We start from the raw sequence: 144,179 nt of genomic DNA, 5'->3' as shown, positions 1-144,179 counted from the left end.
GAGGTGGAGGGTGTCTATAGGATTGGTGAGAATTTGAATCTCACTATAGATTTGAGGACGCAGAATTATTGTCTCAGGCCCAGGAGAGATTACACCTCAATGTAACAGACTGAAATTGGATGGTGTCTGACAACGTGGAGGGTGTCTATAGGATTGGTGAGAATTTGAATCTCACTATAGATTTGAGGACACAGAACTATTGTCTCAGGCCCAGGAGAGATTACACCTCAATGTAACAGGCTGAAATTGGATGGTGTATGACAAGGTGGAGGGTGTCTATAGGATTGGTGAGAATTTGAATCTCACTATAGATTTGAGGACACAGAACTATTGTCTCAGGCCCAGGAGAGATTACACCTCAATGTAACAGGCTGAAATTGGATGGTGTCTGACAAGGTGGAGGGTGTCTATAGGATTGGTGAGATTTTGAATCTCACTATAGATTTGAGGACGCAGAACTATTATCTCAGGCCCAGGAGAGATTACACCTCAATGTAACAGGCTGAAATTGGATGGTGTATGACAAGGTGGAGGGTGTCTATAGGATTGGTGAGAATTTGAATCTCACTATAGATTTGAGGACGCTGAACTATTGTCTCAGGCCCAGGAGAGATTACACCTCAATGTAACAGGCTGAAATTGGATGGTGTATGACAACGTGGAGGGTGTCTATAGGATTGGTGAGAATTTGAATCTCACTATAGATTTGAGGACACAGAACTATTGTCTCAGGCCCAGGAGAGATTACACCTCAATGTAACAGGCTGAAATTGGAAGGTGTATGACAAGGTAGAGGGTGTCTATAGGATTGGTGAGAATTTGAATCTCACTATAGATTTGAGGACACAGAACTATTGTCTCAGGCCCAGGAGAGATTACACCTCAATGTAACAGGCTGAAATTGGATGGTGTCTGACAAGGTGGAGGGTGTCTATAGGATTGGTGAGATTTTGAATCTCACTATAGATTTGAGGACGCAGAACTATTATCTCAGGCCCAGGAGAGATTACACCTCAATGTAACAGGCTGAAATTGGATGGTGTATGACAAGGTGGAGGGTGTCTATAGGATTGGTGAGAATTTGAATCTCACTATAGATTTGAGGACGCTGAACTATTGTCTCAGGCCCAGGAGAGATTACACCTCAATGTAACAGGCTGAAATTGGATGGTGTATGACAAGGTGGAGGGTGTCTATAGGATTGGTGAGATTTTGAATCTCACTATAGATTTGAGGACGCAGAACTATTATCTCAGGCCCAGGAGAGATTACACCTCAATGTAACAGGCTGAAATTGGATGGTGTATGACAAGGTGGAGGGTGTCTATAGGATTGGTGAGAATTTGAATCTCACTATAGATTTGAGGACGCTGAACTATTGTCTCAGGCCCAGGAGAGATTACACTTCAATGTAACAGGCTGAAATTGGATGGTGTATGACAAGGTGGAGGGTGTCTATAGGATTGGTGAGATTTTGAATCTCACTATAGAGTTGAGGATGCAGAACTATTGTCTCAGGCCCAGGAGAGATTACACCTCAATGTAACAGACTGAAATTGGATGGTGTATGACGAGGTGGAGGGTGTCTATAGGATTGGTGAGAATTTGAATCTCAGTATAGATTTGAGGGCGCAGAACTATTGTCTCAGACCCAGGAGTGATTACACCTCAATGTAACAGGCTGAAATTGGATGGTGTATGACGAGGTGGAGGGTGTCTATAGGATTGGTGAGAATTTGAATCTCACTATAGATTTGAGGATGCAGAACTATTGTCTCAGACCCAGGAGAGATTACACCTCAATGTAACAGGCTGAAATTGGATGGTGTATGACAACGTGGAGGGTGTCTATAGGATTGGTGAGAATTTGAATCTCACTATAGATTTGAGGACACAGAACTATTGTCTCAATCCCAGGAGAGATTACACCTCAATGTAACAGGCTGAAATTGGATGGTGTATGACAAGGTGGAGGGTGTCTATAGGATTGGTGAGAATTTGAATCTCACTATAGATTTGAGGACACAGAACTATTGTCTCAGTCCCAGGAGAGATTACACCTCAATGTAACAGGCTGAAATTGGATGGTGTATGACGAGGTGGAGGGTGTCTATAGGATTGGTGAGAATTTGAATCTCACTATAGATTTGAGGACGCAGAACTATTGTCTCAGGCCCAGGAGAGATTACACCTCAATGTAACAGGCTGAAATTGGATGGTGTATGACAACGTGGAGGGTGTCTATAGGATTGGTGAGAATTTGAATCTCACTATAGATTTGAGGACACAGAACTATTGTCTCAGTCCCAGGAGAGATTACACCTCAATGTAACAGGCTGAAATTGGATGGTGTATGACGAGGTGGAGGGTGTCTATAGGATTGGTGAGAATTTGAATCTCACTATAGATTTGAGGACACAGAACTATTGTCTCAGTCCCAGGAGAGATTACACCTCAATGTAACAGGCTGAAATTGGATGGTGTATGACGAGGTGGAGGGTGTCTATAGGATTGGTGAGAATTTGAATCTCACTATAGATTTGAGGATGCAGAACTATTGTCTCAGGCCCAGGAGAGATTACACCTCAATGTAACAGGCTGAAATTGGATGGTGTATGACAACGTGGAGGGTGTCTATAGGATTGGTGAGAATTTGAATCTCACTATAGATTTGAGGACACAGAACTATTGTCTCAGGCCCAGGAGAGATTACACCTCAATGTAACAGGCTGAAATTGGATGGTGTATGACAAGGTGGAGGGTGTCTATAGGATTGGTGAGAATTTGAATCTCACTATAGATTTGAGGACGCAGAACTATTGTCTCAGGCCCAGTAGAGATTACACCTCAATGTAACAGGCTGAAATTGGATGGTGTATGACAAGGTGGAGGGTGTCTATAGGATTGGTGAGAATTTGGATCTCACTAGAGATTTGAGGATGCTGACAATGATGCTCTCAGTCCAAGTTTGGACGCAGGCAGCCTAATAAGCAGGACTGCTGCACACACAAAAAAGTGGAAAAATGAACGCTTGGTAACTGTGCAGAAAAGAGGAAGAAAAGTATTTTTGCTTTTAAAAAAGCAGTTTGCACAGCAGTGTGCAAACAGCAATGCAGCTATCAGGGAGCCTTATAAGGCAGCCTAATAACCAACAGAGCTGATGCACAAAAATAGAGCCTCCCCTGTCACTGCACACAAAGTGTTGTGTTGTAAGTGGAAATCGCTAACAGCAGAAGCAGTTTTTTGGTTCTTCTTCTCTGCCTAACGCTCTCCCTTATTCTGAATCAGCAGCAGCAACCTCTCCCTAATGCTAAGATCGGTAGAAGTAAGATGGCGGTCGGCGTTCACGCCCTTTTATAGCCCCTGTGACGCCACACAAAGCTAGCCAATCACTTGCATGCCCTTCTCAAAGATGGTGGTGACCGATGCCTATGTCATCGCGTTGCCCACAGTGTGCGTCCTCCATCATTGGCTGAAAAATGGTGCTGGAAGCATCTTTTGAAACGCGACTTTGGCGCTCTTGTCGCCGACCTTGTGGCCGACCTCACGCTATGGTCGGGTTTTGTTTCATGAAACCCGACTTCAGCGAAAGTCACCAACTTTTGAATATGACCGACCCGTTTCGCTCAACTCTAATAATGAGTGGAATCTTTTATCATATCATTTCAAGTTTATATAAAACTATAGAAATACTAATATCTAATTAAAAAAAAACATTAATTATTATAGCAACCTAAAACGTGGATAAAATGTAATATTTGTAACATGAAATATATTAAAGGCCATAGTATCGTTTATAGCCCATATGCAAGTTCTCAGCTTGTAGAATGTATTGTAGAACTGCGCACCTCTCAATTTTGCCAGCAGCCATGGACGGACTTCGACTGAAATTCAGCGCTGGCATTTGAAATCACATAGGCCCATGCTGTCCTCACACCGATTACTAGATGGGGATATATTACTAACTAGATGGAGGCCCGATGCTATCGCATTGAGAGAGCGGTAATGTCACATTGGGGGCAGGCTTTGCAGCACCCACCTATCCACTCTCTCTTTCCCCATGTGCTGACTTCTCCCATCTGTGCTCTCTTCTTTGACCTGTCTATATCACAGCTCCTGGGCAGGGGAGGAAGCAAAAGACAATACTCACATTACAGCAGGAGATCGCAGAGGATACATTTTGTGAGGTAAAATATTTTTTAAAAACAGTCAGTGAAATATTTTACCTCACAAAATGAATCCACTGTGATCCCCTGCTGTAATGTCAGTGTTGTCTTTTGCTTCCTCCCCTGCCCAGGAGATGTGGTATGCTCTGTACACGGTCAGACACAGTCATTTTTTAAAATGAACTTCCGTTCATGGGAAAACCCCTTTAATGTGACCGGCTTCCTCTGCCTGTAGACACATTGCGCATCTGCCACTGGGATCAGCCGAATGATTCACTGCACCTGCATGTAATTCGCGCAGGCGCAGTAATTCAGACCGCCGCCATCTTTGTGCAGAAGATAGCGGCAGTCACATTAGAGCTGCGCATGCACTGCTCCTGTACAAAGATGGCAGCAGTCAGTGAATCATTCGGCTGATCCCGGCAGCAGCGTGTATGTGATGGTGTTCCGCTGGTGGTACCACACAAGAGGCTGCATGAGTGTGTGAGTGGGAGTGTGAGTGTGAGTTTGAGTGTGAGATTGTGTAAGTGTGAGTGTGTGTGTGTAAGTGTGTATGTGTGTGATGCGTACGGGGTATAGAGTGTGTGTGTGGTGTGACGGTGTTCCACTGGTGGTACCGCGCAATAGGTTGGTGCCAGGAGCAGTTTCCATATTGAGACATCCATCACTTGGGTGTCCCAATATGGTGGTCGGTGAACTTCCTCCACTTGGAATTCTGTGACATCTGGACAGAACAGGAAATGAAAACATTATAAGGCAATTATATAAATAGATATTACCCTGCCTGGAGGAAATCAAGGTTTACTGCGAGACCAATATTTCTAATAATACCAATAACATTGCTACATAAGATTAACCCCTTATTGACCGAGCAAATTTTGACCTTAATGACCAAGCCAAATTTTACAATTCTAACCATTGTCAATTTATGTTGTAATAACTCTGGAGCGCTTGAATGGATCCCACTGATTCTGAAAATTTTTCATGACATATTGCACTTCGTGATAGTGGTAAAATTTGTTCGATATGATTTTGCCATTTTCAAACTAATTTTCATGCCCTTAAATCAGAGTTATGTCACACAAAATAATTTATAAATAGCATTTCCCACATGTCTTATTTACATCAGCACAATTTTTGAAACAAACTTTTTTTGTTAGGAAGTTAAAAGGGTAAAAAGTTGACCAGCGATTTCTCATTATTCCAACAAAATTTACAATACCACTGTTTTAAGGAACCATATCACATTTGAAGTGACTTTCAGGGGCCTATATGACAGAAAGTACCCAAAAGTGATACCATTCTAAAAACTGTACCCCTCAAGGTGCTCAAAACCACATTCAAGAAGTTTATTAACCCTTTAGGTGCTTCACAAAAATTAATGGAATGTAGAAGGAAAAAAATGAACATTTTACTTTTTTACCTTATTTTTACCATAACTTTTTAATTTTCACAAGGGTAGCAAGAGAAAATGGACCACAAAATTTGTTGTTCAATTTCTCCTGAGTATGCCGATACCCCATATTTGGGGGAAATCTACTGTTTGGGTGCTCGGTAGGGCTCGGAAGGGAAGGCTCACTGTTTGACTTTTTGAATGCAAAACTGGCTGGAATCGACATAGGAAAAGCATAATATAAATATGGTGTTATAAGCCATTAAAGTGCAATAGTGCCATAAATATGTGAATGAAGCAGAAAAAATGCTGGTCCACACAAGTGAAGATAGAGTGCAAGTGGGCAGTCTGCGGCATCACATCAAAAAGAAAGCCAAAGGCCACAGAGATAAAATAAGCACCATATATAATTTATTTCACACTGCTAGGATAGGAGAGTGAAGAAAATATAATAGGGCAAAGGTTGACCCTACAGCCTGGGGGCACTGTGGCACAATATGATGGCATAAAATACATATATGTTACCTTATCAGAGAATGGAGGGAGGTTCCAGTGCAGCGCACATCTCGACGCGTGATTCAAACTGTGTCCTTCATCAGGGTAGTGTTTCCCAGAAAGAACCAGGATGTTTAAAAAGGTGAGGCAGAAACGCTACTGCCCACTTGAACTCTACTGTATTTTCACTAGTGTGGACCAGCATTTTTTCTGTTTCATTCACAAGTTTATTGCACTATTGCACTTTAACAGCTTATAACACCATATTTATATTATGCTTTTCAGTATATTCTGCTGCTTTTATCTAAGCTTGATGTATTGACTTTATTATTATTTTTGTGTTTTTCACTTGTAGAGCATTTACAATTTCTTTTTACATACACTTATTATTTTTTTTCACTTGAATAATTAATGGGCATTGAAATTACATATGTTGTAATATATTTTTGTCTGAATATATATTTAATATTAATAATTTTTCGGGCATTTAGCAATAATCAGTCATTTACATTTCAAACTATGGGTACATCTATATAATATAGCGCATATTGAACTCCATGATATATTATTTTTTTAATTATAATTTGGCACATGTAGAAAAATAATTAATAATTAATATACACTGCTCAAAAAATAAAGGGAACACTAAAATACCACATCCTAGATATCTTTGAATGAAATATTCCAGTTGCAAATTTTAATTCATTGCATAGTGGAATGTGTTCAGAGCAATAAAACATAACAATTAATGTAATTCAAAATGAATATCCCATGGAGGTCTGAATTTAGAATGATACTCAAAATCAAAGTGGAAAATCAAATTACAGGCTGATCTAACTTCAGTGGAAATGTCTCATGACAAGGAAAAGATGCTCAGTAGTGTGTGTGGCCTCCATGTGCCTGTATGACCTCCCTACAATGCCTGGGCATGCTTCTGATGAGGCGGCAGATGGTCTCCTGAGGGATCTCCTCCCAGACCTGGACTAAAACATCCTCCAACTCCTGGACAGTCTATGGTGCAATGTGATGTTGGTGGATGGAGCGAGACATGATGTCCCAGATGTGCTCAATCGGATTCAGGTCTGGGGAATGGGTGGGTCAGTCCATAGCTTCAATTACTTCATCTTGCAGGAACTGCTGACACACTCCAGCCACATGAGGTCTGGCATTGTCCTGCATTATGAGTAACCCAGGGCCAACCGCATCAGCATATGGTCTCACAAGGGATCTGAGGATCTCATCTCGGTACCTAATGGCAGTCAGGCTACCTTTGGCGAACACATGGATAGCTGTGCGGCCCTCCAAAGAAATGCCACCCCACACCATTACTGACCCCCTGCCAAACCAGTCATGCTGAAGGATGCTGCAGGCAGCAGATCACCCTCCACGGCATCTCCAGACTCTGTCACATCTGTCACATGTGCTCAGTGTGAACCTGCTTTCATCTGTGAAGCGCACAGGGTGCCAGTGGTGAATTTGCCAATCTTGGTGTTCTGTGGCAAATGCTAAGCATCCTGCACAGTGTTGGCCTGTGAGCACAACCCCCATCTGTGGATGTTGGGCACTCAGACCATTCTCATGGTGTCGGTTTCTAACCGTTTGTGCAGACACATGCACATTTTTGGCCTGCTGGAGGTCATTTTGCAGGGCTCTGGCAGTGCTCCTCCTGTTCCTCCTTGCACAAAGGCGGAGGTAGCGGTCCTGCTGCTGGGTTGTTGCCCTCCTACGGCCCCATCCACATCTCCTGGTGTACTGGCTTGTCTCCTGGTAGTGCCTCTAGCCTCTGTACACTATGCTGACAGACACAGCAAACCTTCTTACCACAGCTCTCATTGATGTGCCATCCTGGATGAGCTGCACTACCTGAGACACTTGTATGGGTTGTAGAGTCTGTCTCATGCTACCACGAGTGTGAAACCACAACCAACATTCAAAAGTGTCCCAAACATCAGCCAGAAAGCATTGGTACTGAGATGTGGTCTGTGGTCTCCACCTGTAGAATCACTCCTTTGTTGAGTGTGTCTTGATAATTACCAATAATTTCCATTTGTTGTCTGTTCCATTTGCACAACAGCATGTGAAATTGATTGTCAATCAGTGTTGCTTCCTAAGTGGACAGTTTGATTTCACAGAAGTTTGATATTCTGTTGCTTAAGTGTTCCCTTTATTTTTTTGGAGCAGTGTATATTCCTTTACAATTTGATATCATATCTAATTCTATTAAAAATCTTCTACATAAATAAACATGAATGTGGCGGAGCAAAGCTTTTCTGCAAAATTATATTCAGAAACATCTTATCCCAAGGGGTTTGAGGGTTAAGGTCACACCTTCATTTGTTGTTGAAGAATTTATTACTAATTGGGAGAATATCTGTAATGATACCTCAAAGATATTAATGGAGTTACTGATCAAACTGAATATGAAGTTAATGCAAGATATTGACAAGAAAATAGAAGAGCTCTATAACAATGCCAAATTGGAGTTATCTTCTGAACAAATCCAATTAATTGAGACCCAAATGAATAAATAAATTCATTCATGGGTGAAGGATATTCAAGAGAAGCAATGTACCAAACTCAGCAGAGACCAGAAGCACGTCACACTTGGCAACATCTATAGATGGAAAATATACTTGACCAGAGGCTCAACTAGAGATCACACTCCATCCATTTCCTCTAACCCTCCAGCTAGTGATGTGTCTGGTGCTTCCTCTTCCATTTGTGTTGTGGCTATTTATACTCCAAAAAGGAAATGTGTGCTGTGATTCCAGCCTAATAAACGGAATTTTACATATTTGGCGGACAATAATAAGAATCTAACAAAGGTAATTAATCTCAGTTCACATTCCTTTTCTTCTATTGCCTTGGTGTCCTAAACAACGGACTCATGTTTTGCCTCAAAGCAAACTTTGATAAGTTTACTGCCATTAAAGATCTGCACCTATTTGCTAGGAAGCTTCTTTTTAAATGATTCTTTCATGGTGAAAACACTTTTAAATTGTTTCCAACAGAGACAGAAGAGGAGGCACTAGCTATTTTGGAGGATCTAGCGAAGGAACACAACAACGATAATTTATGTTTTTGTAAAAATGGTGAGTAAAGATTTTGAGAAAATTCCAAAATACCTCCATTCAAATAACATGACTAAAGAAGAAAAATCAGCCTTTAAGCGACTGTAAAGCATTCAAGATGTGGTATTTAAACCAGCTAGCAAGGGGGGAATATAGTGGTATGGCCAAAAACTTTGTATGAGGCAGAAGCATTTCATCATTTGAAGGATACTAAATGCTACAAAAAATTAACATATAACCCGTTGAGCAAATTCCAATCTGAACTTCTAACCATTTTTACAAATTCTTATCCTTGCAAATAGTTGAACCTACAATTCCCACTTTGTATCTTTTTGCCTATGATACACAAAAATCAAATTACACCACCTGGGCGGCCTAAAATATCAGGTTGTAACAAGTATCTAGAGAATGTTAATAAATTCATCTATTCGGAGCTTCAACCCAAGTGTGTGAATTACCATCCTACATCAAGGATACCAGTGATTTTTAAAAAAAAAAAAAGTAGATGGACTCCACATTGAAGCCGATACCCTATTTGTGACATGTGATGCTGATTCACTGTATACTAATATTCGCCACACCGATGGGGTACGGGCTTCACAGTTTTGTCTGAATACATCTTCTATTCCTCCATCCAAGGGTTCATTCTGTTAGGGCTGGTGGAACGCACCAGATTATAAAATAGTAGAGAGTGCGTTCGCAGCCCGGGGTCCACCGTGCAGAGGTGGTACACTGCTGCTAGGTAATGGCGGAAGGGAAGAATGGCGTGAAAACAGTCACACGTGGGTTACATCACCCAGTGTGAACAGGAGCGGATTCTGTTACTTCACAGTACCGCACAGCCGCTTGAAAGTGAATGCTGGAGCCTGTTTAGCTCACAGAGCCTGGTCACAGAGCGCACAGCAAACAGCCACAGAACTCCACCCCAAGGCATGGGGTTAGAGTCCTTCTAGGCCGCTGAGCATGCGGCGTCGCTGCCACGAACACCGCTATAGACGCTGGCTAAGGAGTGCGGAGCACTTGCTCTGAGGTGTGCCGAGTCACTGATAGTGACTAATATCTGACTCAACGCTGTCCTACCTATGCCTAAGCCTGGGCGCTAGCAGGCTAGGCTGCACAACACATGCATACCAAGGGTAGGGGTTTCATAATGAGTCAGTCACCAGAGACATTCATACATGCATCTATCACTCACTCCTTATAGTCAGAAAATACTGGCTATCCTAGCGCATGGCTGAGCGGCCATGCGAACCTTTTATAGCCGCGAGCGTCCGGGACCTTCCTGGCTTCTCGGATGGGCCAATCTGAACACGAGCAGGACCTGAGCATGTGACCTTCGATCTCCAATGGGAGGTCACACCACAGGCATGCTCAGTGGCCCGACATGAGGACTTAGTCCCTGGAGAATCTCGCTGCTGAGCAGCATGCATTGCCATAGCTGTGCCAGAGGTGGCAGCAGCAAGCAAACCCATGGAGCTGGTCTGGGCAGAGCGCCAGGACCGACGAGTTTGCTGAGCAAGCTCCTCTGCGGCTGGAGAGGAATGGGAGACCGCCGGAAGTAAGGCTCGGGATTCTCGCTGTGCATCGCCAGAAATCCGACGCCTAACATTTTCAATGCACAGTTGTTACAGTTCTCCCAGTCTCACAATTTCTTTTTATTTAAGGGGTCCTTCTACTTGCACCTCCAGGAAATAGCTATGGGGCATCATTTGGGCCCTCATATGCTAATTTGTTCCTGGGGCTGTGGGAGAGGGATATTTTCCTGTCACATTGCCTGTCATCAAAGGACCGCGTCCTGTTTTGGGTGTGGTACATTGATGACACATTTTTAATCTGGCAGGGGTCAGTGGAATCTTTGCAGGAGTTTATGTCCATTCTCAACCATAACCAACAAAATATATACTTGACATATCATTCTGATCGAGACTCTGTTGATTTTTTAGATATAAAGATTAAAAGGGACGAGACCAATTGTTTAAAAACGGACTCGCTTTGAAAATCTACAGCCGTCAATGCCCTTCTAAATGCAACTTCGTCCCACCCACCAGCTATGATCAAATCAATACCTGTAGGCCAATTCTTAAGATTACGGAAAATATGTTCAGAAGATTTGGATTTTGAAAGACAGGCTTTGAAGTCAAGGTTTTTGGAATGTGGATACAGCCACCATTCAATTAAGAGGGCCTATAATAGAGCTAAGTATACTCAAAGACATGACACCTTGTAGTCCGTGAGACCATCTACTTCTAACCAATTTGTGAGATTTATAACGCAATACCATGGTCAAACCCATTTGATGTCTCGCTTTTTGAAAAAGTCATGGACTATTTTTCAAGCAGACCCAGTTATATCACATTATGTTGGCAATGGACCTAGAATTACCTAGAGGAGATCCAAAAGCATGGGAGATAACATAGTTAGTAGCCACTACAATAATGAACCCACTACATTCTTTTCTAGAACAAATCCTCCATGCAAACCATGTGGGAGGTGTGTGGCTTGCCCTAATATTGATAGAGCCCAGACCTTCACAAATGCAGATAATTCTAGAATATACAAAATTATGCACCCAATTACATGTACGTCTAAAGCTGTGATTTATTGCGTCACGTGCCCATGTCAGTTCATTTATGTTATATTAACAACCCGCTAACTGAAGGTGCGAGTATGTGAACATGGCTTTGGTATTGAGGCTGCAAGCGATATCTAGGAGGCTTCCCTGCTTAAGACACTGCCTCGACATTTTAAAATACATCACCAATGTGATGCTTCTTTTTTGCGGGTAATAGGAATTGACATGATGCAACCCCATATTAGAGCCAGTAATATCAGCACAAGCCTAGCTAAATTAGAGACAAAATGGATCTGGACCTTTAATACTGTATTCCCCTGGGGCCTTAATAAAAATTCAAGCTTTGTTCCATATTCATAAACCTTTGCAGCCCAATTCTGAATCGGTGCTGTTACATTTTAATATTCATATTATTATAGTTTTACAAATTATTTTATTTTACGTTTAACGATATTTATACTATTTTTGAGGTTTTAGTTTTTTATTTATTATTTATTTTATTCTTTTTACTTATCTAGTACTTACCCTCATGCTCTCTCTGCCATTCTTGGATGTCCGTTTGTCGGTCTCTGTTCATATAGTTTTCTGGCACTTCAGTCATCGTGGAGGTGACCTGTTGGTGCTACAAGGGATCCTATTTGACAAGAAAAGGAAACCATGAAGATTCATTTATTTCTGTTCCCCCTCTCCCTTTTCCTCCCTCCCCCCTTTTTCCCCTTCCCTCCTCCTTCTCTTCTCCTCCCCTTTCCCCTCCTTTTTTCCTATGCAATTATGTTTCTATTTTTACATATGTATATGCTTAAATCAGATTGTCTTCACAATTTATATAATTTATATATTCATATAATTGAGGAATATTTAGTGATTATTATGTAATATCCATTTTTTGCATACACTATCTATCATTATAAACACTATTTTTTGTTTACACTACTCCTTTTCTTAATTATCAGGTACTTTGATTATTTATATATATATATATATATATATATACTGTATATATATATGTGCTACTTTTTGCCATTTCTATTATTATTACTATTTAATTTCTGTATTTTTTTAGTTTTTATTTATTATTTTTTATTTTCTATCCTATTTTTTTAAATTTTTATTTCATCACTTGTATTTATATCTTGGCACACATTAATTTTGATGAATATACAGTATATATTTATTTATGGACTTTTACTTATTATTATATAATTGTTGTCCTTATTTTATTATTTTCCTTCCCCTGTCTTCCATATTTTTCTATGTCCTTGAATTGTTTTTCTTAGAGACTTTATATATTCCCCATAGATAAGCATATCTATATCTGAGACCACACTGACATACCCTTTCATTTGGCAATCTCATAGATGCTGAATGGAGATGACTGAGGTTGCACGCATGGACTTGTCTATGCCCCGGCTTGCCGCAGGCCCCTGTGTCTCTATGTCTCCGAGATGCCGAGTTACGGTCATGTGACCCAGCGTCATCGGTCACATGGCGCAGGTGCCGAGGGTTTCCGGGGCCTCCTGACACACATGCATCAATCCCCTCAAGTCTCCACCAACTGAGTTTCTGCCTCACCTTTTTAAACTTCCCGGTTCTTTAAGGGTGATGAAGGACAGAGTCCAAAATGCGTGTTGGGGTGTGCGCTGCACTGGAACCTCCCTCCATTCTCTGATAAGGTAACATATATCTATTTTTTTTCCATCATATTGTGCCACAGTGCCCCCAGGCTGCAGGGTCAACCTCTGCCCTATTATATTTTCTTCACTCTCCTATCCTAGCTGTGAGATAAATTATATATGGTGCTTATTTTATCTCTGTGCCCTTTGGCTTTCTTTTTGATGGAATACCACAGACTGCCCACTTGCACTCTATTTTCACTAGTGTGGAACAGCATTTTTTCTATTTCATTCAAAAGTTTACTGCACTATTGCACTTTAATGGCTTTTAATAATATATTTATATTATGCTTTTCAGTATATTCTGCTTTTATTTAAGCTTGATATATTGACTTTATTGTTATTTTTGTGTTTTTCACTTGTAGAGCATTTACAATTTCTTTTTACATGCTGTGGCAGGGCTAAGGGTTGTATAATCGATGGGAGATATGTGTCTCATAAATGACTTATCTCCATAATGTACGGCATAACAAATATTGCTGTATTATTATTGTTTTAAAGGACCTGTGGTGAGGTCACAGTCATGTGACCAGTCAGCTGCTGGGTTCATGGGTGTGGCTACACCCTTATAATGTGGCCTGCTCTTGAACCAGGCAGCTGGGTGTGAGGGGTATACACCTCCTGTGTGCGCTGAAGCTCGCAGACTGAGCCTGAAGCAAAGGACATTCGACGTTACTTTGTCTCCTGAACCGAAGGCTGTTTATTTTGGTGATGTGCTGTTTGGTTTATGACATAATAAACCGCATGAACTTTAAGGTGACCTGCCTCCTGACTGTCTCCCGTCGCACCTAAGCGAGTAGAATCCTTACAATTGGTGCTAGACATGCAGGCAGAGTTCCCAGCAGAGACTTGATACCGTTGCTGCATGTCCTGGGTAAAGTTTTCAGCGAGGCAGCAAGCTCTACCCGGAATAATGGAGGACCTGCTGAAACACCTGGTTCAGGCCCAGACACAGCAACAGGAGGGCAACAGGCTGTTCTTACAGCAGCTCCAGCAGAGCCAGCAGGAGCAAAGGCAGCAGAGCCAGCAGGAGCAATGGCAGCTGATGCAGCTTCTGGCAACCGCCATCCAGGAGGGCAGGATGAGTGCCCCAACCCCAGGTCCGGCTGATGCTACCCACGTCACGAAGGCGGTAAGACGCGCATTGCAAAAAATGACCCCTGAGGATGATGTGGAGGCCTTCCTGACAGTGTTTGAGAGGGTGGCTGAGAGGGAAAAACTTCAGCCAGAGCAGTGGGCAGAGGTACTGGCCCCGTACCTAACGGGGGAGCCCCAGAAGGCGTACTTTGACCTGACTGTACAAGACGCCAGAGAGTATCCCATATTAAAAGCGGAAATTCTCGCACGCTTGGGGGTAACAATGACTACCAGGGCACAGCGAGTTCATCACTGGGCCTATCACCGGGACAAACCGTCGCGCTCCCAAATGTTCGACCTGTTGCACCTCATCCAGAAATGGCTACAGCCAGAGTCGTCTTCCCCGGCACAGATGGTAGAGTGAGTGGTCATGGATCGGTTTGTGCATTCTCTGCCGAGACCCCTACAGACTTGGGTTGCCCAGGGTGATCACTCAAAATGCCAATAAACTGGTTTTGCTGGTCAAGAGATACCAGGGGATGGAAGGTTCCTTGGGGAAGCAGCCCATTCCATATTGGGGGTCCCAGCAAGGGGCAGAGTCCCAAAAAGGGGTGGCGCGTCCAAGGTCAAAAGGGGAGGGGAAGGCAGTGCACACGGTCCCCACGGGTGATATTATTTGCTGGAAGTGCCATAGGCCTGGACATATAGCTGCCCGTTGTTCCCAGACCACCGAGCAGATGGACTGCAGCATGGTTTGCCGTAGTTCATACTACGCATATCCAGCTTGCAGAGTGAATTCGCCACCTAATGAGGGGCCACAAGCGTGTCCCGTGAAGGTGAACGGGCGAGCAGCAACGGCACTTCTAGACTCCGGAAGCTTGGTGACCCCTGTGAGGGCCAGTTTTCCTCTCAATATACTCCCGGGTAAAAAGATTGGCGTTCGGTGCATACATGGCGATGCAAAGGACTACCCTATGGCCAGGGTGAACATTGAAACAGCGCATGGCACCGAGTCGCATGAAGTTGGCGTTGTTCGAGATTTGTTGCATGCTATAATTATTGGCCGGGATTTATGTCTGTTTTGGGATCTGTGGGGGAAGGGTTCTGAGTGTGCTAGCAAGAGCAGGGAAACAATCCACCCCAATGAGGTATCGCCACCACCAGAGGCAGACGGGTTTCCTTTATGTGTCCTTGTTGGGGATGAAGAGGAAGGGTCCCCTGTACCTGACATCCCGAAGTTAGGGGTGGCCGGGGAGAATTTTGGGACTGCCCAACATAGGGACCCCGCGCTGAGGGAAGCCTTTAACAATGTCACCGTCATTAATGGGGTTGCACAAGAGCCGGGAGCAGACACAAGGTTTCCCTATTTTATGTTGAGTGGGGAATTGTTGTACCGGGTTACAAAAATAAGGGAGGAGGTGGTAGAGCAGTTAATAATACCAGGCCCCTATAGATGGAAAGTGTTGGACATGGCCCATTCACACATCTTGGCGGGACACCTGGGGGTGGAAAAAACACAGGAACGGATTGTACAGAGGTTCTATTGGCCTGGCTGTCATCGGGAAATAACAAACTATTGCAGGTCCTGCCCGACATGTCAGTTAACTGCCCCCACATCTCATTTTCGGAACCCTCTTGTGCCACTGGCCATTATTGAGGTGCCATTTGAGAGAATTGCCATGGACTTGGTCGGTCCCTTAGTTAAATCAGCTCGGGGCCATCAGTATATATTAGTCATCCTGGACTATGCCACATGCTATCCTGAGGCCATTCCCCTGAGAAACTCCTCCGCAAAGAGTATAGCCAGCGAGCTGGTCCATGTGTTTTCCTGGACGGGTTTGCTGAAGGAGATCCTGACCGACCAGGGGACACCTTTTATGAGCAAGGTGATGAAGGAATTGTGCAGAGTCTTGCAAATCTACCAGTTGAGGACTTCAGTATACCATCCGCAGTCAGTTGGCCTTGTTGAGAGGTTTGACAAGACACTGAAGAGCATGCTGAGAAAAGTCATAGAGAAAGATGGTAGAGACTGGGATTGACTCTTACCTTATTTACTGTTTTCTATCCGTGAAGTTCCCCAGGCCTCCACGGGGTTCTCGCCCTTTGAGCTTCTGTATGGCCAGCATCCGCGAGGTCTCCTAGATATAGCCAAGGAAACCTGGGAAACTGAAGTCACGCCCCACAGTAGCATCATTGAGCATGTGGCACTGATGCAGCAGAGTGTTGGGAAGGTGATGCCTATTGTTAAAGAACATCTCCGCCAGGCACAAGAGGCTCAGGCCAGGGTCTACAACCGGTCAGCCAGAGTGAGGCAGTTCAATCCGGGAGACCGAGTTTTCGTGCTAATCCCGACGGTGGAGAGTAAGTTCTTGGCCAAGTGGCAAGGGCCATATGAGGTGGTGGAGAAGCTGGGAGATGTAAACTACAAGATCCACCAACCCAGAAAACGGAAGCCATACCAGGTTTACCATGTCAGCCTCATCAAGCCGTGGCAAGATAGAGAGACAGCGGTAACTCCGTGCTTGCTGGGCAACCTAGAAGGGGAGGTTGGAGCGGTTACCAAAGCGGAGATGCTATCAAAGGCCCAGAAACATCAGTTCCGGGAGTTACTCCAGAAAAACAGGGACCTGTTCTCAGAGTTGCCGGTGTGCACGAAGGTGGTGGAGCATGAAGTTCTGACCGAGCCACATGTGCGGGTGAACGTGAAACCGTATCGTATTCCTGAGGCCTGGCGAGAGGTAATCTCCAAGGAGGTGCAGCATATGTTGAAACTCGGGGTCATTGAGGAATCCAAGAGCGGCTGGTCGAGCCCGATTGTCCTGGTCCCAAAACCTGGTGGTGAATGGAGGTCCTGCAACGATTACCGGAAGCTTAATGAGGTCTCCAAGTTCGACGCTTATCCCATGCCACGCGTTGATGAGCTCATCGAGAGACTTGGACCTGCCAGGTACATAACCACTTTGGATCTGACAAAGGGATACTGGCAGATCCCTATGGCACAGAAAGCCAAGGAGAAGACGGCATTCTCCACATCAGACGGCTGCTTCCAGTATGTCCGGATGCCGTTTGGCCTGCAGGGAGCTCCAGCAACCTTCCAGAGGGCTATGGATAGAATCCTTGCACCTCATAAGCTATACGCTGCCATGTACCTGGATGATATCGTCATCTTTACGCCGGACTGGGAGTCTCACCTGGAAAAGGTCCAAGCAGTGTTTGACGCTCTAAGGGAGGCGGGGTTTACAATAAACCCGAAAAAGTGTGCCTTGGGTAAGGAGGAAGCCAAGTACCTCAGAGATGTAGTGGGGTGTGGCGAGATCAAACCCCAAATCAATAAAGTGGAGGCAATTCAAACATAGCCGAGATCTCTGTCAAAGAAGCAAGTTAAAGCCTTCCTGGGGATTGTGGGATATTACAGGAGGTTCATCCCAAACTTCGCCACAATGGCTGCACCTCTAACTGATCTGCTTAAGGGGACAAAGTCAGTGATGGTCAGCTGGTCCGAAGAAGCAGAGTCAGCCTTCCAAGAAATAAAGGGAGCTCTTTGTAAGCAACACGTTTTGGTGGCCCCAGACTTTAAACGTGAATTTGTCCTCCACACAGATGCCTCAGATGTCAGGGTAGGAGCAGTCCTTTCCCAAGAGATATGTGGGGAGGAGCATCCTGTTCTCTACTTGAGTAGGAAGTTGACTTCCTGTGAGAGAAATTACTCAGTTGTAGAGAAGGAGTGTTTGGCCATAAAATGGGCAGTGGATACATTACGGTACTACCTGGTGGGATGGAAGTTTAGATTAATATCCGACCATGCCCCACTCAGGTGGATGAGGGAAACAAAGGGTAAGAATGCTAGGGTCACCCGCTGGTTCTTAGCCCTACAAGACTTCAGCTTCCATGTAGAGCATAGGGCCGGGAAGCTACATAGGAATGCCGATGCCCTTTCCAGAAGCCCTTGCCTGGTAGGTGAAAGTGCGAAGCCCCATGGCTTTAGGCAGAGGGGGGAAGTATGTGGCAGGGCTAAGAGTCATTTAATCGATGGGAGATATGTGTCTTATAAATGGCTTGTCTCCATAATGTAAGACATAACAAATATTGCTGTATTATTGTTTTGTAGGACCTGTGGTGAGGTAAACAGTCATGTGACCAGTCAGCTGCTGGGTTCGTGGGTGTGACTACACCCTTATAATGTGGCCTGCTCTTGAACCAGGCAGCTGTATGTGAGGGGGGTATACACCTCCTGTGCGCGCTGAGGCTCGCGGACTGAGCCTGAAGGAAAGGACATTCGATGTTACTTTGTCTCCTGAACTGAAGGCTGCTTATTTTGGTGACGTGCTGTTTGGTTTATGACGTAATAAACCGCATGAACTTTAAGGGGACCTGCTGCCTCCTGACTGTCTCCCGTCACACCTAAGCGAGTAGAATCCCTACAATACACTTATTATTATTTTTTCACTTGAATAATAATGGGCATTGATATTATATATGGTGTAATATATGTTTGTCCAAATAAATATTTTTTCAACACTTAGCCAATTAAATTATTTTTCGGGCATTTAGCAATAATCAATCATTTATATTTCAAACTATGGTACAACTATATAGTGATATATGAATTTTTTTATTATAATTTGGCACACGTAGAAAAACAATTAATAAATAATATATATTCCTTTACCTTAGGTTTGGTTTTTAACATTGTTTTTATCCTTGATATATTTTCTTTCTGTACGGCGCAGACACCTCTTGTATGTGGTGCTATTTTTACCCATTTATTAATAAAGATATTTGTAGATATATATCTTTTCGTCCCATATTACTTTGATCACAGGTTCAGTTCTTATTCTGATAACAATGTAGAAGGCAAGGCGGCCCACGACCAGGCAGGCCCTTCTGGCATTTGCCAGAATTGCCAGATGGCCAGTCTAGCCCTGCCAGCAGCCATATGCACTGAGAAGATATGGGAATCAATCTGACCTGGAAAACTGGTATTCTCGCTCAGGGCAGAGTTCACATTTGTGTATTGTGAAACATATTTCTTCTACTTTGGAAAACCAGAAAACGAGAGCTGGCAAAATCTACCCATTTTAAATGGTTTGGGAGACTAAGAGGGAATGTAAGGTGATGTGGTGCAAGATATTTAGAACTGACTTTACAATGTGGCAATACTAAATATGTTTTTTGCATCTTTGTTTCAATTTTTTACTTTTATTGAGGGAAAAGGGAGTCATTTGTATTTTTATATATTTTTTAATATTTTTTAAAAGGAGAAATTAATTCACAATCGGTGTTGCTTCATAACTGGACATGTTGATTTCAGAGAAGTGTGATTGACTTGGAGTTACAATGTGTTGTTTAAGTGTTCCCTTTAGTTTTTGAGCAGTGTATTATAACCATTATTCCCACACTTAATACAGTACATACATTATAAATGATCACCACAATCTTTGCCTTTATCATCCACAGCAGCGAGAGCAGCTCTGTTATCTGTCAACAGCAATTCTCAGCTGAATGTTCCTGATTTTATGAGCCTGTGAAAGCTATCCAGCTTCAATCCTAGTTAGTACCAATATGGGAGACTGTCTAGAAATTCCTGTTTCTGAAGACTTTAGCCATGGGACAGCACTCTTCTCCCAGTTCTAAATTATAGTTTGTGAATAATAAACGCAAACTGTTTTGGTGAGTGCTGCTACTGTTTCTCTTTTTTCTTTATGATATTATGAATGATAACTCAATTATTAAGGTTTAACATTTTCCATCTGTTAAAGATAATCTGACATCAGGTTTTTTGCTAAGAGCAGCATGATGGGGCAGCAACCCTGATTCCAGTGATGTGTAACTTACTTGGCTGCATACTGCAGTTTTGATAAAATCACTGCTTTATCTGCAACAGATTAAGAAATCTGAGATAGATTGATCAGCAGAGGATTGAGTTTGAGTAGAATATTCTAAAAATTTAACATTTTGAGATTCGAGTCGCGGTTCACAAAAGATAAAAAAAAACTTGTCCAGCTGCATTTTGTGTCGATTTATGGACTTCCCCATAATGCCCTGCAATTGTGATTGCTAGCAGATTATCATACCTTGTACAGTGGTGGTCAGTACCTAGGCCGTTCGAGACTAGCAGTTCCAAGCAGAGCACAGTTTGCACAGAAGACTCATATTCCATTATCATAGTCACTGGATAAGACTTTTTTTTCCCTGTAGAGTGTAAGCTAGGTCAGCGGGGTTCTTTCTTTCTCTCTCCTGTAGTATATGGGTTCAAATGCGTTTTTAATGTGTTCAAAAGGTCATGTGAAATTCATTTGGTAGCTGATTATTTAGCTTTAAAAAGATTTTATTAGAGCACTCATTTTATCAAAGCTACAGCAAGCAGCCCAGTAAGTGACACTTCATTGGAATGAGGTGGCAAAAAACTGGTGACATATTCCCTTTAAAATCACTGATCTCGGTGCCGAGATCTCAACCTGAGCATGCACCGCCCCTGACGTTCATTTTCCCGGAGGCCACCTCATCGCAGCAATGAATCTGTGGGGGCCTATGGGCTTTCACAAAATGCTGACAGAGCCCCCGGCACCACAGTGCACTACTGCCGCACCACCACCACACCACAGAGCACGACCGCCGCACCAGCCTGGGAAGGGAGCCTGCATCACCCTGCAGTGTTGGACCAGAACCACCACCACAGTATTTGTAATTATATTCCAACTATAAGATGCACCCCCATTTTCAACAAAAAATTTTTGGGAAAAAAGTGCGTCTTATAGTCTGAAAAATATGGTAACCCCTGCAGTGAACATTTAAAAAAAAACCCCAAAAAATGGCAAAATGCTTTGTCATCATATTACTGAACAAAAAGTGCAATAAAACGCGATAAAAAAGACAGATGTAAATAAAAATGATACTGTTGAAAACGTAATCTTTTCCCACAAAAAACATACAGCTCCATCAGCAGAAAAATAACTTATAGCTTAGAATAAAGTTAGGCAAAAATAATTATTTTTTCTATAAAATAGTTTGGATTGTGTAAGAGTGTCAAAACATCAAAAAATATAAATAAGGTATCACTGTATTCTTACTGACCCAAAGAATAAAGCTATCTTACCGCGGAATCTTATAAAAAAAACAAAAAGCAGTTCCTGAATTACTGGTTTTTGCTCATTTTCAGAATAGAAAGTGATCAAAAAATGTCATGTGACTGAAAATGGTACAAATAAAAACGCCAGCTCTTCCTGTAAAAAACAAGCCCTCACATGACTCTGTTGGCCGAAATATGAAAAAATTATAGCTCTCAAAATATGGTGATGCAAAATCTAGTTTTTGTAATAAAAAGTGTCTTTTAGTGTGTGACAGCAACCAAACATAAAAACACTGTATAAATTGCTGTAGTCACACCGACCTGAAGTATAAAGTTGCCTAATCACTTGTACCGCACAATGAACGGCGTAAAAAATAAATAAAACAAATGCTTCACATGCTGTTGATTTTTCCATTCTGCCTCCCTAAGTTCGCAGTAAGGCTCTGTGCAAATCTCTGAAATATGTGATTCAGACAGAACCCCCAGCCGAAAATTCTCTATAATGAGGGAGATGGAGGTAATATGGTTGCCATAGGACCTGTGATCTGGCGGTGTTCATCTTTTTAGGATTGCATAAAAGTGCTGTCAGTCACATTTTTGTGCACTTATGAAAAGGACACCACTGAACAGAGGCCAGACGGAGTCCAGAGTAACTCTGTTGCCTCATTATGGTGATTGGATCCTTAGGGTATCATCTGTATCATGTCACTCAGAGATTTAGATGGAAACCCCTAAGTAAGTGCTCAGCATAGAGCGCCAGATAAATGTGATCTCCAACGTTATGTAAAATGTTTCCAATAAAAGCTTCAACTCAATCCACAAAAAAAAGCAAGCCCTGGCTCAGGTCAGTCATCTGTTAACAGAATTATAGAGGGCTACCACATTACTGGTAGCTAGAGATGAGTGACTTTGCCTTTTTTCGCGTCGAGTCGGGTTTCACGAAACCCGACTTTCGCAAAAGTCGGGTCGAACGAAATCGGCCAACTATTGTGAAAAGTCGAAGTCCGATTGAAACACGAAACCCAGTGTAAGTCAATGGGGAAGAAAAGTCGGCAGTGAGTGGAGGACAGGAAACACACCTAGAGTGCCCATTTTAATGCCAAAAACATCAATTCTTATTACTGAAGCTTGTCAACCTTAATTTACTTTATAATAATAGTTAGGCATTGAAAACTGGGGGTTATTTGGCTAAAGATGTGGGGGGGATAGTGCTGGCTCCAGATTCTCGTGGGCCCAGGGCCAAAGAGTGTCACTGGGCTCCTTTAACACATGCCACAATTCATGATCCTCTGATACGGCAGAGAAATAGCGGTATAGTACAATGAAAAATACTTCACTTCTTACATCACATGACTGATATCCATTTTAAATTCTCCAATAGCTCCAAAAACAGACAGTATATTCCTCCATACAGTATTATGGCCACCGCATAATGCGCCATACAGAGTAATGAGGCCCATATATTTCTCCATACAGAATCATTGGTCCCATATAATGTTCCATACAGTATATGATGAGCTCCACATAATGCTACAGTATATGTTGTTCACCATGGATGAAGCTCCACTGTCTTATGGGCCCAAATAATGCTCCATATATAATGGGCCCCATTTCTAATGCTCCAGTGTATAATGGGCCCTGTAAATGCTGCTTCAGTAACTGATGCCCACCTTTGGAATGCTCCAGTGTATTGTGCTGCCCAAAAATTGCTCCCAACCTTTAAAACAATTAAATAAGTCTCCTCGCTAAGGAATCCCTGTACTCTGGACTCCTCGTCATCCCCATCTTCCATCTCTCTGCACTTGGACTGTTTAGGCAGAGGGCGTACAGACGTGAAGTCATCGCACTCTTTGACCAGAATGTCACTGTCAGGAAAAGTGTTTGGTTTCCGGGGGCGGTATGGTTGCAAAGCTGAACCTTAAGGGAATGTCCAGAAGGGCACTACCAGGAGTGGAGCCTGCGGCTTAATTGGACTCAACACGGGCAACCTCAACCATGCCATCCACAAAAAAGCTGCACAGATTGCAAGCTTAATTCCGTTAACGAACGAGACTCAGGCATGCCCCCGCGGTCCGCGTCCAGCTTACTATAGGGACACGCGAATCTATGGCACGTGAGATCCGCCAATAACAGGTCTGTAATGCCCTTACATGTCCGGGGCTGCACGCATGCTACCTTGAAAGGACCAGCGTGTATCGCTTACAGGTGCGGATAACACGCTGAACCCCGTTAGTGATGGGGATCTGGGATTACAATTCTTCCCCGCGAACAAGCATTTCCCAGTAAGTGCAGGTCAACCGTATTTCCGGAATTAAGCCTAAACGGCATTCCAGAAAGAATGTGAAAAAATTAAGTGTCCAAACCACAGGTGCTGTAGCTTGCTTAACAGCTGGACTCCTCTACTGAGTAGCACACAGTTCTTACATAAACAGGCGGCATAGCTTGGTTCATGGGTGGCCAGCTCTGCTGAGTAGCATACACAGTTACTAGGCCCAAAGTATTAAGTGGTGTAAATGCAGTCAAAAACTGGTTCTTTCATAAACAGGCGGCATAGCTCGGTTCACGGGTGGGCTCCTCTTCTGAGTAGCAGACACAGTTACTAGGCCCAAAAGGATTTTCAGGACAATATGCGGTAAAAAATTATTAGAAACACACACGGCGTTGCTCCTTCACAGGTGTACTACACCGCTGGCTACCAGACACCGCTACTATGCCCTAAAACTGTCTATTATCATTGAAAACCAATATTAATGTGAAAAAAAGATACGCTTTTGTTTAACGAAACGTTCTCGAACGGAAACTCGAACAGCCGAATTTTAATCAAAGTGTTGCAGTTGGACTAACGGATAAAACACCACCCAAAACAGCTAGAATTTGAACTTGGCCAACAGTTCCACTCAAACACCACTCATCTGTAATCAGGAGGCAGACTCAGACGGTCTCAGGCACAGTATGAATTCGACAAGATTGCAGTAAGTTGAGAAAGGGTACAGTATCACCGGATAACAGGTATATATAGCATAATTTAAACATTTAAAATCTCCGTGTTTATTTCCGGAGTCCGACAAAGACACTCACAGCCTCAGTATGGATTAGACAACAATCTAAAAAGTAGAAAAAAGGAAATGTTTTTGAAGCGTACACCAGTATACACTGTTGGGGTATTTTTAAATCTTCATATACCATATTTTTCCGACCACAAGATGCACTTTTTCCCCAAAAATTTTGGGGGAAAGTGGGGGGTGCGTCTTATGGTCACAATATACTAACCTCCGGGGCTCTGCGGTGCGGTGGTGGCAGCGGGCAGGGCTCTGCGGTGCGGTGGTGGCTGCGGGCTGTGCTCCGGTGCAGGTGCGGTGGCACCGCCGGCATTTCCTCGCTGCCCGGAGGCCTCCGCACATCCCTTGCTGGCCGCCGCCATGTTGCGGTGGCCTCTGGGAACATGGACGCCGGGAAGATAGCCGCCGGTCCGGGGACGGCGCATGCGCAGGTTCAGATCTCGTCCCAAGATCTCAGGGGACTAGATTTAAATCTTGGCAACGAGATCTCGTCCCCCGAGATCTCAGGACGAGATCTTAACCTGCTCATGCGCCATACCCAGACCGGCGGCCATCTTCCCGGCATCCATGCTCTTGGAGGCCATCGCAACATGGCGGCGGCCAGCAAGGGATGTGCGGGGGCCTCCGGGCTGCGAGGAAATGCTGGCGGAGCCGCTGCCCCTGCACCGGAGCACAGCCAGCCACCACCCTCACCCCGCAGAGCCCACCTGCCCCAGCTCAGCACAGCCCACCTGCCTCAGCACAGCTGCCCCAGCCCCAGCAAAGCTGCCCCAGCACAGCTGCCCCAGCCCCAGCACAGCTGACTCAGCCCAGCACAGCTGCCCCAGCCCCAGCACAGCTGCCCCAGCACAGCTGCCCCAGCCCCAGCACAGCTGCCCCAGCCCCAGCACAGCTGTCCCAGCACAGCTGCCCCAGCCCCAGCACAGCTGCCCCAGCATAGCTGCCCCAGCCCCTGCGCCGCTGTCCCAGCACAACCAATCTGCCCCAGCACAGAGCCGCCACCGCACAAGCCTGGACCACTGAATGACCCCTGTGACTACTCCTCAACCTGTGCCGGATCCCTTCTCAGGTAAGCTGAATTCGGACTGTAAGACAGACCCCCATTTGACACATTATTATTTTTTTCCCTATTTTCCTTCTGAAAATTGGAGTGCGTCTTGTGGTCCGGTGCATCTTATAGTCCGAAAAATACGGTATATTTCTGTTTCAGTAAGACAGTCCAGACTCTCCGCAAGAGGAAACGAGATGGATAAAAGTACAGACATAAAGTCAAGTGATTGTAGAAATTACTAATAACGGGAAAAACTCCCGGGAGAATTCTCAGAGGAGATGCTGACCCTCAATTACAATTGGGCCAATGTTCCTGGTGTCAATGATGCGTTGCGAGTGCTGGGTGGAGGAGCACTTTCTGGCAAATCCACATCCCTCCAGTCATGCACAAACCCTGTACCTGACCTTGCCACGCCAACATTTTCTCTTGCCCCACTAGAAGCATCCTCCTCCCCTAAATAATCATCCCCATCATCATACTCCTCCTCTTCCTCTTCTTCCTCCACCTCGTCCAGGAGAGGTCCCGGAGCAGACAATGGCTGACTGTCATCAAGGCTTCCCTCCTCCTCTTCCTCATCCTCCTCGGCTACAGATGCCTGCTCCTTAATGTGCATCAAAGTTTGCATGAGCAGACGCATAAGTGGGATGCTCATGCTTATGATGGTGTCGTCTGCGCTTACCAGTCATGTGCATTCCTCAAAACACTGAAGGACTTTACAGAGGTCTTTCAGCTTTGACCACTGCACACCCGACAACTCCATGTCTGCCCTCAAAGTGCCTGGCCGTGTATCCTCCCACAAATGCATTACAGCCTGCCTCTGTTCGCACAGCCTCTCAACCATGTGCAGAGTGGAGTTCCACCTTGTTGCAACGTCGATAATTAAGTGGTGCTTGGGAACTTGGAGCAATCGCTGCAGCTTCTGCTTATGACTGGTGTGTAGGGGCGACCGGCGGATGTGCGAGCACAGTCTTCGAACCTTCTGGAGCAGGCCTGTTAACTCCGGATAATTATTGAGGAAGCACTGCACCACCAGGTTCAAGGTGTGAGCTAGGCAAGGTATGTGCAGAGTTTTGAAAGGGCTATGGCTGCCACAAAATTCTGGCTGTTATCACTAACTACCTTGCCTGCCTCAAGATGTAGACTGCCCAGCCATGACTCAGTTTGTCGCTGCAAATAGTCATCCAGTACCTCCGCGGTGTGTCTGTTGTCGCCCAAACACATCATCTGCAACACAGCCTGCTGACGTTTACCACTAGCTGTTCGACAGTGGGACACCTCGTGTGCAACATTGGCAGCTGCGGAAGGAGTGCTCGTGCGACTGCGCTCTGTGGACGAGCTTTTGCTTCTGGAGGAGGAGGCTGGTCGAACGCTTACAGCCAACTGTTTCCTATACCGTGGGCTAGGCAGCACTGTCCCACCGCCGATATCCCCTGTGGACCCTTTCATCCACCACATTAACCCAGTGCGCAGTGATGGACACGAAATGGCCCTGGCCATGCCTACTGGACCATGCATCTGTTGTGAGGTGCACCTTTCCACTCACTGATTGCTTGAGTGCATGGACAAAGCGGTCTTTCACATGAAGGTGGAGGGCTGGGATGGCTTTGCGAGAAAAGAAGTGCCGACTGGGTAGGTCATAGCGTGGTACTGCGTAGGCCATGAGTTCGCGGAAAGCTTCGCTTTCATCCAACCGATAGGGCATCACCTCTAACGAGATTAGTTTGGCAATGTGGGCATTCAAACCCAGTGTATGTGGATGAGAGGATGAGTAGTTTCTTGTCCTATTCAGAGTTTCTGGTAGGGTGAGCTGGACTTGAGCGCTGCATAAGGTGGGACTAGCGGTGGACATGGAGGACTGAGAGAGGGTTGATGATGGTGATGGAGTTGTTGTTCTTTCTGATGGCCTAGATTCAGTCTTTCGTAGCAATAACATTGTGACTCCCTGACTGCTTTGGCCTTGCAACGACACCTCAACATTTGCTGCTGGTGGTGGGCTTACAGTGGGGGAAATGATGTAGCGTTGCTAACTACCTTCATTGGGAGCAGTTGCACATGTGGTACATGAGGTTTGGTAGTCCGTCCACACTTGCAAGTGCATGGTGGTTAAGGGTGTGTGCAGACGCTGCGGAATCCGCTGCGGATTAATCCGCACGGATTTTGCAAAAACCGCAGACAAACTGCAGGTCAAAAGACCTGCGGATTATCTGCGGTTTTGCCTGCGGTTTGGTCCTGCGGATTCACCATCTCCACAATCGTGGAGATAGGAACCCTCTGCGGATTCCGCAGAAGTGACATGTCACTTCTTTCTGCGGTTTCAAAACCGCAGCAAATCCGCGCGGATTTTTCCGCAACGTCTACACAGCGTTTTTTTTTTACCATTTATTTGAATAGTACTGTACACCACAGCTAAAACTGCTGCGGGTCCGCAGCGGCCAAAAACGCTGCGGAAACGCAGCGGAATCTGCAGCGTGTGCACATACTCTAAATGTCTAAGCATGCAACTGGTATTCAAATTTCTACGATTTTTCCCTCGGCTAAAGGTCTTTGCGCACTTCTTACAGATAACCTTTGCCTGATCATTAGGATTTTGTTCAAAAAAAGTGCCACACTGCACTCTTCCTACTATGGAAGATATTTTGAGGCCTTGCATGCTGTGCTAATTTGACCATCTGGCCTAGCTGTCCTGCAACTCTTTTGGTTTTTGTACCCCTTTTTGGACTGCTCCGGGCCTGCCAGATTAAAGCTGTTGCGATGTCGATGCCTGCTGCAGATGCTCCTCCTCCTCTTCTGAGCTATTGGCAGCGGCACCCTCTTCCCCCAATGGATTCCAATCTGGGTCAACAACTGGGTCATCCATCACCTCCTCTTCAATGTCTTGTGCACCTTACTCTGTGTCACCATGTAAGGTGGTATAGTATGTGGGAAGGGGCACCTGAGTTTCATCAGGGTCAGATTCTGGCTCAGTACACTGCAAGGACAATGTAGTGCTCTGAGTGAATGTACCAGCAGATAAATCTAGCAGTGGCTGTGCATCAGTGCACTCCATGTCAGATTCTTCTTGGACTGGGTAATTCACGATTTGACTTGATAACCCAGGCATGGTATGTGAAAAGAGCTCCATGGAGTGATCTGTAGTGTGGCCTGCCACATCCTTTACTTTAGGTAGGTGTGAAGGACACAAGGAAAGGTGTGGTTCCGACCATGAGCCTCCAATGACGACTCAGTGCTTTTATGTTTTGAAAGTTCAGAAGAGGAGGCGATAGAGCTGGAGGCTGTGTCAGCAATGTAAGCTAAAACTTGTTCCTGAAGCTCCGGCTTTAAAAGTGGTTTACCTACTCCAAGAAAAGGGAGCCTTCGAGGCCTTGTGGAGCCAGATGATGATGCAGGCTCAACACCTCCTGCATTAGGTGCTATTGTGCTTTTGCCACTACCAGCAGATCCACCACCAACACCATCATTACCAGCTGGCAACCCCCGCCCACTTCCTCATTTTTGGGAAAATGTACCCAAAATACCACCAGCAATATGGTACTGTAAAACAAGGTACAAGGTGTATATAGAATTGGGGAGAATTTGAATCTCCCTACAGACTTGAGGACACTGAACTAATATCTCAGGCCCAGTGTAGATTACACCTCAATATAACAGGCTGAAATTGGATGGTGTATAAAATGTCTATATAGGACTGGGGAGAATTTGAATATCCCAACAGACTTGAGAACACTGAACTATTATCTCAGGCCCAGTGTAGATTACACCTCAATATAACAGGCTGAAATTGGATGGTGTATAAAATGTCTATATAGAACTGGGGAGAATTTGAATCTCCCTAGAGATTTTAGCAAGCTGACAATGATGCTCTCAATCCCAAGTATGGCAGCAGGCAGCCTAATAAGCAGGACTGCTGCACACAAAAGTGTGGAAAAATGAACGCTTGTTAACTCGGCAAAAAAGAGGATGAAAAGTAATTTTGCTTTTAAAAAAGCAGTTTGCACAGCAGTGTGAAAACAGCAATGCAGCTATCAGGGAGCCTTATAAGGCAGCCTAATAACCAACAGAGCTGATGCACCAAAATATAGCCTCCCCTTGCACTGCACACTAACTGGTGTGTTGTACAGGCAAAATCGCTAGCAGCAGAAGCAGTTTTTTGTATCTTCTTCCCTGCCTAACGCTCTCCCTACAGAATCAGCAGCAGCAGCTCTCCCTATTCTGAGATCAGCAGAAGTAAGATGGCGGTCAGCGTGCACGCCCTTTTATAGCCCCTGTGACGCCACACAAAGCAAGCCATTCACTTGCATGCCCTTCTCAAAGATGGTGGTGACCGCTGCCTATGTCATCGCGTTGCCCACAGTGTGCGTCCTCCATCATTGGCTGAAAAAGGGCGCTGAAGCATCATTTGAAACTCGACTTTGGCGCCATGGTCGGCGAGATCATGGCCGACTTCACGCTATGGTCAGGTTTCGTTTCATGAAACCCGACTTTTGCGAAAGTCGGCGACTTTTGAAATTGACCGACCCATTTCGCTCAACTCTACTGGTAGCACAAAGTCTCTGGAAAAGCTAAATGGCTCCTCACCTGCCAAAAGAAATTCAGCAAATTCTTCGCTCCCAAATCCAAATGCCCACAATCCCTTCTGAGCCCCAGTGTGCCTAAACAAAATTTAGCACCCACATGTTTTGGCATTTATGTAGTGATGAGAACCTGCTTAATTTAAATGTGCGTGTCTCCAGAAACATGAGCTGGGTGTAATGTACTGGTTACTACAACATACTGGTCACTACAGCATATTTGTCACTACAACGGAAGTTTGCAATTTTCACTCAGCAACATCCACTGCTGCCTGTTTCTGGAAAACACTCACAGAGTCAAAATCGTCACTAGTTCTGTAGATAAATTCCCAAAGGGTTATAATTTCCAAAATGTGGTCACTTGATGGGGGATTTTGCTTTTATAGCACTTAAGGGCTCTGTGGCGCCCCCAGGCATATGGCTGCCACAGTGGCTTTGCCTTCCTCCAGGGAGGGTAATGCCAGGCTTGGAAGCAGTGAAGGGTCTCTCTCGCAGTTAACCTATACATGCAACACAGTTCCACTCCAGGCCAGCAGGGGGGACTCTGAACCAGATTTGAAGGGAGGAGTGCTTTCTGAGGGCCAAGAGGAAGGAGTGGTTAGTTAGTGGGAGGAGATCCACGTGTGCAGACGTGTGTAGAGAAGCTGGAGGTTGAGCTGAGGAAAGAGAGCTCCCTCACAGTGAGAGCGCATGAACTGGAGCCTGGTCTCCATGGTTGCACGGATACTAACGGTCCTGCAACAGACACCAGAGGAGTAGGAGGCTGTAAATGCCCTACCCCCATCTAAGACTCGGAGGCACAACAGCACGGAGAGAGCCAAGAGAGGAATAGCGGCTACAGCTGTCTGCCATACGAGGAGTGCTAGTAGAAGAGAATTAGGAGGAACTTCAGTGTAACTCAGTACTAGGAGTACTTCACCCAAGTAAGCACTAGGAAGGAGACTGCACAGCCCATCTGCTGAGAGAGAATCCCTGAGCTGCTTCCAGGCTAGCCTGCTCCGGTACCATCTGTAATCAGGACCCTGGACTGCATTTTTCAAGTAAAGGTACAGAAATTGCACCCCGCTGTGTCTTTGTCTGCTTCCTACCCTTCCAGCACTGTTACATCCCCGTGCCAACCACATTAACACTGCCGTGGGACTACGGCTTCACCTGTGGGGAGCTTTTACTTCTTTGCTGTACCATACCATCAGTCCCAGTGGATCTGCATGCAGCGTCGGCTTAACATCTCACTTGCCGAACACCACAGGTGGCGTCATGAACTATTCCATTAACTACATTCCACCACTCAACTTCCCCTATTAATTGGGCACCCAGGGCCATGGACTGGGTCACGCTGCTGTGACACATCCCGCCGACTCCGGCCCGGTACTGAGTACCCCACAGCCCTGGGAGGGGCGACCCAACTTGGCGTCACGAACAGGATTACGGAGCCTGGTACCCCCCTGGGTCCTGTGTGCCATAGACTGTGCTTGTGTAAAAGACTGTGTGTGAAACTGGCGCCAATTGCCGCCATTGCTGCGCTGCTTGGCGCGCGCAGGAAGAAAAAGGGGCAAGCCTTCATGGGCGGAGCCTGCCGCAGAGCGCGAAGAAGTGCCGCGCGGGAAGAGAGGATAACACGAGAAGGGGAGGAGCTGAGGCCTACAGCCTGGAGCGTCGGGCCTGCGAAGCAGCCACCGGTAAGCTCCCGCAACCCCCGGCCCTGGCTAACGTTAACTAATGTAGGGGGGGAAGAGAATGTCTGTGCCGAGCAACAATACAGCGACGGACGTCGTCGCCAACCCTGCAGTGCTGCAAGGAGTAGTGCCCGCCGCAGCGGTCCCCATAATGCCACTGTCTATGCCCTACCTTCCAGGAGCGGCCTGGCTACCGCAGTACTCGGGTGAGTCACATACCCTGAGTGAATTTAAAGAGAGACTGTGCAGTTTGTTTAAAGTATACCCTCTGTCTGAAAGCCAGAAAGTGAACATCCTTATTGGACAGCTAACGGGTGCAGCACAGAGAGAGATGAAAGCCTGGCAGGACACTGATAAAGAGACTGTTAACAAGATTCTAGCCAAGCTGAGAAGCACCTTTGGAACTCGCACTGCAGCTGAAATCAAGATGTGATTCTTTGGATGTAAGCAGAGAGCGCAGGACAGTATCAGGGACTATGCTCTTGAGCTGCAGGAGGCGCTGCGGGCAGTTAAGCAAGTTGATCCTGACAGTGTGAAGGAGGAGGATAAACTGTTAAGGGAGCAGTTCATTGAAGGACTCTTATCCAGTACCCACAGAGGGCAGTTGCGCATTATAACCCTGCAAAACCCTGATCTGTACTTTGCTGATTTTAAGGACAGGGCTATTCGGGTCCTGCAGTAATCCACTGACAGCCGTCCAGCGCCCCCTAGGCGCCCAGCGATCACCTACCACCAGGAAGCAACCTCTTTTCCTTCCATCCCTGTGGAGGCTGATGCACAGACTCTGAATAAAGATCCTACAGAAGAGCTGCGTCTTCAAGTCCAGAAGTTGACCAAAGGGATGGCTGCACTCACTAAAACCATGCAGTCCCTGCAGGTGTCCTCCAAAGAAAAGATCCAGCTCGCTTCCAGTCCAGAGGATGTCCCATGGCTCCGGAGGAGGAGAGCCCCGCCACTCCGAGGAAGGAACAACGATCGCTATGACCAGGTGTGACGAGTGTCAGCTTACGCTGAGTCATTCTTCTTTGAAAGAGTGGACCCTCTGGGCTGTGGCACCCACGGCGAGCTGACCTAATGAGAACCACCCCCTTTACAGGGAGTGTCAGGGGCAAGACCAAGGGGGTGAGCCACCACGGCAGCTGGACCAGACGGCCGGCTCAGGGAAACAAGACAAAGCAAGACGAGTCGTTAATTCAAAGAAACTTCATTAAGGAAGACTTCAGGTACAACAGGTGCAAAACGTGGACACACAGAACATAAGGCAGGGTGCGTGCAAGAGCACGCCAAGGTCCAAGACTTGAGGAACTCTTCAAGGTGCAACAGGAGCAAACGTGAACACAGAGTTCGTGGAACAGGGTGCGTGCAATGGCACGCCAAGGTCCAAGCATGGAACGAGCAGATGGTACGCGGACATCGGACTCCGGAAAACAGTCCACCATCAACCAGGGCATCAGGGTCTGCAGCTCAGAGGATGATCGGCAGGATCCGGACATCCAGAAGTCAGCCAGGTTTCCATGCAAGGAAACAAGATAGAGTTAGTGACATGGTGCGTGTAAACGGACACGCCAGGATCAGGTTCACAGAACAGTGGCCTGCGCATGCCAAGGGGCATGCCATGGAAAGGTCAGGTTCACAGGACGGTGGCCTGCGCATGCCAAGGGGCATGCCAGGGAGAGGCACAGGGTACGGTGGCATCGGAATCCAAATGCTGGCATCAACCGACAGGGTCCAGGTATCTGGCTATGGACATCAGCTCTGGACATCAGGCCGCAGTCATCTAGGTCCGGACCTCTGGCAGCGGTCGGCAGGTTATGGAATCCAGCAGGCAAACTAGGGGTCAGAGAAGAGCAAAAGAGACAAAGGCTTTGTGCAAGAGTAGCACAAAAAGGCACAGTGTGAGAACCAGCGTGAGTGCAAGGGAGCACAGAGACCACGGCTGGGAGCACCGGCAGGTGGTACCGACGATGGCAGTTGCAAGCGGGCACAACTAGAGGAGGCACCGCTGCGGGGCCACGCAGCCAGACCACTAAAGCACTGGACGGGGCACGGCTGGGGTACACAGGCGAGCACGGCTAGAGGCGGCACGGCTGAGGCACACCAGGTAGGCAGAGGCGACCAGGCATGTGCACAGAGGCACGGAGCCACAAGGCAGGGCTAGGCAAAGGGTACAGGACAGAGCCACATGCGAGACAGCATGGCAAAGCCTAGTACGAAATGTGCAAGAGTGCACGAAACAACAGGGACAAGACAAAGAACGAGGCAGAGACCTGCGCATGCAGAGAGCATGCCAGGGACAGGGACAGTCTAGCAGCGGAGCGTAGGCAGAAGCCCAGAGCCGGGCCAAGGAAGGACCTTGGGACTAGACAGGGTACAGAGCGAGGCCTACACGTGTAGAGACACGCCAGGGAGAGGGACAGAGACAGAGGCCTGCACGTGTAGGGAGACACGTCAGGGCAAGGTACACAGACGGAGGCCTGCACGTGTAAGGACACGCCAGGGACAGAGACAGAGGCAGGGTACCTGAAGCCACACAGCAGAGCGAGACATGAAACAAGGAACAGAATCGGAGCAAACAAGGACTACAAGGCAAAGCAGAGCAGGGACAAAACATGGCACAAAGGACAAACACTAGATAAGACAAAAGACCAGAGACGGAATACGAGCACGGAGCGTGTGCAGAGATGCACGACATAGCAGAGTGCAAGGGCACAGAATAGAGGGAGTGCCCCACAGACCAAGCAGCCATGCAGGGACACCACACAATACTCAGGCCCTGAGCATAGGAAGGGGCGGCCTGATATAGGGCATAGCACCTCCTCTTCGAGGTCAGGACCAGGGGAGCACTTCCGGGTTCAGATCCACAGGATAACAGAGCATAGTCACATGATCGGAGTTCCAGACATGACGAGACGACTGCAGAATCAGTGCTGAAACCTAGACAGGTCACATGATCAGAGTTCTAGACATGACGAGATGATTGCAGAACCAGACAGTGCAGGATCCAGACAGGGACACCTGATCAGAGATTCTAGACATGACGAGAAGATCACAGAAGACAGAGCAGAAACGCAGGCATCCTGCAGCTCAAACATGAGGTGAGTACACTGCTCTAGGGAACGAGCAGGATAGCAGACAAGATATGCGCATGCACATCGCTCCAGGAGTTCTTGAGAGAAAACAGACAGGGCAGACATGACAGACATGGCGGCTATGACACCAGGACGGATGTCCCATCTGTCGTCGCTGCTACAAGGCAGATCATTTTGAAAGATTTTGCCCTTTAAATTAGCAACCCCTGGGGCAGAGGACCAACCCCCAGGAGTAGGATCACAAGGCCCAAGGAACTGGCGAGTCAATTATGTGGGAGGGAGACCGATCCTTCCTGTGGTGATTGACGGCATCCCCATGAACGCTTTGCTGGACACTGGCTCCCAGGCGACCACTATGCCCTATATCCTCTACAAGCGGTATTGGGCTGACTCTGAACTCACCCTTGGCCCAACTGATGAGCTGACAGTAGTTGCCAGTAATGGTAAGTCTTTGCCACAGATTGGATGTAAAGAGATTACTGTTAAAGTGGGTCGGGTAGACCTAAAATCTCAAGGTCTGATAGTTGTGGATATTGATCGACGTGAATGTAATCCCATGATTAGTGTTGAGCATTCCGATACTGCAAATATTGGGTATCGGCCGATATTCGCTGTATCGGAATTCCGATGCCGAGTACCGATATTTTTACAATATCGAATACCGGAATCGGAAGTTCCCATAATGTAATGAGCCAGTTGTGTTAGCCATGTTAACTAATGGCATGGCTGTGATTGGCTGCTGAAATGATGTCATCATGATGCGCGGTCTGTGTGGACCTGCCGGTGGTCTGCGCGGGCCTGCTGGGGGTCTGTGCGTGCCTGCCGGGGGTCTGTGCGGGCCTGCCGGGGGTCTGTACGGGCCTGCCGGGGGTCTGTGCGGCCTGCCAGGGGTCTGTGCAGGCTGCCGGGGTTCTGTGCGGGCCTGCTGGGGGTTGTGTTTGTGTGCAGGCATCGTCCGATGGGACTACAAGTCCCATTGGGCGATGCCTGCTACAATGACAGTGATTGACACATTAGCCAGTGATGGGACAGTAGTAGTCCCATCATCCGGCTAATGTGTTGAATGTTAAAAAAAACAAAAACAAAACAAAACATACATACTACATTCATACAACATAATGTTAGGCGTTGGATTCCTGGCACTGCACAGCGGGAATCCAGAGCCAGACATCCTGCGGTCTCCCATTCTCCTCCGACCGCTCGGACTCCTGCTCAGCAATCTCGGCGAACCAGGCATTCCCCGCAGACTCGTTCTGTGAGCCTGGATGTTGCTGCCACCTCTGGTGCAGCAATGATAACGCAACCTGCTTTGCAGGGAACTGCTCTAGAGGCTAAGTCCTCGCGCCGTGCGACTGGGCATGCCCGTAACTTGTCCTCTCAGTGGAGAGCAAGGGTCACATGTGAAGGTCCTATGTCGGATCTGATTGGTCCTTCCTATAGTACTGGAAGGTCCCGGAAGCGCATGGCTATAAAAAGCCTGCATGGCGGCTCGGCCATGCGCTAGTGTAGCATATTATGCTGTGTGTGTATGGTGATGGATGCATGGACTGGTGTCTGACTTATTATGAAACCCCTTCCCTCGGATATTACGAATGGTGACAGTATGTTGGGTTAGTCAGCTCCAGATTGTGGCAGGCTACACGCCACTGAGCCTTCCTCACCTACACTAGCGTCCGTCGGTGCCCGGCTCCTCCGGCATCGTCGCTTAGCGGCTTCAGTTACGGCCGCGCTGCAGTAGTAGCAGCTTTTGGTGTTCGCGGCTGCGACGCCACACGCCGGCTGACCTGTGCAGCTAACAGGTTCAGCCTTTACGTCTAAGTTCATACTTTGGCGTCTCTGTGACTAAACAGAGTCCGCTCTCAGGCTCTCGGGTGACGTTAACCCGAGCGCTGTATCGCACTTCTAGCGTATCTGCCATTGTCCAGCAGCGGTCTTGTCATCTACCGCACGGTGGACCCCGGGCGGCGAACGCGCCTTCCATTATTTATATCTGGTGCGTTCCGCCGACCCTAACATTACACTAGCGCCAGGGTCTGGCTGGCAATGGCAGACGTGCAGCAGCTGCAGCGCTACATTCGGCAGCTGGAGAGCAGGTTGGCGGCTATTGAGAGCACCAACTCAGCTGCGAATGCTGCGCTAGCTGCTGCTCAGACAGTCGCTGAGGCTGTCTCACGTGCGCCCACACTTTTGCCCCTGCCGACAATGTCTCGCCTCCCGCTCCCCGATAAGTTTTCGGGTGATAGTGCCTCCTGTAGGGGATTCGTTAGTCAGTGCTCCATCCAGCTGGAGTTGCTGGCTGCACGGTTCCCTACGGAGCGGGCTAAGGTGGGATTTATTGTCTCTCTGTTGTCTGGCCGGGCATTACAGTGGGCCACGCCATTGTGGGAACGTGGTGATCCCATGGTACAGGGGGCTGCTCAGTTCCTCGCGGCTCTGAAGCAAGTCTTCTTGGGACCACGGGTCACCCACGATACGGCTCTCCAACTGTTATCTTTAACACAAGGGTCACTTTCGGTTAGCCATCATGCTGTCCAGTTTCGGACACTGGCTTCCGAGTTAGAGTGGCCGGACAAAGTGTTGGTCCCGGTGTTTTGGAGAGGCCTGGCTGAGCACGTAAAAGATGCTCTAGCTACTAGGGAGATTCCCACCAGTTTGGAGGAGTTGATCGCCGTTTCCACCCGCATTGATCTCCGCTACACGGAGCGCGGGTTGGAACGAGCGCAATCCAGACGTAGGGTTAATTTGGCTCCCACCTTTACTGAGCCGCTGAAATTTCCCGCACAGGAGCACCTCTCCTCTGAGCCTATGGAGGTGTCTCGCACCGGCACTAAGTTGCGTCCGATGCGAACCTCTGTGCGCTGTTATCGGTGCCGACAGTTGGGCCACTCGGCTGGCACATGCCCTCAGCGGCCGAAAGGACGACCACGTTCAGTGGCCGTAGGTGGTGGTCAATCCAAGGTGGGACCCTTTTCACCCAAACCGGTGTTCCAGGGTACATTAGATAGTGGGTCCTCCTCCTGGGAGGCAGAGGTCACCCTGGATTCCGGGGCCGAGGGGAACTTTATGTCCTCGACTTTTGCCCAGAGACACGCTATCCCTCTGGTGATACTCCCCCAACCTCTGACCATCAGGGTGGTAAATGGGGCACCGTTACCATCTCAGGTGACCCATCAGACAGCCCCACTCGGACTCTCTATTTCACCCTCACATCGGGAGACTCTGTCCCTGCTAATTATGCCCAATGGCATCGATCAGGTGCTCCTCGGAGTTCCCTGGCTTCGTTGCCACTCCCCGCATATTGACTGGGCTTCAGGGAGGATACTGGGCTGGGGCAAGGACTGTGAGGGAAGGTGCCTGAGGGGCAGCGTTCAGGTGGCTTCCACAGAAGTGCCTGCGGATCTCTCCTCGCTCCCCAAACCCTACCACCATTACGCGGACGTCTTCTCTAAGAAGTCTGCGGAGACGCTCCCACCGCACCGTTCCTATGATTGCCCGATTGATCTCCTGCCAGGCACAGAGCCTCCCCGAGGCTGTGTTTACCCTTTATCACTCCCTGAGACGGAGGCTATGTCCCAGTATATCTGGGAGAACCTGGCTAGGGGTTTCATCAGAAAATCGGTGTCACCGGCTGGTGCCGGATTTTTCTTCGTACAGAAGAAGAACGGAGAGCTACGCCCCTGCATCGACTACCGAGGTCTCAATGCTATCACGGTTAAAAACAAATACCCCCTACCGTTGATCTCGGAGTTATTTGACAGGTTGCGGGGGGCCCGGATCTTTACTAAACTAGATCTGCGGGGTGCATACAACCTGATCCGCATTCGCGAAGGAGACGAATGGAAGACAGCTTTTAATACCAGGGATGGCCATTACGAATACCTGGTTATGCCCTTTGGCCTTTGTAATGCCCCAGCTGTCTTCCAAGATTTTGTCAACGACGTCTTCCGCGACATGCTCTCTACCTCGGTGGTGGTCTATCTGGATGATATACTCATCTTTTCGCCAGATTTGACCACCCACCGGAGAGACGTCTGCAGGGTCTTTGACCGTCTGCGGGCGAACTCGTTATTTGCCAAGCTGGAGAAGTGCCAGTTTGAGCAGGAGTCCTTGCCGTTCCTGGGCTATATCATCTCGGCCCAGGGGCTGGCCATGGATACGGCCAAACTACAAGCGGTAATGGACTGGCAGGAACCCCATTCCCTCAAAGCGGTGCAGCGCTTTTTGGGGTTCGTGAACTACTACCGCCAGTTCATACCACACTTTTCCACACTGGTGGCTCCTTTGGTTGCTCTCACCAAGAAAGGAGCTAACCCCAATGCTTGGTCAGAACATGTCTCCAAGGCCTTCTCGGCTATAAAATCACATTTTGCTGGCGCTCCCATATTACATCGTCCCGATGTGGATAAGCCGTTTATCCTTGAGGTAGACGCTTCTTCCGTCGGTGCAGGAGCAGTCCTTTATCAAAAGGATGCTCAAGGTCGGAAGCACCCCTGCTTCTTCTACTCCAAGACCTTCTCACCGGCGGAGAAAAATTACTCCATCGGCGACAGGGAGCTGCTAGCCATGAAGTTGGCTTTTTCTGAATGGAGACATCTCCTGGAGGGAGCCCGGTTTCCCTTTCTGGTATATACGGACCATAAAAACCTGGTCTATCTACAGACGGCCCAACGCCTGAATTCCTGTCAGGCCAGGTGGTCGCTCTTCTTCTCACGATTCCGCTTCACCCTCCACTACCTCTCTGGAGAGAAGAACGTCCGTGCGGATGCTCTCTCACGTTCAGTGGTCTCAGCGGAGGAGGGAGAGGCTGAGCCTCGGTTAATTCTCCCGCCGGAGAGTTTTACGACCGTGGCTCCAGTTGCGCTCGAGTCGGTACCACCGGGCAAGACCTTGGTGCCTCCTCAGCTACGGCCGGAGGTCCTCGCCTGGGCACATGCCTCCAGAGTGGGTGGCCATTTTGGTAAAAAACGGACCGCCGAACTCCTGGCAAGGTCATATTGGTGGCCACATATGGCTCGAGATGTCAAGGAGTACGTGCAGGCATGTGTTTCGTGTGCTCGGAACAGACCCTCTAGACAGAGGCCGGCGGGGCTGTTGTTTCCCCTGCCAGTGGCGGATAGACCATGGGAGATGGTTGGCATGGACTTCATAGTTGGCCTGCCCAAGTCTGGTGGCAGTACGGTCATCTGGGTGGTCACCGACCATTTTTCCAAAATGGTGCATCTGGTGCCACTCGCACGCCTGCCTTCCGCTCGAGGTCTGGCCACCTTGTTCATTAAACACATATTCCGTCTACATGGCATGCCGGACAAAATCGTGAGTGACCGTGGTCCCCAGTTTGCGTCTCGGTTTTGGAGGGAGCTCTGCAGTTTACTCAGCATCGAGCTAAATCTATCCTCTGCTTACCATCCCGAGACGAATGGCTTGGTCGAGAGAGCCAATCAGACCTTGGTCACCTATTTACGACATTTTGTCTCTGCCAGGCAGGATGACTGGGCATCCTTGCTACCTTGGGCAGAATTTGCCCTAAACAATGCGGTGGCTGATTCCACTGGTCAGACGCCCTTTCTCCTAAACTATGGCCAACATCCACGTGTCCCTGTCCCGATGCCAGTGTCCTCCACTGACTCCAGGGTGGCAGACTGGGCAGTGGAGGCCCGGGACATTTGGGATCGCACTCAGGATGCTATCCGGGCATCTAAAGAAAGGATGAGGGCGTCCGCCGACATGCATCGGCGGCCTGCGCCAAGCTTCTCCCCTGGCGACATGGTATGGCTCTCCACCCGAAACATTAAACTGCGGGTTGAGTCTCCCAAGTTCGCACCGCGATACGGTCTACCGCCTGGCTCTACCTCCACATTTGGCCATTTCGGACGTGTTCCATGTGTCCCTCCTCAAACCAGTTCACATGGTCCGGTTTTCTGAGTCATCTGCCGGGCCATCAGACTTATCGTCTGATGAGTTTGAGGTTAACGCCATCGTGGGGCGCAGGTTTGTCCGTGGCAAAAAATTTTATTTGGTGGACTGGAAGGGTCATGGGCCCGAGGCTCGGACCTGGGAGCCGGTGGAAAATATTCACGCACCGCTCCTGATCGCGGCCTTTGAGCGCAGTGAGGCTCAGAGAGGGGGGGGGCAATGTTAGGCGTCGGATTCCTGGCACTGCACAGCGGGAATCCAGAGCCAGACATCCTGCGGTCTCCCATTCTCCTCCGACCGCTCGGACTCCTGCTCAGCAATCTCGGCGAACCAGGCATTCCCCGCAGACTCGTTCTGTGAGCCTGGATGTTCCTGCCACCTCTGGTGCAGCAATGATAACGCAACCTGCTTTGCAGGGAACTGCTCTAGAGGCTAAGTCCTCGCGCCGTGCGACTGGGCATGCCCGTAACTTGTCCTCTCAGTGGAGAGCAGGGGTCACATGTGAAGGTCCTATGTCGGATCTGATTGGTCCTTCCTATAGTACTGGAAGGTCCCGGAAGCGCATGGCTATAAAAAGCCTGCATGGCGGCTCGGCCCTGCGCTAGTGTAGCATATTATGCTGTGTGTGTATGGTGATGGATGCATGGACTGGTGTCTGACTTATTATGAAACCCCTTCCCTCGGATATTACGAATGGTGACAGTATGTTGGGTTAGTCAGCTCCAGATTGTGGCAGGCTACACGCCACTGAGCCTTCCTCACCTACACTAGCGTCCGTCGGTGCCCGGCTCCTCCGGCATCGTCGCTTAGCAGCTTCAGTTACGGCCGCGCTGCAGTAGTAGCAGCTTTTGGTGTTCACGGCTGCGACGCCACACGCCGGCTGACCTGTGCAGCTAACAGGTTCAGCCTTTACGTCTAAGTTCATACTTTGGCGTCTCTGTGACTAAACAGAGTCCGCTCTCAGGCTCTCGGGTGACGTTAACCCGAGCGCTGTATCGCACTTCTAGCGTATCTGCCATTGTCCAGCAGCGGTCTTGTCATCTACCGCACGGTGGACCCCGGGCGGCGAACGCGCCTTCCATTATTTATATCTGGTGCGTTCCGCCGACCCTAACACATACTACATACATACTTCATATGTACTACATTCATACAACATACATACATACTACATAATACATACATACTACATATATACTACATTCATACGACATACATACATACTACATACATACTACATTCATACAGCATACATACATACTACATAATACATACATACTACATATATACTACATTCATACAACATACATACATACTACATACATACTACATACAGTATATACTACATTCATTCAACATACATACATGATACATACTACATACATACTACATATATACTACATTCATACAGCATACATACATATATACTACATACAACATACATACTACATACAATACATTCATACATTCGTGCAATACATACATATAGACATACAGTACATATAACAGAGTACATACTCACCATCACTTGTCACTTTGATCCCCGAAGCCAGTGTCATCTCACTGTAAAAAATATTAAAATAACAAACAACCAATATACTCCCTGATCTGCAGAAATCCAGGAGTGTCCCACGACGATCTCCTGCAGTGCATCACTGAGAGGTTACTATAGTTCACTGGTCTCACTTTATGGCAAAAGCTGCGTGGGAAATTTCTCACACAGCAATGCCAAAAGTGAGACTAGGGACTATTTTTTTACAGTGGTGGAGGAATACAGTGCGGAAGGATACCTACCTCCCGTCATTGTATTCCTGGGGCCCCTAGAGAGCGGTCGCATCAGCTGATGCTGCTGTTCTCCACGGGAGATCGTCGTGGGACACTCGTGGATTTCTGTGGATCAGGGAGTATATCGGTTGTTTGTTATTTTAATATTTTTTACAGATGACACTGGCTTCGGGGATCAAAGTGACAAGTGATGGTGAGTATGTACTCTATGTTATATGTACTGTATGTCTATATGTATGTATTGTATGAATGTACGAATGTATTGTATGCAGTATGTATGTAGTATGTATGTTGTATGTCTGTAGCATGTTTTATGTATGTTGTATGTATGTAGTATACATGTAGTATGTATGTAGTATGTACTATGTATGAATGTATGTATGTTGTATGAATGTAGTATATATGTAGTATGTATGTAGTATGTATGTATGTTGTATGAATGTAGTATATATGTAGTATGTATGTAGTATGTATGTATGTTGTATGAATGTAGTATATATGAAGTATGTATGTAGTATGTATGTATGTTGTATGAATGTAGTATATATGTAGTATGTATGTAGTATGTATGCTGTATGAATGTAGTTTATATGTAGTATGTATGCTGTATGAATGTAGTTTATATGTAGTATGTATGTATGTTGTATGAATGTTGTATATATGAAGTATGTATGTAGTATGTATGTATGTTGTATGAATGCTGTATATATGTAGTATGTATGTAGTATGTATGTTTTTTTTTTTGTCTTTTTTTTACATTCAACACATTAGCCGGATGATGGGACAACTACTGTCCCATCATTGGCTAATGTGTCAATCACTGTCATTGTAGCAGGCATAGCCTGTTGGGACTTGTAGTCCCATCGGACGATGCCTGCACACACACAACCCCCGGCAGGCCCGCACAGACCCCCGGCAGCCCGCACAGACCCCCGGCAGGCCCGCACAGACCCCCGGCAGCCCGCACTGACCCCTGGCAGGCCAGCACAGACCCCCGGCAGCCCGCACAGTCCCCCAGCAGGCCCGTACAGACCCCCGGCAGGACCGCATAGAGCCCCGGCAGGCCCGCACAGACCCCCGGCAGCCCGCACAGTCCCCCAGCAGGCCCGTACAGCCCCCCGTCAGGCCCGCACAGACCCCCGGCAGGCCCGCACAGACCGCCGGCAGCCCATACAGACTCCCGGCAGGCCCGCACAGACCCCCGGCAGCCCGCACAGACTCCCAGCAGGCCCGTACAAACCCCCAGCAGGCCTGCACAGAGCCCCGGCAGGCCCGCACAGACCCCCGGCAGGCCCGCACAGACGCCCGGCAGGCCCGTACAGACCCCGCCCGCACACACAGACACTCACAGTGTCCGCCCACGCACCACCCACACTCTTCCCCCCTCCCGAACTGGATGTGCAAGGAAAGAAAGGGTTTATTTTCATTCCGATATTTGTGCCCCATTGACTTGCATGGGTTTCCGGTATCGGAATCGGCGATTCCCGATATTTTTGGGGTATCGGTCCGATCCAATCCGATCCGATATTTCCCGATATCGGAGGGTATCGCTCAACACTACCCATGATGACTCTTGGTACAAATATAATTGAAAATTGTCTTTCTGAGGTTATTGTCTTGTTGCAACAGGTGGCTGAGACTGCTGGTTCCAGTGAACAACGAGTCCTGCAGAAGGAGATCAAGGCCCTGATGCAAAGACAACAGGTAGAACTCTCTGGCGGAGAAATTGGTAGTGTCAGAGTGAGTGATGCTTTCCCCATTGCAATACCCCCCAGATGTGAAATGTTGATTAGGTGTCGGGCAGCCATAGGCTTCAGAGGGAAGGATTACCAGGATTGGTAGAACCAGTATATTCTGATAGCAGGCCCACTGTCCTGACAGCCAGAGGGGTGGTTGATGTACGTAAAGGGAGAGTACCTGTACGCCTTTTGAATTGTGGGGAGGAGGAGGCCACAATACCTCGGTACGCCACAATTGCTAAGCTGCTCACTGTTAATAACATCTCTTTGCAGGCAGCAGAGCCCTTGGTCTCATCCAATCAGGTGGAGGACAGTGGCTCTGTGAAGCAGATGGAGGAGTGGTGCCAGCAATTGCAGGTGGGAACTGACTCTACACCTTCATACCAGAAAAATGGGGTTTACAGAGTGACACAAGAGTATGAGCGGGTATTCAGCAAACACCCACTAGATTTTGGGCAGGCAAAAGGGGTCCAACATCATATCCCCACTGGAGACCATCCACCCATTAAGGAGAGGTACAGACCTATACCCCCAACACAATGCCAATGTGCTAAGAGTATGTTGAGAGAGATGAAGGAAGCAGGGGTCATCAGTGACAGTTGTAGCCCCTGGGCAGCTCCAATAGTTTTTGTAAAGAAAAAGGATGGTACCATGAGAATGTGTGTTGATTACAGGAAAATTAACAGCATTACACATAAAGATGCCTACCCATTACCCAGCATTGAAGAGTCATTAGCTGCACTTAAAACTGCTAACTACTTTTCAACCTTAGATCTCACTAGTGGGTATTGGCAGGTTCCCGTGGCAGAAGCAGACAAGGAGAAAACAACATTTACCACTCCAATGGGTCTCTGTCAGTTCAACTATATGCCATTCGGGCTCTGCACTGCCCCAGGAACATTTGAATGGCTGATGGAGTGCTTCCTGGGACACATGAACTTTGAGACAGTCCTGTTGTACCTTGATGATGTCATTGTTTTCTCCAAGACTTATGAAGATCATCTGGAGCACCTGGCTGAGGTGTTTGAAGCCTTGTCCAATTTTGGCCTAAAGGTGAAGCCTTCCAAATGCCACCTCCTGAAGCCCAAGGTACAGTACCTCGGTCATGTAGTGAGTGCAGAAGGTGTGGCACCAGACCCTGACAAAGTCACAGTCATCCGGGACTGGCCGAAGCCCAGCAACCTCCATGAAGTACGCCAATTCCTCGGGTTGGTAGGCTACTACCGCCCGAAGGTTCATCAAAGGCTTCACTGAAATAGTCACTCCTATGCAAAATCTTCTGGTGGGGCAGTCCAAGAAAGCCAAACAGAAGAATTCCACATTTGAATGGACTGAGGAGTTGGAGAGGTCCTGCACCAGATTGAAGATGGCTCTCATGGGAGATGAAGTTCTGGCCTACCCAGATTATGACAAACCCTTTGTATTCTACACTGATGCCAGCAACGTGGGACTAGGAGCAGTACTGTCGCAGGTACAGAATGGCAAAGAACGAGTGATCTCCTACGCCAGCAGGAAGCTTCGTCCCACTGAAAGGAACCCAGACAACTACAGTTCCTACAAGCTGGAGTTCCTCGCCATAGTCTGGGCTGTGACTGAAAGATTCAAGCATTACCTGGCTTCAGCCAAGTTTACCATCTTCACGGACAACAACCCGTTGACTCACTTGGACACTGCAAAACTAGGTACACTGGAGCAGCGATGGATGGCTCGGCTGTCTAACTATGAGTTTACCATCAAGTACCGGGCAGGGCACAAGAATGCCAATGCTGATGCGCTATCCAGAATGCCTAATCTGCCAGATGCAGGAGAAGACCCTGAGGCTCTTGAAGAAATAGAGTTACCTCCCTTCCACTGGCCACTTGTGGCCCAACATGCTCAAGGAGTGAGAAACAGACTGTCTGGCTTGAAAGTCACCCTAAATCAATTGCCCCATCATGACTGGGCAGAAACTCAGGATAGTGACCCTGCTGTCTGCCTGGTGAAGGAGCTACTGTCACAAGCTGACTCACGCCCAGAGTCAAATTCTCCTGAAGAAACCCAGCAGTTGTGGAAGGAAAGAGGTCGGCTGTTCATCTATGAAGGAAAGCTGTGTCGGAGGAGTATCAATGCCCACACTCATGAGCTGGTTTGGCAGGTGATAGTCCCAAAGAGAGAGGCATCAATGGTCCTGGAAGCATACCACAATGGAGCTGGACACTTCGGATGGAAGAAGTTGGAAACATTGCTCCGGTAGAGGTTCTACTGGGCTGGTATGAGGAAAGCCATTGAGAGGTGGTGCCGGGAGTGTGGACAATGTAACCTGCGCAGAAAGGATCGAAACAGTCAGCGAGCTCCTCTGCAGCCAATAGTAACCAAACTGCCACTCGAGTTGTTCTCCCTGGACCATGTGTAGCTGGTCCCAAGCCGGTCAGGCTACATCTATGCTCTTACCATTGTGGACCACTACTCAAGATTCCTGGTAGTTGTGCCTGTCAAAGATCAAACAGCCAGGACAGCAGCCAGAGCATTCCAACAGCACTTCTGTAGACCACATGGATATCCTGAGCAAGTGCTTACAGATCAAGGTCCTGCCTTTGAGGCAGAAGTGTTCCAGGAATTCTGTAACTTGTATGGTTGCAAGAAGATCCGGACAACACCGTAACACTCACAGACCAATGGCATGTGTGAGAAGATGAACCAGGTGGTGATAGACCTGCTGAAGACCTTGCCTTTGGAGGAGAGGAATCTGTGGTCAGAAAAGTTGCCAGATCTGGTAGACCTCTACAACCACATTCCTGTGAATTCCACCAACTGCACTCCAGCCTACCTAATGAGAGCAAGGCCTGGGAAACTGCCTATTGATTTGGACATGGGAGTCCTGACACCCGAAGTAACATCACCAGATGCTGACTGGGACACAGAAAGGCAACAGCAGTACAGAAGATTACAAGAGTGTCTGGAGAAGAGTCTAGCTCAGGCCAGACAAAAGCAAGAAAGGCACTACAATCAGCATGCACCTGCAGTTCCCTTGTCACCAGGAGAACAAGTCTTCAAGAGGAAAGGAAGACTGCATAAGCTGGATGATCAATGGGAAGCTGAACCTTATGCCATTCTGCCCTCAAATTTTGACAATGCCAAGGTGTGTCTTATTAGCAAAGATGGAGGAGAAACCTCAGCAGCAATATCAAGGAATCATTTGAAATTATGTCCTGACCAGTTAAAAGAAAGAATGGAAGAACAAGATAACATCCAACCCATAGAAGAAGAAAAGGTCAGCACCATACTTGGAGAATTCCCTGCAAATTGGACTAAAGTAAATGATGCAATAGTGGTGCCAGTGTTGACAATTCCCCAATTGGTAGCACAGGAAGAAGTGACTCAAGAAAATCCAGAAGATCAGGAAAATCAGGCAGCAGATGCCACACCAGCAGTGGAGCCAGAGAACCCTCGCCCTGCCAGTGGTGAACCTGTTATGCCCATGGTGAGTCTAAGAGTTCACAGACAATCTAGTATCCCTGTGCCATGCAGAACCACCAGTAGTGTATCCAGTACATTACACACTACACCAGTATTACGCAGGTCTACCCGTACTACACAAGGTATACCACCCATCAGATATCGTATCTAGCTAAGTTTATGTAAATGTTGAAATTGTGTATATATGTAACTGTTTTCAAGTTTTGTGCCTACAGGTAATCTGTAAGAGTTTCCTTTGGAATTTGCCAGTTTTGTTTTATGGACATTGTACCACAGGACTTGTGTGGTCACCAATTTGTATATAGTTCACCCTTTGCCCAGGAATGGACCATGGACATTGATGCTTGGACTTATCATCATAGGACTATTTTTGAGCTCTTGGTTTTTGTAAATTTTTCCCTTTTTACAAATCTTGTACAATTATAATTGTTCACATTGTCAAATTGTTTATATAATTTTCATGTGTAACGGGGTCTACCCAGGCTGGAGTACCTCTTTCAGTACCACCCCGTGTTTTCGGAGGTCCGCTCTGCGTTGGCTGGAGTCTGAATGAATGACGCTGGCTGGAATTCCTTGGTTACATGGGCGCATAAAAAAGATCACTGCTTCTCCACGTATTTCCAGTCTGACAACACTTTACTCACAGGACACAGAATATATCATACAGATACAGAGGACAGGCCAATAGAAAAGCGGCAGGCCAGACATGCATTACAAAAGCCGCAGGTGGCTGGAGCCTGCCGATGTTTACTGTGGGAATTACAAAGGTGGGGGGAGGGCGGACAAAAGGAGAATATCGTGTCCCCTCTGCCCAGGGGCGCAGCCTGTGGGCTGATTCATTTAGGGACATGCATCTCACATAGAACCTATTATACATACATATAACTGCACAACATATTCTGGGTGCTAAGTGGTTCTGTAACACGTAACATCATGTTTTGTTCAGCCCAGGAGTGCTGACTTGCACTAGGGGGGAATGTGGTGCCCCCAGGAGTATGGCCGCCACAGTGGCTTTGCCTTCCTCCATGGAGGGTAATGCCAGGCTTGGAAGCAGTGAAGGGTCTCTCTCGCAGTTAACCTATACATGCAACACAGTTCCACTCCAGGCCAGCAGGGGGGACTCTGAACCGGATTTGAAGGGAGGAGTGCTCTCTGAGGGCCAAGAGGAAGGAGTGGTCAGTTAGTAGGAGGAGGTCCATGTGTGCAGACATGTGGAGAGAAGCTGGAGGTTGAGCTGAGGAAAGAGAGCTCCCTCACAGTGAGAGCGCATGAACTGGAGCCTGGTCTCCATGGTTTTTACGGATACTAACGGTCCTGCAAAAAGAGGAGTAGGAGGCTGTAAATGCCCTACCCCCATTTAAGACTCAGAGGCACAACAGCACGGAGTGAGCCAAGAGAGGAATAGCGGCTACAGCTGTCTGCCATACGGGGAGTGATAGTAGAAGAGAATTAGGAGGAACTTCAGTGTAACTCAGTACTAGGAGTAATTCACCCAAATAAGCGCTAGGAAGGAGACTGCACAGCCCATCTTCTGAGAGAGAATCCCTGAGCTGCTTCCAGTCTAGCCTGCTCCGGTACCATCTGTAATCATGACCCTGGACTGCATTTATCAAGTAAAGGTACAGAAATTGCACCCCGCTGTGTATTTGTCTGCTTCCTACCCTTCCGGCACTGCTACATCCCCGTGCCAACCACATCTACACTGCCCTGGGACTACAGCTTCACCTGTGGGGAGCTTTTACATCTGTGCTGTACCATACCATCAGTCCCAGTAGATTTGCATGCAGCGTCGGCTTAACATCTCACTTGCCGAACACCACAGGTGGCGTCACAAACTATTCCATTAACTACATTCCACCACTCAACTTCCCCTATTAATTGGGCGCCCAGGACCATGGACCGGGTCACCGCTGCTGTGACACATCCCGCCGACACCAGCTCGGTACCGAGTACCCCACAGCCCTGGGAGGGCGACCCAGCTCTTATATGGAATCCGCAAACTAGTCTAGGAAAATCTGAGCTCCAGGATGCAAATAGCGCTCCATCCCTTCCGTGTCACTCCATATGGCAAACTAGTACTGTACAGCCACATCTGGGGTATTGCCACGTTCAGTAGAAATTGTCTGACAAATTTTATTGTAGTTTTCTACCCATTTCCCAGTGTGAAAATTTAAAACTTTGGGCTAACACAAAGTTTGAAAATTGTGAAGTTTTCACCAAACTTCCATTTTTTCACAAATAAATGCAAGTCATATCAAATAAATTTTACTATTATCATAAAATACAGTATGTCAAGAGAAAACATTCTCAAAATTACTGGGAACCGTTGAAGCGTTCCAGAGTTATGATCTCATAAAGTGACAGTGGTTAGAATTGCAGAAATTAGCCTGGTCAGGAAGGTGAAAACAGGCTTTGGGGTGCAAAGATTACTTCTGAATAGAGTTGAGCGAAACGGGTTGGTCAAATTCAAAAGTCGCTGACTTTCACTAAAGTCGGGTTTCCATGTGGTCGCCGACCCGAGCGCCAAAGTCGCATTTCCCATAATGCTTTCAGGTGCCTTTTCTCTGCCAATGAGCAAGGATGCACACTGTAGGCAACGCGATGACATGGGCAGCGGCCACCACCATCTTAGAGAAGGGCATTGCAGTTATTGGCTTGCTTTGTGTGGCGTCACAGTGGCTATAAAAGCCCTGACCGCCGACCGCCATTTTACTTCTCCCAATGTTAGCATAGGGAGAGGTTGCTGGCTGCCGCTGTTTCTCAATAGGGAGAGTGTTAGGCAGGAAAGAAAACATAGGGAAGAAAAAACATTCTGTGCTTGTGTTGATAGCAATTGTGCTTTACAGTTAGTGTGCAGTGACAGGGGAGGACATTTTTGTGTGCAGCAGCGCTGGTTATTAGGCTGCCTTATTAGGCTACCTGATAGCTGCATTGCTGTGTGCACACTGCTGTGCAGACTGCTTTTTACACAGCACTCCTACTTTTATTCTTTTTTTCTGAACAGTTACCGAGCGTTCATTTTTTTCCACATCGTATTGGGGTTGTATGCTCCTCACACACTACCGTGCACCGTGCTCTCTGTGTGTGACTCCGGAAAAAAATAGACAGAGATTTACATTTTTCCATACATACACCGTATGGAGCTGTCCACTTCTCATACAGTACCGTATATCTGCTGTTTGGATACTGGTCAAATCCATACTGAGACAGCGTCTGTGTGTGACTCCGGAAAAAAATAGATGGAGATTTACATTTTTCCATACATAAACCGTATAGAGCTGTGTGCTTCTGATACAGTACCATATATCTGCTGTTTGGATTATGGTCAAATCTATGCTGAGACAGCGTGTGTGTGTGACTCTGGAAATAAATATACATAGATTTACATTTTTCCAAACACAATATAGATCTGTCCGCTTCTGATACAGTACGGTATATCTGCTGTTTGGATTATGGTAAAATCCATACTGAGACAGCGTGTGTGTGTGTGACTCTGGAAATAAATATACATAGATTTACATTTTTCCATACACCGTATAGAGCTGTCCACTTCTGATACAGTACCGAATATCTGCTGTTTGGATTATGGTAAAATCCATACTTTGACAGCGTGTGTGTGTGACTCCGGAAATAAATATACACAGATTTACAATTTTCCAAACACAATATAGATAAAAAACAAAAAGAGTTGCAGGACAGCTTGGCCAGACGGTCAAATTAGCACAGTGTGCAAGCCCTGAAAATGTATACCATAGTAGGAAGAGTGCAGTGTGGCACTTTTTTGACCAAAATCCTATTGATGAGGCAAAGGTTATCTGTAAGAAGTGCGGAAGGACCTTTAGCTGAGGGAAAAATCTCCGAAAATTTGAATACCAGTTGCATGCTTAGACATTTAACCACCATGCACATGCAAGCGTGGATGGACTACAAAACCTCAGGTAGCAGATGTGCACCTGCTCCGACTGAAGGTAGCCAGCAGCGCTCCATCGCTTCCCCCACTGTAAGCCCACCGGTAAGCACACCAGCAGCAAGAAATGTTGAGGTGTCGTCGCAAGGCCTAAGCAGTCAAGGAATCACAATGTTTTTGCAACGAAAGACTGAATCTAGGCCATCACCATCACCAACCCCCTGTCAGTCCGTCAGGTCCACCGCTAGTTCCCCCATATGCAGCTCTCAAATCCAGCTCACCCTACCAGACACTCTGAGTAGGACAAGAAAGTACTCATCCTCTCATCCGCGTACACTGGCTTTGAACGCCTAAATTGCCATACTGATCTCATTAGAGATGATGCCCTTCTATTTGGTTGAAAGTGAAGCGCTCCGAGAGCTGATGGCCTATGCTGTCCCACGTTATGACCTACCCAGTCGGCACTTCTTTTCTAGAAAAGCGATCCCTGCCCTCCACCTGCATGTGAAAAACCGCATTGTCCATGCACTCAAACAATCAGTGAGAGGAAAGGTGCACCTCACAACAGATGCATGGGCCAGTAGGCATGGCCAGGGCAGTTACGTGTCCATCACTGCGCACTGGGTTAATGTGGTGGATGCAGAGTCCACAGGGGACAGCGACGGTGGGACAGTGCTGCCTAGCCCACGGTATAGGAAACAGTTGGCTGTAGGCGTTTGACCCTCCTCTTCCAGAAGCGAAAGCTCATTGACAGAGCTCAGTCGCACGAGCACTCCATCCGCAGCTGCCATTGTTGCACACGAGGTGTCCCACTATCGAATAGCTAGTGGTAAGCGTCAGCAGGCAATTTTAAAGATGATTTCTTTGGGCGACAACAGACACACCGCGGAGGTACTGGCCGATTACTTGCAGCGAGAAACTGAGTCATGGCTGGGCAGTCTAGATCTTGAGCCAGGCAAAGTAGTCAGTGATAACGGCCATAATTTTGTGGCAGCCATAGCCCTTGCAAAACTCAGACACATACCTTGCCTGACTCACACCTTGAACCTGGTGGTGCAGTGCTTCCTAAATAATTGTCCAGAGTTAACAGCCCTGCTCCATAAGGTGAGTAGACTGTGCTCGCACATCCGTAGCTCGCCCGTAAACTCCAGTTGTATGCAGAGGCTGCAGCGATCGCTCCACCTCCCCAAGCACCGCCTAATCATAGACATTGCAACAAGGTGGAACTCCACTATGCACATGGTTGAGAGGCTGTGCAAACAGAGGCAGACTGTAATGCATTTGTGGGAGGATACACGGGCAGGCAGTTTGAGGGCAGACATGAAGTTGTTGGGTGTGCAGTGGTCATGTCATGATCTCAGTGCGGGTTTGACTCGCACACGTGGGGTTAATGTCTGGAACCAGTGCTGATGACTGGCATTTCTGGGGTTAAAGGTTGTGATCCCAGTGGTGCAGGCTTACCTGCACACCTGGGGCTATGATTGTGACCTCTCCCTGGTTCTGGGGGAGGCTTCTTATAGCCTCAGGACGCTCCCAGCCCTGTCAGTTATACTTTCGCCCTTGGCATTGTGTGGTGACCCCAAAGCCATCTAAGGGTAATACAGTGGTATGGGTAGTGGTGGACACGTTTTCTAAGCAGGCTCATTTCGTACCCCTGTCCGCACTACCGTCAGCTGAGACGTTGTCCAGGTTGTTTGTGCAGCATGTGATCCGGTTGCATGGGGTACCCCTGAATGTGGTGTCTGATCGTGGTGTGCAGTTTGTGGCTAAGTTTTGGCGTGCTTTCTGCAAAAAATTAGGTATGTCTCTGTCCTTTTCGTCTGCATACCATCCTGAGAGCAATGGGCAGACGGAGCGCACTAACCAGGCCCTGGAACAGATCCTCAGGTGTCTAACCTCTGCTAGACAGAATGACTGGTGCGATGCACTGCCGTTGGCTGAATTTGCCTTCCATAGTCGGGTGAGTCAATCCACTGGTAGGTCCCCTTTCTTGATTAACTATGGGTTCAGTCCTCATTTTGGTGAGTTTTCTCATCTGGATTCGGGGTGTCCCGGGGCTGAGGACTCTGTTCAGCAGTTAAAAGATACATGGGCAGAAGTCCAGCGGCGTATATCTAGGTCTCAAGGCAGGTATAAGTTTTTCGCGGACAGGAAACGAACACCTGGTCCCATGTTTTGGGTGGGAGAGAAAGTTTGGCTCTCCATGTGAAACATTAAGTTAAAGATTCCGTCAGCCAAGTTGGGACCCAAATTCATTGGCCCGTACAAGATTGTGGAAAAAAATCAATCCAGTGGCGTATAGGCTGTGCCTTCCACCCTCTTTCAAGATCCCTAACGTCTTCCACAAATCTCTACTGAAACCTTTTGAAGCAGTCCGGGGAGACTCCGAGTCTGCTGCTCCTCCTGTTTTGGTCGAGGGGCAGGTGGAGTACGAGGTTGGTCATATCGTAGATTTCAGGTTGGTACGGCGGTCGGTACAGTACCTGGTTCATTGGAAGGGGTATGGACCGGAGGACAGGTGCTGGGTACCGGCCCGGTTGATGCATGCTGATCGCCTGGTGCGGGCTTTCCATGCTAAGTACCCGGGCAAGCCTGGGGGTCCAGAGGCCCCCGTTGAGAGGGGGGTACTGTCATGATCTCAGTGCGGGTTTGACTCGCACACGTGGGGTTAATGTCTGGAACCAGTGCTGATGACTGGCATTTCTGGGGTTAAAGGTTGTGATCCCAGTGCAGGCTTACCTGCACACCTAGGGCTATGATTGTGGCCTCTCCCTGGTTCTGGGGGAGGCTTCTTATAGCCTCAGGACGCTCCTATCCCTGTCAGTTATACTTTCGCCCTTGGCATTGTGTGGTGACCCCTGAGTGTGTTAGTGCTGTGTTCTGGTTACTTGATTCTCTGTGTATGACTTGGTCTGTTCTCTGGATATTGCTTTGGATTCTGCCTGGTACCTTTTATGTCTGTTTGGTTTTGATCTCTGCTTGGCCCTGATTATCCGCTCTATCTCATCCCTGGTACTGTACTGTGATCCTGTGCATGACCTTTGGCTTTGTCTGACCTCCTTTCTGTTTATCCCTCCTGTACCTCACTGGTCTGTACTGTACGTGACTTCTGCTTTGCCATAATCTGAGTTCTCGGTCTTCTCTGATGCTAAGCCCCGCCCCCTTGCAGTCACATGACCATAGGTCCTGTGCAAGCTTGCTCATTTTCAGTGTCCGCAGGTCCCGTGCCTCTTTACTTTCCAGCGCTGACTGGACCCTGACACTATTAGCTTGAAGCACGCTTTGTCACCTCTGCTGCCCTGCTCCCCAGGTAACTTTTAGCACTGCTTCTGTACTAAGGACACGTGCACTAGCTCTATGAGCAAGTGTAGTGCGGTGTCTCTGACAGGTCAAAGCTGAAAGACCTCTGTAAAGTCCTTCAGTGTTTTGAGGAATGCACACGGTTGGTAAGTGCAGACGGCGCCATCATAAGCATGAGCATACCACTTATGTGTCTGCTCATGCCATCTTTGATGCACATTAAGGATCAGGCATCTGCAGCGGAGGATGAAGAGGAGGAGGAGGAGGAGGGAAGCCTTGATGACAGTCAGCCATTGTCTGCTCAGGGAACTGTCCTGGAAGAGGTGGAGGAAGAAGAGGAAGAGGAGGAGGAGAATGAGGGGGATGATTATTTTGGGGAGGAGGATGCTTCTCAGGGGGCAAAAAAAAATGTTGTCTTGCCAAGGTCAGGTACAAGGTTTGTGCGTGACCAGAGGGATGTGGATTTGGCAGAAAGTGCTCCCCACCCACCACTGTCCGCGCATCATTGACACCTGGAACATTGGCCCACATGTGTGATTATCTCTTGCGGATCCTAAAAAGGGACCCCCGCATTGTCAAATTTATGAACGATGACAACTACTGGTTGGCCGGCATCCTCGATCCACGCTATAATGGCAAATTACAGAACATCATACCACAGGAGAACCTAGAGCTAATATTGGCGAACAAACAAGCAAATCTGGTAAACCGTTTGTTAAAGGCATTCCCAGCACACAGCAGCGGTGCAGGTTCTACCATGAGCCATACTGGGCCAAATGGAAAAGGTGTTTGTGGTGCACACAGCCAAACTGGCATTGGAGACAGGGGTTTCATGATTTCTCGAGGACCGCTCACACGACTGTTAATACTGAATCGATTGCAGGTTTTTTTCACAAATAAACGCAAGTTATATGAATGAAATTTTACTGCTAACATGAAGTACAAAATGTCACAAGAAAATAATTTCAGAATCACAGGGATCCATGGAAGTGTTTCAGAGTTATTACCTCATAAAGGGACAGTGGTCAGAATTGTAAAACTTGGCCCGGTCTTGAACGTGCAAACCACCCTTGGGGGTTAAGGAGTTAATAAAGAACACAATACTAATATCACCATAAGTGCCATTATACACAGGAGATCTGTACTTAGTATGCAGTGTCCTGGTACAGGTAATACAGTGATTACCTGTGACATTATACACAGGAGCTCTGTATATAGTGCAGAGTGTACAGGTAATATAGTGATTAATGGTGACATTATACACAGGAGCTCTGTATACAGTATCAGTGTACAGGTAATACAGTGATCAACAGTGACATTTTACAAACGAGTGCTGTATATACTGTACAAGTTTTACAGTGATCAATCACATTATACATAGGAGCTCTGAATATAGGGTCAGTTCAAAGGTAATACAGTGATCACTGGTGTCCTTGAACACAGGACCTCTGTATATAGTGTCAGTGTTCAGGTAATACAGTGATCACAGTGACATTGTACACAGGACCTCTGTTTATAGCATACAGTGTATAGTGTCAGTGTACATGTTACACACTGACTCACCAGTGACGTCTCTAGGTGAAGTCCTTAATCTTAACTTTTCATCTGCATCCAGCACAGACCACCATCACATCTTCCAGCCACGGCTTGTTTCTGCAGGAAATAACACTGTTATCTAGAGGACAGCTTGCAGAACACATTACTAATTTTTTTACCAACTTCTAAACTACACTAGATGAATAAAACATGTGACATAGTGTCACTCTGCACAGTAACAGGACCGCCCCCCATTTAAAACAGTATCCTCAAAAAACGAAATAAATACATCACAGCAGTAATAATATCCCTTAAATATCCCCTATGGTAATATTACCATCCTGACCCCCGTGTGTCTCATTCCTGGCTCCAGCCATATGTTCTCCCATCCTGTCCTCATGAGAATCCATTCTGCCCCATGTGATGTCCCATCCTGCCCCATATGATCTCCACATCCTGCCATATCTGTCCCATGATCCTGCCCCATCTGTTTCATGATCCTGCCCCATCTGTTTCATGATCCTGCCCCATCTGCCTGATCTATCTCCATTGTATCCATCCTGTCCCAAGATCCTGCACCATGTGTCTCCATCTTGCCACATGTCTCCATCATGCCCCATGATCTTGCACCATGTGTCTCCATCCTGCCTTATATTCCTGCCCTATCTGTCTCCATCCTGCACCCTGTGTCTCCATCCTACCCCCTGTGTTTCCATCCTGCCATGGTCCATGTGTCTCCATCCTGCTGTCGAAACATATTGTGGTTTGCCACTTTCAATAAAAATCAAAACAAAAATGTTCTCCTTACCTGGCGCATTCCTGCAGCAATGTCCCCTCCAGGCATTTCAAGCGAGGACTCGCTGGCGAATGACATTGACGTCCTTGTATACCAATTCAAATCAAGCTAAATTTTTGTGGTTTTTTTCTTTGTATTTTTGCATTCTGTGCAAGCTGGGGTGTGGCCTCCCTCTCCTGAGCTGGAAATTGTATTTACAGTCTTCCCCTGATTGGTGTCCACTGGTTGGGACCCGGTCATTTTGTCTGCCCTTATTCACACACTGACATCAAGTTTGACACATGATAAGGTTTTTAACATTAGACAGTGTAGGACCTCCCCGAACACAGAGTCACCTTGTCGATGGTGGGACAGCTTTTATGCTATATTTCATCAAATACAGTATTACTAAGAACTTTGTATTACTAAATTGCACTGTAGCATTTTATTTTTTTTTATTTAATTACAGCAGGGTTTTTCTCATTTGTCTTTTGCAGGTTTTGTATGCTTTATGGCCAATGTGAACATGCGTTTATATGCTGCATGTATACCAACACAAACAAGCTCAATTTTTGTGTTTTTTATTCTTTGTATTTTTGCATTCTGTGCAAAGTGGGGTGTGGCCTCCCTCTTCTGAGCTGGAAATTGTATTTAAAGGCTTCCCCTGACTGGTGTCCACTGGTTGGGACCCGGACCTTTTGTCTGTCCTTATTCACACACTGAAGTCAACTTTGACACATGATAAGATTTTTAATATTAGACAGTGTAGGACCGCCCCGACCACAGAGTCACCTTGTCGATGGTGGTACGGCTTTTATGCTATACTTGATCAAATAAAGTATTACTAAGAACTCTGTGTTACTTAAATGCACTTTTGCTTTTTATTTTTTTATTTAATTACAGCAGGGTTTTTCTCATTTTGTCTTTTGTATGTTTTGTATGATATGTTATTAGTCAATCATAGCTGTCATAAAAGCTCTAATAATAATATATTTGCATTCATAGTATTAAGTTCATGTATGTGAAATAACAAATTGGCACTATAGTGATACTGATCAGTCTATTTTAAACCTATAAGATATCAGGTGTGAGATAGCAACAACATTTGAACATATAAATGTAAGTGGAGTCCTGGTATGGTATGCAGTCACCAGATGTTAAAACAAAAAGGAACATATATCAAACTGAACAAAGGTATACATTCAACATTAAGAGAACAGTGGTATCTAGGTAATATTACCAGCAGAGCCAGGAGACAGGGACCCACCACACTTGACGCATGTTTCGCTGTGAAAAGCTTCATCCAGAGGTTATGGGTAGCTGGGGAGGTAGCTATTTAAATAGTCATTGGCCAATGATAAAGAAGTGCAATGTCTCTCATAATTGTTTACCAGTGTTTTGCGGTCCTGCATGAATTACATCCTGGAAAGGGCTAACATATGACGCAGTCAGGTGATCCCATGTCATGGAGCAGCTATCAAGCGGCACAGTCACATGTCCGATCGTAAAGAGTGAACACTCCTGGACCACATGGAACACATCCTGGTTGCACGAAGTGGGGAATACCATAACATGACCCGATATCACATGTCTCATGTAGGATGAGTCAACCACAGAGCAAGCACTTCCTGATCAATGAGAGGGAAGTTGTGACATTGACGAGCATCAACGTCACAACTACATCACATGTTACCCCTTTCCAGGAAGTATTGTTGTTGCTGTTCCACACCTGATATCTTACAGGTTTTAAATAGACTCATTTTAGAGCCAATTTGTTATTTCACATACATGAACTTAATACTATGGATACCAATATTTTATTATTAGAGCTTTTATGACATTTATGAAAGACTAATAATATATCATTGCAGTGCCTTATAAGCTTTTAACTTCCAGGTATACCCACCTTCCTTTCCTGTATTTCTCCCCCCATTTTGTATATGTATATAGTTATATTCTTTTTTCTGTTATTATCAATATTATATTAAAAATTTATTTTAGCCTTTCTAAAAAGTTTTGTGTTTTTGGTGTTCTTAATCTATGGATGACTAATTGAATCCAGAAATTTTTTTAAACACTTTTAACCCCTTACTGCCATCAGACGCACTATCCCGTCGATGTGCCCTGGGACTTAATTCCCAGGGATGGGATAGTATGTCATAGCGATCAGCGACGCCCACGTGGTGAGCGCCACTGATCGCGGCCGGGTGTCAGCTGATTATCACAGCTGACACCTGGCACAATGTGTCAGGGGCGGTCACGGACCGCCCCCGACACGTTAACCCCTTGTACACCACGATCAAACACGATCGCGGTGTACTGGGGGTTAAAAGGAAGCATCGGCATGGAGGAGGCTTCCTCCGTGCTACCCTGAGCCCCCCACGGCAGCGCAATGTGCAGCGCTGCTGCGGGGGGCTCTTTCCCTACAGGCCCCCGGATCCAAGATGGTGACGGGGACCTTCGGGGGCCTGTAGGGAGCTGACTTCCTTACTGCCTGCAAAGCGCAGGCATGAGGAAGTCTGCAGCAGTGCCTGTGACAGATCGCTGATCTGTCACAGTGATCTGTGATGTGACAAATCAGCGATCTGTCACAGGACAGTGATGTCCCACCTGGGACTATGTAATAAAGTTAAAAAAAAAGCAAAGTGTAAAAATAATTTTAAAAAAATCGCCAAATAAATTAGTAAAAAAAAAAATATTCTCCAATAAATTCTTTTTTTGAAAATAAAAAAACCCCAAAACAATAAATGTACACATATTTGGTATCGCCGCATCCGTAACGACCCGCCCTATAAAACTGTCCCATTAGTTAACCCCTTTAACGAACCCCTTAAAAAATAAAAATAAAAAACCATGCAAAAAATAATGATTTATTATCATACCACCGAACAAAAAGTGCAATAACCCGTGATCAAAAAGACGCATATAAATATCCATGGTACCGCTGAAAACGTCAGCTTGTCCAGCAAAAAACGAGCTGCCACACAGCATCATCTGCAAAACAATAAAAAAGTTACAGCTCGCAGAATAAAGCGATGCAAAAATAATTATTTTTTATACAAAATAGTTTTCATTGCATAAAACTGACAAAACATAAAAAACGACCTAAATGAGGTATCGCTGTAACCGTAATGACCTGAAGAATAAAAGCACTTTATCAATTTTACCGCACACGAAACGGTGTAAACGCACCCCCCCAAAAGAAATTTATGAAACGCTGGTTTTAGTTCATTCTGCGTCCCAAAAATCGGAATAAAAAGTGATCAAAAGATGTCACATGCCCAAAAATGATACCAATAAAAACGTCAACTCGTCTCGCAAAAAATAAGACCTCACATGACTCGGTGGGTCAAAATACGGAAAAATTATAGCTCTCAATATGTGGTGATGCAAAAACTATTTTTACAATAAAAAGCGGCTTTTAGCGTGCGACAGCTGCCAAACATAAAAACCGCCATAAATAGTAAATCAAACCCCCCGTTATCACCCCCTTAGTTAGGGAAAAATAATAAAATTAAAAAAATGTATTTATTTCCATTTTCCCATTAGGGTTAGGGTTAGGGCTAGGGCTAGGGTTAGGGCTAGGGTTAGGGCTAGGGTTAGGGCTGAGATTAGGGTTAGGGGTGTGCTGGGGTTAGGGTTGGAGTTATAATTGGAGGGTTTCCACTGTTTGGGCACATCAGGTGCTCTCCAAATGCAACATGGCGTCTGATCTCAATTCCAGCCAATTCTGCGTTGAAAAAGTCAAATGGTGCTCCTTCCCTTCCAAGCTCTGCCATGCGCCCAAGCAGTGTTTTACCCCCACATATAGGGTATCAGCATACTCAGGACAAATTGCAAAACAACTTTCGGTGTCCAATTTCTACTGTTACCCTTAGGAAAATAAAAAATTGGGGGCAAAAATATCATTTTTGTGGAAAAAAATGATTTTTTTATTTTCACGCCCAGGCGTTATAAACTTCTGTGAAGCACTTCGGGGTTCAAAGTGCTCACCACACAACTAGGTAAGTTCCGTGGGGGGTCTACTTTCCAAAATGGGGTCACTTGTGGGGAGTTTCAATAGTTTAGGTACATCAGGGGCTCTCCAAAAGCACATGACATCCACAGACCAATCCATCAAAGTCTGCATTCCAAAACGTCACTACTTCCCTTCCGAGCCCCGACGTGTGCCCATACAGTAGTTTTCTCCCACATATGAGGCATCAGCGTACTCAGGACAAATTGGACAACAACTTTTGTGGTCCAATTTCTCCTGTTACCCTTGGGAAAATAAAAAAATTGGAGACTAATTGATCATGTTTGTGGAAAAAATACGATTTTTTTATTTTCATGCCTGGGCATTATAAACTTCTATGAAGCCCTTGGGGGTTCAAAGTGCTCACCACACATCTAGATAAGTTCCTTAGGGGGTCTAATTTCCAAAATGGGGTCATTTGTGGGGAGTTTCCACTGTTTAGGTACATTAGGGGCTCTCCAAAGGCAGCATGACACCTGCAGACCATTCCATCAAAGTCTGCATTCCAAAACGTCACTACTTCCCTTCCGAGCCCCAACGTGTGCCCATACAGTAGTTTTCTCCCACATATGGAGTGTCAGTGTACTCAAGACAAATTGGACAACAACTTTTGGGGTCCAATTTCTCCTGTTACCCTTGGGAAAATAAAAAAAATGGGGACTAAAAGATGATGTTTGTTGAAAAAGTACGATATTTATATTTTCAAGCCCGGTCGTTATAAACTTCTGTGAAGCACTGGGGGGTTCAAAGTGCTCACCACACATCTAAATAAGTTACTTAGGGCATCTAGTTTCCAAAATGGGGTCACTTGTGAGGGGTTTCCACTGTTTAGGTACATCAGGGGCTCTCCAAAAGCAACATGACACCCGCAGACCATTCCATCAAAGTCTGCATTCCAAAACGTCACTACTTCCCTTCCGAGCCCTGACGTGTGCCCATACAGTAGTTTTCTCCCACATATGTGGTATCAGCAAAGTTAGGACAAATTGGACAACAACTTTTGGGGTCCAATTTCTCCTTGTACCCTTGGGAAAATAAAAAAATTGGTGACTAAATGATCATGTTTATGGAAAAAATACGATTTTTTTATTTTCTCGCCCGGGCGTTATAAACTTCTGTGAAGCACTGGGGGGTTCAAAGTGCTCACCACACATCTAGATAAGTTCCTTGGGGGGTCTAGTTTACAAAATGGTGTCATTTGTGGGGGGTTTCTACTGTTTTGGTACATCAGGGGCTTTCCAAACGCGACATGGTGTCCGATCTCAATTCCAGCCAAAAACGTCAAATGGCGCTGCTTCCCTTCCGAGCTCTGCCATGCGCCCAAATAGTGGTTTACCCCCACATGTGGGGTATCAGCGCACTCAGGATAAATTGCACAATATCTTTTAGGGTCCTGTTACCCTTGGAAAAATAAGAATTGAGGGTGAAAAGATCATTTTTGTGGAAAAATATGATTTTTTAATTGTACGGCTGTATGTTATAAACTTCTGTGAAGCCCTTGAGGGTTCAAAGTTCTCACCACACATCTAGATAAGTTCCTTGGGGGTCTAGTTTCCAAAATGGGGTCACTTGTGGGGGGTTTCCACTGTTTAGGTACATCAGGGGCTCTCCAAACGCGACATGGTGTCCAATCTGGATTCCAGCCTATTTTGCATTGAAAAAGTCAAACGGCGCTCCTTCCCTTCTGAGGTCTGCCATGCGCCGAAACAGTGGTTCCCCCCACATATCAGGTATCAGCGTACTCAGGACAAATTGCACAATAAATTTTGCAGTCCAATTTCTCCTGTTACCCTTGGTAAAATAAAAAAAATTGAACCTGAAGTATTTTTTTTGTGAAAAAAAGTTTAATGTTCATTTTTTTTAAATATTTAAAAAATTCCTGTGACGCACCTAAAGGGTTAATAAACTTCTTGAATGTGGTTTTGAGCACCTTAAGGGGTGCAGTTTTTAGAATGGTGTCACTTTTGGGTCCGTAAAAATAAAATGGTGTTGCAAAAATGAGAAATCGCTGGTCAATTTTTAACCCTTATAACTTCCTAACAAACAAAATTTTGGTTTCAAAATTGTGCTGATGTAAACATGTGGGAAATGTTATTTATTACGTTTTTTGTGTGCCGTATCTCTGTGATTTAAGGGCATAAAAATTCAAATTTTGAAAATTGCAACATTTTCAAAATTTTCGCCAAATTTCCGTTTTTTTCCACAAATAAACGCAAGTTATATGAATGAAATTTTACCACTAACATGAAGTACAATATGTCACGAGAAAGCAAAGTCAGAATCACAGGGATCCATGGAAGCGTTTCAGAGTTATAACCTCATAAAGGACAGTGGTAAGAATTGTAAAAATTGGCCTGGTCATGAACGTGCAAACCACCCTTGGGGCTTAAGGGGTTAAAAGTGTTACATACCACCGAAATGTAAAACAAAGCTCATAATATTTTAAGGATGACTAATGGAATCCAGAAAAAGTTTTCAATGCTTTTTTGGAGTGTTATATAGCACTGAAATGTAAAACAAATTATGTAATACCTTATAGATGACTAATTGTGTCCAGAAGAATTTTTGAACGCTTTTTTTTAGTGCTATATACTACCGAAATAACCCTTGAAAGAACCAACTGTAGTACCTCATTCAAATATTGTTAGCAAAGTGTAGTTTTGGTACTTCTACACTCATTAAAGCACTGCACACAGCGCAAAGCCTGCCAAAAATTATATTCAAGGTAATCAATTCACCCTTCAAGGTACCCACTGTAGTCTTCTCCTTATTTCTTTAAACCAGCCTAAGCCCCACAGTCCGCTAACTAGTTACTAGCTCCTGGCTCTCCAGTCTGCCGTCTGGAAGAACCCCAGCGGTGAATGCTGCGGTCTGGGTTCGGACCTTGGTGATTCCAGGAAAGAGGCCAGTTCAGGACCACAGGCTCCTGCCATCTCCACTGTCATGCCAACTTGGTCTGGCTACAATATTCCTTTGGCCATTCCCTCAAAAGTCTCATGGGATTCTCCCATCTTTGGCACTTTTTCATTCACTAAGCATGTTACACTGTATGGATGAATAATTTAATCCAGAACAATTTTGGAATGCTTTTTTTTGAGTGTTATATATCATTGAAATGTAATATAAAGCACATAATACTCAATAGATGACGAATTGAATGCAGAAAAATTTTACAACGCTTTTTTGGAATGTTATATACCACCGAAATATAACATAAGCCATACTTTACTGAAGGCTAGTTGAATCCATACATTTTTTAAACTCTTTTTCTAGAGTGTTACATACCACTGACATGTAAAATAAAGTACTTAATACTCTATGGATGACTAATCGAATCTAGAAAAAATTTTGAACACTTTTTTGGAGTGTTATATACCACTGAAATGTTAAGCAAAGCACGTAACACTCTATGGATGATGAATTCAATCCAGAAAAAAAATTGAATTTTTTTTTGGAGTGTTGTATACCACGGAAATGTAAAACAAAGCACATTATACTATATGAATGACAAATTCAATTCAGAATAGCTTTCAAACTTTTTTGAAGTGTTATATACCACTGTAATGTAACACAAATCACGTAATATTTTATGAATGACATTTTAGTCAATTTTTTCACCCCCCAAAAGAAGAATGTGGTCACGTGCAGCAGCTATACATTTAACAATGGACTGCAAAGCCCTAAGCCCTGCCTAGAGGCTGTATTCTGCCACTCTCTCTGCTCCTGCCACTCTCACTAGGCTAAATGCAGAATGTATCTGATACAAACAGCAAAACAGAAGATTATCCCTTAAGCTAGGTTCACATTGCGTTAGGGCATCCATTCAACGGATCCGTTAAACGGATGCGCTAACTCTGATGTCCTTTTTTAGATCTTTTGTGCCCTAGCGCTAACGGTATGCGTTAACGCATGGTAGCAGCTCAGTACCATGCGCTACCATGGGTTAGCCCATGCAGTCTATGCACAGGGAACGCATCATGAAGTCACGCATCTTTGCTAATGCATGCCGATTTTGGCATGCGTTAGGATGCGCTCCTGTTATTGCGGGCAATGGGTGCATTAATGCATCCATTACATAGTGTTAGTGCCGCTATGTAACGGATCCCATCAGCGCATACCCCCAAGCGCAATGTGAACCCAGACTCAGAAAGACAGTTAGTATGATAGTTCAGCATTAGCACTAGTATCAGCACTAGAGGACTCTGATTAGTTAAACTGTGCACACACAGGCCTGGATTCCTGCTCTCTCTCTCTCCAATCAGAACTGTCCCTAAGCTGTACAATGGTGCCATTGGGCCGAGTGATGAGGTAATGTGGCCAGCCAGTCAAAGTGATGCCACTACCAAGATAGCTAAGGCATTACATTGACTGTCAGGCAATCCCCGCATGTTTATTGGCTGTGTAACAGGAGCCAACACACGGGGTGGGATTCAAGAGTCAAATACGAGCACCAGCAGATGCTTGTCAAGTGCTGAGCACATCTGAGCACCCAGATACTCAAGTGATATCTGAATATCACTGATGAGGTAATGTCGCCAGCCAGTCAAAGTGATGCCACAACCAAGATAGCTAAGGCATTACATTGACTGTCAGGCAATCCCCACATGCTTATTGGCTGTGTAACAGGAGCCAACATACGGGGTGGGATTCAAGAGTCAAATACGAGCACCAGCAGATGCTTGTCGAGTGCTGAGCACATCTGAGCACCCAGATACTCAAGTGATATCTGAATATCACCAAGCAAGTTTGCTTATCTCTATTAAACATTCTACTGACTCATTTGCAACAATCAATTAGGAAGATCAGAAAAATAGCATTTGCACATTAATTTTGAACACAGTGTAGTCTAGTCAAGAGTACAATTAATCCTGTTTAGGGTTTCACCATTTAGGATACATGATTTAAAACAAACAACTATTAGGATTTTTTGTTATACATTTTTTGTGATGATCTCTTCCCTTAACAGGTTTAGGAACTAGCTTGATTGCATGTATTTTATTGAAGACACATCATTGCCTTATATTTGAGCTAAGGTCTATTTACATGGACTGATCAACATCACTAAACAATTTTCAAATGGAAATTAATTACCGATCGGCGGTCATCTAATATAGCGTATTTATATAGGAAGACCACTTGTTAAGATGTGAATTGAATGATCTGATATAGATTGCTCACTAAACATAGGCTGTCACTGTTCTCAGCAATGCGCCTTGTTTAGACAGGATGATGCGCTAACAAGATCGATGATTTTTAAGCCTGCTTAAAAGTCATTTGGCCCAAAGAATGAGCATTTTGCTTGTTCATTGGGTGATTGATAGCCTATTTACACTGAAAGATTATCGAAAAACAAGCATTCTTAGCAATGCTCAGTGTAAGTACATGGCATGCAAAAGTATATGATGGACTGAAAAACATAAAAGACAACAGAAGGCATAATAAATAAATGGAAGGTATGCTCGAACAGGTGGCATTTAAGATTGTTTCACTATGTTGCAGAAATTTTTTTTTTAGAAATTTTTGACAACATTTACTAAATATAAGTGTTAGCATTTCATCCCTTTCTTTTCTGAATACTTAAATAAAACTAAATTATGTGGTTTCAGTGTAACATACAGTCTTTGTTCAAAAATTAGAAATACATCTCAAAAGACTTTTGTTTTGATATGTGCTTATTAAAAGTAACCTAAAGGTTTTTACATTACATATTAATAAGGTTTTGTCTAGATTGAAGGCCATGAGCTTACTTGCTAATTCTTTAGAAATGTGGCTAGTGTTTGCCTTTTAGGTAGCAGCTATAGTACATTACATGAGAAAACTGATATTTCACCAACTTTGTTATTTAACTTTATTCCTCATAATCATGTATTTCTGACATGAAACATGTGATCTGGTTTAATAACAGAGATTTTCTGCTATTGTTAGCTTTGTTTTTTTTGTAATAGACAAGTGTATTGAAAATGGAGGAATCACTGTGCTGTGGGCGAGGAGTGCCTGGAGGGGCATGACTAGGCAAACAGCTCTCTTCTCTTGAGCAGGCAGGTACAGCTGGTATACAGGCTGGACTGGCATGACAGGTGCAGGCAAGCATGGCTGGTATACAGACTAGCACAGCAGGTGCAGATAGGTATAGCTAGTATATAGGCTGGCATGACAGGTGCAGGCACGTATGGCTGGTATACAGGCAGGTAAGGCAGGTGCCCGCAGGTACGGCTGACATACAGGCTGGCTTGGCAGGTGTAGGCAGGTATGGCTGGTGCAGGCAGGTGCTTGCAGACTGGCTGGAATGCAGGAACACACAGAAGGTAGAGCAAGACAGGTATAGTCATGGAAAGACAAGAACTGGGAGGGGCTGATGTGTCCAGGCAGGGAATGGCAGATAGAGGGGACCTGAGAACTAGCAAGCGTGCAACAAGGTAGAGTGAACACATTTCTCAGGCACCTCCCATCAGGTGGAGGTTCCTTAAATAATAAGTGTCTCCCAGCCGTTGGCTGGGGACACTTTAGGATGGCGGGTGTTGTCTCTTTAAGAGAAAGGGAGCCCATGCATGTGCATTAAGTACAGTGCCCATGGGTCTGCAGCAACAAGAGGAGGAGGATGAAGTACTGGACAGGGGCCATAGCAGTGAGTGAGTCAGCGACCCTGCCTGGGGAGGAGGAAAGTGTGCAAGGTCACTGGTGCTACAGTACTCCCCCATTTACTCACCCTCTTTATTAAGCCTGCAAGAAATCTCTCGAGGAGGAGAGGGACATGAATGTCCTCTTTGGGCTCCCATGACTTCTCCCCAGGACCGAATCCCTTCCCATCTACTAAAAAAAGTTTTTCCTTTTACCCTCTTAGAAACCTGGATATTCTCTACCTCAAAGACATCTTCAGAGCTGACTGGAGCAGGAGTGGTACCCAGGTCCTCGAAGAAGGACTTTAAGATAACAAGCTTGAGGAGAGACACATGGAATGAGTTGGGGATATGTAAAGAGGCTGGGAGCTTGAGCTTGTACGATACAGCATTTATCTACTTGAAAACCTTGGATGGGTTAATAAAGCGAGGAACTAAATTGTACATAGGTAACTTGAGTCAGACAAACTTTGAAGAAAGCCAAACCTTGTCCCCATTATGAAACTCAGGAGGGTCTGGATGCCTCCTGTCTGGTTGTCTCTTCATCACCAATGTGGCTTTGGTGTCCTTGCAAATTCTGGAAAAGCGTTTAGTGAGAATTTTGGCCTTGGGGATGTCAGAGGTTGTAGCAGCAGGGAATTGAATATTAAACCCAACAAAAGATGGAGATTTAGTAGAGGACTCGCTCACATGGTTATTGTAGGAGAATTCGGCCCATGGCAGGAGTTCGACCCAATCACTGTGATGGCAACTGATGAAGTGCTGCAGGAAGTTGGTCAAAATCTGGTTACGTGACCATTAGATTGTGGATGATAAGCTGAGAATCAAGAAAAAGCACAGAAACAAGAAAAAGCATAGCTCACACAAAAATACAAAATTTATTGTGAACAAATGAGACACAGTAAACAAAGATATAATAAAAACAAGGATGACAATGGTACAGACAACTAGGAAGAGCCACGGCTGAAGGGTAGGCAAATAATCAGGACAAATCTATAATTGTGAATAGAGTCTGCTTTAGAAAGTGCAAGTGCATTGTGTTGACAAGAGAACCTATATAAATAGTAAGGATATAATGTTATTCGCATCAATCAACACTAAGGTTGCAACAAGGGGTCCCAAAAGGGTGAATCGCCAGAAAAAGTATCCAAGCAAGACAAAAGTACAGAGTAAAGTATGAATACCCAAGAAGTTTACCTGAAAGGACTGTGGTTCAACCCACCCTAACGCACATTTCGGCACTGTGCCTTGTTGTGAGTTCATTTTTCCCTTCATCTTTGAGGTCTGATGAACTCCCTTCTCTGGTGAAGGAAGGTAATGAGACTGATTACCAAACACCTGGGCAGCTAGATGATAACTGGGTGGCTGGAATTGAGGACTGGATATAAGGCTGCCGACGCCCTTCTTCCTGGCTGGTGATTTTCCTGCTGGATTCTTGGAGACCAGTCTGATTCCTGCTCCTCAAAAGCGAAGTTTTCTGCTCTGCTTTGTACTCTTCAGTTTTGGTTTTGTTTTGCCTTGTTTTTTGGGAGTTCTGCCATCCCCGGCCGGGGGTGAGCTGAATTCCATTTTTGTCTCTGATCTGTTGATCTTTTGCTCTGTCTTCAGAATATACCTGAGTGCTGATATAGTCTTTTGAAGCCTAGCGACTTCAGGGCCAGTTTTTCCTATCAGTCGGTTGGCTCATTTTGATAGGGTTTTTGCGGATGGCAGACAGCAGCTTTCCTATCCTGTTCTATGTAGTTAGCTTGGGCCCCATCATTTGCTCAACCTATCTTTCTATCTGTGTTAATGTTTTCATTTTGCTTCACCGTCATTATATGTTGGGGGCTGCCTATTGCTTTGGGGTCTGCTCTGGGGCAGTTTAGATTTCCCTTTCTGTCTTTAGGCTATGTAGCTCTCCGGCTGTGATCGAGGGGTCTAGGGCACCGTAGGAACTCCCCACGGCTACTGCTAGTTGTTGTGGATAGGTTCAGGGGTCTGCAATCCGATAGCTGCCAACCTCTCTGTTTTTTCTGGACTTAGCTGGTATTTTGTTTTTTCCTCCTTCGGTGACTCATCATAACAGTGCCTACTTCTTCTGCGGTCTCCCATTCTTTTTCAGCTGCAGAGGTTCCTGCTCAGCAGAGACATTGGTCCCAGCGTCTTGCTCAGGCTAATGCTATGCGTCTGGTTGCTGCTGCCGCCCCAGGTTCAGCTAAAGCTTCCAGCATTAGTCAGAGGCGAGCAGACGCTCCTGGAACTAAGTCCTGCTTTTCTCCACCTGAGCGTGACCGTGAGATGACCGTTCATTGGTGGTCAGAGGTCACATGCTCAGGTCCTCAAGCAGCTTGGATTGGGCCATCAGCAAGTTCCTGGAAGGCTGCGGTTATAAAAGGATTGCACGACCGCAGGGCCGTGCGCTAGTATAGACCATGTGGAGTGAGAGTTGTATGCATGTATGAATGTCTCTGGTGAATGACTCATTATGAAACCCCTACCCTTGGTAAGCATATGTTATTCAGCCTTGCCAGTTAGTGCCTAGGCTGTTAGTGCAGGTATGAGGCAGAGTCACGGACTAACTTCAGTGCCAAGTAGTGGCTTTGCCTGTACGCCACTGTGCACTTGGTTTGCAATCCACAGTAGCCAGCGTCTATTAGTGGCATTCGCAGGTGCGACGCCGTGCACTTAGGGGGTCTAGAGAGGCTCTTACCCTGCGTACTTGGGGCTGAGTCATGTGACCGTACACTAGCGCTGACTCAGCCATCTGTGTTCTGCGGTTCCGTGGCTCTGTGAAGCAACAGAGCCCGTTGCTACTACACACTGGGTGGTGTTTAACCCACGTGTGTTCAGTGCGATACTGCCATTTTGTGTCCGCCATTACTGAGCAGCAGTTAACATCTCTGCATGGTGGACCCCGGGCTGCGAACGCACCTTATTACCATCTTATTATTTGAAGTGTTCCACCAGCCAATAACAGGTATGGAAACCACCATAGGATAATTTTTCAATTTTACAGCTCTCTACAACTTAGAACTGTTACACCACCATAGTGTAATTGGATGCAGGATCCCTTAGCCTATCTAGTCTGCTGGCCAGATATTTGTGAATGGAATTGCTGTCATAGCTCTCATTGATATTCTGCAAAGTTTTCCTTCCTTAGTGCCTCACATATGCTTAAAATGTTTAAAATAAAAACTCTGCATGGACTTTACAAATAAATTATATCCTTACAACTCACTAATATAGCTTTTTTAATGTCACCAAATATTTGTTATTGCTCAAGTGTAATGTCTTTATTTTAATTATTTTCTATCTTATTTTCCAAGTTAATGTAAATAATTACTGCACTAAATATAGCTGGTGAACACATAATGCTGAAACACATGGACAAGTACTTTTATAAAATGACACAACAACTCAATAAATCCTTAAAGCAAGCAGTCCCTCTGGGGAAAAAAACCCTAATTTTTATTTTGCTGTAAACCATTGTCCTATTTTCTTGTTTGTCACTTTGCTATAATTGGTAAATAAATTGTATTTCTCACTTTTGCAAGCTTACGCAATCGCATCCTCACAAGTTTTCAAATTCATGAGATATTACAGTAGGTAATTTATTAGTTTAAATAAAGATATTAAAAGTGGAAATGACGATATCAATGATTATACAACCCATTTTTGTTTTCACTCATCGCTTTAAGTTAGATGTAATAAAATAGAACAAAGGGGTTAAATGCATATTGCAGAGAACTGATTACAATAAAAAGGTTTATCGAGTGAAATAGGAATTTAGAAAATAGAGCTAATCTGTTTAAGATGGTGGTTTATGTCCTAGAGGCTTCTAAATGTATTCAGACAACAAAATGCAATTAAATCACACAAGCCAGGTAAAATAACATTTCAACAGATTGCTACCTAACTGTGGGTAATCTGGGAGTTTTTACAAATCCTCTAATTTGATTAAAACTTTTTTTATTATATTGAAGCAATTTGTATTCCGCCAGTAAGAAAGTCAAGTTTGTGAAAGGTTTATGCTTTTGCTAGGCTACGTTATTTCAGTAATTTATTGGGTTAAGGTATTTCTTTTGGGAAAGATATTTATAGAGGTATACTGATTAAAAAATCCATATGCTATTCTTATGAATGTCTTCAGCTTTTTCTTTACGTTTTTCTTTGTTGTGAATCTCCGCCTATTTGGTAAATTGACATGCTAAAAATCTTCTAAAATTTCTGCACCTGAAAATTGTCTCTATCAGAAAGCAAAAAAGGAAAGAAACATAGAAAGCCTGCAAAATGTGAATTCATACTTACGCTCCAGATTCATTAAGACTGGTGTTTCGTGCAGTAGCCTTAATGCGTGGAAAAATAAAGTGTGCCAAATTCAGAAAGCGGCTCACGCATTGAATGAACTTGGCATATCGTATCACTGGCATTCGCTTCTTTTCACCTAACCAGAAATGTTTGGCCTAAGAAACATTGCCACTTTCCATGAATTTTATAGGTGTGAACACTCTCCCCATATGGCCTTGTCCTGCCCTGTTTCTTCCCCAGCAATGCCCATTTTAACAGAGCTGCTTGAAACTGGCCGGAAGTTGGCAAAAGTCACAAAATTTTTGTGCAAAAGTTGTGGGATTATTCAAAGCATTTTATGCCAGTTTTTTTTTATATAAACTCCATGGTGTGTAGGCCCAAAAGAGTATCTTAGAGTATATATTATAACTTTCATTCCTCAGTACATCCCAGTATTCTGCCTCATCCTCATTGGTGTAGAGGAGAAGGTTTCTAGCAACCACAAAAGTTGTATTATAAAAGCATCATTTATTCGATGTTCTTAAAAATAAAGGTAAATACTAAAAAGTTGAAACACTTTTCCTACATGTTTCATAGCAATGCTGTTGTTCCAGCCTAGAAATCAACCCATGCTCTTTTCTGTGCACGGTGCCCTATAAGAATCCTTCATTTGCCTGATTTTGTGAGCTGGTGTGATCTCTCCTTTTTTGTTCTTTATTGGTGCATGTATTTTGTGTACAGTGGATTTTTCAAAACTTTTCCTCACCAGTAAGCTAAATCACCCCTATTTGAAAAAAGTGCTTTTAGTTTACAGGTATATGTAAAACACTTGTAGTAATTTTATTTCATTGCATTATAAGTTAATCTACACCAAGAAATAATACATTTACATTTAAAGCGATACTCCAAACAGACCTCCAAGTTTTAGAACTGGCTTTATAACCTTATCCAGACTGATAGATCACAATTACTTTCTTTCTCATTTATTCCAGAATTTCTTTGGGTCGCAGCATGATGTCTAGCTTTTGAGGAACTTTTGGTCTATTTCACTTTGTCAGGTAGGCTCCATTTAAGTGATTTCTTGATTGAGAACATGTGTGGCAGTAATCAGGCCTGTGTGTGCCTAGGGAATTTGAACTCAGCTTCCCAAAGATATGATAAACCACAATTAATTTATGTTTCAAGTTGGGGAATCACTTTTTCACACAGGGCCATGTAGGTTTGGATTTATTTTTTCTTCATTAATGAAGACCTTCATTTAAAAAAACTGTATTTTGTGTTTACTTGTGTTACCTTTGTCTAATATTTACATTTAAGCCAACAACAAAGTGAAAATAACAGAATTCACTAAATAACAAGACGTATATGGATATTCATAATAAATACATTAACCTACTCAAAAATGAATACACCAAAAAGAGTCCAGGAATATGAGACTCAAATAAATTTATTGAATAATTACAAGTAAAAACAGAACCAAAATAACATAATAAAATACATAATGTGTAATCACAAAAAATACATATTTACTAAACACAGTGACCACAAAAGATACATAATCATACAGAAAATGATAAGGGTAGTAATACCAATAAAGTGCATAATGTAAGCTAAAAAAACCAACTACTGTAAAAGGTGCATATTAATAATATAAACCCAAATCAAAAATACCTGTAGTAAGTGGCTCAGTGTATCAAAGCTCCCTCCAACGTACGTTTCGCCCACTGTGGCTTTTTCAAGGAGTGTCATTTGTGGAAAAAGCCACAGTGGGAGAAACGTACGTTGGAGGGAGCTTTGATACACTGAGCCACTTACTACAGGTATTTTTGATTTGGGTTTATATTATTAATATGCACCTTTTACAGTAGTTGGTTTTTTTAGCTTACATTATGCACTTTATTGGTATTACTACCCTTATCATTTTCTGTATGATTATGTATCTTTTGTGGTCACTGTGTTTAGTATATATGTATTTTTTGTGATTACACATTATGTATTTTATTATGTTATTTTGGTTCTGTTTTTACTTGTAATTATTCAATAAATTTATTTGAGTCTCATATTCCTGGACTCTTTTTGGTGTATTCATTTTTGAGTAGGTTAATATTTACATTTGTTTCGTTCTTTGAAACATTCAACCCATCCCACTGATTCTTAGACTGTTTTTAGTGACATATTGTACTTCATGTTAGTGGCAAATTTTCTTCGATATGACTTACGTTTATTTCTGAAAAAAATGAAAATTTGGCAAAAATTTTGAAAATTTTGCAATTTTCAATCTTTTATTTTTTGTGCCCTTAAATCAGAGAGTCATATTGCACAAAATAGTTAATAAATAACATTTCTCACATGTCTACTTTACATCAGCACAATTTTGGAAACACAATTTTTTTTTACATCAACAAACTGGAGCAAGTTCAGAGAAGAGTGACCAGAATGGTGACCGGTCTGCAAACCATGTCCTATGAGGAACGGTTGCAGGATTTGGGAATGTTTAGCTTGCAAAAGAGAAGATTGAGAGGAGACTTAATAGCTATCTACAAATATCTTAAGGGCTGTCACATTGTAGAAGGATCATCATCGAGAGGTGGTGACTGGTGAGTTCTCCTCCAATAGAAGTCTTCAAACAGAGGCTGGACAGACATCTGTCTGGGATGATTTAGTGAATCCTGCTTTGAGCATGGTGTTGGACCAGATGGCCCAGGAGGTCCCTTACAACTCTATGATTCTATGATTAACAGAGCATACAGTCTAGATCACGTGAAGTAATTTTCCCCCTCTACTCTTCTTTGGCCAGACCTCATCTGGAATACTGTGTCCCGTTTTGGGCACCACATTTTAAAAAAGTGTCAAAAAACTGGAGCAAGTTCAGAGAAGAGCGACCAGAATGGTTACTGGTCTGCATGCCATGTCCTATGAGGAACAGTTACAGCATTTGGGATTATTTAGCTGCAAAAAAAAATTTGAGAGGAGACTTAATAACTGTCTACAAATATTTCAGGGGCTGTCACATTGAAGAAGGATTATCTTTATTCTCATTTGCACAAGGAAAGTAGAAGCAATAGAATGAAACTGAACGGGAGGAGACACAGATTAGATATTTGAAAAAACTTTTTGATAGTTAAGGTGATCAATGAGTGGAACAGGTGGGCATGAGAAGTGGTGAGTTCTCCTTCAATGGAAGTCTTCATACAGAGGCTGTACAGTCATCTGTCTGGGATGATTTAGTGAATCCTGCTTTCAACAGAGTGTTGGACCAGATGACCCAGGAGGTCTCTTCCAACTCTACCATTCTCTGATTCTATGATTCTATGTTAGAAAGTTATAAGCGTTAAAAGTTGACCAGCTATTTCTCATTTTTCCAACAAAATTTACACCATTTTTTTGGGACCACTTCGCATTTGAAGTCAGTTTTGGGGGTCAATATGACAGAAAATACCCCAAATGAAACCATTTTAAAAACTGCACCCATAAAGGTGCACAAAACCACATTCAAGAATTTTAGTGACCCTTCAGGTGCTTCACGAGAGCAAAAGCAATGTGGAAGGAAAAAAAGAACATTTTACTTTTTTCACAAAAAATTTAATTTGGAGCCAAACTTTTTTATTTTCACAAAGGTATCAGGAGAAAATGGACCACAAAATTTATTGTGCAATTTGTCCTGAGTATGCCAATGCCCCATATGTGGGTGAAAGCCACTGTTCGGGTGCATGGCAGGGCTCAGAAGGGAGGGAGCTCCATTTGACTTTTTGAATGCAAAATTGGCTGGAATCAATGGCGGGTGCCATGTCGCATTTGGAGACCCCCTGATATACCTAAACAGTTAAAACCCCCCAATTCTAACCCCAACCCTAACACAGCCCTAACCCCAACCCTAATCCCAACACACCCCTAACCCTATTCCCAACCCTAACCACAACCCTAACCCCAACAACACTCTAGCCCCAACATCACAACCCTAACACCAACACCAGAACTCTAACCCTAGCCCCAACCCTAACCACAGCTATAACCACAACTATAACCCAACCATAACCCTAACCCTAGCTCAACCCTTACTCTAGCAATAAACCCAACTATAACCTCAACCCTAACCCTATCCCCAACCCTAACCCTAACACAACCCTAACCCTAGCTATAACCCCAACTATAACCCCAACCATAACCCTGAACCTAGCCAACCTTAACCCTGGCTGTAACCCCAACTATAACCCCAACCATAACCCTAATCCTAGCCCCAACCCTAACCCTAGCTATAACCCCAACTGTAGGCCAAACCATAACCCTAATCCTAGTGGAAAAATGGAAATAAATACTTTTTTTATTTTACTATTTTACCTAGTTAACCCCTTCACCCTCAAGGGTGGTTTGCACGTTCATGACCGGACCAATTTTTACAATTCTGACCACTTTCCCTTTATGAGGTCATAACTCTGGAACGCTTCCATGGATCCCGGTGATTCTGACACTGTTTCCTCGTGGCACATTGTACTTCATGATAGTAGTAAAATTTAATTCAAATAACTTGCGTTTATTTGTGAAAAAAGTGGAAATTTGGCAAAAATTTTGAAAATTTCGCAATTTTCCAGCTTTGAATTTTTATGCCCTTATATCACAGAGATACGGCACACAAAAAACTTGATAAGTAACATTTCCCACATGTTTACTTTACATCAGCACAATTTTGGAACCAAAATTTTTTTTGTTAGGAAGTTATAAGGGTTAAAAATTGACCAACGATTTCTCATTTTTGCAACAACATTTTATTTTTACGGACCACATCACATTTTAAGCCACTTTGAGGGGTCTATATGCCCAAAACCACATTCAAGAAGTTTATTAAAAAAAAAATGAATATCTAACTTTTTTTCACAAAAAAAATACTTCAGGTTCAATTTTTTTTATTTTACCAAGGGTAACAGGAGAAATTGGACTGCAAAAGTTATTGTGCAATTTGTCCTGAGTACGCTGATACCTGATATGTGGGGGGGGGAACGACTGTTTCGGCGCATGGCAGAGCTCAGAAGGGAAGGAGCGCCGTTTGACTTTTTCAATGCAAAATTGGCTGGAATTCAGATCGGACGCCATGTCACGTTTGGAGAGCCCCTGATGTACCTAAACAGTGGAAACCCCCCACAAGTGACCCCATTTTGGAAACTAGACCCCCAAGGAACTTATCTAGATATGTGGTAAGAACTTTGAACCCACAAGGGCTTCACAGAAGTTTATAACATACAGCGGTACAATTAAAAAATCATATTTTTCCACAAAAATGATCTTTTCACCCCCAATTTTTACTTTCCCAAGGGTAACAGGACCCTAAAAGTTATTGTGCAATTTGTCCCGAGTATGCTGATACCCCACATGTGGGGGTAAACCACTATTTGGGCACATGGCAGAGCTCGGAAGGGAAGCAGCGCCATTTGACGCTTTTGGCTAGAATTGAGATCGGACACCATGTCGCGATTGGAAAACCCCTGATGTACCAAAACAGTGGAAACCCCCCACAAATGACACCATTTTGAAAATTAGACCCCCTAAGGAACTTATCTAGATGTGTGGTGAGCACTTTGAACCTCCAAGGGCTTCACAGAAGTTTATAATGCCCGGGCATGAAAATAAAAAAATTGTATTTTTTCCACAAACATGATCAATTAGTCCCCAATTTCTTTATTTTCCCAAGGGTAAGAAGAGAAACTGAACCCCAAAAGTTGTTGTCCAATTTGTCCTGAGTACGCTGACACCCCATATGTGGGAGAAAACTACTGTATGGACACACGTTGGGGCTCGGAAGGGAAGTAGTGACGTTTTGGAATGCAGACTTTGATGGAATGGTCTGCGAGTGTCATGTGCGTTTGGAGAGCCCCTGATGTACCTAAACTATTGAAACTCCTCACAAGTGTCCCCATTTTGGACACTAGACCCCCCACGGAACTTATCTAAATGTGTGGTGAGCACTTTGAACCCCCCAGTGCTTCACAGAAGTTTATAACGCCCGGGCGTGAAAATAAAAAAATCATTTTTTTCCACAAATATGATATTTTTGCCCCCAATTTTTTATTTTCCTAAGGGTAACAGGAGAAATTGGACCCCAAAAGTTGTTTTGCAATTTGTCCTGAGTAGGCTAATACCCTACATGTGGGGGTAAAACACTGTTTGGGCGCATGGCAGAGCTTGGAAGGGAAGGAGCACCATTTGACTTTTTCAAATCAGAATTGGCTGGAATTGAGATCAGACGCCATGTTGCATTTGGAGAGCACCTGATGTGCCCAAACAGTGGAAACCCCCAATTCTAACTCCAACCTAAACCCCAACACACCCCTAACCCTAATCTCAGCCCTAGCCCTAGCCCTAACCCTAACCCTAGCCCTAACCCTAGCCCTAGCTCTAACCCTAGCCCTAGCCCTGGCCCTACCCCTAGCCCTAACCCTAACCCTAATGGGAAAATGGAAATAAATACATTTTCTTTTAATTTTATTATTTTTCCCTAACTAAGGGGGTGATAACGGGGGGTTTGATTTACTATTTATAGCGGGTTTTTATGTTTGGCAGCTGTCATACGCTAAAAGACGCTTTTTATTGTAAAAATAGCTTTTGCATCACCAAATATTGAGAGCTATAATTTTTCTGTATTTTGACCCACCGAGTCATGTGAGGTCTTATTTTTTGCAGGACGAGTTGATGTTTTTATTGGTACCATTTTCGGGCATGTGACTTTTTTGATCGCTTTTTATTCCGATTTTTGGGATGCAGAATGAACAAAAACCAGTGTCTCATGAATTTCTTTTGGGGGGGTTCCGCGTGCGGTAAAATTGATAAAGCGGTTTTATTCTTCGGGTCAGTACGGTTACAGCGATACCTCATTTAGGTCGTTTTTTTATGTTTTGTCGGTTTTATGCAATGAAAACTATTTTATATAAAAAATAATTATTTTTTCATCGCTTTATTCTGCGAGCTATAACTTTTTTATTTTTTCGCTGATGATGCTGTATGGCAGCTATTTTTTTTGCGGGACAAGATGACGTTTTCAGCGGTACCATGGATATTTATATGCGTCTTTTTGATTGCGCGTTATTGCACTTTTTGTTTGGTGGTATGATAATAAATCATTATTTTTTGCTTCGTTTTTTATTTTTATTTTTTAAGGGGTTCGCTAAAGGGGTTAACTAATGGGACAGTTTTATAGGGTATGTCGTTACGGACGCGGCGATACCTAATATGTGTACTTTTATTGGTTTTTTTTATTTCCAAAAAATGGATTTATTGGGGGAATATATTTTTTTTTCTAATTTATTTGGCGATTTTTTAAAAATTATTTTAACACACTTTTTTTTTAACTTTATTACATAGTCCCAGGTGGGACATCACTGTCCTGTGACAGATCGCTGATCTGTCACATCACAGATCACTGTGACGGATCAGAGATCTGTCACAGGCACTGCTGCAGACTTCCTCATGCCTGCGCTTTGCAGGCAATGAGGAAGTCAGCTCCCTGCAGGCCCCCGAAGGCCCCCGTCGCCATCTTTGATTCGGGGGCCTGCAGGGAAGGAGCCCCCAGCAGCAGCGCTGCACATTGCGCTGCTGTGGGGGGCTCAGGGAAGCACGGAGGGAGCCCCCTCCCTGCCGATGCTTCACTTTAACCCCCGGTACACTGCGATCATGTTTGATCGCGGTGTGCAAGGGGTTAACGTGTCGGGGGCAGTCCGTGACTGCCCCTGACACATTGTGCCGGGTGTCAGCTGTGATAATCAGCTGACACCCGGCCGCGATCAGCTGCACTCACCACGTGGGCGTCGCTGATTGCGCTAGACATACTATCCCGTCCATGGGCATAGGGGCCCGGGTCCCATGGACGGGATAGTACGTCTGATGTCAGAAAGGGGTTAAAGGGGTGATAAAGGGGGATTTGATTTACTATTTTTTATTTGAACCAATAGGAAAAATTTCCTATTGTTGCCGGGTGCTGGCCGGCAACTCTCGGCAGGTGCACTGCACATGCTCCCACCATTTTCTTACTGGAAGAAGACACCACTGGACGGGGGAAACAGGAGGGTCCAGGGACAATGGAGGTACCGGGGGGATTGGGGGACCCAGTTTTAATAGGAAATTAAATAGGAAATAAGACTTTTTTTGTGGTTGCCGTTATTCCGTGAATAACGGCGATTGCAACACTGGGGTGGGTAAAAACCAACCCGAATCATGTTCTCTGAGATCTCAGCTGAGACCCTGGAGATTTTATGACTCTGAGGGGGCACTAGCCACTTATTTCTCAGCACTGTTAAAAAGTGGCGCTGAGGAATAAGTACCCTTAACTGCCGCTGTTTAAAGGCGTATCGACGGTGGTTAAGGGGTTAAGTATGACAAACATGCAAAAGAATAGGAAATCAGGAAGGGGCAAACACTTTTTCACACAACTGTATATTCACAGGATATGCCATGCTAGTTTGATTGCCCAGCTGCTAGGTATGTCAAGCTACGCTGGGAACCCATCAATTCAAGGACACTGTAGAAGGGAAGTGCCCCAAAATGTACATCTATATATATATATATATATATATATATATATACAGTATATATATACACACGTGGTCAAAATTGTTGGTACCCCTTGTTTAATGACAGAAAAACCCATAACCCATCAATTCTGTCCAGGCCTATTTCATGAGTTTTATTTTTTTTAATTCTGTGGAAGCATGGATGAAAAGCAATGTCTGACTTTCATTTACTCATTTTCATAGATTTTTGATTTATCATTACTTTTGCTAGATTCAAGTTGTTTCTGTCACCATTGTGGGAATTTTCTGCCATTTGCCATTTGACCACATGTGTATATATACTGTATATATATATATATATATATATATATATATATATATATACACTGCTCAAAAAAACAAAGGGAGCACTTAAACAACAGAATATAACTCCAAGTAAATCAAACTTCTGTGAAATCAAATCAATCACTTAGGAAGCAACACTGATTGACAATCAATTTCACATGCTGTTGTGCACATGGAATAGACAACAGATGGAAATTATTGGCAATTATGAAGACACACTTAATAAAGGAGTGGTTCTGCAGGTGGGGACCACAGACCACATCTCAGTAACAATGCTTTCTGGCTTTATGAACACTTTTGACCTAGCTTCTGAGTTTGGGCTCCCTCTGGTGGTTGCTGCGGGTAATGGAGCTGGTCTAGCTGACAGAAGTCAATCACCTGAGCAGGATGATTGGAGGTCAGGTGTTACAGACTGGGGAGAATTAATTGAACAACCTTCCCTCTGCTCTTGCCGGTGATTTGGTTTGCTTCCTGAGCACATTTTGAAGTCTGCTTGTCTCCTGCTCCGCCCTGCATCTTTCAGATAAGTTATTTGTCTTCTTGAATCTTTTTTTGCATTAGATCCATTTTTCCTTGTCTCTGATTTTTGCTTAGCTGGTGTGAGTTCAGCCTGGTTCCCTGTTGGGACCTGTGCTGGATCCTGTTCCATACGCCACAGTGTATTTTAGTCTTTTTAGTAACCAGTTCACACCAGAGTTCTGATTTAGTGGGGGAGAGGTCGTGTGGCCTCAGTATTTTTGCATATCAGACGTGTTGGATTTTTCTCAGGGTTTTTTGCATGATTGCAGACAGTATCCTTTCCTGTCCTTTTCTATCTAGACAGTTTGGGCCCCATCATTTGCTTACTCTATTCTCTGCCTGTGTTTTGTGCTTCATCTTGTCTCACCAGCAATATATGTTCGGGGGCTATCTATTCCTTTGGGGTTCTACTCCGGGGCAGTTTAGCTTTCCCATTTCTCTCTTTAGGCTTAGTTAATTCTGTGGCTGTGCCGAGGCGTCTAGGGCATCGTAGGTACATTCTATGGCTAATTCTAGTTGCGTTGTCAGTTTAGGGGTCTGCAATCCGCTAGCTACCAACCTCTCAGGTTATCTGGTTGCCTAGTCTATTCACCATTTTTCTCCTCGGTTACCTAATCATAACACTCGTGGTAGCATGTGACAGACTCTACAAACCACACAAGTGGCTCAGATAGTGCAGCTCATCCCGGATGGCACATCAATTCGAGCTTTGGCAAGAAGGTTTGCTGTGTCTGTCAGAATAGTGTCCAGAGGCTGGAGGCACTACCAGGAGACAGGCCAGTATGCCAGGAGATGTGGAGGGGGCTGTAGGAGGGCAACAACCCAGCAGCAGGACCACTACCTCTGCCTTTGTGCAAGGAGGAACAGGAGGAGCACTGCCAGAGCCCTGCAAAATGACCTCCAGCAGGCCACAAATGTGCATGTGTCTGCACAAATGGTTAGAAAACAACTCCATGAGGATGGTCTGAGTGCCCAACGTCTACAAATAGGGGTTGTGCTCACAGCCCAGCACCATGCAGGATGCTTGGCTTTTGCCACAGAAGACCAGGATTGGCAAATTCGCCACTGGCGCCCTGCGCTCTTCACAGATGAAAGCAGGTTCACACTGAGCACATGTGACAGACGTGACAGAGTCTGGAGACGCCGTGGAGAGCGATCTGCTGCCTGCAACATTCTTCAGCATGACCGGTTTGACAGTGGGTCAGTAATGGTGTAGGTTGGCATTTCTTTGGAGGGCCACACAGCCCTCCATGTGCTCTCCAGAGGTAGCCTGACTGCCATTAGGTACCGAGATGAGATCCTCAGACCCCTTGTGAGACCATATGCTGGTTGGCCTCGGGTTCCTCCTAATATGTGGCTGGAGGGTGTCAGCAGTTTCTGAAAGATGAAGGTATTGAAGCTATGGACTGGCCCGCCCATTCCCCAGACCTGAATCCGATTGAGCACATCTGGGAAATCATGTCTCGCTCCATCTACCAACATCACGTTGCACCACAGACTGTCCAGGAGTTAGCAGATGCTTTAGTCCAGGTCTGGGAGGAGATTCCTCAGGAGGCCATCCGCCGCCTCATCAGGAGCATGTCCAGGTGTTGTAAGGAGGTCATACAGGCACATTGAGGCCACACACTACTGAGCATCTTTTCCTTGTCATAAGGCATTTCCACTGAAGTTGGATCAGCCTGTAATTTGATTTTCCACTTTGATTTTGAGTATCATTCCAAATCTAGACATCCATGGGATATTCATTTTGATTTACATTGATAATTGCTCTGTTTTATTTTTCTGAACACATTCCACTATGCAATGAATAAAAATTTGCAATTGGAATATTTCATTCAGAGATATCTAGGATGTGGTATTTTAGTGTTCCCTTTATTTTTTTGAGCAGTGTATATACAGTATATATAATCCCACCCACATGTATTCCACCTAATGCCTTCACTAGGTCCAGCCATGTGCTAGTAGAACAGGTTTAATCAGGATGGGGGGATGAACCTTAGCCAGTGGACAATATACTATAGACATCATCCCCACACCTGGGGCTGGACACACCTTTTTTTGGCTGGATGTAAATCCTAAGGGACATGTGCTTTTGGCTCGCTCTTGCTGCTGGGACCCCATGATATACACATGGGCTGAGTATTTGTAACCTCCTACTTGCTAGGCCTTAGGGACAGAGTGATAGGTGGGTTTGCTGATATGGCATATGTGATTTGAGTAATTCTGGCAGTTAATCGTGGTTTTGAATGTGAGATATTGTTGTGATATTACTGTAATACTGTAATAGAGGTGTAGTATCAGTATATGTATATATATATATATATATACACTTAACAACTTGATTATAAATATGTATGTAATAAACGGTAGACTTTTGTGTGTAATAAATATCCTTTATTGATGGGCGGTTTTGTCTCAGCTAGTAAATAGTATAAAGAACAGATAATATTAAGGCATTACTAATGGATATTATTAATAGTCGAGTTTGACGATAATAGTTGATATCGGACCTCAATAGAGGTGCAGGGAGAGTTCCCCTTTAATAACTATATTTAGGATTTTAGGCGGCAAACTCATCCTTTTATCAGACACCAACTATTGGAAAAGTCAAGCTAGATTGAAAACTAAGCTATTGAAAGGACATCAGCTATTAAACCCACCTATTGAAAAAGGACACCAGCTATTGGATATGTCATGGTAGGTTGGAAACCCACCTATCTGCAGACTTTATGGATAAGAGTCAAACATCACATCAATTTACTTTCTATTGAGGTTACACCCCGAATGGTGCTATTGTTCTTGGACCTCGAGAATATTAGTCCATGAATTAAATTTGTGATCATACACATTTTCCTCACAGATAAAAATTGTATTGCTCAATGGTGGAAAAAAAACAACGTACCTAATTTCACTGACATTGTAGACATTTTAAGTACACACAGCTTGATGGAAGAAAAGGTTGCTTTTAATACTTGTTCTTTAAATAAGTATTACTTGAAATGGGAAGTGTGGAATTCAAAATTTCAATGATATTGTTTATACATTTGAATTATTATTAACATAGGCTTCATTTGTTTGAAGTTTGGATTGTTATTGTACCTGGAATTGTATTTTTAAATCTTAATGTCTACAGTAGAAATAGAGCGGAGCTCTCTATTTTTTAATTTCTCCCTTCCCTGTGTTTCCCTTTCCTTTCCCTTTTAAATTTACAAAATCTTAATAAAAATTATTTGAAAAGGAAACCCACCTATCAAAAGGATAACAGCTATTAGATATGTCAAGTTCGGTTGGGAACGCATCTATTCAAAGGACATATGTCATATTACACATGTTTTTCAGTACAAAATAATAAAGGGAAGATATAGAAGATGGAAAAACTGTCATTTGCCTTCTTCATTTAAGAGAAAGAGACAGCCATTTTCCAGAAAAGGACATAAAAAATGTATGGCAAATCCTGCGGAAAACCCATATAATTATTTTTAAATGCTAAAAGCTAATAATGGGTATGACCAATGATTGTGCACATTTTGCTTGTATGTATCTTCCAGTTGAATAAATGCAGCAGTTGGTGCCGCAGTTTAGCTATATGTAGTAGTGATTTTCCACTTAATTGACATGTCTTTTGTTCATGTTTTACTTCACATCTCTACTATTTATGCACGAGTAGTTTACAAAATGTTTAGTAGTCTGAAAATAAGTGTTGTTCAGGCACCAAAATTGTCCCTAAATCATAGATGATTACTGAGTATACTGTTGAATTCATAAATTGGTTCCATGATTTTGTAATAATCCTCCTGTGAATTGGAACATTACAATAACAGTACAACATAAGTAACCTTATCTCTGTAATGGTTCTACAGCATGCTGTAAAGTAAGTAATGGTGAGTAATGCAAAATAAAATGGCTTAAACATTCATTAATGGAAAAACATGGTTTGCAACTCTATGTTGACTACGGATTCTGATTATGTAAAATTTTGTATCAGGTAGGTAAGATTGCACTGAGCCAAAACTTGTCGACAGAGATTTTTTTAAAAAAAGAATGTCTATTTTTTAGACCATTTCCCACATTAGTTCATATCTCTAACACAAGCCAAATAAATTTGAAAAATTTTACATAAATTCAAGGTAAGGCGATCCGACCAAAGGAGAAGCCCTCAAGTTCAAGCAGAAGAGTACTCCAATTGGAACTCAATTTGGAGCCAATTACTTTTCTTTCGGATAGTGGCTTCCAATTTGTGACAAAACAGCAGATCTGATAAAATCGAAGATGGTTTATGCAGATATTTGTTGCTGCTGCTGTAATACAAGCACTAGAACTCAATGATGTCATAGTCCAAAGTAAATGACCAGCGGATATGATGATCCCTGAAGGAATGATACAGAGTTTCAGAGTTCATATCACTTTAAAAGAACTATGTTGCCTTAATACACTCATGCTGGTTACGACTTCAAGAAGGGAAATTCAGACTGCTGTCTAGGTATATTCACCATCTATTTGATGCTTCATCAGAGGCATAGCTAGGGTTTCAGCTTGGGGGGGCAAAAAATCTGAGTATTCTCCTAACCAGGTAATCCAGACTACAACTACGTGGTTCACCCTAATTGTGAGTATAGGGGAATATCAGCAGATGACGGTGCTGTGATTGAAAAAAATCTGCAGTGGGTACGGAAAGTATTCAGACCCCTTTAAATTTTTCACTCTTTGCTTCATTGCAGCTATTTGTTAAATTCAAAAAACTTCATATTTTTTCTCATTAATGTACACTCTGCACCCCAATCTTGACTGAAAAAAAAAAGAAATGTAGAAATTTTTGCACATTTATTAAAAAAGAAAAACTGAAATATCACATGGTCATAAGTATTCAGACCGTTTGCTCAGACACATATTTAATTCACATGCTGCCCATTTCCTTGTGATCCTCCTTGAGATGATTCTACTCCTTCATTGGAGTCTAGCTGTGTTAAATTAAACTGATAGCACTTGATTTGTAAAGGCACCCATCTATATAAGACCTCACAGCTCACAGTGCATGCCAGATCAAATGAGAACCATGAGGTCAAAGGACCTGGCCAAGGAGCTCAGAGACAGTGCAAGGCACAGATCTGGCCAAGGTTACAAAAGAATTTCTGCAGTACTCAAGGTTCCTAAGAGCACAGTGGACTCCATAATCCTTAAATGGAAGAAGATTGGGACCACCAGAAGTCTTCCTAGACCTGGTTATCCAGCCAAACTGAGCAATCGTGGGAGAAGAGCTTTGGTGAGAGGGGTAAAGAAGAACCCCAAGATAACTGTGGATGAGCTCCACAGATGCAGTAGGGAGATGGGAGAAAGTTCCACAAAGTCAACTATCACTGCAACCCTCCACCAGTTGGGCATTTTTGGCAGAGTGGCCCAACGGAAGCCTCTCCTCAGTGCAAGACATATTAAAGTCGCATAGAGTTTGCTTAAAAACACAAGAAGGACTCCCAGACTATGAGAAATAAGATTCTCTTTTCCGATGAGACTAAGAAAACTTTTTGGTGATAATTCTAAGTGGTATGTGTGGAGAAAACCAGGCACTGCTCATCACCTGTCCAATACAATCCCAACAGTGAAAAATGGAACATGGTGGTGGCAGCAACATGCTATGAGTGTGTTTTTCAGCTGCAGGGACAGGATGACTGGTTGCAATTGAAGGAAACATGAATGCCACCAAGTTCAGAGATATCCTGGATTAAAACCTCTTCCTGAGTGTTCTCGACCTCAGACTTGGCTGAAGGTTCACCTTCCAACAAGACAATGACCCTAAGCACACAGCTAAAATAGCAAAGGAGTGGCTTCAGAACAACTCTGTGACAATTCTTAACTGGCCCAGCCAGAACCCTGACCTAAACCCAATTGAGCATCTCTGGAGATACCTGAAAATGGCTGTCCATTAATGTTCTCCATCCAACCTGATGGAACTGGAGAGGATCTGCAAGGAAGAATGGCAGAGGATCCCCAAATTCAGGTGTGAAAACTTTTTGCATCATTCCCCAGAAGATGCATGGCTGTACAAGCTCCAAAGGGTGCTTTAGTCAACACATGCACATACAGTAGCAAACGTGGTCGCATGACCGCCTGATAACTTCAGTGATAACGGGTGCTCATGCAGCAGGCACTCCCTGCCATGATTTGGCAGTCTTCAGTCACATAAAAAGACTGCAGACATTTATTCCAAGCTGTAATTAACTTTAAATTGTTTTTTAAGAAAGCACCACTCCAGTGGGGTTTTTTTCACTGCTGGAGAGGTGCTTTAAGCGCAAGTCCCCTGCCATGGTCACATACTCATCCTCCGGTGTATTCACCACTTTTTGACACCACTCCAGTCTAGCGACTCAAACTTTTGAGCACAGCTTCTGACTGGCCAGACGTTAGAAGCTACATCACATGCGCTCAATGCAAGTCTATGAAAGACAGAAAGGCGAAAGCAAGGTGATAACAAGGAGAGAACAAGGGTAGAAAGAGGCTGTCATAGACTTACATTGATTAGAGACCTCTATGCCGCTCCATGAAACACTGGAGCAGCGGACAGGTCACAAACTGCAGGAGATGGAGCTGAGTGGCCGCGAAAACAGATGAAAACATCAGAAGGTGAGTATCAGATAATCGGTAGAGGTCTTGGATTTTAAGACACCACTCCAGCAGTGAAATAAAAAAAATACTGGAATGGTGCTTTAAAGGGAATCTGTCTCACTCCGGGACGTATATGACCTATTAGTATGGACATACAGGTAATAGAAATGTTTCACTAGTCCTACCTGTCTACCTCATATTAATGGTCTTATTGCTGAGAAATGTTATATTGTTATATTCTTTCCTTATGCTAATGTTTCCTCCAGGCTCCGGGGTATGCGGTGCTTGTAAGAAATCTCTGCCCACTGTCTTCATTGTAATACTACCCCCTCCCATGTATGTCAGTTATGGCGCTGGAATCCTGCGCCTGCTGCCTGTGAGTCACCACAATCTGAACCTCTTCCTCAATTCTATGGGCACTGCATTCTGGGATCTTTTGCACAGTTGAGTAACAGTGACCTCCGGTATGCGTGCAAATAAGGTGCTCTCCTCACTTCCTACCAGCATAGTCATCACTAGATACCATGTGTACATGATGATGACTATGCAGGGATGAAGCGGGGAGATGACCTTATTGGTGCTCCAGGTCACTGGAGCGGAAGTCGCCTGCGCCTGTGTAGAAGATCCCTGAATACAGTGCCCACAGAAGGGAGGATGAGGTATGTATTTTCAAGGGAGTGCAGGTGTGGGATTCAGGGACCGTAGCTGTCCCTGATTACATGTAATAGAGTGCATATAATCTCCAACAAAACGGTATAATAATCAGCCCCCCACTGCCCTGTCAGCCCTCACACTCACCCAACCGTGCCCTGTCCCTCTCCCCACAATACCCCATTCTCTCACATTCACCCCCCAGTGCCCTGTCCCCCCTCCCCCACAATATCCCCATCCTCTCACATTCACCCCCCGTGCCTTGCCCCCCTCCCCACAATACCCCCATCCTCTCACATTCAGCCCCCAGTGCCCTGTCCCCCTCTGCCAATTCAGCCCCCACAATACCCCCATCCTCTCACATTCAGCCCCCAGTGCCTTGTCTCTCCTCCCCCACTTCAGCCCCCACAATACCCCATCCTCCCCATTCAGCCCCCAGGGCCCTGTCCATCCTCCCCCATTTCAGCTCCCACAATACCCCCATCCTCTCACATTCAGCCCCCCAGTGCCCTGTCCCCCTCCCCCACTTCAGCCCCCACAATACCCCCATTCTCTCACATTCACCCCCAGTGACCTTGACATGCCTTCATTTAATCAATCTAATAAAATCCATCCCCACTTACTGGTGAAGTTTGCAGGCAGTGAGGCAACACCAGGAAGTGTCTGAGAGAAATGCAAGTTGGACACTAGGACCCAGCATGCCTAAGCCAATCCGAGCATTCACCAAACTGCAACCTGTCAGAAGCTCCTCAGGTCAGTTAAGCCTGCACTTCACACTGCAGGAGGGAGATTCTGGAACTGGCCACTGTGCATGCAGAATCTCCATCAGGCAGGGGAGCATGCATTTTCCTGCTCTGCTCCTGTGCTGTGCTCTGACTCATCAAAGAAGTGGCAGTGACACCCGGTGGGCCCCTTCATGTGACAGGCCCAGGGCGACAGTCCCTTGTGCCCCCCAGTAGCTATGCTACATTGCTTCATCCTTCATTTGTTTGCTTTGCTTATGTGTCTCGACAAGAATGCAGGAAGATTCCGCTCCACCTGCTCATACCAAGTGTCTAAAAATGTTGTGGCCACTTCTGTAGGATCTCAACAACTCTTAGGAGAAACTGATACAGAATTTTGCTCCTTAGAAGGCATTCTCTTCATCAAGGGGCTGACTTCACACTAAAAGAATAGTGAAAATGCCCAAACTACTACTTTTTATGTAAACACACAAATAGTCAATGCTGTGTTGCTTTCCTACTTACTGCTGTGGCAAGGCATGTCCGTTACATAGGACCCAGTGACCATGATCTTCAGTGACATGGTGCTCTGGCCAGTTACCCCAGGAATGAACAACAGTTCAAACAACAATATAAAGATCAATAAGCCTAAAGATTATTTATACATCCTTACAACACTGTGCAGAAAACAATGCTAAAGAGGCTGCAGTCTTGGGATATGGTTGAGGTTCCAGTTGTTAGACCACCAATATGATAGTATTCCATACTTTTTTTAAATCATTAAAGCCCATATTTTGAGACAAGGAAAAAAAATCACTAAGTGACTAAGTTCTCTATGGCAAAAATAAATATTTCCCCTAACCTTAGCCTCATGAAACCTGTGAAATGTTGCATGTAGGATAGAATATTGGATTTAACCACAGTTACAATTGAATTTTCAGGTTTATAGTGAAGCTAGACTTTCACTCCCTTGGTAATACATCAAGTTCCATTGTTACAGTCGTAGACAATACAGGGTCAGCGGTTATAGAAATCTGGGTTCTATACCAAAAAGACATATTTCTATATCACTAAATAGAACTAAAAGCACATAAGCTGTTTACCAGGGCAAAATAATGTTTTATATACAAGCTTTCAAAAGTCGAACATAATAAAATCATTCGGGCAGACTTTATTGTTGAAAAAATACAAATAAAATGTCATGACTATTATTTGCAAATAGTACAAATTGAAGAATATTCTATAAAAACCCCATGGCAGTAAACATCATGTGATAAAAGATTGTGCATTTGATGTTAGGTGAGATATTTGACATTTACCCACAAAAAAACGCAATTACAACACTTTTAGAAAGCTATCTTGGACTTCAATTTATAGAAGTTTGTCAGTTTTTAATACTCATAAAACATTTATGTGCAGGAGTTCTTCCAAAAATGTGGTCACCTATGTAGGGCAAAAAAGTAATTTGATGAGACTCGGATGCTTGGATGTCAGCCAGTAAAGTGCTGAAGTAAGACTAAACATATCATTTAAACCCTAAGGCTTTACACTGAAGAATAAATGCATCTTAATTTAGGTGAAGAGATAAACCTAATGATACCTTGGTTAGGAACATTTTCAGAATTTGTCAAATAACTGACCTGCGTAGTAAGCAAGCTTAGATCAAACAATGAATAATTGTACCAATTGTTCCATTACTATAATTTAATAAGATCTAATACTCAGCTCTGATTAATTCAATAATTTATGTCTACGTGGGTCAGAGTTGCGTGTTCTGATTTTATCTTCCAATACTTGCCTTTACACAGGCATAGGACTAAAAAGGAATTCTACCCAAAGTGTAAAATATGTCTACAATTTTCTTTATGATAAAAACAAGAAAAATTTTAGAAACTTGTAATAAACAAAATAAGTAAATTCAGCAAACTTTCTGCTTCTCTACTATCAGCTCCTAGCTTATTAATACATAAAAAAAATTCATATTTTAGTGGAAAACTTGTTATTGATATAACAGTATAAAGTGTATAAAACTTAGGCCCGACTTATGAAAGTGCTTACACTAAACAATTTGAAAAATTAAAACATTTTTGCGTATCATGTAGCTGCTCAAAAAATTTGCACCTTTTGGTGTTTTCAAAGGAAAACTGTGAAGTCAGCTCACCACTGTGTAGACTCTTCTTTAGACAGTTGGCACTCAGCACGGTTCCATTGAAACAAACATACTGTATATAACAACAGGAGGGAAGGATCCAGTGAGAAAATAGCAGTCTAAAAAATAACTTTTAATCCATTATTTAAAACATGGACTGCACAAAGTTGTCAGGCAAAAAAACACATTGTTGTCAAGATCTTGACGAAGACTGCAAAGTCAAAACGCGTTGATCTGACAACAATGTGTTTTTTTGCCTGACAACTTTGTGCCGTCCATGTTTTAAATAATGGATTAAAAGCTATTTTTTAGACTGATATTTTCTCGCTGGATCTTTCTCTCCTGTTGTTACATATATTTTGGTGTTTTCACTCCAGTTTCGAGCAGGGGAAAAGCCAAGGTGCGACAGGGAATGGCTATGCCCTCCCATCTAATTAATCAAAAGGTCCCATATTTCTTATGCCAGAAATAATACTCCAGTCAGTAACATTACTGGCGAGGCACATAGAGGCTCATGCCACTGATAAAATATGTTCAATTCATTATGTAGAATGCACCATATCTGTCTTGCATCACACAGAGAAGTTGTGATGCTGCACAGAAAAAAATTAATTAGTGTCTGGTACCCCCTCAGATTATAGCTGATCATAAGGGGTCCCAAACAGGGATCTGTTTTGGTGAAGCCCCATTATAAGTATGAATTGAGTGGTTTGGCTATTTTTTAAAAAATAATGCTAAAGTGCTCAGTATGCCATAAAATTTGAAAGACATATAACACAAACTGTGAAGATATGTTCATATGGGCAATGTGTGCAATGGATTTTGTGCAAAGTAAACTGCAAATTACAGCATTACCATTGTAGATGAGATTTTATAAAATCTATATAGAAGGTCTGCAGATGTGAATCCAGTTAATTTATGCTGGATTTTGTCCAGCAGATTTCAACTTTTGCATACAACCTGACCTGTAACTAAATTTTAGTGTTTCTGCCTTCCATACAATATCAATTATATGTTTTATATGTTAAATGCTTTTATGTAATGAAAATAGTTTTATCTTATAAAAAATCTAATTTTATTTTACATTTTCTTTTTTATACATGAGGGTGCTTTTACCTAGAATCATTTAACTATAAAATATTGGCATATCATAGAATCATAAAATAGAGTTGGAAGGGACCTCTGGGTCATCTGGTCGAACCCCCTGCTTAAGTCTCCTCCCATTCAGTTTCATCCCATTGCTTTTAGTCTTTCCTTGTGCAAATGAGAATAAAGTTGATCCTTCTACAATGTGACAGCCCTTGAGATATTTGTAGACAGCTATTAAGTCTCCTCTCAGTTTTCTTTTTTATAAGCTAAACATTCCCAAATCCTGTAACCGTTCCTATTAGGACATGGTATGTAGACCGGTCACCATTCTGGTCGCTCTTCTCTCAACTTGCTCCAGTTTGTTGATGTCTTTTTTAAAATGTGGCGCCCAAAACTGGACACAGTATTCCAGGTGAGGTCTGACCAAAGAGGAATAGAGGGCAATAATGACTTCACGTGATCTAGACTGTATGCTTCTGTTAATACATCCCAGAATTGCATTTGCCTTTTTGCTGCTGCATCACACTGTTGACTCGTGTAGTCTGTGATCTATTAGTATACCCAAGTATTTTTCACATGTGCTGTTGCTCAACCTTATTCCTCCCATTCTGTAGATGCTTTTTCATTTTTATTGCCCAGATGTAGTACTTTGCATTTTTCCCTGTTAAAAACCGTTCTGTTAGTTGCTGCCCACTACTCTAGTTTATTTATATATTTTTGAATCCTCTCTCTTCTCTAGTATTAGCCATCCATCCTTTCTTTGTGTCATCAGCAAATTTAATCAGTGTACCCTCAATTCCTTCATCTAAATCATTGATAAAGATGCTGAACATTACAGGGTCAAGGACAGAGTCCTGTGGTACCCCACTTGATATACAGTATATGTATCAATATCAGATTGATGGGCTTCCAACACCTAGAGCTTGCCTTTCACTATTAGTTTTCAGGTCTGTGGACAGTTTTGGTGTATACAGTTATTGAAACTGAACAGTACAGCTCTGGTCACTGTGTAGTGGCTGTTCCTGGACACTGCGACTTAGTTTCTATTCACTTTAATGGAAGCTGAGCGGCATAACCTAAGAACAGAACAGAAATATGCTGCTCCTGCTCATTGTACTGTTAATATTTGGCATTCAACATAGCTTAAACGGCTGATCGCTGAGGGTGCTAGGTGTCATCATTATTGGAAATAGTACCTTCTCCCTGCCCTTTACTACCAGGTTAATTACTTCATGACTTGACATTTATTGCCTATAGTTATTATCATGATATGATTGCAATGTTACCTCTGTTCCTCAATTGTACTTTGTGTTTTCTAATTTTGTATGCACTAACGGTTCTTATATATTGCTACCAGGGTTTTCTCCTGCTATAGCATTATAATTATTTATTATTATAGCGCCATTTATTCCATGGCGCTTTATATGTGAAAACAAGTGTATATAATATATGTGTATATATGTGTATATAATGAAAAGAAGTACAGTAATCTTGAACAAAATGAGCCAAGGAGGAGAGAGGATCTATTATCTTCATTTACCTGAACTCTACCTTTTAAATATTGTCTACACTGACACTTTACATATGTTATATATAGTATCTTTCCTGCACTTGCACTTTATATGTTTTGATCCACCCATGTCTATTTTGAGGCACACAGGTTGTTTGTCCCTTTATACTAGTAGGTAGGAAACAGAGGGTGTTATGGAATATATGACACATCACTTGTCTCAATCTCAGCAGAATGATGTTACCTCTAATAGTGGCATCATCACCTTTAGTCTACCCGATAGTAAAAAATTAAAATTGATAATTTTTGGACTCTTTTAATTAAAAAATTAAAACATAAAAAGTCTGTCAAAGCACTGTATTATTTATAGTGCAATTGATTACTACCGAGTTACCATCCATTTCCATGGTGAGGTCACTTTCACATTACTAAAGCTATGCTTGTGTTAAAAAGATTGAAAGGAGTTGGATGTAGTCCTAAGAGATATCTGAGTTTTAAACTTGTGCTTGTGTTTTGGGTCAAATAAATTGAAGTTTTTTGGAAAAATTAATTGAAACTGGTGAATTTCAAGACATTCAATCATCTCTAGTGCCAAAGGATGGGGTCGCATTACAACCTGAATGGTACTACAAGTGCAACAAGCAAGTCACAAAAATCCAAATAATTTTGACTTTGCTATTTGCTTGTCATGGTTGCAATGCAATACTTGTGGGTCACAATACAATTTCATTCACTTGCAGTATGCAGCACAGTGGCTCAGTGGTTAGCAATGTTGCTTTGCAGAGCTGAGGTCTTTGGTTTAAATCTCAGCAAGGATAACATCTGCAAGGAATTTGTATGTTTGTGTGAGTCTCCTCCCATACTCTAAAGACATACTGATAGGGAATTTAGATTGTGAACCCCAGTGGGGACAGTGATGATGGGGTATGGAAAGTGCTATGGAATATGATGGAGCTATATCAACAAAGTGTAACGACAGCATACAGCAAATTTTGGTCATGGAACCTGCTTTGTGGCCAATGTTGCGGTGTAGCAGGGCCTTATCAATATTTGGGTAATTTTTTGTTAATTTATGCTTATTTGCTCAAGCATAAATAATACTAGTTCAATTAAAGCTCATTTCTAGTTTGTGTCCAGTTTGCTGGAAAAAAGGACTGACTGTTCCTTTAAAAGCTGCTGTCAATTGTTCATTATTGCAAACATAATTAACTTCAGCAATAATTGCAGATAATTGATGGCTGTCTGCTCTCCACTGGGCAGTTATAGGAGATGTCTCTAACATATTGATGTCTATACTTTATTATGAATTAGTTGCTTTGTGCAGAATTACCTTAACTTAGTCAGCATTTACATCAATGTATAGTATATGCCCCAGCTATTAGTAACTCTTCTGCTATCCTCTTTAAAACCTGATTTAATTCTTACAATTAATTATATAAAATCATATATTTAACTATTTTTTATGTGTTGGGCTCTCAGACCGACTGACAGCTAAATATAGAATATCCATCCATGGGATAATTATCTAAATTATAGGACTGGAAATATCTGGAGACACATTTTCTAGCTCTGAATTATAAAGGGGAACAGGTGCAGAGTGATTTCTGAATTCAAAGGTGTTCATTCTACCATTTTATTATTCATTTTATAGTCTATGCATGAATTTTCATTTAGCAGAGAAAATGGTACATATTCTGTAATACTACATCAGCATAGCCGAAATAGGGAGTTGCTAACAAACAGATATGATGAAATGTTTATTTATGAAGTACTTTCCATAGCAAGATTGCTGAAACTTGACATGTTGCATGGATTATTTAATAAAAAATATGGATGAAACATCCAAGTATGCTAGTTCCCGAACAGCTTTGACATTTGCATTTGTTTTGAAATGTTAAAGTACGAATTCCAAGGTTGTGTAATATTTTATTTTTTTCCTAGAAATGTATCTTTAAGGATAGTATTAACGTATTAATTTCTCTTTTTATCGCTCTATAAATCATCTGCCACAGTTTCTTAAGTTATAATACACAATATTCTCATGGGATGATTCAATAAAAACCTCTTTTTTTTTCTAGTATCCCGTTGAGCCCTTTTACAGGCTGTAGTAATTTGAAGAGTAGAGATGACAGGATCACATAGATTTTCCTTGTCAAATTGACTTGGCGGAAAAGTTATTCTCTGCAAATTTAATGTCCTTTATGCTCTGGGGTCTTCTTAAACCCGGGAACATAATAAGCCTAATATGTAGAAAAAGTAAAAAAAAAAATCATTGTACTCACTAAACAACCACCTCTCGCACCTCTGCTCCTCACAGTCTCCCATCTTCATCGTACTGAAATCCCAGGGAGGGTTCTGCAAGTACAACACACAACATGGTGCCATGAAGTCACAACATGCTCAGAACTGTCCTGGGCCTCATCAAGCCGGATGTCCCAGCTCAGTGTGAGAGGCATTTCTATTTGTGATTCCTCAGCTTTATATTACTCTCCATATTACTCTCTATATGAGAGATATGTATATTTATGTATTTTCTATGGCTCATCCACCATCTTTTTCTTGTGTCTGTGTATTTTGGCATCTTTTACCTATTTACATATATTTTCACTGAGTCCTAACAAAAATGTATTTATTTTATTGAAATTCTTTGCATTCTGCACTTTTTCTGTTTGGTTTATTATGTCACATTCATGCACTGGAATGAATTGACATTTGTTTTTTTATGTCTCTTATGAGTCTAAGGCTGGTTTCACACTTGCGGTTTTTAGCGCTGCGCCTCGTGTGCTATCGTGCACATGCACATTGCTCCCCTATCTTTATCATGGGTGTGCATGGTCTAGCGCATGCACGCGTTCGTATGCGTTTTCGTGCACATGCGTTTTTTGTAGTGTGCGCCTAGGCGCCCGGACGCAACCTGTTGCATTTTTGGTCCGTCCGACCTGTCTCAAAAAAATGCATGTGCATGTTAGTGCACAGAATGTGCAAATAAACAGCATTACAGTCTGCGTTTAAAATTGCCTGCGTTTTTTGAGTTAAGATGGTGACTGTAGTGAAACCTCCACCAGGGGGAGCTGGTGAGGGAAGAGAGGTTACACACTAAGAGCAGCAACCCTGAGCAACAGCACAGGTGCCACAGGTAACGAGAGAGAATAGTCAGACGAACCGAGTCAAAAACTAGCAGGAGCAGACGTACCAGAAGGAGCAGCAATACACGTAGTCAAAATACCAAGCCAAGAGTCAGAAAGCCAGAACATGAGCACGGGGTCCAAAATGGGAGACGAAATACGTGGTCAGGGTACAAGCTGGGGAGTCAGATGCCAGAGAGGGAACGTAACAGCAGAGACAAATACCAAGAGACGGGGTCAGAAATCAGTCCGGGTCATACACGTGAATATCAGTCAAAGGCAGGAGGAACACCAAGGTACAAGGGTCAGAGGCTCTAAACTGGAAGCTTGAGCTATCACTAACACTGGTCGGCAGGCTGTGAGAGACTGAAATAGCCCAGCTAGCTCCAGAACGGGGCTGAGGAGATTAACTCCTGCATGACCAGTCCGGAGTGAAGACAGCAGAAAATAAACTCCGGACTGGACCATGACAGTACCCCCCTCTCAATGGGGGGGCCACTGGACCTCCAGGCTTCCCTGGATGATGAGCGTGAAAAAGGACCAACCGATCCGCATAGACCGAACGCGCCAGCACCCATGACCGATCCTCAGGACCGCATCCTTTCCAATGGACCAAGTACTGAAGTGAACGACGGAGCATACGAGAATCCACCACCTGTTCCACCTCATACTCGGTCTGACCATCTACCATAAGAGGTGGCGGGTGTGAGGGAGACTCATCAGAGGAAGGCACCGACAGCTTCAGAAGCGCTTTATGGAACACATTAGGAATCCGTAATGACGGAGGCAAACGCAGGCGAAAGGCCACAGGATTAATCACCTATAAAATCTCATACGGACCAATAAACTTGGGACCCAACTTAGCAGAGGGAATTCTCAGCCTCATGTTTTTGGTGGATAACCATACCTTATCCCCCACCTGATAAGTCGGCCCCACCGAGCGTCGTTTATCTGCAAAAGATTTATATTTGCCCTGAGCCTCCCCAATGTTTCTCTGAACCTCTCTCCAAACCTCCTCCAACCGCAAAAAGGCCGAATCAGCCCCTGGACACTCCGAATCTAGTCTGGATAATTCACCAAAATGAGGGTGAAACCCATAGTTGCAGAAGAAAGGAGAAGTACCAGTAGACTGATTGACACGATTATTGAAGGTGAATTCCGCTATAGGTATCACAGAGCACCAATCAACCTGTCTGGATGTGACAAGACACTGCAGGATCTGCTCCAAAGACTGATTGGTCCTTTCAGTCTGACCATTGGTCTCGGGATGGTAGGCCGATGAAAAGGTCAGACTGATGCCCAGCCTTTTAAAAAAAAGCTCTCCAGAATTTTGCCACAAATTGCACCCCTCTATCAGACACCACACTGACAGGCACACCATGCAACCGAATCACATGCTCAATGAATAGCTTAGATAGAGTCTCAGCATTAGGAAGGCCCATTAAGGGTACAAAATGTGCTTGTTTGCTGAACCTATCCACAACTACCCAGATCACGGTTTTGCCATTAGAGGGTGGGAGATCTGTGCTAAAATCCATGGACAGGTGAGTCCACGGTCTATCCGGAATTGGCAGTGGCACCAATTCCCCGGCCGGTTGTGGGAGGCTTTAGTACGGGCACAAGTTTCACAGGAGGACACAAAACCAGTGACGTCAGAAGTCAACAAGGGCCACCAGAACAGCCTAGTGATGGCTTTACGAGTGGCTGAGATTCCAGGATGCCCACTCAGAGCTGAATCGTGGAACTCCCGAAGTACCCTTAACCGATACTGGACAGGCACAAAGAGCTAATTTTCAGGTATGGACGGAGGAGCAAGAGATTGGGCCTCACGAATCTCCTGCTCCAATCTCGGGGACACCACAGCCACCACCACCCCGCGCTGAAGAATGGAGGAAGGAGGCTCAGGAGGCGATACCAGATCTAGGCTGCGAGACAAGGCATCCGCCTTCACATTCTTGGAACCTGGTCTGAAAGTGATGGAAAACTGAAATCAGGAAAAAAACTGACCACCTTGCCTGTCTCGGAGTCAGATGTTTGGCGGATTCGATGTAAGACAGGTTGTTGTGATCTGTAATAACAGTGATACGATGGACAGCCCTCTCCAAAAAATGCCTCCATTCTTCAAAAGCCAATTTAATGGCCAACAACTCTCGGTTACCAACATCATAATTCCTTTCAACAGAGGGAAATTTTTTAGAAAAGAAGGCACAGGGTCTTAAGTTAGTTAATGTGGTGGGCCCCTGGGACAACACACCCCCCACTCCCACCTCAGAGGCATCCACTTCTATGATGAATGGTTTAGACAAGTCAGGTTGTACCAGTACCGGAGCAGTCATGAAACATTCTTTTAGCAAAGAAAACGCCGCCACAGCTGGAGCTGACCAGTTTTTGAGTTCCGCCCCCTTTTGGGTGAGATCAGTGAGGGGTTTGACCACTTGAGAGAACCCCTTGATAAATTTTCTATAATTGGCGAAACCCAGAAATCGCTGAAGACCCTTGAGATCTCTGGGTTGCACCCAATCCACAATGGTCTGTACCTTCCTAGGGTCCATACGAAACCCCTCAGCGGACAGGATGACCCCTAGAAAGGACAATTCTTGAGTAAAAAATGAACATTTCTCCAATTTGGCAAAGAGTGAGTTCTCCCTGAGCCTCTGGAGAACCGCATGAAGATGACCCATATGACTTTGTCTATCAGAAGAATATATGAGTATATCATCAAGATAAACAACTACAAAGCGTCCAATAAAATCAGAAAAAACATGGTTAATGAAATTCTGGAATACCGCTGGCGCGGTAGTCGAACTGAAGGGCATAACCAAATTTTCAAACAGACCCTCAGAGGTGAGAAACACAGTTTTCCATTCATCCCACTCCCGCATACGGATGAGATTGTATGCTCCCCCGAGGTCCAACTTTGAGAACCACCTGGCCCCCGACAATTAATTGTAGAAATCAGGTATCAGTGGGAGAGGGTAAGCATTTCTAATGGTTATTTTATTCAGTTCTCGAAAATCGAGGCATGGGCGTAAACCACCATCCTTTTTTTTCACAAAAAAGAATCCCGCTGCCACGGGAGAGACAGATGGCCGTATGTGCCCTTTACGGAGGCTCTCAGAGATATACTCCTTCATAGCAGCCCACTCAGGGCCGGAGAGATTGTACAGCCGGGCTTTGGGCAATTTGGCACCGGGAACAAGATCCACGGCACAATCGAATGGGCGGTGTGGTGGTAGAACCTCATCCTCCTTTTCGGAGAACACATCCTCAAAATCCTTCAGCTACTCCGGAATACCCTCCAGACTGACGGATGACATAGACACAGTAGCAAGACAATTTTCAGAACAACCAGGTCCCCATTTAACAATATCCCTGGACCCCAGTCAATAACCAGGTTATGCCATTGCAACCAGGGAAACCCTAACACCAGGCCAGCAGGGAGGTTATCCAAAACAAAGCATGACATGCGCTCCTGGTGTAGGGCCCCCACCCTGAGGGTGAATTCTTTAGAAATGACATGGAGACCATCCTTAGTGAGAGGTGTAGAGTCAATAGCCACAATTTTTAAGGGAGTCCCCAACCTAACTCCCTAATCTACAGCGAGCCACCAGCTTAGAGTCAATCAGGTTCAGGGATGACCCACAGTCTACAAAAGCCGAAGTATGGAAAAAGCCGTTCTCAACACCAAGTTCCACCTTTAGCAGTATCTTTGAAAAAGAAGAAAAAGGTACCTGAGAGTCTGGGTGACCGCCACGATTATCACCCAGACTTAGCCGCTTGTTAGTCGGAGGACAGGAGAGGCAGTCTTTTTTCCAATGTCCGGGATCTCCGCAGTAAAAACACAATTTTCCATCACGTCGCCGTTTCCTCTCTTTCTCTTGGGGGTTGGTGGCTCCCACCTCCATAGGTTCAGATGGAAGCAAAACATCAGGGTAAGCAGGGAAAAACGGAAACCCTTGCTGAGTAACACCTCCCTCCTGCAGTCTCCGATCCATACGGATCGCTTGAGTCATAGCCTCCTCCAATGAAATGGGAAGTGGATGGAGAGCCAGAGCGTCCTTCAAGCAATCCGACAGTCCCTTCCTGAACAAACATGTCAGTGCGGAGTCGTCCCAGGAAACTCAGTGGACCATCGATGGAATTCGGAGCTGTACCATGCGGCTGAGTGCTTCCCTTGCTCCAGACCCAAAATAGTGTCCTCTGCCACCCTAACACGGTCCGGTTCGTCATAGATAGGTTCTTTGAGGACCTAGGACTTATCTACCGACATCCATTCAGGGGCAGTAGGGGGCAACAAAAAAGCCCAGGATTGTGGACCCTCCCTAAGTAAGGAGATAACAATCCCCACCCGCTGAGTCTCATCCCCAGACGATCGGGGTATAAGAGAAAGCCATAATTTACAACTCTCCTTGAATATGTGAAATTTATCTTTTTCACCAGAAAATGTGTCAGGAAGTTTAACTGAGGGTTCAGGAGAGTGCAAAATAACATCTACAGAGTCACCGGGTGGACAAACAATATGAGAGGTGTTTCCCTGCATGGTCTTAATAGTCTCAGTCAGTTCTTTCAGTAAGTGGGTATGAGACATGACAAGGGACTGATGATTCACAGAAAAGTCTTGTGCCATCTGCATCAAACTGGACACTTGATCTGCCAAGTTATGCAGCAGATCCATGACCAAAGAAAAAAAAGTGCAAAATCCCATTTAAATGTATAGGTTAGTGATAATGTAGTGAAACTTCCACCGGGGGAGCTGGTGAGGGAAGAGAGGTTACACACTAAGAGCAGCAACCCTGAGCAACAGCACAGGTGCCACAGGTAACGAGAGAGAATAGTCAGATGAACCGAGTCAGAAACTAGCAGGAGCAGACGTACCAGAAGGAGCAGCAATACATGTAGTCAAAATACCAAGCTCAGAGTCAGAAAGCCAGGACATGAGCACGGGGTCCAAAACGTGAGACGAAATATGTGGTCGGGGTACAAGCCGGGGAGTCAGATGCCAGAGAGGGAACGTAACAGCAGAGACAAATACCAAGAGACGGGGTCAGAAATCAGTCCGGGTCATACACGTGAATATCAGTCAAAGGAAGGAGGAACACCAAGGTACAAGGGTCAGAGGCTCTAAACTGGAAGCTTGAGCTGTCACTAACACTGGTCAGCAGGCTGTGAGAGACTGAAATAGCCCAGCTAGCTCCAGAACGAGGCTGAGGAGATTAACTCCTGCATGACCAGTCCGGAGTGAAGACAGCAGAAAATAAACTCTGGACTGGACCATGACAGTGACAAACTGGTTAAATCGCATGCGCAAAAAAACAGCAAACGCATGCAAAATGCATGATGCTTTTGTGCATGCATTTGGTATGCACACGAGGCGCAGTGCAAAAAAATGCTATTGTGAAACTAGCCTAAGTCAGTATTTCCCAGCCTTGTCACCCCCCAAAAAATATCCGTGGGTATTCCTATCAAATAGTTTTTAAATAATTACCAAAACAACTCAAAGCACAACACATAATACCTTTTAATCACTGTTAGCATCAAAATATCACATTAACGCCTCATGCAGACGTCTGTGAGTCACTCAAGTGTTCTATTCTTGATTTTCAAATACTGATTATAGTATACAGTGCATGTAAAACTTTAGGCACCCCTGTTCAAAATTACTGTTATTGTGAACAGTTAAACAAGTTGAAGATGAAATGATTTCTAAAAGGGCTACAGTTAAAGATCACACATTTCCTTTGTATTTTGGGCAAAAAAAAAAATTGTAATTTCTTACATTTTAAAAATTACAAACAGTAATTTGGGCCAGTGCAAAAGTTTGGGGACCCTTGGAGATTTGTGTGTTTAGATAACTTTGACCACAGTTTCAGACCTTAGCCTGATAGAGCTATGGCATGTTGACTATCATCATTAGAAACGATCAGGTGATACAAATTTCACAGATTTATAAAAACCCAGCCTCCTCTTACCTTGTGCCAAAAAACTGCAGCCATGGGTTCTTCTAAGCAGCTGCCAGCTCTCTGAAAATGAAAATGGTGGAAGCCCATAAAGCAGGAGAAGACTATAAGAATATAGTAATGCGCTTTCATTTTGCCCTTTCATCAGTTCAAAATGTAACTAAGAATTGGCAGCTAACAGGACCAGTAGAAACTAAGATAACATCTGGAAGACCAAGCAAAATTTCAGTGAGAGCTGCTTGTGGGATTGCAACAGAGGCAAATCAGAACTGCCTCTTGACTGTAAACAAAATTCAAAAAGATTTATCAGACTCTGGAGTTGTGGTACTTTATTCTACTATTCAGAGACACTTGCACAAATATGGGGAAAAAATGCCAGCTTACCCAGTTGGTTCAAACCATAAGCTGCTATACTGTATAGGCTCTCAGCAACGGATAAATGACAGGAGCTCTTGCCAACAATAGATGCGAAAAGGAGATGAATCCAGCGAGCCAGGTTTGAAGTTCGTAAAAAATCTTTTTCTTTATTTCAAACGTAGATTAAAAATATTTATCCATAGCAGCATATTATAAATATAGGCAGAGATGGGAAAAATTACTGCTGTAAAGCTCACGGCAAGACGCGTTTCGGCTAAACCTTTATCATTGCCATAAATGGCCCTCACTGTCCCCTGATCTGAACACAGAATATCTGTGGCTAGACTTCAAAATAGCAGTGCATGCAAGACAACCCAGGAATCTCATTGAATAAATGAATGAATGGATGAAAATCCCTCAAACAAGAATTATAAGACTTTTGGCTAGCTACAAAAAGCGTCTGCAAGTTGTGATGTTTTCAAAAGGGTGTGCTACTAACCATGCAGGGTTCTCAAACTTTTGTATCTGCCCATTTTCCTTTTTTGTCATTTTTAAAATGTAAAAGAAGAAAAAACATATATATATATACAGTATATATACTAAGGAAAAGTGTCATCTTTAACTTTAGGCCTTTTAGAGATCATTTTATCTTCAACTTGCTTAACTATTCACAATAACAGTAATTTTGACCAGGGGTGCCTACATTTTTACATGCCACTGTATGTGAGTATTCTTGATCTTGTGTCTGAAAAAAATCACTGAGACATAGCCAATTTTAGTTCAATTCTCAGATCAAAATTAACATTAAAAGTCTCTGGGTCTGTGAAAAATTATGGCCCGCACATTTTGCCATTTGTGTGCAATCTATGTGCTGATAGGGAAGCTTTGTCATTTATTGTTTTTGATCTTTCATATGAAAAAAATCACAGATGAAACTCAAATGCTAAAAAGTGAAACAATGACCAAATATTGAAGAAATAAAACCCTGAACAATAATCTGTGTTTTTTATGCATTAGACAAATCACTGACTTCTGAATGAGGCCTAAAATTGAAAAAAAAAGAGGGGCCTACCTTTCCGTTGTGACCCCTGGGCTTGCTCATTTTGCATAAGACTTGATTCTGTCTCCTGATTCTTGAATGACACATTTCTTTAATGGATCTTCTTCAACAGAAAGACCCTGAATGTGGTGTGTATCTATTGCTCACATTGAATATAAAATTAAAATTATATCACCACCTGACTATAAAAATAACATACTGTGCCACTTGAATATAAAATTAATAAACTGTGCCCCATTATGTTCTATGTATCACACATACAATGTTAAAAAAAGTTTAGAATATTAAAAGAAAAATGGGATATATACTTGTTAATGTTTTTTATCCTTATATTTATATAAATTTATTTTTTTACATTTTTGGCATTGTTGTCTCGTAATGACCTTAAAGAAGCACTCCCATAAATATTTGACATCATTGAATGTGTGTATTTTTCTATGGGGTGTACTGTTGGTGTATTAATATACTCACCTGCCACTGCCTACTCTGGGATCCCGTGCCGTTCTGCTCTTCTTCTGAGTTACATCACCGCAATTCTGACTAGTCAGCGCACTATATACTCTATGCGTGAGCCGGAAGTCTCTTTTACAATGAAAGCCTATGGAACCTTGTTCTGATGCTCAATCGACTTACAATGAAAGGCTGGGGTCACACTTGCAAGTGTGATGCGAGAAACTCGCGCAAGTCTCGCATCAATACCTGGCACTGCTGCTAGCACTTGGGACCGGAGTGTGCGGCTGCATAGAAATACATGCAGCCGCACACCGATCCCGAGTGCCGGTGGCAGTGCGGGGTATTGATTAGAGAGACTTGCACAAGTTTCTCTCATCACACTCACAAGAGTGACCCCGGCCTAAAAGGCACTTCTGAGACACACAGAGCGCAGCGTGACAGGGAGAGTCAGAGGAGCGGTGATGTCTCTCAGAAGAGGATCAGTAGTGGAGGTAGGTGACTATATTGAGGGTATGTGTACACGTTGCAGATTGGTCTGCAGAAATTTCTGCAGAGAATCTGCACCTCTTGGCAGAAAATGCAGATAAAAATCTGCGCGTTTTTATGTGTTTTTCATGCGGATTGTATGCGTTTTTGCAACCTAAATAAAGATATGTTATTTAACAAAAAAAAGACTTGTGATGTAATTTCTTGTCCAACCTCTTCTTTTACATTTGTCCAACCCACACTCCATTACACACAGATAGACAGATAGATATGGGATAGATAGATAGATAAATCTAACTATCATCTATCTATCCCACATCTATCTATCTATCCCATATCTATCTACCCCATATCTATCTATCTATATATCTATCCCATTTCTATCTACCCCATATCTATCTATCTATCTATCTATCCCAAATCTATAGATAGATAGATAGATAGATAGATATATCTATAGCTAGATAGATATGGGATAGATATATAGATAGATATATCTATAGTTAGAAAAAATCTGCATTAGGCCGGGGTCACACTTGCAAAAAACTCACACGAGTCTCGCACCTCAAGACCTGGCACTGCCGCCGGCACATGGACCGGAACATTCAGCTGCATAGAAGTACATGCAGCCGCAGACTCTGGCCCCGAGTGCTGGCGGCAGCGTCGGGTATTGAGGTGCGAGACTCGTGTGAGTTTCTTGTAAAGTGTGACCTCGGCCTTAAATGCGATATCTGTTTTTAATAAAAAAAATGGAAACAAAAATTGCATGGACTCCCATGCAATTTTCACATCCAGAGAGGGAAAGCCAGCAACTGGGGGCCAGTGGTTATAGCCTGAAAAGGGGGTAATTCCCATGGCCCCTTCCCAGTCTATGAATATCAGCTTGCAGTTGTCTGCTCTGCATATCCTTTACTGGCTATTAAAATTAAAAATGACGTGGGGTCCCCCTATAATTGATAGCCAGAATGGCTATGCAGACAGCTGCAGGCTGATATTCATAGCCTAGGAAGGGGCTATGGATATTGGTCACCTGGCTACAAACACCAGCCCGCAGCCCCCCCAAGAAATAGTGCATCTCTAAGATCTGCCATTTCCGGCACTTAGCCCCTATCTTCCCATTGCCGTGTAGCGGTGGCATATGGAGTAATAAGGGGTTAATGTCACCTTTGTATTGTAAGGTGATATTAAGCTTGGTTAATAATGGAGAGGCATCAATAAGACTCCTATCCATTATTAATCTTATAGTATGAAGGGGTTAAAAAAACACACACATAAGAATAAAGTATTTTATTGAAATAAAACACTACACAGTTTTTATATTTTTATTGCACGCCTAATCCATGCGACGCCCTCGTTCTCCTGTAATAAAAAGTAAAATAATAAACCAATAGTATACTCCCTGTTCTACACAGTCCAATTAATAACGAGTGTCCCACAACGATTTCCCCTGTCACTGTTCTATAGGGCCTCCTCTGATGCACTTACATATCAAAATGATAAAATGGTTGCACTCAATTGCATTAAGGCATATCAATGTTAAATACATGAAGTATGAATATCGCAAAGGCTTTTGAAATTTAGGAAAAACACATAAGATGCTTAGCACAAAATTTGGCCAAAAAATGTGAGCCCATTCACCAATGTCAAGGCAATCTCATGATCGAATGGGTCCCTAACCTAACTGCCTAGTGTGAACACTTACCTCTGGCTAATAACTTGGTCAAGCCTATATTTATAGGAAGGTCAGAACCAAATGTGATTGGATGTAATTAAAACCACAGCTTGTAGAAGGGCGGAGTGCTCAGTCAGAAAGCCAGCATACAAATAACAGAAAATTGATGGCACATCAAGAGCTAGTCTGAATAGGTGCATACCAAAAAACAGCTTACATATCAAAATGAGAAAATGGTTGCACTCAATTGCATTAAGGCATATCAATGTGAAATACATGTATCACGGTCCAGTCAGCGCCGGTGGACAGCCAGGGCTGAACAGTGACTCACCCACACTGCAGAGGGCCTCGATGTCGGCTACAGCGGGGAAGACTCCGGCAAACAGGGCCTGGGACGCAGAAGTTAGCAAGCGGCACAGGACCTACGGTCTTGTGATTGAAAGGGGCGGAGCTTAGCGTCCTGCTGCAGAGATACTGCAGGACACAAATATAGGAATCCTCAGGTCAGACAAACAGGGGTCATACACAGAGATAGCAGTACAGTACCAAGGATGAGACAGAACAGATAGTCGGGGCCAGGCAGCGGTCAAAGCCAAACAGACATAGAAGTTACAAAAACAGAATCCAACAAGCAGTATCCAGAGAACAGACCAAGTGAAAACCAAAGTATCAGGCAAACAAGAACACCGCACAAACACACTCAGGGGTCAACACACTCTGCCAAGGGCGAAAGTATAACTGACGGGGATTGGGGCTTCCTGGGGCTATAAGAAGCTCTCCCCAAACCAGGGAGAGGCCACAATAATAATCCCCAGGTGTGCAAGTAAGAGCCTGCACTGGGATCATAACATTAACCCCAGGAGTGCAGGTCCACCAGTACTGGGCTCCAGACATTAACCCCAAGCGTGCGGGTTCAGTCCGCACTGGGATCATGACAACATGAAGTGTGAATCGCGTAATGGCTTTTGAAATTTAGGATAAACACATGAGATGCTTAGCACAAAATTTGGCCAAAAATGTGTGCCCATTAACCATCGTCAAGGTAATCTCATGATCGAATGGGTCCCTGACCTAACTGCCTAGTATTAACACATACACAGCCCCGCAGACCCCACCCACACACAGACATGCAAACAGCCACCGCCCACACTCCGCCCACACACTTCCCTCCACCCGATCTGCAGCGTTTCATCTGCAGCAAAACCGCAGATCTTTCTTACATCTGCGGTTTTCTGCAGATTTTCCTGACTCAATGGAAGTCAATGGGTGCAGAAAAGCTGCAGATCCACACAAAGAATTGACATGCTGCATAAAATAAAATGCTGCAAATCCACACATTTTTTTCCACAACATGTGCACAGCAAATTTTTTTCCATAGGTTAACATTGTTTTGATACACACTTGTGGATTTATTGCTGATCGGCAGTGGTAAATCCGCTTTGGATCAGCAATAAATTTGCAACGTGTGCAGACAGCCTAACACATATATACGAACATATACATATTTAATGGAGAAAATATTCATGGGAGTATTTCTTTAACTAGAAAACTAGCTTATAAAGTTAGCTGTCTCGTGAATACAGTAAAATAAAGATAACATTTAAATTTTTTGCCACTTTGCCTCGAAGAACTTGAACAAAATGTTGTAAGCCCAAAAATGATACAAACTAACATTTTTAAACTTTATCCCACGTAAAACAAGCTCTCAAAAGTATACAAAGTTATGGCTCTTATAATGTAGTTACAAAATAATAAAAAAAAGGAAAATCTTATATTGGAATTTTATAGTGAGAAATTAATAAAGTAGAACTAACAGACTAAAATAGTAATACAGTGCCAATAACGACCCATATTTATAAAATGAGTAAGCTATTTATTCCACCTAGTAAATACCATAAAAACAAAAAATTGCAGATTTCTGATAATAGCTGTATATATTTGGTATTGCATCAATCACGCCAATAGATTAAAGTTAATGTATCACTTTTACTACATGGTCGACATAGAAAAAATATACAGTACATTCTAATTGGGAAAAAAAAATAAATAAATGTTCCCTTTCTATTGTCTGATGCACATTTACTTCTTGAAGACACTTTTGGGGTCAAAATAGGCACTAAATCCCATGATAAATACCTTGAGGAGTATAGTTTACAGACCTCAGAGCACAATAAATTTAAAATGTAAAGAATAAAAAAACATATTCACCTCACATCTGACCTCCCTGCCTACTATCTAGTCCTCTGTGCCTCTGCTGTACCGCATTTCCAGCTCAGTGTTTAGTCTAAGCCAGTGCTTTCAGTAGTGAGCATGCCCTGGAGGTAACTACACATGCACAGTGACCTCCTGGAACTGTCTCCGAAAGTCACATCCCGGAGTTCACTCTAGGTCTGGAGCTCTGGCTGTGAATAGGCACTGAAGCATGCATAGTGAACTGCTTGTGGCCAGAATCCGCGGCCGTTAGTAAACACCAGTTCAAAAAGAAAGGGCAACAGAAGGACTGAGAAATGGACAGAAGGAAGGGAGCAGTGGGGACAATCAGAAAGTTAAGCCACCGGCAAAAGAATACGAGAAAAATATATACTCACCTAACTGCTCACCACCTGTCTGGACATCTTTTCTGCTCCATGCCCTCTTTCCAGCACTCCACACCTCCATTGTCTTGCATCTCTGGCCTAATTAAAGACCCATCTCCCTCAGTGTTGCATCAATAGTGATGTCAGCACCCCTATTCATGGGGGACTCATAAAAGAGTTACAGTTGCCCATAGTTATAGCAGACCAGTAACACAACCATGTCACGTACCCACCTGTCAGGATCCATGCTGGATCATGACAGATAAAAAGCACTAGTAAGCTTTTTTTTTTCCTCCTTAAGCTGTGTGCTTAATGATAGTTTTGCCCTGGTGGCCATTAGGGTCATTGCTCTGTGGTGTTTTCAGTTCTAGTTTTGCTCCCAGTGGCCGTTAGGGTCTTTGCACTTGATGTTTTCTTTGCTTTGCCTTTTGCCCCCCGGTGGTCAGTGGGGTTATAGCAGCTTTTTGTCCCTGATCATTTGACCATCCCCTTTTCCTATATAGGGTCACATGGTCTATGAGCAGGTGTTGGTGATATTGCTCTTTCCCAGCCAAGTTTGGTGGAGAAAGGAACTACAGAGAAGAGTTACTGGCAGCTCAGGGGAGCTCTGGTGTATAGCTTCTGGTGGAAGCTGAACTCAGGTGTCGAGCTTCAGGGGAGAGCTGCATTCTGGTGGTGGACTCTGTTGCTGGGAACAATAGCAACAGAGCAAAGCTAAGTGGTGTTTCCCTGTTTGTATTTTTCCCTGGTGTGTATTAGTACAGCGGTGGGGCCAGTGCCTGCACCACCCAGCTCCCTAGCAAGGGATAGGTGTAGGGTGTGCTAGGGTGACAGGTATCCTGATCGGCGCCCGGTGCGGAACCGGCCTAGGGAACGTTAGGAGTGTGAGGGACACTGACTCAGGGGAGTGCAGGAGGTCTCCATGTCCCCGTTCCCTATCGCAGGGCCCACCGTTGTAACTGTTTCCCCTTCCCCCGTGTCTTGTTGTTTTAGTTACTGGCCTGCGGGTTGTGTCACACAGGACAGTTACACGTGCCGTGTCTTGCTGTTTTAGTTACCGGCCTGCAGGTCGTGTCACACAGGACGGGTCCACGTGACACCACCACAATTATGACTGCCAATATCACTGGAACTGCAATACTGTGAGAGGTATCTGTTATTTTTATTTTAAATGGGGCCAGGAAATTATTGGCAGCAGTCGTCCAGTATTGAAGCCTTCTAAGGCTAGAGATTGACTGCAGTGGTCAAATTGTTGTATGACATTTAATTGCTGAACCAAAGTAAACTAAGACCAACTAGAATATTTAGTGCAATAGTACTTGTTTAAGGAGTTACCCAACAAACATATCTGCAGATGGGTGGTAAATTATGATCATTAGGAGTGTGACTGCTGGGACCTCCACTGATTCCTAAAGTGCCCTGTATAAATTGAGCAGAAGTGCAAGTGTATGACAACTGTTCTATTCTTTATCTAAGGAATCAGTGGTTACTCAAATCCTCTATCAGGGCTGGTGTCACCACTCGGGCAAGTGCTGCAGCCATGGAGAAAAGGGTGGTCCAGTCGCTGTCAGAACCAGTGCCATTTCCCCAGCAGCTGTGCAAGGTCACCTGTTTCTTTGGCACTGTTTGATGGCCATCACTTTAATAGACATGGCCGCACACAGTGCTCAGTGGTTGTGTCTGCTGGTAGTGATGCTGCTGGGCCAGCACACACGTATACTTAAAGGTGTATTGCTGGCCCAACCTCTTTACTACCAGCAGTCATAACCACACAATAAACTGTGCACACCAATGTCTATGAAAGTGATGGCCATCAAGCAGCACACCCTGCACAGCCACATTCCAAAGGAGCTGGATGGGAGACAATCCGGGGTGAGGTGTGGGATGCTTGTTGCTAGCTTCCTCATGTTAAAAATATTTCCAATGTGTCTGTGTATGTGCATGTATGATGTGTATATATTTGTATGCCAGTGTCTATGATTGTGTATATATTTATGTCTGTTTACATGTATTTTTGTGAAAATGTTTTCAAATATGTATATGTACGTGTGCTTGTATGTGTACACATCTGTATATTTCTGTGTATTGTACAGTGGGTATGGAAAATGTTCAGACCCCTTTAAATTTTTCATTCTTTGCTACATTGCAGCCATTTGGGAAATTCAAAAAAGTTCATTTTTTCTCATTAATGTACACTCTGTGTAACGAATGGAAGCAGAGGCAAAGGTGGTGAAGTTCACATTCGTTGTTTATTGCAATACTTGTGGAACCTCGGGACCACGGTCCGGGGGGGCTCCGAAGGGGGTGTGACTAGGTGAGCCCCAGACACCTGTAATAAGTCCCAGGTACAAAATGGAATGTCTGAAGAACACCGGTGCTACCTCCAGTTAGACCCCGGACATGTGGCAGTTGTCCCAGCAGGACAGACGGAAAAACAGGGTTAACAGAAAGGGTGGAGCTGACCGGAAGGTTCCGAGAACACGGGTATAAGCTTGAACTGGCGTTGTCCAGAGGTTCAGATGGCTGAATGGGGGTGCGGGACAGAACTGGCACAGACGGTACAGACGTCATCCTAGACAGCTGAGTAACAGGTAACAGACAGTCTAGGGAGACAAACAGTGTAAGCGGAGTACTTGGCAAAACACTGAAGGAACACAGGCACAACACAGTGGAACCGGAAGCTAGCAATAGAAGATACTTGTTGCTCCAGTACCCTCCCTATGGCAGAGGGGCCAGAAATAGTAATCAGTACCATACCATTGGTTAGAGACATTTTTTAAAAATGCGCGCTGTCTCGTTAAGAGACCAGGAGCACGCACGCGCAACCTAAGCACTCTCTCTGGGGACCTGCTAACAGCGCACCAGGAAACAGAGGGGAGGGAAGGAGCAGAGTCTGCGGCAGGATGGCATGAGGCCGGCACAGAGCGGGAGTCCCGAAGGGGACCCCGCGGAGGTATGGGACTGGGGCCAGGAACAGCAGGATCGGGACCGGGCATAACAGTCTGCACCCCATCTTGACTGAAAAAAACAAATGTATATGATTTTTGCAAATTTATTAAAAAAGAAAAACTGAAATATCACATGGTCATAAGTATTCAGACCCGTTGCTCAGTATTGAGTAGAAGCACCTTTCTGAATCTTCTTGGGAATGATGCAACAAGTTTTTCACACGCTTTTCCCAACCTGAGTGTCATAGTTTCATAAATGTCTATGAAGCTCTGATGCTCAGGTAGGGAGAGCTGCATCCAGCCCATGCAAGGGATATGTGCTCAGACTGATTAGCACAGTTGTCTGAATGAGCCTTAATATGAATAAAAGTAAGGGAAGAAAATTGTCATCTGTATATGGAGTGTAATGAGGATATGTGAATGTAGCATAAGTGTGAGCTGGTATTATCGCATTCATCTTCTCTTAGTAAAACCATTGCCATCTATGCAAAGGTTTTTCTCTTCTCATCCTCAGCTGTATCTGCACTTCTAACATGATAGGTGTGAACTGGGTATCTTAAGAACTCAATGAACAAGTGCTAAGTTTCAAGCCTTATTATGTATGCAGCGATTGTAAACAGTAATTTTATGGAGTTAGAGGGTAAGCTACTTATTTTAAAAAGCCACGTAAAAAAAGAAGCTGGATGATTAACAAAATGTTAATTGCCATATGTGGTATGTAATTGAAAATGTGATAATTGCCTTATAATTTCAGACATTAGTGCATCATTCACTCCCTCTACAACTGTGTGGGTTTTTCTTTAGGGAAGATTAAAACCTGCTGTAAATTAACAGTTCTACATTTGCAGACACAATTAATGTTTCTTAGTTTAAGCTCACCCCGAGCAAACATTGGGCTTCAAGGTTCATTTTAATCTAAATACAAAAAGACGCATTGAATCAGTTGCTTTGGAAAGAAGACAAAGATTAAATGAAGGTGACGATGTTTCACTTTTAATATTTAAGACTTACCAAGGAAATTATTAAAGTTATAACAGCGTATTAAATGAATAAAATCAGCCTCTATCAACAACTTCAATGATATGTGCTTTCATCGGGAATAACAATGCAGCATGGTGGCTCGGAGATATTTGTATTGTGCACCTCCTATATATACTAAATGACTTAATTAGATCATAATGAATACAGAGTCAAGAAAAGCCTGTATGTTTTATCAGTATTACTTAGTTTTTTCACATTAGCCAGACATAACTGTAGTATTTGTCCCCACATGTGGATTAAGAAGATTTCCACTTTCCACTGACTTTTTACAGAACCAGCATTGTGTATGACATGTTAGAAATCTCACATATAGAGTTGAGCGAAACAGGTCAGTCAGATTCAAAAGTCGCCGACTTTCGCCAAAGTCGGGTTTCATGAAACAAAACCCGACCACAGTGTGAAGTCGGCCATGCGGTCGGCGACTCAAGCACCAAAGTCGGGTTTCGCCGAATGCTTGCACGTGACTTTTTTCAGCCAATGAGAGAAGCGTAGCAGGAGCGTATCTGGAGTGGGAGTGGGAGAGAGAGAGGGAGAGGGAGAAGAGAGAGAGAGAAGAGAGAGAGATTTTGCCGCCTCTAGGGTTAAAATTCATGCCAGGTGTGTTTACAGTCCTCCACTCATTGCCGACTTTTCTCCCCATTGACTTGCATTGGGTTTCATGTTTCCCGACTTTTCCCTATAGTCGGCCGATTTTGTTCGACTCGACTTTTGAGAAAGTCGGGTTTCATGAAACTCGACTTGATCCTAAAAAAGGCAAAGTCGCTCATCTCTACTCACATATACACTGAGAAAAGTATCCACAGGGTGAATTGGGCAGCATTGTGGATCTGAAATTGACAATACTGTATGGTAATTTATCAGTGCCTATTTTATTCTTGGACCTCAATCAATCAAAACAAAACTTAGAGCACAATAGCGCCACCCTATGAGAATGAAAAAGACAAAATGACGCAATGAGTTCCTCACTTGTCCTAACTCCCTGCCCAGATCTCTGCTGGTTCACTACCTTTCTCCAGCTCCAGTCTTCTTTTCCGTCTTCATTCTTCGGCTCCTCTTGTTCTGACTTGACCTCAACTGATGTCACAATAACAACGTGGGATGATGCACATCATGTCAATGTTTGGTGAGCGTCGAAAGTAATAATATCAATATATCCCCACGTATAAGTGCAGGTCACATGCAAGATAGCATAAAAACCCTAACATGAAAAGCATGACTAAGATCAAATATGAAAGTAAAATACTTTATTGAAAAATGGCAAAAACGTATAAAAAGTACAGTACAGAGGATCCAAACAAGGTTAAGAACCACACAAAAGGAAAAATTGGCAGAACAGTTAGCAGCCCTAAGGGATGGCACAATGCAGATGGGCATGTATTAAGAAATGATAAGTGAAAAAAAAAAATATAAATGAAAAGAATGTGCAATTGTCAAAGGTGAAAGCTACCACTAAAAATAATTATAAGATGAAACTATAAATATATAGCTGTGCCAGCTTTAATAATAATATACAAATATAAACATATAGTGATGCTATAGTGTTAAGATGTTAATGACTATCAGGAACCCATATTGATCGACTGTCTTTAAAGACCCCTTTAAGATATTAGACAGTAACAGTTCAGCTTAAATTAGCCTTGTATTTTCAGTAATTTTCCAAACACCTGAACTACATAGTTTCTAGTGAGAACAAACATGTTTACATCCAATTACAGCATAATTTTTTTATCACTGTTTAATGAGAACAGTGTATATTTATATTGCTGCATAGCTCTTTAGTGGGAAAGTGTATCTTTATAATATCACCCATTTACTGCATAGTTTCAGTATCCATGTTTGGTGAGAAATGTTGTGTTTATAGTATGGTAGAACATCCGATACCAGGAGAGTTTTGGGCATGTCATATTTGGTGATGTATTTCTCCGGTGTAGATTGACATCTGAAGAGCTGACCACTCAGAAGAGAATTACTATATTGGACAAATAGAATTTGTTAGAATTTGTGTAACACTTGGTTACACAAGCATTTGTTTTTCCAAACAGGACATAAGCTGGGGAGGACTGCAGTTAAGACAGAAGCCTGTTAACCTGTGAATTGGAGGGAACACCCATGCGTCCACTGTGTGGATATCCCTGGAATTTCTCTGTCTTTGCTGTTTGCTTCTCACAGCTGATGTTTCCGGTCAGATGATGTGTACTATTCCTTGTGAAGTTTTTCTCGCTAAAGCATCACCTATTTTGTGACGCAACAGCGATATTGCTAGTGATCTCTGTCACGTCCGCCATGTCTGCCATGTCTGTTTGTCTCAAGAACTCCTGGAGCGATGTGCATGCGCATGTTTTGTCTGCTGTCCTGCATGTTCGCTAGAGCTGTGTGCAGACTCACCTCATGTCTGAGCTGCAGGATCCCTGCGTTTCTGCTCTGCCTTCTGTGATCTTCTCGTCATGTCTGGAGTCCTTGATCATGTGATGTTTCTTAGGATCCTGCACTGGTTGGTTCGGTGATCATCTCGTCATGTCTGAAACCCTGATCATGTGACGTTTCCTAAGATCCTGCACTGTCTGGTTCTGCTATCATCTCGTCATGTCTAGAATCCCGGAAGTTCTCCCCTGGTCCTGACCTGGAGGAGGAGGTGCTATGCCCTATATCAGGCCGCCTCTTCCTATGCTCAGGGCCTGATTATTGTGTTGCTTCCCTGCAAGGCTCTGGGTCTGTGGGGTTGCTCCCTCTATTCTGTGCCCTTGCACTTTGCTCTGTAGTGCGTCTCTGCACACGCTCCGTGCTCGTATTCCGCCTCTTGTCTTGTGCCATGTCTTGTGTTGTCTCTCGTGCCATGTTTCTCTTTGCCTTGTAGTCCTTCTGCTGTTCTTTGTCTTAGTCTGTTTTGCTATGTCTCGCCTTAGCTATGCTTTGACTTGTAGTCCTTCCTGTGTTCTCTGCCTCGCCTGTTTTGCCATGTCTTGCTTTTGCTATGCTTTGACTTGTAGTCCTCCCTGTGTTCTCTGCCTTGCTATTCCTTGCTTTGTGTTCCTCCCTATGGTCTCAGTCTTTGCTTGCTCTGCCTCGCTCTCTCCTATGGTGCTCTGTAGTGCTCCCTAGCACACGCACCATTTCTCCTCTCCTTAGTGCTCGTTTCTTTGTCTAGTCCCAAGGTCTTCCATTGGCCCGGCTCTGGGCTTCTGCCTACGCTCCGCTGCTAGACTCTGTCCTCTCTCTGACCTGGCTCTGTTTCTGCCTGTATTCCTTGCCTTGTTCCCTGCCTTGTCCTTGCATTGAACCCCGGCGTGGGTTCCCCTTGGCCCTCTCCTGTCCCGTGGTAAGTGCCACGTGTTTGTGTACAGCCGTGTGTACTGGCCAGTGTGGCGTGCCCCCTGCGTGGCTCCTAGCACGCAGCCCTTCCTTGTGCCCTGGCGTGGCTCCTAGCACGCACCCTGCCTTGAACCCTGGCGTGGCTCCTAGCACGCACCCTGCCTTGAACCCTGGCGTGGCTCCTAGCACGCACCCTGCCCTGAACCTGGCGTGGCTCCTAGCACGAAGGTTCCTTTGCCCCCTCCTGTGCCTTAGTCGTGCCTCGTGCTGGCGTTACAGCCGTGTGCATTGGCCAGTGAGGTGTGCGTCCCTGCGTGGCTCCTAGCACGCAGCCCTTCCTTGTGCCCTGGCGTGGCTCCTAGCACGCACCCTGCTCTGAACCTTGGCGTGTCTCTACACGCGCTCTGTCTTGTGCCTTGGCGTGTCTCTACACGCGCTCTGTCTTGTGCCTTGGCGTGTCTCTACACGCACTCTGTCTTGTGCCTTGGCGTGTCTCTACACGCACTCTGTCTTGTACCTTGGCGTGTCTCTACACGCACTCTGTCTTGTACCTTGAACCTTGGCGTGTCTCTACACGCACTCTGTCTTATACCTTGTACCTTGGCGTGTCTCTACACGCACTGTCTTATTCTATGCTTTGGCGTGGCTACACACGCACCCTGTCTCGTTTGCGAACCTTGGCGTGTCCCCTACACACGCACCTCGCTTTGAACCCTGGCGTGTCCCCTACACACGCACCTTGCCTTGCACCTAGTCTTGAACCCTGGTGTGTCCCCTACACACGCACCTAGCCTTGGACCCTGGCGTGTCCCCTACACACGCACCTAGCCTTGGACCTTGGCGTGTTCCCTAAACACGCACCCTGCTTGGATATCTGTCGTGCCTCCTTGCCTGAACCCTGGTTTGCCTGCCGGATGCCCGGAACCTGCCGACCGTTGCCAGAGGTCCGGAACCAGATGACTACGGCCTGATGTCCGGAGCTGACGTCCGCAGCCTGATCCCTGGACCCTGTCGGTTTGCCAGCAGTCCGGAGTCCGATGCCATCTTGCCATTACCTGTGCCTAGGCGTGCCATCTGGCACGTACCATGTTATGGACCTTGGCGTGCCCACGCGCGCACCTTGCACGTTTTGCTTGTTTTCTCTGTATGTGATCTTGTGTTATTCTAATGAAGATACCTTGCACCTACGTCTAGTCTCGTCTTGCTTCCTGCTTGTCGTCAGACACTCGTCTAGTGTCCCCTGAGCCGGCCGTCTGGTCCCAGCAGTCGTGGTGGCTCACCCCCTTGGTCTTGCCCCTGACACTCCCTGTATAGGGGGTGGATTCTCACAAGGTCAGCTCGCCCTCGGTGGGTGGGTGCCACGACCCAGAGGGTCCACTCAAAAAATGGGCTCAGCAGGAGCTGAGTCCGTCACAGTTAATCAGGCCATGGACTCCGCTGGTACCTCGGCTACCCGTCTGATGACCCGTCTGTTATAGAATCTGATCTGCTCTGTCTCCTGGACTCTCCTGAATATGGCGGTACCCCGGCCACTCTTCTGATGTAAATCAGACCTGGCCCTTGACCTCTGGACTCATTTGGAAATGATGGCAGCCAGAGTAAGAAGACTTGCTTGTCTAACCGCAGTCCTCCCCACTGGATCTTCATGTCTCATTAGCGGCTCCTGTGTCTTGACCGATGCAGGTGTCCGTTTCAGATGTCGGATCAACATTGTTGGAGTGGTTTGTACTAAACTCTGGTTTCTGCCGAAGAAAATTTTTTTTTTTTTTCTTCTTTCCAGCCCCGGTGAGAGGGGGCTTAAAGAGGGGGGTACTGTCACGTCCGCCATGTCTGCCATGTCTGTTTGTCTCAAGAACTCCTGGAGCGATGTGCATGCGCATGTTTTGTCTGCTGTCCTGCATGTTCGCTAGAGCTGTGTGCAGACTCACCTCATGTCTGAGCTGCAGGATCCCTGCGTTTCTGCTCTGCCTTCTGTGATCTTCTCGTCATGTCTGGAGTCCTTGATCATGTGATGTTTCTTAGGATCCTGCACTGGTTGGTTCGGTGATCATCTCGTCATGTCTGAAACCCTGATCATGTGACGTTTCCTAAGATCCTGCACTGTCTGGTTCTGCTATCATCTCGTCATGTCTAGAATCCCGGAAGTTCTCCCCTGGTCCTGACCTGGAGGAGGAGGTGCTATGCCCTATATCAGGCCGCCTCTTCCTATGCTCAGGGCCTGATTATTGTGTTGCTTCCCTGCAAGGCTCTGGGTCTGTGGGGTTGCTCCCTCTATTCTGTGCCCTTGCACTTTGCTCTGTAGTGCGTCTCTGCACACGCTCCGTGCTCGTATTCCGCCTCTTGTCTTGTGCCATGTCTTGTGTTGTCTCTCGTGCCATGTTTCTCTTTGCCTTGTAGTCCTTCTGCTGTTCTTTGTCTTAGTCTGTTTTGCTATGTCTCGCCTTAGCTATGCTTTGACTTGTAGTCCTTCCTGTGTTCTCTGCCTCGCCTGTTTTGCCATGTCTTGCTTTTGCTATGCTTTGACTTGTAGTCCTCCCTGTGTTCTCTGCCTTGCTATTCCTTGCTTTGTGTTCCTCCCTATGGTCTCAGTCTTTGCTTGCTCTGCCTCGCTCTCTCCTATGGTGCTCTGTAGTGCTCCCTAGCACACGCACCATTTCTCCTCTCCTTAGTGCTCGTTTCTTTGTCTAGTCCCAAGGTCTTCCCTTGGCCCGGCTCTGGGCTTCTGCCTACGCTCCGCTGCTAGACTCTGTCCTCTCTCTGACCTGGCTCTGTTTCTGCCTGTATTCCTTGCCTTGTTCCCTGCCTTGTCCTTGCATTGAACCCCGGCGTGGGTTCCCCTTGGCCCTCTCCTGTCCCGTGGTAAGTGCCACGTGTTTGTGTACAGCCGTGTGTACTGGCCAGTGTGGCGTGCCCCCTGCGTGGCTCCTAGCACGCAGCCCTTCCTTGTGCCCTGGCGTGGCTCCTAGCACGCACCCTGCCTTGAACCCTGGCGTGGCTCCTAGCACGCACCCTGCCTTGAACCCTGGCGTGGCTCCTAGCACGCACCCTGCCTTGAACCCTGGCGTGGCTCCTAGCACGCACCCTGCCTTGAACCCTGGCGTGGCTCCTAGCACGCACCCTGCCTTGAACCCTGGCGTGGCTCCTAGCACGCACCCTGCCCTGAACCTGGCGTGGCTCCTAGCACGAAGGTTCCTTTGCCCCCTCCTGTGCCTTAGTCGTGCCTCGTGCTGGCGTTACAGCCGTGTGCATTGGCCAGTGAGGTGTGCGTCCCTGCGTGGCTCCTAGCACGCAGCCCTTCCTTGTGCCCTGGCGTGGCTCCTAGCACGCACCCTGCTCTGAACCTTGGCGTGTCTCTACACGCGCTCTGTCTTGTGCCTTGGCGTGTCTCTACACGCGCTCTGTCTTGTGCCTTGGCGTGTCTCTACACGCACTCTGTCTTGTGCCTTGGCGTGTCTCTACACGCACTCTGTCTTGTACCTTGGCGTGTCTCTACACGCACTCTGTCTTGTACCTTGAACCTTGGCGTGTCTCTACACGCACTCTGTCTTGTACCTTGAACCTTGGCGTGTCTCTACACGCACTCTGTCTTATACCTTGTACCTTGGCGTGTCTCTACACGCACTGTCTTATTCTATGCTTTGGCGTGGCTACACACGCACCCTGTCTCGTTTGCGAACCTTGGCGTGTCCCCTACACACGCACCTCGCTTTGAACCCTGGCGTGTCCCCTACACACGCACCTTGCCTTGCACCTAGTCTTGAACCCTGGTGTGTCCCCTACACACGCACCTAGCCTTGGACCCTGGCGTGTCCCCTACACACGCACCTAGCCTTGGACCTTGGCGTGTTCCCTAAACACGCACCCTGCTTGGATATCTGTCGTGCCTCCTTGCCTGAACCCTGGTTTGCCTGCCGGATGCCCGGAACCTGCCGACCGTTGCCAGAGGTCCGGAACCAGATGACTACGGCCTGATGTCCGGAGCTGACGTCCGCAGCCTGATCCCTGGACCCTGTCGGTTTGCCAGCAGTCCGGAGTCCGATGCCATCTTGCCATTACCTGTGCCTAGGCGTGCCATCTGGCACGTACCATGTTATGGACCTTGGCGTGCCCACGCGCGCACCTTGCACGTTTTGCTTGTTTTCTCTGTATGTGATCTTGTGTTATTCTAATGAAGATACCTTGCACCTACGTCTAGTCTCGTCTTGCTTCCTGCTTGTCGTCAGACACTCGTCTAGTGTCCCCTGAGCAGGCCGTCTGGTCCCAGCAGTCGTGGTGGCTCACCCCCTTGGTCTTGCCCCTGACACTCCCTGTATAGGGGGTGGATTCTCACAAGGTCAGCTCGCCCTCGGTGGGTGGGTGCCACGACCCAGAGGGTCCACTCAAAAAATGGGCTCAGCAGGAGCTGAGTCCGTCACAATCTCGCTACATGTGACAATTACCCCTGACCGGCCCCCTCCGCTGGATATCGCTGATCGCGGGAGAACGGGATGGTCCATTTTCTCATCGCCGGCTTCCTGCTGGTGCTGACGAGCGACGCATGGATGCGCGCGGAAGACGTCAGCAGAGCTGCTTGTGACAGGTAAGTAGCGACCTCCGACCACTGCTGCATTGCTGGTGAGATCTGCGCTCACTAGCGACCATTTAGCGATGCGCCAGCGATTCTGACCGGGTCATATAGTTGTCGGGATCGCTGGTGCATCGCTAAATGTAACGGGACCTTAAGCCTAAATGAAGATAATAATGTTAGACATCCAACATATATAAAGTATTGACTGGAATCACACACACCAAAGAAAAGCATCTGACAGATAATTAAATTTAAACAATGTTACAACATGGTCAAATGCATGGTACCAAAGTAAAGGGGGACGCCTAATGTCTGGCCAACCCCACACACACCGTGCTTCATCAGGGAGTATCATTCACTGGTATCATTCATCTTTGAGTATTGCACCTTCTTTTTATTTATATATACTTCATGCACATATTCGTCATTCCTTTATCCATGCCCATGTGCATTGTGCCATCCTTTAGGGCCTCTAACTGTCCTGCCTTTTTTTTTATCTTTGTCTGGTTCTAAATCTTATGTGGATTCCTTGCACTGTACTTTTTATATGCTTATATCTATTTTTCAAAAAAGTATTGCATTCATGTTTGGTCTTAGTCATGTTTCTCATGTTTGGGTCTTTATGAGAACCAAAGGTTCCCAAGAGTTAAGGAGACTGAATACAGAAGAGAAGATTGGAGCTAGATGAAGGAAATGAGTCAGAAAAGGACAGGGAAGGGAGCTGCGGTTTAAGAACAGATGACATAAAAGTTTAGCATAATAAATGTTTTTATTTTGCAACCCTTTTGTTGAACTAAATCCAAATTCTACAGTTTTGCTCGTTTCTAGTACAATTTCTATTTCAATTGTAATTGCTGATAATTAAATGTTTTTCATTACCTAGCTAATGACAGCTAGTGACACCTATATAGGGGTAATGCAAGCAGTTCTGATGGTTCCATGAATGTGCTGCCTGCTTTCTCACAAGACAGATCCATCCAGGGCATACTGGTTTATGTAGTACGCATTGACCAGCAAAGACAATGACATACTCATTTTTAAATGACCGACTCCTGAATTTTCAGCATGAACACAGTGGTGCAGAGTAGATGGACAGCAGTAAAGTTTCACATAGGCAAATGCAAATAATAATAATAATTTAAAAAATCCTGTATTCTAATGCACATTATATATAAGCATTTCCATGTCCAATTTCCATTTTTTCGGCTAAAACATAAGAAGGCCAAATTAGAAAAGAGCACAGTCAATGAAGCTAATAAGAAAAGTTTACTGTGACTTTGTGTGGCACCAGGTCAATGGATCAGTTTTCTGTTTTCCCAGCTGCACGGGTATTAAATGCTAACTAAAGCCATTGCTGTGATCATTGTACTGTGTCGCCTAACTACACACCCGGCCAAATCTTAGATCTTGAGCAGCCAAATACCTATCTTCCCTCCAGGTAGGACAGCAATAAGTGCCTGCCTTTTGTTGGATGCTTATCAGCCAAATATCTTAGTGTTGACTATTGACTCACTTCTTTTCATTATAACAAAGCTCGGTTTGTTGTTCAGCGAGCCAATGGTCGATGGGGAGGAAAAGTTTGGTTTTCTTTATAAAATACGCTGAATACAGTCTGCCGGGGAAAATATTAAAATATTTACTATATATTTAAATATATATGCTGATTGCCTATGCCCTCAGAGCTCTGCATCGGTGCCGAGCAAAGGAAAGAAAAAAAAGTGGCACATCTTGTATTCCACTGTCAGGACGGAAGATGAATGAAAACTACCGTAGGCACTATGTGAACCACCTAGTTCAGAGGGTTATTGATCTACTACAATGCTCAGTAAAGCCAAGGTGATGTAAACACGCCACAGAGAACCAAACAACACAAGGTAACGTTGAAATAAACTATATTCTCGCTTTCATGATGAAGGCTTTCTTCTTTTTTTAAAAAATTCTCTTTCCAATCAGTTGTTAAATATACAAAGAACAGCGATAAAAATAAATATAGAAAACGGCAGACGTGTGATGGTCATAGGTGGCCCTAAGGGACCCTAAGTTTCGAGATCACATTTTTTTCCCTTTCTTGTGAGAAAGGATCATGGCGGCATATTTCTGCTTTTAGACTCCATTATATCAGCTATCCTTTGTGCAGACTGATAAATAATACCATCCATCCATTAGTTACTGCCCATAAAAGTAGCTATGTTTATGCTTCTCTAACTGTAAAGTAAAGTAATAAGAATAAATACTGGATATAAATAAGAAACTAAACAGCCTTGGTAGAACCACAAGATGTTTTTTTTAATTTCTATTATTAGTCTCATATCAATCCATTATCCCAAAAAATATGGAAACTTACCTTAACTTAACCCCTTAAGGACCAGGGGTATTTCCGTCTTTGCGTTTCCATTTTTGCTCCCCATCTTCCCACAGCCATAAATTTTATGTGATGGCTTGTTTTTTGCGGGACGAGTTGTACTTTTGAATGGCACCATTGATTTTACCATACTGTGTACTGGAAAACGGGAAAAAAATTCCAAGTGAGGTGAAATTGCAAGAAAAGTGTAATTCTACTATTGTTTCTCAGATTTTTTTTTACCATGTTCAATAAATGCTAAAATTGACCTGTCAATATTATTCTCCGGGTCATTATGATTTCATAGACACCAAACATGTGAAAAAAAATTCAATATTTGTAAAAAAAAAAAAAGTCGTAATTTTACAAGATCCATAGCGTCTCTATTTTTCGGGATCTAGGATTGGTTGAGGGCTTATTTTTTGCGTGCCAATCTGACAATTTTATTAATACTATTTTGCTGTAGATACAATCTTTTCATCGCCCATTATTGAATATTATTGCAATGTTGCAGCAACCAAAAAAAAGTAATTCTGGTGTTTTGATTTTTTTTCCCGCTACGCAGTATAATTCTTTTTATATTTGATAGATCTGGCGATTCTTAATGTGGAGATACCAAATATGTGTTTGTTTGATTTTTTTATTGTTTATTTTGAATGGGACGAATGGAGGGTAATTTTAACGTTTATATTTTTTTAATTTTTTAAAATATTTTTTAAAACTTTTTTTACTTTTTACTTGTTTCAATAGTCTCCATGGGAGACTAGAAGCTACAATCATCCAATCGTCGTAGCCTTGCTCTATGTAGCATAAATGCTCACTTGCTATGAGCATTGACTGCTTTGTGGTGCTCATAGCAATCTGGCTATGACAACCACAGGGGTCTCCTGCGGACCCCGGGTTGTCATACCCACCTATCTGCAACCCACGGTCATGTGACACGGGCGTCGATGGGTGGGGTTAATGACGCGCTTCCTGCGCGTACATGTTAAATGCCACTGTCAGAGTTTGACAGTGGCATTTAACATGTTAGCAGCCGTGGGTGGATCGCGATTCTACCAGCAGCTGTTAGGGGAACATGACAGCTGATCACATTAGCTGTTATGTGCTGGAAAACAGGGGGTGGTGTCCAATGTCGGCTATATCTGTCATTGGACGTTAAAGGGTTATAGGGCTGTTCGGGAATAGAAAAAAATGTCTGCTTTATTTTAGAAACAGCTCCACCCCTGACCATAGATTTTGTATGGTATTGCAACCTAGCCACATTGTTGTGAAGGGGGATGAGTTGCAATATCACAAATAAACCATGCTCAGAGGTGGCGCTGGTTCTGAAATAAAAAACAGTCCTTTATTTTATGCAACTCCTTAATTTAAAACATGTTAAAGGGAATCTGTCATCAGGTTTTTGCTAACTCATTTGAAGGCACCATCATGTAGAGAAAGAGATCATGATTTCAACAATCACTTTGACTGCTGGGTGCAGCAGTTGTGATACAATCAGAGCTTTTAAATGTAGCATGTAGCAGAGTTCAGAAATATGACGCTGCCCACATCCCTGATTAGCAGCTTTCTGTGAACATTGTACAGGGTGGGCCATGTATATGAATACACCAAAATAAAATGGGAATGGTTGGTGATATCAGCTTCCTGTTTGTGGCACATTAGTATATGGGAGGGGAAAAACTTTTCAAGATGGGTGGTGATTATGGTGGTCATTTTGAAGTTGACCATTTTGGATCCAACTTTATTTTTTCCAATGGGAAAAGGGTCATGTGACACATCTAACCTATTGAGAATTTTACAAGAAAAATAATGGTGTGCTTGGTTTTAACATAACTATATTCTTTCATGAGTTATTTATAAGTTTCTCTTTGTTTACAGCCATTGTCATGTCACATACATGTATGCAAATCATATTGACCAAAATTTACCACCAACATGAAGAACAATATGTGTTTAAAAAAACAATCTCAGAATCACTGGGATCCTTGAAGCTTTTCAGAATTGTTACCACATGGTAAGTAGCACTGGTCAATTTTCAAAAATTAGGCCTGGTCATTAAGGTAAAAATTAGCTCACTAAGGGGTTAAGTCATTATCGCTTTCCACTTCCTGCTACTTGTACTTGAACTTTTGTCTTCACTTAAAATATCAGGCCAATGAAAAAAGTTTTAGTATTTTTTTAATACTTTTTTATAAATATGAATATCAACTTAAAATTCCAGCTGTCATTCTTTGCTTGCAACATAATATGTGCTTTTAGATACTGCATAACCCAAAGGAGAAAATGGAATCAGGAGCATAAGAGTAAAATATTTTTTATTGAAAAGCATAAATAAAATCAAACAAAAGATAAAAAATAAGGGGACAAAATGATGATGACACCAAACTGCCACGTAACACTAGGTGGTACACAACAATACAATAGGGCAGGGAACTATTTATCAAGGACCTGGGCAAAAAGGACAGAAAAATGTTACCTATCACGTATGTAGAGAGTATTACCCTCTGGTATTTATTAGCCTTCTGATTCTTTTTACTTCATATTGCAGTTATGTTACATTTTGTGTAGCATCCTGACCTTTAGAACTTGCTCTACCTTGACTTATGTTTGGAACTATCTCAGGTATAGTCACTAGTGATGAGCGAATGTGCTCGCCACTACTCGTTACCCGCCTGAGTATCACAGTACTCTGTGTACTCGGCAAGCACCGAGCATTTCCAGGATTACTCGGCGGGAACTAGGGTCCACTCAGCTTTTTTGGCAGACTTTAGAGACCCAATCACGATGCAGGGATTGTCTGCCAGGCAATGAAATGCCACAGCCATCTTTGTTGTGGTTGTACAGTAATTGGATGACCGCACAGCATCATCAAGGGTATAAGAGACCGGACGCCACCCTGCTCGGTGCATTCAGCTCTGGATTTAGACAGTGTAGGGAAAGCTGCTGCCGAGATAGGATCAGAATTGGGGATTTATTAGTCAGTGTGGGTTCTACCATCGTAAACTACTCAAATCCAACTAAACCAACAGTCCTAAGGACTAATTCCGATTCCGGAGTATATAGGTTCCAGTGTTAGTTAGGCAGGGTAGTGTACGTCGCTCTGTACACACCAGTGCAAGACCTGCAGGCACTGTATGCATGTATATACATATCATTGCATACATCAAGAGGGTCCATTTCCTTCCTGTGTTATGGTGCTGCTGCTACCTGTAGGATATATTGACCTTATATACCTAGTCCCAGGTGTAATTGGCTTGAAAAATTTTTTTGGCCAGGGATAATAGAGCTTTTGTTATTGCAAAGCAATTCAGAGCCCTTTTTTTTCCCCTCCATTTGCTTTTTGACAGTGCACAATACAGCCAGATCCTTTTCCTAGCACAGCATGAAAATCCTGCAATTTTAATAGGGTCCAAAAATCCCTTTTGAGTGCACAGAGAAATATTTAATTTTTATGTGGTACTGTTGAGTAGAATTTTTTTGAGTGTCTTAGGCTACTTTCACACTTGCGTTATGAGGCGCAGCGCACGGCTGCCACTAAGCTCCGCCCCCTGCCGCGCCCCCTCCGGTAAGCTTTTCCTATGCTGCATGCGACCTGCGTCCCCTTTATTTAGTGTTGGGTACGCAGGCCGTGCGCTGGTATGCTTTTGCTGGCGCACACGCCCTTTTGGCACTGCGCCGAGCGCGCCAAAATGTAACACGATGCGTTTGGCGCACGTCGGCGCAGCACCAAAAGGGCGCATGCCCCGGCAGAAGCATACCAGTGCACGGCCTGCATACCCAATGCTAAATATAGGGGACGGAGGTCACATGCAGCGTCATGCGCCCACAGGAGGTGCTGACCAGATGGGGCGTGGCAGAGGGCAGAGCTTAGTGGCGGCCGTGCGCTGCGCCTCATAATGCAAGTGTGAAAATAGCCTTACACAATTTCTTGACACTATTTTTCTGAACCCCCACCCCAAAAAAAAAGTTCACATATTTTACAGTGCAGTATATCTGTGACACGCCTCATCCATCTGTCTGCTAAATATTTTGGTATTTTTAGCCCTAAATTCAATTTTTTTGCTGTCTGTCACTGTAGTTATATGCAGCACTATTTAGCCAAAAAAAGGAAAAAATACAGGCCACACATTTGTCAGTGTGGTATCTCCGTGCCAGCTCCTATCTGTGCGTGCTTCAAGTTTGGCCAGTTTAGGCCGGTTTTCCATTTTTGTCCTGTGTGTCACTGTACTTATATACAGCACTATTTAGCCAAAAAATAAAAAAAATACAGGCCACACATTTGACGGTGAGGTATCTCGGTGCCAGCTCATATCTGTGCGTGCTCAAAGTTTGTCCAGTTTAGGCAGGTTTTCTATTTGTGCCCTGTATGTCACTGTACTTATATACAGCATTATTTAGCCAAAAAATAAAAAAATACAGGCCACACATTTGTCGGTATGGTATCTCTGTGTCAGCTCATATCTGTGCGTGCTCAAAGTTTGGCCAATTTAGGCAGGTTTGCCTTTTCTGTCCTGTGTGTCAGTGTACTTCTATACAGCACTATTTAGCCAAAAAGTAAAAAAAATATAGTCCACACATTTGGCGGTGTGGTATCTCCTTGCCAGCTCACATCTGTGCGTGCTCAAAGTTTGGCCAGTTTAGGCAGGTTTTCCATTTTTGTCTTGTGTGTCACTGTACTTTTATACAGCGCTATTTAGCCAAAAAATAAAAAAATTACAGGACACACAAATGTTGGTGAGGTATCTCCGTGCCAGCTCATATCTGTGCTCCCTCAAAATTTATCCAGTTTAGGCAAGTTTTCCATTTTTGGCCTGTGTGTCACTGTACTTATATACAGCTTTATTTGGCCAAAAAATAAAAAAATACAGGAAACACATTTGTCAGTGTGGTATCTCCGTGCCAGCTCATGTCTGTGTGTGCTCAAAGTTTGGCCAGTTTAGGGTGGTTTTCCATTTTTATCCTGTGTGTCACTATACTTCTCTACAGCACTATTTAGCCAAAAAATCAAAAAATACAGGCCACACATTTGTTGGTGTGGTATCTCCTTGCCAGCTCCTATCTGTGCATGCTCAAAGTTGGGCCAGTTTAGGTCAGTTTTCCTTTTTTTGTACTGTGTGTCATTATACTTCTATACAGCACTATTTAGCCAAAAACTAAAAGAAATACAGGCTACACATTTTTCAGTGTGGTATCTGTCATGATCTGCTTAGTTTGTGGGATTAGGTAGTTCAGAGGTTAATCTGGACGGCCTCACTCTGGGATTCTGGGAGGCTTCTTATAGCCTCATTGTGGGGTCATTCCTCGTCACTTATACTTTGACCCTTGGCCGAGTTTGTGACCCTGGTGTGTCTGTGCCTGTGCTTTGTGCCTGTGCTACTTTATGCTTGTTTGGTTTTGATCCGGTTCAGTCCCTGTTACGAGTTCTGCCTGTCTCTCCTGTACTGCGCTGCTATCTCTGTGTATGACTCATTGCCTACGTTCTGACTATTCTCTGCTCACCCCCTTCGGTACCATGCTGCCCTCTCCGTGTATGACCCCCGTTTGCCTGACCTGAGTTCCCCTCTCCTCTACTACAGGATCCCTGCAGTAAGCATCCTACACTCATATCCAGCAGCAGAACGCTAAGCCCTGCCCCCTGTGGTCACATGATCGCAGGTCCTTTTGCTTCCAGCTACCTTCAATGTCCCAGGTCCTGTCTGCCTGAGCTTTCCCCACTGCATCTGACCCCGGTGTGTGGGTGAGTCACCCAGCTCACCCGTGGCAGTTCGCCGGCGCTGACAGGATCCTGATAGTATTTCCGTGCTAGCTCAAATCTGTGCATGCTCAAAGTTTGGCCCGTTTAGGCAGCTTTTCCATTTTTGTCCTGTGTGTCACTGTACTTATATACAGCATTATTTAGCCAAAAAATAAAAAAAATACAGGCCACACATTTGTCGCAGTGGCATCTCCGTGCCAGCTGATATCTGTGCGTGCCCGTGGTTTGGCCAGTTTACGCTGGTTTTCAATTTTTGTCCTGTGTGTCACTATACTTCTATACAGCACTATTTAGCCAAAAAAAGCAAAAAACAAAGGCCACACATTTGTCGGTGTGGTGTCTCCCTAACAGGCCTCATTTATCAGTGCCAGAAGTTTGGCCATTTCAGGCCTACATATTGTATTTTTTTTGCAGTCTGTTAACATACTTATTGACACAAATCTGATAAGGCAAAACACATTTTTACCTACAGTCCAGATAGGTAAAAGTGTGGATTTCCAGCACACGTATCACATACAAGTTGCCTCTCAAATCAGCCATTTGTAGTGAATGTGTATAATATTGTAGTCCATTTACAATGGGCAAGGCGCGTGGCAAGGGATGGGGAAGTGGACGTGATGGTGATGGTGCAGGACGAAGTCGAGGCCGTGGGTAAGCTGAAATTGGGCCACCAAAAACACCTACAACTTCTCTCTAGACCTTAGTGTCCGAAGTCCTAGGGGACTGCGGCAAGAGAGCTCTATTAAAACCTGAGCAGTGTGAAAAGGTTGTTGGTTGGATAGCAGATAATACTTTGTTACTTATCCACCAGCACCCTGTCTTCTACACGGTCAAATCACAGTAGCGGTGAATCAGTACCGCTTATTCCTTACCCTGATCCTCCTTCCTCCCACCATGCTGAAAGCTCTGAGACAACTGATCCCACTCTTGGACACTCCAAAAAGCTGTTCAGTTTTCCATTTGAAGATTAGTGCCTCTTGCCCGGTCCACTTGAAGCGGGGCAAAATGATATTCCATGTAGCGATGCACATATATTTCAGCAGCCACAGTCACAAGAGGTGGATGATGATGAGACACAATTGCTGGAAAGTCAGGAGGAGGACAAGGGTGGGGAAGTGGAAGATGAGGCGGTGAATGATAGGCCGGGGTCACACTGGCGAGGAATACGGTCGAGTGAGAGGCGCTAAAAGCACGCATTAGACATGGACCAATGATTCTCTATGGGGTCCTCGCACCAGCCGTATATTTCTCATCCGTATTCTACGCTCCGCGCCAATCGCAGCATGCGGATTACACACGGACCACACATGTGACTTGCGATAAATACGCACCCGGTGTCTTTTAGCAAAGCCGGCAATTCAGTGCGCTATACAGTAAACTCACACTGACTAGGATGAGGTCGGCCACGAGGTCGGCGACTTACGCGCCAAAGTCGCGTTTCAAAAGTTTGTTTTGCGCTCTTTTTCAGCCAATCAGGATCCACGGACACTGTGGGCAACGTGATGACCTAGGCACGGGTCACCACCATCTTTCAGAAGGGCATGCAAGTGATTGGCTTGCTTTGGTGGGCGTCACAGGGGGTATAAAAGGGCGTGCACGCCGACCGCCATCTTACTTCTGCCGATCTTAGTATAGGGAGAGGTTGCTGCTGATTCTGTAGGGAGAGCGTTAGGCAGGGAAGAAGACAAAAAAACTGCTTCTGCTGCTAGCGATTTGGCCTGCACAACACACAAGTCACTGTGTGTGCAGTGCAAGGGGAGGCTATATAGTGGTGTATCAGTGGTGTTGGTTGTTGGGCTGCCTTTTAAGGCTTCCTGACACGCTGGCATTGCTGTTTACCCACTGCTCCGCAAACTGCTTTTTTAAAAGCAATCCAATCTCCCTTATCCTCTAGTCACTTTTGTCACAGCTGTGCCATCAAGCGTGTCACATAGCGCTCAGATATCAGTGGGCCTCACACAATCCACAAGTGTCCAGTGTCCAAAAGTGCGCGCAGAGATTCAAAATCTCCATTATCCTCTCGTCACTTTGGTCACAGGCAGCTGTGCCATCGAGCCTGTCACATAGCGCTCAGATATCAGTGGGCCTCACACAATCCACAAGTGTCCAGTGTCCAAAAGTGTGCGCAGAGATTCAAAATCTCCATTATCCTCTCGTCACTTTGGTCACAGGCAGCTGTGCCATCGAGCGTGTCACATAGCGCTCAGATATCAGTGGGCCTCACACAATCCACAAGTGTCCAGTGTCCAAAAGTGTGCGCAGAGATTCAAAATCTCCATTATCCTCTCGTCATTTTGGTCACAGGCAGCTGTGCCATCGAGCCTGTCACATAGCGCTCAGATATCAGTGGGCCTCACACAATCCACAAGTGTCCAGTGTCCAAAAGTGTGCGCAGAGATTCAAAATCTCCATTATCCTCTCGTCACTTTGGTCACATGCAGCTGTGCCATCGAGCGTGTCACATAGCGCTGAGATATCAGTGGGCCTCACACAATCCACAAGTGTCCAGTGTCCAAAAGTGTGCGCAGAGATTCAAAATCTCCATTATCCTCTCGTCACTTTGGTCACAGGCAGCTGTGCCATCGAGCATGTCACATAGCGCTCAGATATCAGTGGGCCTCACACAATCCACAAGTGTCCAGTGTCCAAAAGTGTGCGCAGAGATTCAAAATCTCCATTATCCTCTCGTCACTTTGGTCACAGGCAGCTGTGCCATCGAGCGTGTCACATAGCGCTCAGATATCAGTGGGCCTCACACAATCCACAAGTGTCCAGTGTCCAAAAGTGTGCGCAGAGATTCAAAATCTCCATTATCCTCTCGTCACTTTGGTCACAGGCAGCTGTGCCATCGAGCGTGTCACATAGCGCTCAGATATCAGTGGGCCTCACACAATCCACAAGTGTCCAGTGTCCAAAAGTGTGCGCAGAGATTCAAAATCTCCATTATCCTCTCGTCACTTTGGTCACAGGCAGCTGTGCCATCGAGCGTGTCACATAGCGCTCAGATATCAGTGGGCCTCACACAATCCACAAGTGTCCAGTGTCCAAAAGTGTGCGCAGAGATTCAAAATCTCCATTATCCTCTCGTCACTTTGGTCACAGGCAGCTGTGCCATCGAGCGTGTCACATAGCGCTCAGACATCAGTGGGCCTCACACAATCCACAAGTGTCCAGTGTCCAAAAGTGTGCGCAGAGATTCAAAATCTCCATTATCCTCTCGTCACTTTGGTCACAGGCAGCTGTGCCATCGAGCCTGTCACATAGCGCTCAGATATCAGTGGGCCTCACACAATCCACAAGTGTCCAGTGTCCAAAAGTGTGCGCAGAGATTCAAAATCTCCATTATCCTCTCGTCACTTTGGTCACAGGCAGCTGTGCCATCGAGCGTGTCACATAGCGCTCAGATATCAGTGGGCCTCACACAATCCACAAGTGTCCAGTGTCCAAAAGTGTGCGCAGAGATTCAAAATCTCCATTATCCTCTCGTCACTTTGGTCACAGGCAGCTGTGCCATCGAGCCTGTCACATAGCGCTCAGATATCAGTGGGCCTCACACAATCCACAAGTGTCCAGTGTCCAAAAGTGTGCGCAGAGATTCAAAATCTCCATTATCCTCTCGTCACTTTGGTCACAGGCAGCTGTGCCATCGAGCATGTCACATAGCGCTCAGATATCAGTGGGCCTCACACAATCCAAAAGTGTCCACTGTCCACATGTGTGTGCAGAAATTCTAAATCTCCCCTGTCCTATAGACACCTTGTACCTTGTTTTACATTACTATATAGTTTGTTGGATTTTGTCTACATTTCTACCAAAAATGAGGAAGGCTGGTGGAAGAGGCCATGGAATTGGGCGGGGGTTGGCAGCTGGTAATGATGGTGTTGGTGGTGGATCTGATGGTAGTGGCAAGAGCAAAATAGGACCGAATGCAGGAGGTGCTGACCCTGCGTCATCGTCTGTCTACATAAGGCCTCGAACGCTTAGTTTTCTAGGAGTTGGCAAACCGCTTTTAAAGGCAGAGCATCAGGAAAAAGTTTTGTCTTACATTGCTGACTCAGCCTCCAGCTCTATCGCCTCCTCTTCTTCAGTTGTAAAAAGTAAAAGCACTGAGTCGTCATTGGAGGCTCATGTTCATGAACCACACCTTTCCTTGTGTCCTTCACCCCAACCAAGATTGAAGGATGACGCAGGCCATACTACTGATTACTCCATGGAGCTGTTTTCACATACCATGCCTGGATTATCAAGTGAAATGGTGAATTACCCAGGCCAAGATGAATCTGACATGGAGTGCACTGATGCACAGCCGCTGATGGATGATTCTGCTGGTACATTCACTCAGAGCACTACATTGTCCTCGCAGTGTACAGAGCCAGATTTTGACCCTGATGAGACTCAGGTGCCCCTTCCCGCACACTATACCACCATACACGGTGACACAGAGAAAGGTGCACATGACATAGAAGAGGAGGTGATGGATGACCCAGTTGTTGACCCAGATTGGCATCCATTGGGGGAAGAGGGTGCTGCTTCCAATAGCTCAGATGAGGAGCATCCACAGCAGACATCGACATCGCAACAGCTGTTATCTGGCAGGCCCGGAGCACTCCAAAGACAGGTTCCAAACATCAAAAGAGTTGCTGGACAGCTTGTCCAGAGGGTCAAAAGATCACAGCGTGCTAGGCCGCAAAATGTCTGCCAAAGTAGGAAGAGTGCAGTGTGGCACTTTTTTGAACAAAATCCTCATGATCAGGCCAAGGTTATCTGTAAGAAGTGCGCAAAGACCTTTAGCCGAGGGAAAAATCTGAAAAATTTGAATACCAGTTGCATGCTTAGACATTTAACCAGCATGCACTTGCAAGCGTGGACACAACACCAAACCTCAAGTGCCACATGTGCAACTGATCACAACGAAGGTAGTCAGCAACGCTACATTGTTTCCCCCACTGTAAGCCCACCGGTTAGCACAGCAGCAAATGTTGAGGTGTCGTTGCAAGGCCACAGCAGTCAGGGAATCCCACTGTTATATCAACGAAAGACTGATTCTAGGCAATCAGAAAGAACACCAACTCCATCACCATCATCAACCCTCTCTCAGTCCGCCCTGTCCACCGCTACTTCCACCATATGCAGCTCTCAAGTCCAGCTCACCCTCCCAGACACTATGAGTAGGTCAAGAAAGTACTCAGTCTCTCATCCGCGTACACTGGGTTTGAACGCCCACATTGCCAAACTAATCTCGTTTGAGATGATGCCCTTTCGGTTGGTGGAAAGCACAGCTTTCCGCGAACTCATGGCCTATGCAGTACCACGCTATGACCTACCCAGTCGCCACTTCTTCTCTCGCAAAGCCATCCCAGCCCTCCACCATCATGTGAAAGACCGCATTGTCCATGCACTCAAGCAGTCAGTGAGCGGAAAGGTGCCCCTCACAACTGATGCATGGTCCAGTCGGCATGGCCAGGGCCGTTATGTGTCCATCACTGCGCACTGGGTTAATGTGGTGGATGCAGGGTCCACAGGGGACAGCGGTGGTGGGACAGTGCTTCCTAGCCCACGGTATAGGAAACAGTTGGCTGTAGGTGTTCGACCCTCCTCCTCCTCCTCCTCCTCCAGAAGCGAAAGCTCGTCCACAGAGCGCAGTCGTACGAGCACTCCATCTGCAGCTGCCACTGTTGCACACGATGTGTCCCCCTATCGAGCAGCTAGTGGAAAGCGTCAGCAGGCTGTGTTGCAGATGATGTGTTTGGGCGACAGACACACCGCCGAGGTGCTGGCCGAGTACTTGAAGCGACAAACTGAGTCATGGCTGGGCAGTGTACATCTTGAGGCAGGCAAGGTAGTTAGTGATAACGGGCGTAATTTTGTGGCAGCCATAGCCCTTTCAAAACTCAGCCACATACCTTGCTTGGCTCACACCTTGAACCTGGTGGTGCAGTGCTTCCTCAAAAATTATCCGGAGTTAACAGCCCTGCTCCAGAAGGTTCGAAGACTGTGCGCGCACATCCGCCGGTCACCTGTACACTCCGTTCATATGCAGAAGCTGCAGCGATTGCTCCACCTTCCCAACCACCGCCTCATTATCGACATTGCAACAAGGTGGAACTCCACCCTGCACATGGTGGAGCGGCTGTGCGAGCAGAGGCAGGCCATAATGCATTTGTGGGAGGATACACGGCCAGGCACTTTGAGAGCAGACATGGAGTTGACAGGCGTGCAGTGGTCGAAGCTGAAAGACCTTTGTAAAGTCCTTCAGTGTTTTGAGGAATGCACACGGCTGGTAAGCGCAGACGACGCCATCCTAAGCATGAGCATCCCACTTATGCGTCTGCTCATGCAAACTTTGACGCACCTTAAGGAGCAGGCGTCTGCAGCCAATGTTGATGAGGAGGAAGAGGAGGAGGGAATCCTTGATGACATTCAGCCATTGTCTGCTCAGGGACCTCTTCTGGACGAGGTGGAGGAAGAAGAGGAGGAGGAGGATGATGATGGGGATGGTTACTTAGGGGAGGAGGATGCATCTCGTGGGGCAAGTGAAAATGTTGGCGTGGCAAGGTCTGGTACAGGGTTTGTGCGTGACTGGAGGGATGTGGATTTGCCAGAAAGTGCTCCTCCACCCAGCACTCGCAGTGCATCATTGACACCGGGAACATTGGCCCACATGTCAGATTATGCCTTGCGGATCCTAAAAAGGGACCCCCGCATTGCCAAAATGATGAACGATGATGACTACTGGTTGGCCAGCATCCTGGATCCACGCTATAAAGGCAAATTACAAAACATCATGCCACAGGAGAACCTTGACCTAATATTGGCTAATAAACAAGCAACTCTGGTAAATCGGTTGCTTGAGGCATTCCCAGCACACAGCAGCGGTGATGGTTCTCACACGAGCCGTACGGGCCGGGGGCAGCTTGGCAGAGGTGTTCGTGGTGCACACAGCAGAAGTGGCGTTGGAGACAGGGGTTTCATGACAATGTTGTGGACTGATTTTTCAAATACCGCTCACACAACTGGTAATACTGCATCGATGGAAAGTGACAGGAGACAGCAGTTGTCAACTATGGTTACAAACTACTTTTCCTCCCATATCGATGTTCTCCCACACAGGTCATTCCCCTTTGACTATTGGGCCGCTAAACTGGACACCTGGCCTGAATTGGCCCAATATGCCTTACAGGAGCTCGCTTGCCCAGCTGCAAGTGTGCTATCGGAAAGAGTCTTCAGTGCAGCTGGATCAATCCTGACAGAAAAAAGGACCCGTCTGTCAACCCAAAATGTGGATGATCTAACCTTCATTAAAATTAACCACGCATGGGTTTCCAAGGATTTTGTCCCACCTTCCCCTGATGACACATAGGGTGACAGAAAAATGGCTTGCTTTGGTCCACCTCTTCCTGGTACTTCAACTATTTCGCCTTTTGCATCAGCTGAATGTCCAATATCAACATATGCCACTTTCTAAAACTCCCTAACTGTGCTGCCTCCCCCCCATGGCCGGGGTCACCACCTAGCGCACGACACCGTGCGAGGGCCGTTGCCCTGGACAGGTGGGTAGGCCGACTCTTGGGCGCGGGCACTGGCACAGGGTCCCTCATAGTGCAATCAAGTGTCTCTGACGGTGGTGGTGCACACCCGCCGTCAGACACACCGCTGTACTATGAGGGGCCCAGTGCCAGTACCGACGCCCACGAGTGGGCCCCCCTTGCTTGGGCAGGGCCCCAGCATTTGCAATCTTTACCTCTCCCTGCTCCTCCGCTGTGTAATCTGGCCCGTCAAATCCATACTGTGCCTGACACCGTCTGAGCCTGCCTCCTGAGACATATATTTTGAATGTGTACGCTATCCATACATGTTATCCGGGGATACGGTACCCTTTCTAACCTTTGTGCAATCACGTGCAATCCATACTGGGCCTAACACCGTCTGAGCCTGCCTCCTGAGACATATATTTTGAATGTGTACGCTATCCATACATGTTATCCGGGGATACGGTACCCTTTCTAACCTTTGTGCAATCACGTGCAATCCATACTGTGCCTGACACCGTCTGAGCCTGCCTCCTGAGACATATATTTTGAATGTGTACGCTATCCATACATGTTATCCGGGGATACGGTACCCTTTCTAACCTTTGTGCAATCACGTGCAATCCATACTGTGCCTGACACCGTCTGAGCCTGCCTCCTGAGACATATATTTTGAATGTGTACGCTATCCATACATGTTATCCGGGGATACGGTACCCTTTCTAACCTTTGTGCAATCACGTGCAATCCATACTGGGCCTAACACCGTCTGAGCCTGCCTCCTGAGACATATATTTTGAATGTGTACGCTATCCATACATGTTATCCGGGGATACGGTACCCTTTCTAACCTTTGTGCAATCACGTGCAATCCATACTGTGCCTGACACCGTCTGAGCCTGCCTCCTGAGACAAATATTTTGAATGTGTACGCTATCCATACATGTTATCCGGGGATACGGTACCCTTTCTAACCTTTGTGCAATCACGTGCAATCCATACTGTGCCTGACACCGTCTGAGCCTGCCTCCTGAGACATATATTTTGAATGTGTACGCTATCCATACATGTTATCCGGGGATACGGTACCCTTTCTAACCTTTGTGCAATCACGTGCAATCCATACTGGGCCTAACACCGTCTGAGCCTGCCTCCTGAGACATATATTTTGAATGTGTACGCTATCCATACATGTTATCCGGGGATACGGTACCCTTTCTAACCTTTGTGCAATCACGTGCAATCCATACTGGGCCTAACACCGTCTGAGCCTGCCTCCTGAGACATATATTTTGAATGTGTACGCTATCCATACATGTTATCCGGGGATACGGTACCCTTTCTAACCTTTGTGCAATCACGTGCAATCCATACTGGGCCTGACACCGTCTGAGCCTGCCTCCTGAGACATATATTTTGAATGTGTACGCTATCCATACATGTTATCCAGGGATACGGTACCCTTTCTAACCTTTGTGCAATCACGTGCAATCCATACTGGGCGTGAGAACGGCTGGCGAGCTGTTAAGCAAGCTACAGCACCTGTCCAGACAAGTACAGGGATTCCCTAGCGAGGAGACTTATTTGATTGTTTTCAATGTTGGGACAGCAATTTTTGGGGAGCACTATACTCTGGAGAATGATAGATGGGGCCCACCATACACTGGAACATTCCAAAGGTGGACATCAGACACTGGAGCAGCATTTACAGGGCCCATTATACACTAGAGCATTAGAAATGGGGCCCATTTTGTTTGGAGCATTATTTGGGCCCATAAGACAGTGGAGCTTCATCCATGGGGACCAACATATACTGTAGCATTATGTGGAGCTCATCATATACTGTTTCAAACATTATATGGGACCAATGATTCTGTATGGAGAAATAGATGGGCCTCGTCATGAGATGTAAAAAGTGAGGTATTTTTCATTGTACTATACCGCTATTTATCTGCCGTATCGGAGCATGATGAGTTGTGGTATGTCTTAAAGGGGCGCTCTTTCGCCCAGGGCACATGAAAACCTGCAGTCAGCCCTCCCCCCCCACAACTTTAGCCAAATAACCCCCATTTTTCAGTGCGTAACTTATATTATGAAGTTAATTAAGGTTGACAAGCTTAAGTAAGAATTGATGCTTTTGGCATTCAAATGGGCACTGTAGTTGTGTTTCCTGTCCTCCTCTCACTGCCGACTTTTATTAACCATTGACTTACATTGGGTTTCGTGTTTCGGGACGACCCCGACTTTTCCCTATAATCGGACGATCTTCCTCGACCCGACTTTTGGAAAAGTCGGGTTTCACGAAACAAAACGCGACCCTAAAAAACCAAAAGTCGCTCAACTCTAACACTGACAGTTTTAATAAAGAAACAAAAGAATAGATATAGACACATAGAATGTATATATATATATATATATATGTGTCTATATCTATTCTATGGTTTGTGTTATAAAACCTGTCATAGGGCTCCATTATATGTCCATTTTGCAAGCCTGCGAGAAAATCTCGCCATACGGATGCCATACGGATTACATACGGATGCTTACATGCGCAAAATACGCGACCACACCTTGATTACGGATGACATACGGAGCACTGTTTAGGGGCCATTCATCCGTATTACGCATGTAAAATACTGACCGTATTTTGCATCGGTTAGTGTGACCCCGGCCATATAGTAACAGACCCAACCTAGCAGGAGGACATGCAGAGCGAGGACAGCAGCACACAGGGGGAGGTAGGCGTCACACCACTTCAGACAGGAAGAAGCAGTGTGGTGGCTGCAGACAGAAGGCGTGCAACCATTCCCCGTAACACTAACATGTTGGAAGTTGCCAGTCCAACTGTCAGATCTTCCCAAGTCTGCTTATTCTTTAAAGACCCTGACGATAACCCCAAACAGGCCATTTGCAATGCCTGTCATTCCAGCATCAGCAGGGGTAGCAAAACTACCAGCCTTACCACCACTAGCATGATCAGGCACATGGCAGCAAAGCACCCGACTTTGTGGTCCCAACCCCATGCTGCAGGAACAGTGTCTGCTGGTGACACCACAGCTTCTTCCACAACCATTCCAAGTTGGGATGACATGAGGCTTGGCTGTGTGTAATCACCCTGTATGGTTCATTGATCCATGTCCTTGTGCTCTGCCTGCAATGCATCCTCTGCATGCAGGCCAATCCCCTGTCCACGGTGCATGTGAAGATGCCTCCTGCCCTGCACCTGCCGTTGCCCACAGTCAAATAGCACCAACATCAAGCACGTCCACGTCCTTATCCCAGCGCAGCCTTCAGTTGTCCTTACCCCAGTCATTGGAATGTAAGCGTAAATACAGTAAATACAGGCCACAGTACTCAATTCTCAAATTTCTCGTCTGCTTGCACTCGAAATGTTGCCTTTTAGGCTCGTGGAGACTGAAGCTTTCTGCAACCTGATGGTGGCGGCAGTCCCAAGGTACTCAGTCCCCAGCCGCCACTATTTCTCCCGCTATGCTGTCCCAGCATTACACAAGCACATGTCCCACAACATTACCTGTGCCCTCAACAATGCAGTTACTGGGAAAGTACATCTAACCACGAACACGTGGACAAGTGTTTGTGGCCAGGGATGGTACATCTTGCTGACGGCACACTGGGTTAACATAGTGGAAGTCGGGATCCAGTCGGACCTTGGGATGGAACACATCCTCCCGACGCCAATGATTACGGGCCCAACACTAATCAGGGTTGACCCGCTGTGTAAAGCTCCTGCACCTCCTCCTCTTCAGCCTCAATCTCCGAAATGAGCACATCAGTCACAAGCTGGAAGCCCTGCAGCAATGCCAAAGCCAAGCGGCAACAGGCTGTGCTGAAGCTAATTTGCTTAGGTGACAAACCGCACAATGCTGAAGAGTTGTTCGCAGCTCTGAAAGAGCAGGCAGATGTGTGGCTAACACTGCTGAATCTCCAGTCAGGCATGGTTGTGTGTGACAATGGCAGGAACCTGGTGACAGCTTTGAGGCAAGGCGAACTAACACAAGTACCATGCCTGGCCCATGTGCTTAACCTCGTTGGTCAATGTTTTCTAAAAAGCTAACTGTAGCTGACGGATCTGCTGGTGAAAGTACGCCACCTGTGTGCCCATTTTAGAAAGTCAGCTACAGCTTAAGAAGCCCTTGCCATGCTTCAGCAGCGATTGCAGATTCCGGCTCACCGACTGGTGTGTGATGTCGCCACGCGTTGGAACTCTACACTGCATATGTTGGAAAGGATTTGTGAGGAGAATCGGGCAATTGTTGAATACCAGCATCAACAAGGCCATAGTTTTTCAGGTTTGACTCCAGACATAAGACCTCAGGAGTGGACATGGATGTCAGACATATGTAACATCCTCCAAAACTTTGAGGAGTCCACCAAGATGGTGAGCAGCGATGATGCCATATTTAGCATCACCATCCTGCTCATCTGCATTCTGAAAAGAAAGCTCTCTGCTCACAATGAAAAAGGATGCATTGCAGGCAGAGTAAAAGGACATGGATCAAGGAACCATACAGGGTGATTACACACAGCCCAGCCTCATGTCATTCCAACTTAGATTGGTTGACAATGAGGAAGAAGAGGAGGAAGAACAGGAGCTACTTTCATGCGCTATAGACGGGACTACAACCACAACTGTCATACCGTCTGTGCAGCGTGGATGGCCTGAGGTCAGGGAAGAAGAGGAAGAGGAGGACGACACCTTGGTCAGTTGTCCTGTTTTTGACGACACGGAAGACTTACCTGTTACCAATCTGGCACGCATGGCTGACTTTATATTGCGCTGCCTTTCCCATGACCCTCATATTGTAAAAATATTGGGTAACAGTCATTACTGGCTAGTGACACTTTTAGACCCACACTACAAGGAGAACTTTCAATCTCTTGTTCCAGAGGCAGACAGGTGTACCAAAATGGTGCAGTACCATAAGGCCATTGTTGCTGAATTATTAAAAAAATTCCCATCTCAAAACGCTGGTGGTAGAGTTAACAGTTCGTTGGCCAACCAAGGAGGACAGGCAAGAGAGACACAACTCCAATCCAGCAGAGGCAGGGTAACACTGGTAAAGTTCTTGGACAGTTTTCTATGACCCTCCCATCGCCAAGGCACTGAGGCGTGGGGTAATCTCACAAGGAATGCAATGCTTTCTAAGATGCTGAGGAAGTACCTTGCTGACCGTACCAACATCCTCCGTGATTCCTCTGTGCCTTTTAATTATTAGGTATCCAAGCTGGACACGTGGCATGAACTGGCTCTCTACACCTTGGAGGTCCTGACCTGCCCTGCCGCTAGCGTTTTGTCAGAGTGGGTTTTTAGTACTGCTGGTGGAATTATCAAAGATAAGCGCATTCGCCTTTCAATGGAAAATGCAGACAGGCTGACTCTTATAAAAATGAACAAGGGATGAATTAGGCCTGACTTTCAACACCACCAAATGATGACAGCGAAACATAAACTCCAATGTAGTGTTTTTTTGGGAGGTGCATTCCCATGCACCTCTTCACAACCAAACATGGGTATATGCTTCCTGATTTTGGCTATTTGGTGTCCTCCTTCTCCTTCTCATCCTCATCGTCCACCACCACTTGAACACCAGGGTGAACGCATTCAATCATGCTCCGGCCACTCTATGTTTAGGCAAGGGTGTTATGATACCCATCACCAAAATACAAAAAACATGTACACACCACAGGGGAAATTCCAAGTCTATGAGACCTTCTCCTAGAAATTGGGCCTATTTTTTAATCAGGCCTTCCTCCTATCCTCATCATCCACCACCACTAGATCAGAAGGATTTACGTGTTCTGTGCAGCTACAGCTAGTGTCGAATTATTAACAAGGGTCGGTGGTTGTGCTGTGTGTAAAATACTTGTTCTGAAAAAGTGTATGGGCATTCCAAGTCTATGAGACCCGCTTCTAGACGCATTTATTCAGACTGGCCTACCACCCCAACACATTAACCTAATCTATCCCTGTGTGGCAGAGCCAAAAGTTTTACCATAACCAGGTTCCCCGCATCATGTTCCCACATGCTTTATGCCTCCATTAGCCCTCTGTGTCTGTACTGTTACACACTTAACATTATGACTGGTCCATACAATTCAGGGTAACTGTTACCACCCACCTTTCGTGTCTCCCTCTTTCCTCATAGACTGTAAGCTTGCGAGCAGGGCCCTCTTTCCTCTTGGTATGTGTTATAATCTACTGTATGTGATTATTGTTATGCTGTAATGTCTATTGTCTGTACAAATCCCCTCTGAAATGTAAAGTGCTGCGGAATATGTCGGCGCTATAAAAATAAAATTTATTATATTATTATATTCTAGAAATTGGGCCTATTTTTTAATCAGGGCTTCGTCCAAATCTCATCATCCATTGCCACTAGTTCAAAATTGTTTATGTGTTTCATGCAGCTACAGCCAGGGTCGAATTATTAACCAGGGTCGGTGGTTATACTGTGTGTAAAATACTTGTTCTTAGAGATGGGCGACTTTGCCTCCTGGAGGGTCGAGTCGGGTTTCGGACCACCCGACTTTTCCAAAAGTCCAAAAGAACGAAATCGGCTGACTATCAGCAAAAGTCGGAGTTCCGACCGAAACATCAACCCCATTGCAAGTCAATGGGGAATAAAAGTAG

The sequence above is a fragment of the Dendrobates tinctorius genome, unplaced genomic scaffold, assembly GCF_039654945.1.
Source record: "Dendrobates tinctorius isolate UK_male_01 unplaced genomic scaffold, ASM3965494v1 ptg000111l, whole genome shotgun sequence".
In the NCBI taxonomy this organism is placed as follows: Eukaryota; Metazoa; Chordata; class Amphibia; order Anura; family Dendrobatidae; genus Dendrobates; species Dendrobates tinctorius.
The sequence above is the reverse complement of the archived record's forward strand: the minus strand, read 5'-3'. Positions refer to the sequence as shown.